The sequence below is a fragment of the Condylostylus longicornis genome, unplaced genomic scaffold, assembly GCF_029603195.1.
Source record: "Condylostylus longicornis isolate FDR11 unplaced genomic scaffold, ASM2960319v2 ptg000107l, whole genome shotgun sequence".
Taxonomy (NCBI): domain Eukaryota; kingdom Metazoa; phylum Arthropoda; class Insecta; order Diptera; family Dolichopodidae; genus Condylostylus; species Condylostylus longicornis.
This window is the reverse complement of record NW_026578075.1, coordinates 1480738-1624916: the sequence shown is the minus strand read 5'-3', so window position 1 is coordinate 1624916 and position 144179 is coordinate 1480738. Positions and strand designations below refer to the sequence as shown.

Here is a 144179-nt window from a genome sequence, read left to right as displayed (position 1 = left end):
TGTATATTGCTTGAAATATATTTATATGTACACAATGTAGTTTTGTATATATTTAAAAAAAAAATTGAACATGAATTATATATACGCATATAATTGCATATTTACATGTTTGAATAAATTAAAAATGAAATAAAATGAAATAAAATGAATGAGAAAAAAAATATGAAAAAAACAAACTAAATATAAAATAGAAAAAAAAATAGAAAATGATAATTTTAATTTTTTATAAATGAAAAAAATAAAATACTTAATTTAAAATTATAAAAAAATGTTAATAAATAAAATTAAATAAAATTTAAGAATATAGCAAAAAAAAATTGTTGTTTAAAAGAACGAATAATTAAAGAAAGGAACACAAAAATATATGAAAATAAAACAAGGACGAAAAATTCGTGCAAAACCCCTAATTTTTTACTCAATAGCTTTTAGTTTTTATTTATTTTTAATTTTAATTTTAATATGGTTAAAATTAAAAATTAATATTTTTTATATTTATTTATTTGTAATATTATTTATAATTTTTGATATTTAGTCTACTGACTTATAATAAATTTAAAATATATATCAAATAATATGAAAAAACATTAAGAAATTCTTATAAATACATGTATATATATATAGTTGATATATACGTATATAGATATATATATGATATATATATCTATAAACATATATTGATGTTATATATACATATAAGCAAATGTTAAGTGTAAATTGTAAAATTTATAATTATTATACATATATATATATATGCGATATATACAATATTGTACAAAATATATAAAGAAAAACTATACTATTTTATCTAAGGAAAAAATCCTATTTTTTTCCATTTTTTCATTTAAATAAAAAATAAAACAGAAAATTTAATTTCAAAAACTTTTCATTAATTTCAGTTTTTTTTTTTCTACTCCTTTTTCTTGCTTCCCTTGTTTTCTTTTTTGAAATTCTGCAAATTTAATATTTAATTAATGATAATTTAATTCAAAACTTTCTTTTTGAATTTTCCACTTTGGATTTTTTTATAAAAAAACCAACAAATTAAAATTATGTATGGTATATATACACATATATATATATATATATATGTGTATTATATATATATATATATATATATGTGTATTATATTTTATATATATATATATATATAAAATATAATATCCTTTGTTGTATATGCATGCAAATAAATCGATAATTGAAATATATATATATATATATGTATGAGAGAAGGCTAAGAAAAATGTAAAAGAAATTTTTGAATTTATTTCAAACAATTAAATAAATAACAAAATGAAATTAAATAATATTTTTTTAAGAATATTAAAAAAATGGCATTATTTTAAAAAAATAGTCAACAAAATAATGCGACATTTTTATAATTATTTGCCATTTATTTACATATCATATATATCATATGTATATGCATATATATATATATATATATATATATAAACAAATAATTGAATTTCACACATCTACATATTATATACGATATATATAAAAAAAATTTCTTTATTTTTTTTGGGGTAAATTCAATTGAACTCAAAAATATTAATGTGTTTAAATATAAAATTATTAAATAATTAATTTTTTTTTTTTTTATTTCATTTATTTATTTTTGTTTTTTTAGGAAAATAAAAGATATATTTTAGATAAATATAAACAAAATCAAAAAAAAAAAAATTATATTATAAAAAAATAAATTTATATTAAAAATTTAACATTTGAATTTTAAGTTTTTTGTTTAAAATTAAAATTAAATAAAAATTATTTGTTAAAATATTTCAAAAAAAAATTTGCAAGCAAAAAATAATATTAATAATAATAATAAAATAAATAAAAAAAATTTATATATAAAATTATTAACAAAAAAGAATTTGAGGTTAATAAAATAAACAAATTAATTATAATCCCATATATATATATATGTATATAATTGATTAATAAACCCAAATGTATATATAAATAAAGAAATTGATAATTAATTAAAATTCAATAGCTATATATAATTATATATATAGTCTATATATATACATAATATAAATTTTGTTTTAAATAATAAAAAAGAATTAATTAAAATAAAATTATAAATGAAGTGAATAAAAATTTAATTTTATATAAAAAAAAATAAAATAAAGAAAAAACAAAATAAAAAATTAAATTACATAAAAAAAATTAATAATTTTTTTTTTATGTTTACAAAATAAAATCAAATATTTTAAAGCATTTAAATTAGAAGAGAACAAAACAAAGAATCATCCGAATATTCCAAAAAAAAACTAAACTCCTTTTTCAAGTAACTAGTTTTATATATATAATTTTATTATATATAATGATATATATAAATAAATAAAAGCACACACATAATATTTTATTAAAGTTATTATAGAAAATTATTTGAAGAACAAATTATTTTTTCTTACTTGTATATATACTCGTACTTGTATATATATTATAATATTAATTTAATTTTATTGAACGTACATAATAATAATATATATATATTTGGTATATATGAGTATATATACATGAATTTTTTCCTCATTTTTAGAAAAAATCTATTTTAAATTCTTTAAATTTATTAAAATTTTTTTTTTCAGTTTTTATTTGAAGAATTTCCATTTTTATTATTTAAGAATAAATCCTTAATTTTATTATTAAGGATTTATAAATTGTTAATAATTTCATGGTCTTACATAAATATTGAAAATCTTAAATTTTTATATTCTAATTTAATTTGAAGAAGAAATCTGAAATTTTAATTTAATATTTTTATTTTAAAAATATTTAATATTATTAAAAGAAAATTAAATTAGAGAAAAATAAGAATTAAATTTTTAATAATATTATGAGGCTTAAATTGTTATAATCATATGTACGGGTGAATTCAAATATTTACTCTATTACGTCTAAGATAAAGATGCTTTGCATAAGGATGTAAATTATTGTTATCAGTGAGGGAAAGTTTTCAAGTAAAAAGTAGCTATATATTTTCTTTTTAATTATTGATTTTATATACAATATGTATATATATAGTTTACACATAGTAATACACAATAGGGGTATTTTTTTGTTTGAAATCAATTCAAAATCATCTGTAATAGTTCTGTATAATGTTTTCTAATAATTAATTAATTTTTTTATGAAAATCATTTAAGGATATTAACTAGTTTTTATATATAACAATAATAGTATAGTACGAGTACAAGCAAATCGTATAAGAGAACCAGTGAATTTTATCCTTCGTGAATTTATTTTATAAAATGATTATTGCTATTGTAATAAATTTTATTAATTGCTCTACATTCTCTATTAAGTAATCTATTTTGTTATTGTAAAATTACGAGATTTGATATTACATTAAATAGTATATAATAATGCCATTTTCAGTTGAAATTCTATTTAGTTTACGAAAAATATATGAATCGTTTTTTAGTTTATTAAATACGAATGATTTTAAGAAAACAATTGTAAATAATGAAATTAGAAATTAGAATTTTGAATAATGAAATTAGAATTTTGAATTTAGAAATTCAATCAGAATAGTGGAAATATTACATGAAATAATTAGACAATCTCAAAAATATACATATTTGCTTTTCCTTATGTTAAGAGCAAAGTATTTCATTTTAGTTATTCGTTTCGGGAAAATTATTATTTTCTTTAAATGCATTAAAGATTTCGATTCATAGCTATATTTTAGATGAATTTATTATTCAGTTTTAAAATAAAATTAAAATTAAATTATTTATTATATTCATAATCATTTATTAACCATTTAAATTTTGAGTATAAATTCGAATATACTCTATATTAAATTTTCTAAGTAATGAATATTTTTGCTTGTTGCTGCCATTAAAGGCAAGTAATACCACATTAAAGAAAATTACAAAAATTTTACTTAAAAATATAAGAATTCTAAAAGAAATCTTAAATACCTTTTCAAAAGTTCATCTGAATATGAGGCCACATTTATATTTTTAATACTTCGTCCATTTTATCGTTTATCACGACTTTAACAACGTTCTTGCCATTTAAATTTTAATAAGTATCTAATTCTTAAATTTCTTGATTTTATTAAAAAATAAAATTTATTTCTTCATCTGATGCGTTTTGAATTTTTTCCATATATAAATATATATATATACATAAGTATAAAGCAAGTAAATTTTATATTATTTTTGATATTCAGAAGAGAGTGATAATTATATATACTAAAAGGATATTGTCCTTTTAAATTATTTTTATTTTATATTATATAATTCATGTACATAATACATGTACGAGTATATATATATATTTACTTTTTTTTGTATTTATAAATATTGTATATTATGTAAATGTACTTTTGTACATATTATATACACATACATGAATGAATGAATAAAATAATAATTTCGTCGCCTTTCAATGATTTTTTCAAAAGAATGGTTAAAAAAAAAAGATTAAATATTAAATAAAGAAAAAGAAAGGCAAAAAAATGAAAAGAAGAAAAATTGCGAAGAAAACGAAACAAAATCAAAAATATTTTGAAATGCGTAAAATGGAAAATTATGCTGCGGGTTGAGGTTTTCCACTCTTATTCCTTTATTTTTACTATTTTTCATTTAAATAAAAAATGACGTCATCTTGACATTTTTAGTTTATTTCTCTTTCACTTTTTCTTGTTTTTCTCTTTTGTTTTTTTTTGAGATTATTTAGAACACATTTTATATTCATGCTATTAACCATTTACTGTAGTAGCAGTAATAAATTTCATTGCTATTTTCATTGTGTTACAATGCTATTTCATTATACGATATACACTGACATGTATGGATGTTTGTTGAGAAAATTTTGTGCTCTGTTGCTAATATTATTTAAGAATATTACTATTGTTTCGGCTGTTACTTGTTTGTATGTAAATATGTACATAAATACAACATTTATGTATTATACTTACTGTTTTAATATTTTTTTGTTTTGTCTTGCTTTTTGCTATTATGTTACTTATTATTGCCCCAATTTTTTATGTAATACGCAATATTGTAGAATATTCTATATTAATATGTGTGCATGTATGTATTTGTAAGAAATATAAATTTCGACAGCAACCAAATTCAAAAAAAAAAAAAAGGATGACATAAGAAAAAAAAATGAAAACTAAAACAGAATATCCCTTATATTTTAATATAAATATCCTTGTAAATAATGATTTTTATAATATTCTATATACTGTTCCTATATTATACATACATATACATATATGTAATGTATATATAAGTATATAGATTAAAATATGTAATATTATGCATATAAATGGGTACTAAATATCGCCTTAAGATAAATTTTTACTCAGATAGTCTTGCTTTCTTTTTTCTGCCTTTTCTTCTTCTTCTTTTTATTATAAGCTGTTTCATTTCTTCATCTTGTTTTTTTTTTATTTTTCTGGTCTCTTTGACTTAACAAATCATCATTTTGTATTACTAGTAAAAGAGTGCAACAAGTCAAAAAACTCTTAAAATTGAGTTTTGAAAATATGACGAAAAAGAAATTTACATTTCGTAAAATAAGCACTTGTAAAACTTTGGTTCATATTTCGTACATAATGTGCAAGGTTTTTCTGAATTTTGGGTAATTCTTCCATTTATCTTCCAGTTGAATATTATATAAGTGTTAAATTTTTGAAAATATAGCAAAATAAAATTCGAAAATTTTATATTTAATGTGCTTTTGACTAAATATTTGCCATTATTAAACAATATTCTGCAGATATTTTGTTTCTTACACATTTTCTTTATATTGTTAGTATGTGTATAGATTTGCGTGAATTATAACGTAATCATGCATTTCACGATATTAGAAAGCGTTATCTCGTATTTATTGAGAATAAATTCAATACAAGACAATTCAATCACAATTTCAATCAGTTTCATATGAGTACGAGTAGTGTATGCTTAAGAGCTGAAAATAGTTTCTTATTTTCAATATAATAGAAATTTATGATTTTATACTTCCGGTTTCCTTTCTATATAAAATATTCTGAATATTTTATATGTGAAAATATTTTTAAATTAATTAAATTAGAAAAAAATTGGTCAAAACGTTTGAAATACTAAAAATTGACAAAAATTAATCAGACATTTTTATAATTTCTTAGAAAATTTTATTTGAATATTAAAAATAATTGAGTTTTCGTTTTAGTTTATTTTCAAATTTTCATAATGACGAAATATTTTGAATATAATTTTTTATTCAAAATTTAAGATTTAAACAATATGGTAGATACAATTTTCGAATTGTATAGTGTAAATTTTCTCCCCCATATCCTTAAAAATTCTGATGATATAATTTATTTTTTCATTTTATTCTTTTTGATGATAGCTAGTATTTCTAAATAAAAGAATAGACCGAAATGCAAATTTATTTCTAAGCAAAAAAAAAAAATTCTTTTTCCATAATATTTTTTATTATCTATTTTTAAAGGATATTAGGAATGAATTTAGTTTTAGAAAATTTCATTTTTTTAATATTTTCATTTTATTTTTTATATAATCATAAAAGAAACACAAAATTTTTCTAGTATATGTATATATATATTTTATCTATATAATATAATAAAACAATTAATTTTGGAATTGTTTAAATTCATTAATCAAAATCGATTATTTTATAATTATTTCATACATATGTACATACATATTATATAAAAATGTTTAAATTTTATAATCTCGATTATTATAGAAATAAATTTTTTTAGTATAATTCTTATACTAAAAAGAGTTCTTTAGTACAAATATATACAAGAGTTCTTTTGTACTATAGAGTTCTTTAGTACAAAATTTTTTAAGTACAAATGGATAAAGAACTAAATTTGCTAAGAGAAAATTTATCATTTTTGAGAAAATAATAAAATATGTCGCAATTTAAATAAACATTTTTGAAGAGTGTATGAAGGAAGACCATACACTCTCTTAAAACCTAACTTTTTGCGTTTTGTTTTTTTAAAGAAAAATGATTTTCTAGTTTAGTTTTTCTTTTAATGACCAGCATTTTTGTATTTTAAATTTACATTTATATAATATTAGAATTATAATGAAATTGTTGATTCTGTTAAATTTGGAAAATACATCTGGATCTCAGATAATCATAAATAATACATAAATAGGTTTGCAAAATAAATTTTATTAAATTTCTCATAAATTAACGCTACACGTATTTTAGAGAAATTTATGGTGAATTATGAAAGAAGAGAATGACGTTAAAATAGAAATGATTTTTATGACAACTTATACTGTTATACTTAGTACATATTATGTTTTATGATTCAAAATATTTGTATTATAAAATCCTAATGTTATTCATATAAAATTACGCAAGCGACGATTTTAATTTTTTGTTATAATAGGAAACTTAACTTTGATTTTAAAATGTATATACATACACATGTTGTGTATAAATGATAATAAGTCGGAAAATCTTTAAACTATAACGAAATTCATACACCTATTTTATTGGCTATATTATGCCAAAAAAAATTTTGAATTCTCAAATTCTTTAATACTAATTTAGGTTAGGTTAGGTTGTTGCGGTCCCCCGAAGGGTACACATAGGCCAACTAGGCACGTTATGGTATCGCCGGATCTCCCCCTTTTTAATTTATTATTATTCGAAATTAAAAAGGAAAATATGTTTCCATGCTTCTATATTTTATAATACATGATGAAAATATCTAAATGCAACATTATAAATGCAAACTTCAAAAATTAGGCTATTGTTAGAATAAAAATTTTTTCACCGTCCGCGATTGGGATAAGGAGCTTTGTAGTAAGCAGTACTTGCAACGAGGAGGGCTGTTTTTATTGCTTCCTTTAGTAAAGAATAGAGCATAACTTTATGAAACCTCTTGAGTTTACGCACTATGTTTTCGCAATTTTTTTAAAAGATAAAAATTACATTTTATTTATTTAAAATATTTAATATTGTTATTTTGCGAAAATTTAATATGAAATACTTTAATTTTAAATATTTTTTATTTTTTTTTTATTGGTGATTTTTTTAAATTTAATTAAGTAACTTTATATTTTAATTACATAACTATTAGATATACATATGTATTCATATATAACATGTCCGATATGTGATATTTTAATTTATTTTCAATTTTTTCTTAAATTTAATTTTAATTATATATTAATAATTAATTTAGATATCATTAATTTTCATAAACGCAAAAAAATAATGCAAAATTTAAAACCACATGGATTTATTTTGAATTGCTTTTGACAACTCATTATATTTTATGTACAAAAATAATATTATAATATATTTTTATATATACGTATGTATATATTGTTATATTGATATATAAGAGAATGAAAATATGCATGGATATGCAGGCATATTCCTTCATTATCCTGCTAAAAATTTCAGCCATTTACATATTATATGAGTATATAGAAAAAGGGGTATAACTTCACTATTATTTGCGTTCCACTTGCATGGTCAAACTACTCATGAGCTCATATGCGAAGTTTCTAAATGGAACGGTATCTTCCGGGATATGAGTAAAACATAACTTTAATTTTTTTGGCATAACCATTTTTTGACATATTCTCTTTCCAAAATGCTATTCCCATTAATCACTAATAAATATTAGTTAGAAAATCTAATAAATACAATTATATAATTTTTATTAGCAGCATGTGTGATCTGTGTGTGGTTATTCGATTTATCTGATATGGTTATTTTTTCAATTACTCAATTTTTTTATGTAAATTCTATAGTAAATTTTACTTGTGTAAAATTTGTTTTCACCGAATATTATTGGAAAATCTTTATAAACTTAATATTATAAAATTAATTTTATTCTCAACACTGTTACGAATTTTAATTAAATTAAATTATTTATTATTTAATTTAATTAAAATGAATTTTAAAAATCTAAATTTAAAAATTTCATAAAAGTTATTTTATATGAGAATACAAAATAATTTTTGATTTTCTTTAAAAGCAATTAAAATTTTCAACAAAACAATGTGAGTCAAGCATGATTTGCTTAAAATATCAATTTTTCTTTAATTTTATATAATATGTACATTCCTATATTCTTAATGAATGCATCAAATGCAAATGAAATGCATCAAATTATTGAATGGAATCAAAATGCTACATAATGATCTTGAGTCAAATTCAGTTCATTTTAGATTAACTTTACAAAAGAAATTGGGCAATTCAACTAACTTTTATCTTTTCCATAGAAAGAAATGAAATCGAAGATCATTTTATTTTCTCATTAATTGCATAAAATATTTCAATTTTGTATTGTATGAAATAGATTTTAATAATTAAGAAAATCTTGTCGGATGGAAATTGAAGATTTTAATTTTTTTGTGTATAGTTTTCAAATTCGACATATAATAACTTTATAGTGTTATTGGTTTAATTGTAAAGGATATTCCAATTCAAAATTTCCATTATATTCAAGAATTTTTCAAAAATTAGTGCAAAAACTATAGTTACATTCAAAATTTTGCGATTATATGCTTAAAAGTTAAGTTTTTATGGAATATTCCTCCTGAAGTTATGCAATTTTATACACACTAACGAGATACAATGTTAGTCTTGTTTCAAAAAACTCGAAAATTTGCATACAAAACGGGATTGATGTTCAATATTATTTCATTTTGTTTGAGTATTTGCTGCAGTTTTCGACAAAACATGGTGAATACATTTTTTATTCCTATAAATTTTTTAAGTCAGAAAATACTGCTATAAAATTTAATGTTTTCTGTTATTTTTCAAAATTTCAGTTTATTCAAAAATATTTATATTAGCTCGTGGTTGGTTGGTTGTTTGACGCAGCACGTTCACTACACCACAATTAGCACAAATATGTCCATTTTATTACCGCTACCCCGTGATCAACACGTTTTCATTGAGCGTACGATTACATGTAACCTATTTAAGAATCTAGGTTCTCTTAGGTAATCTATCCAAATTTCCGGTGCCAATTTTTGATATCTCGTCCAACTTCGTCATGCTTGATCACGCTTGTCATACGGAATCGCTATAATAATAATAATCGCTTTACATTTGAAAAGTTTTACAAATTTATTAGATTTAAAAATAGCTAGAAATAAAAATTATTTAGAGAGCTATCAATCAAAAATAAAATATTAAATTTAATTATTCTAAAAAGTATTTAAAAATCGTAAAAATTTATCGACAAATTCATTTTCGTTTTAATTGTGACCATTGCATGTATTAATAAATTTTTTCGGGAAACACAGTTAACCAATAAATTTTTACATAAAATTCTATGTAAGATTTATAAATTCGTACAATATGATAATTTTGTGTTATAATGATTTTTAAACAAACTTATTTTTATAACTCTTTTATAACTCTTCAACAAAATTTATAGACACTAATTTATGCTAGTTTTTTATAAAAATTCGGTAAATTTAATTACACACTTGATTAATATTAAATACTTTGTCTTTGTTTCTTCAATTTAAGTAGGTTTAATTTAACATATTCAATAAATTAATTTAAATACACCAATTGGTATGAAACACGTTTTTCAGATTATACGAGTATTTAGTATCATGACTAATCTTTTCTTTGTATTCAAAATTCTAGATTATTATTTTTGTTGTTGGTTTTTTTAAGTCTTTTATTCATTGGTTGCTCAGCCCCTTTTTTTCTTTTTCTTTTTATGAGTATAATTTTATTCTTAAACTTTTACTTATTTTATTATATAAAAACGTATATAATTATAATATTATATCTAGATATACTGATTTTGTCTATCATCGACAAAAATAAAATTACACTATACATAAATATTCTAACATAAATTGCAAAGAAATTATTTTAAGGATTCACAATGTATAAAGAAATTTAGCTGATAATATAGGAATATAGAAAGAAAGAAAGAAAAGAATATAAAAAAAATTTAGATGAAAGTGAGAAGTAATACTCAAATATTCATATATGTATATACATATACATAAATTATATGTGAATTTATGTATATATTTAAATTTGTATATTCTTGATAGTACCAACTAAAAGTATGATAACTAGTTTTTTGAAAAAATCCAACTTTATGGTTGATGTAAGTAAAGAGAATTCCATGAAAGTTGGGTGTGTTAAAGAAAATTATTTCATGACAAAATAAAAGGAATCTTATACTGTACAAAGTCAAAATTTTAATGAAAATATTAAAAACAATTGAAAGTCTACAAAAGAGAGTAATTTATTTATTTATAGGAACAAAAGAGCTAGCAGGAAATGCCTAATTTAAAAATAACATCACAACTATTTTCATACTTGAATTTTCCGAAAACAAATTTTTGTCTACTATGTTCTTGTTTCAGGCTGCCAGCTTTAATCATTAGCAGAACTGAGTTAAACGTAGTACTGCTCTGATCTTCAAATATTTTGCTTTTATAAAAATTTCTAAATAATAAACATTAATTGTGCTTATATTTATTTAATTTAATCTGTAATTATTAGAAACCATTTACTATTACTAAATTCTCAAATTGACATCGTTATAAATTGTTGATTTTATAAATTAAAATAATTTTACTAATTTACAATTAATAATAATTTGATGTTTTAACAACATGAACTTAATTTTTATTTAATAAAATTATATGGCTGAAAATTCGAAAAATTTTATTAAATCATGATTCCGATGATGCCTCTAGTTCGAATAAGAGCAAAAAAATGATCAGAAGACGTGATCTTGAATAAGACACTCTTATTCACATAAATTTTTTAGGTTCAATTTTGTCAAAATTTCAAAAACTTAATTATATCTAATTAAAGAATAAGAAATGCGTATGTCAAACTGAAATTTTTAATAACAAAATAAATTTCTAAATTTAATACTCATAAATAGAATTTTACAGATTCAGAGCTTGTTTGAAAGAGAATTTTTATCATAAATTCCCAAATTTTCAATTATAAATTGGCCGTGTTACCCACTCATTGTTTTTGAATAAAAAATGTTCAAATTTCACAGAATTTATGTTTAAATTTTAATTTAGTTAGTGAATCGCCATTGAATTGCTAACTGGCTATAAAGTTTTTAAAATAATACTAAATTTTAACTTACAATTTAGTACTTGTATATTGTAACAAAATTAATTTCGAATTTTTCATGCTATTTTCTATTGCATAAGGAATGGAATTCAAAAATTTTGTTTAAAAATTTCTAAAAATTGATTTTTTTTTATTTTGAGTACTGTAAATAGTTTTAAAAATTTAAACTTTCGGAAATTCTACAGTATTTTTTTTTTCAGAATTATTGTACAATTTAAACAGTGTATACTTTATATGTATATTTGTATTACATAAGTATTTTCATCAAATTCTTATTTTTTTTTATCACAAGTTTTTGTCAAGGACATTCTCTTAAATGACATCATATAATTAAATATATATATATATAATATATACACATATTTATTAAATATATATATATAGACATATTCATTCAAATATACAAAGTATGAGTGATCATATATAAATATACGATTATGTACACTTACATATTATATCCTTATATAATCATCTAATAAAATTTCAATATAAATATAATATTTTAAGAATCCTTAATAAGTTTTCATATTATATACATATATATATATATATATATATATATATATATATATATTATGTTATCTGCGTGTATACGTATGTGTATTATTATCTTATTATATTAAAAGATATTAAGATGAATACTTATAGTTTTTGTTTTTTCTTTAGGTTTTTTTTCTGGATTATTATACAAATTTTTGTTGAAATTAAATGATGTGTGTGTGTTTGTATGTATGATTTTTGTTTAATTTTTGTCTTTATTTTTTTTTTCTATGGTCTTTCATTTTTCGCCTCTTTTTTTTCATTATTATTTTTTTTTGTTTATAATTTCCATTTTTCTCTCTTTGGAGTCTGGATATGGGAAAGCGAAGCGAAAAAAAAGGACAAGAAAACTTTCTAAATATTATACAAATAAAAAGGAAAGGAAGAAAAAAAATTTAAGGCAAAAAAAATTAAAAAGTAAAAAAAAGAGCAGAAAAATTCTCTTTCGAAAATACTTTAAAGAATCCTTCAAAAAAAATTTTAATGTACATAATATACTTTTCTATATGTTTATATAATATAAAGCATATAATAAAGAAATTAAAGTATATACTTAAAATTATATAATACAGTGCAATTCCTGAATTCTGGAACGTAATTCCTGAACGGAGATTTTAAATTAATTTACAAATTTTAGTCTCAAATTTTCATTGTATTTGGAATGTAATATTCTTTAACTTCGTTCTGTCTTTTTCGCTAAAATATTTAGTTTTATTAATTAGGTGTAGTCAATGCCATGGAATATTTTTGTTCCTTTGCCATATTAAAAAATTCACTAAAGAGTGAGTTTAAGCACAGATTTCTCTAATTTGTTGATCAAAGCATTCTAATGTTAATTGTGGTTTAAGTTTCTATATAAAATTTAGAAACTTAAATAAAAACTGCCCCTTCCTGGCCACAATCTCACATCATTACACGAAATAACAAAGAAACTGGAAAATATTGTTTCAGAAAAATTTTTAAATCATTTTTGGAATTCCATGAGTCGCATTAAAAATTAATTTTTTAACAGTGTATGCAGATATTGCAATTTAAATTTTTAATATTATTGGACTATCAATTGTTATTTTAATTTTCTTCTATTGCTATATCACAAAATTTTCGATTAATCTTGACAATTATTATTAGTTATAAATAGATATTCAGTAGCATTCAAGCCTAATTTCAATTAAGAATAAATCACGAGTCTTAATTTAAGAGATCGTACCATTTCAATTGGTTCTGTTTTAAAGTTACGCTAGCGCGGTTTTTAAATTCTGTTTTAATTTAGAATTAAAGTGATTGAATTGAACTCTTTATTTATTTTCTAAATTAAATTACTTACTAGTTTTTTTTTGTTGGCTAGAAACTGTAACATTTTGATGCTATTTTTGGTATGAACCTCTTTTTCTATTTTCTATTTGTAAAAATTTTTCCTTTTTCTTTACAGTTTCCCTTTGACTTCAATTTAAACAATTTTTACAGTTCAACAAATGGAAATTTCACTGTTTTTAGGTAAAAAGACAAACTTTCGGAACTTTTTCAACTTATAAATGTTTGAATATTCTCTTATATAATTTTATTTTCAAAAAGAACCGAAAAAAAAAATATTTATATCAATTTATTCAGCCCTCTATTTCGTTTTGTCTGATATTTCTGTATCTAATTTTTTTCTTTTCCTTATGGAAATTATACAAAAGTTTTTTAGCTTTTTAACATGTGATGTCCTATTGTAAACCGAATAAAATCATAAAACATAAATGTATATATACAGAAATCATTTAAGAAAATTGATTTCCCAAATTACGGCAAGAAAAAAGACAAACTAAATTGTCGAAAAAAGAGAACGAAAGAAAAAAAGACAATAAAAAGAACTGACATTGCAAAACGAAAAAAAATGAAGAGAAAAAATAAAAATTCTGACAGAATTTCAATCTTAATTTTCAATTTTTGAATATTTAATTATTTTATGTTAAGAGAGAAAAATTCAATATTATAGAAACCACCATCTATCTACATACCTTCTTACCTATATACCCACACTACCCCATACTCTACCCACCTTAACACAACAATCATACCTACCGACATTTTATTTCATCAATTTGATACTCTGATTTTGAGTTTAACAAATAAAAATACAAAAATTAATTACAAGGACTTAAAAGTGGTTTATCTGCAGACCCACATCTATCGAGACACATTTTTTTTTGTTCGAAAACTTTTTAATTTAAAAAGAATTGAGGTTATAGTTTTTCTTTTGCTTTTTTAAAATTTTGCTCCAGTTAGTATAGGTTTCTTCTTAATGATGAATGATGGCATATTTAAAGATTATTAAAAAAAAAACGAATCTTGTTAAAAATCAAAAGAAGAAAAACGAGGGAAAAGGGTCATTACACATTCTACAATCTTAAAGTATTAAAATTGAATTTTTATGACTTTAAAATTTAATGTCATTAAAATTTTTATTTAAGAAAAATCTAAAACGGGTAGTACGTAATTTTCCATAATATTTTTGCAATGCGGTTTTGACTGTTATAAAGATGATTTTAAAATAGTGAAGTTTTGTCTAAGAATTGAAGTGCGATCTTGGTTGCTACACACATGTGATTCAAGTTTTTGGATAACAACCCTGAAAATATATTTTTTTTAATGATTTTAATGCAAAGTTTTACGATTTGGAAATTAAGAATATCTTCCGGTTTGTGGAAGTGCGATTTGAAAAACATTTTCCAGTTTTTAGAGAAAATTTATATTTGTAGCACATTTATTTTGCTCAATATAGTGATGGATTACATTAAATTAGAATAGATATGGAATAACAACGCACTGCGACCCATTAAAGCGAATCTGTTGTGTCCTCACCTATTTTACGCTTAAAGCGCTCCCTCCAGACCTATCTTTCTGCCAAATCTTTCTGCATTTTGTAGTGATCGACTTCTCGCAGTTCTTGTGCTAAAAGGACAAAGCAAATAAGAAACTTCCTTCTGTTGTGGATCAACGCTCCACACCCACCAAGAAAGTTCATCGAAGTCTCCTTCATTTGTTTATAGAAGTTTGTTTATTGTCGTTTTCTAGGCCGAAACTCCTTATGTAACCCCTGAGTCGGCTGTGTCTCGTTAGAAGACGCATTCTCATTCGGTTCCTACTCATTAGTATCATTTTCGTGTATCAGCCCAGAACGAACTCACATAACTCTTTTGCTGCCAGGAAGGTTTCTTCATAATTTAGTAGTATTTGTACTAAAATTTTACTTCTTTGTTTTGAGCCTCATTTTGAACCAGTTTTCGTTTGCAAGTGTTTTTAATTTATTTGATGTTTTCTGATCAGATAGTGTGATGTTCAAGTTCCTCATGGCCCGAAATGAATTTTCTACTATTGTAATGTTGTAGACTTTCTTTGTTTTTTAATAAACAGTAATAAATTTTTGTGTAATTTTATTAACTTTAATCCTTCCGTCACATTTCAGTTGGTTGTAATGCAACCATACTGCAATTTTCATTAATTTTCGCTGACTTCTGTTTTAAATACCATTTTAATTTTTATAGGTGTTTTGTACTCCGCTCTTAATTTAAAAATAATTTTTCCACATCAGAAAAAAACCTCTTTTAATTTTTTTTTATTCGGTCGATTATTTAAAGTAAATGTTATAATTTTCTTAAATTGAATTCAACAATGTTTTGCATTTTGCAAAAAAAAAAGGAAACAAAAAAGTTTTATTCACATATTTTCTTCCCACGCACCTTAAAACTTTTAATTTTAGTATGTGTTTGTGCATGTATTTAGATATACTCGATTTTGTGGAGGTGTACAGATAATTTTAATTTAAAAATAAAAAAATGGAGTAATAAACTTCATTTCTTATATTAAATTAAAGTGTTAGTAAAATGCATAATATTTTTTTTTTCTATTTTAAAAATTTTCGTTGCACACTTTTATAGTTGACGCTTTATTTCCTACACATTTTCGGATTGATCTTTTGCTTTTAATTTTGTCTTTAATTGTGAATTGTTTTTTTTTTTGTCACAAACATTATTTTACTCAATCAAATTTTACATACATATATGAATTCTGAAGAGATGTTGTGTAATTAGTTCGTAAAATTTGTTTATTAAAAGCATGGAGGTATTTCGGAATTCTCAGATTGTGGGTATAATTCTTTGTATGCCCACAATACCTTTCTATTTTTATGAAAGTTATTACAAGGTATCAAGTAATTAAAATTCTATTTGTTTTACTGTATTCTGAAATATAAATACAAAGGTCAGATACTTATTCCATATAAGTAGTTTAAAATTAAATTCTAATGTGTTTACGATTTGACATATTCAAAATATAAAATTGCATATTTTAAGGCGAACAATTTTTTTGTCTTTAATATAAATTATATAATTATATGCAATTCCAGAAATTATTTTTCCAATGTTGGGTATTGAATAGAGTATTAAATGCTTTCTCTCACTTATTATTCTGTTAGCTGATGTGCATATCAAAGTGCTGCATATTCAAAATTTGTTCGTTCTTGCTTTAAAAACTCCTGGTATTTTGTAATACCAAAAATAATTTATAGAATTAGTTAGCAAATATTTTTGCGAAATAATTATTTTCAAAATTCAAAACAAAAAAGATTTTAATTTTTGTCCGCTATCGTTATGTCGTTTACAAAACCCCTGTACAAAATAAATTTACCCATAACTGGTAATTTTCAATTAATAGATTTATGGGTTACAAGATAAATTAGTATGGCAGGTTATTTCATAAAAAAGCAAAAACAAAAAAAAATTAATGCTTAGTAAAAAGTCAAATCAGAATGGCGACGGCAAAAAATATGCAATCATTTTTTTTTTTTACAAGAACCTACCTAACTGTTAATTGTATTTTGGTTCGAATTGTAATTTGAGTAAAATGTAGTGTGACGATAAAAAATTTTTAACTTAATTTAAAGGTACCTTTACAAACACACACAAAAAAAAAATTTACTAACCCTACAAAAAAATTATGTAAAAAAATTATATGAAATTAAAGCGTACCTTGACAAAAAAGCAAAAAAAAAGAGAAAATTTTATTTTCATTTAGTCCGACGCAAATAAATGAACTTAAAAAAAACGAAGAAGAAAAAAAAACGGAAGAGTAGAAAATTACACTTCAAAAAATTTAATCTGCATTTTATAACAGGCCTTGTTGGGACAAGCTCTACTATGTGAAAAAAAAATTTAGCATTAAAAAGCAAAAATAAAAAAAAAAAAACAGTTAAATTTTATCAGGCAAAATAAATCCAAAAATACATGTACATAAATATATGTATTTACCTTTACATAATAGCCATACACATACTTACATATGCAAATTAATACTCCAGAATATTGAAATAAAAAATGAGTTATCACGCTTAAGAAGTGAAACGTTAAATCGAGCAAAAAAAAAAAGAGTCAGCGAATCAAAAAATTTTTTATCTTTCTTTACATAACATTCCAAGAGAGTTAGGAATTTGCGATTGGGGTAAATGAAAAAACAAAAAAAAAAAATACAAATTAATTTACTTTTATTTTGCCCTTTGATCACACATAATTTCTTTTATACCACTTACATTTCTGTAATGAATTTGATAAAGAAACAGAGAGAAAAACACAGAAAGGACCACATATCGAATACACACTTGCAAATTATTTGATGGCCTTTATAAATATTAACACATGACTGTTAATAAAATTTAATTATTTTATTTATAACAGTCGACATTTCAGAATATACAGTGATTGTTCGAACACTTTTGACAAGAAATTTTTCTTGTTCTTCTTTAAAATTATTTCATTCAGTTACAAAGTAATTATGGCATTCACTTTCAGGAGGAGATTTCTATTTGTATTTCGCCTTAGATTGTTTAAATTCAGTAACTTTTTTTAATTTCAAGTAGTTGTTATATAAATCTGTGCAATTAAGAAAGATAAGGGGAACGATATTGTGGGTTGCTATTGAAATTAATGATAAATTTTTAGTAATTAGTTTGAGTCAAGTGAAGAGGTAGATCACAGTTAATAATGTTCATCAAAAATATCTAATTGTTAGATTCATTTAAAAATTGGGAAAATTTTGCGTAGCTCACCCAAGAGAGGTGAAAACAACATGAAAACATAGGAATTTTATTTACACTTAATTATCAAATTTTAGCCTAAGAGGAGCATAGGGCTGGTCCATCATATTGTAGATGACCATTAATTAGTCTCTTGCGTCATTTACGTAATTAATAATATTGTTAAATTGTTAAATTGCTGTTTCTCAAATCGAAGCGAATATGATATTGCTGTTTCTCAAATCGAAGCATTGTTGTGTCCTATATGACACAACAATGCCGTCGGAAAAGGAACGTTTTCTATTCTATTAGTATCAATTCTGCTATTATTGTGAACATTTAACTTTCATCTTTAATAACATTCTGATTTTTTTTAAATATGTCCAGTGAACATTTAATTTTTACAAAGTACCAGCTTTAAAAAATTTTAATTGATTTAAAATAAATTTCAGAAGAAATCGACGAAAATGTGAAAATAATTGAAATTTTTTAAAATTTTCAATTTTGTGTTGTTTTTTTGCATATATAAGCAAATCTAGTTCACTTCTTTAATGAAATTTCTATTCATTACGACGTTCACATGGTTTTTGGAATTTTTTGTGAATTTTGTCAAAAAATACTTGTAATTAAATTTTATTTGGAAAAGCATTTCATTCTGCTATGTTATGTGTACTACCATTATGGGTGTAGGAAAAGTAAGGGGGATATTTTGACAATCTGATCTATGCTCATTTTACAATTATTCTTCAGTCAAATTTAACTGTTTGTTTTTACTTCCAAAATATTTATGACTCCGTGTAGTTATTTTTGTTGCGATGCTCTAGGAAGTTTTTCGATTTTTGGATCTATTGCAAGTCTAAACGTTTTCATATAATCCGATGAATTGTGAAATTTCGACATCAAAAATCAAATAATTGATTTTAATAAATTTAAAAATTTTGTTTTTTGCTCTTTAATTCTACCGTATTAAAAACTGGGTATTGTAAAAGCATTATACAAATTTGTGAACATGTGCATATGTATACGTATATATTATTATACTACTCGTATTATAACCTTAAAAAATAATTAAATATACTCAGTTCACTGGCTATTTGTGTACAATTTTTATACTCAAATAGGTTTTGATAATCAGTAATCGATAAATTAGATAATAGAATATTTTTTTTCCCTCATATATAATTAATAGTTTTAGGTTAATTCACCAAAAATTAAAATCAGAAAAAAAAAATAATACAAACATGCAAAAAAAAATTTAAATGAATTTTAAATTTTGTAAATTTTAAATTTAATTATACATTTCGAAATCGTTTTAATTTAATTAAAAAGTTAGTAATAATAGTTACAATAAAAGAGCAACAAAATAATAAAATAATAAAAACAAAAATAAAATAGAAAATCAAAAGTAAAAACTAACTATAACAATTTTATTATAAATAACGGTAATTTTACTGTTAAATAATAGTAATAATCCTCGAAGCAATTTATATTTACAAAAGAATCCTTAATTGATTTTATGTTATTAATTATAGAGTTTTTCCTCTCTTTTTTTTTTTTTTTGTTATTCTTATTTTTTGTGTGTTGCTTTTAATTTAATCTTTTATTATTTTTGAGAAATTAATTTAATTTTGTTTTACAATAAAATATTCGTATTGTTATTATGTTATTGCGGGGGAGTCGGGAATGGGGTAAGTGGAGGGAGAATAAAGTAATAAAATACTTAGCACACATTATTATGTACATATTTATATAAACTAATACACATTTCTATGTTATATATAAATATGTATGTATATTTATAAGTGCATAATTATTATTTAATTATTAGATTTCTCATTATTAGATTATTATATGTACTACCATTTTATTTTCAAATAATATTCAAATATGCATTAATATGCAATCAAACACGCATAATATAAACATACCTATGTATATAAACATATACATACATACATATTTTAAATCAATATTTTTAGGGTAGAAATAACATAGGTTGCATAAATAGGTATATAGTATGTCACAATGTATGTCTATATTGTATGTATTTGAGTTTAATTTCAAGTTAAATTAGTTGATTTTAATTTGTTTGTATGCATATTATTTTATTCATCTGTATTTGATAGCGTTCCTATTCATTATTATTTCTCTTTTTCTATATTATTCATTTGCAATTTTGCATTGATTCGAATTTTCTATTCTATTATTATTCTAAATTTTAATATGTACATGTACCTACTCAATAACAGTATATAATATACAATATATTATAACAATATATTTTAAATGAAAAATTCTCATATACAAAAGAAAAAAAAAAAAACCTTATATTTTATTACATAACTTTAGGCAAATTTTAAATTTATTTAGTTTTTTTTTTTTTTGTATTGTGTTTTTCTGCTTTTTTTTGTATTGTGTTTGGTGATTTGATCATCGATTAATTTTACTCTAAATTCTATTCCATATAATTATTATTATATGAACAATATCATTTCCTACAAACATATTATATCGGACAAAAAGAGAGAAAGAGGGAGAAAGTGAGAGAGATGGAGAGAGAGAGAGAGAGTAAAGAAAAAATACAATAAAAATAATAAAAATGTAAAATGTAAACCAATAAATCAATTTAAATGATATTTTTAGGCACAATTTACATATTGATTTTTTATGATATTATATAACATTGTATGTACGAGTATATAATGTGGTAGTTAAATTGTATTCAAATAGCATTGTGTATGTATATGAGAATGCAATAAAATGTACTTGTACGTCAATTTTTTATGGGCGATTTTAATTTGTTTCGATAATGAATAAAATATTGGGAAAAACAAGACAAGTACCCTATTGTATGGTAACATTCACTTTGGTGATTTAATTTAAATTTTTTTTTTTTTTTTACAAAATTTTAAATATCTAGATATAATTAAAAATACGAGGCTATTTAAATGTTTTTGATAAATTTTGTAACTCTCATTGTTATTTCTGGGTATAAATGATATTATGAATAAACAATGCAAATCAGTGCAGTAAAGAAGATGACAAACACAAATTTTTGCGGCTTTTACTAAGAAAGATTTATGAGATTTTGAAAATCATAGGTTTAATTGATTTTTCAGCATCTATTTCCATGGAATTTTTGAAATATCTGATGAATATCTTCATATACTCTATATAGTTTGAAAATTATACGAATTAAGCAATAAAATTATATTTAATAAAATGGCGCTACGAAATCTTAAAATGTTTTACAATTATTTTTATTAAAATCATTTAGTGATTAAATTGTAAGAATATAATTTTAGAATATATTGTTCTTTTAATTGAACTTCTTAAGTAAAATAAAATTACAAATTTAATTTGAAATATGAAGTGCACACTTATGTAAATTTTACGATCTATTAATTTTAAACGGGTTGAACGAGGTCAAAATATTTTAGAATTAAGTTTTTTTTTAACTGCTAAGTCATGTCTACAAAAAAATAATTATTATAGCCGAAAATAAACATTAAATTCAAAAAACAGAAATTATACAAATTAATTACTTAAAAAAACATATTTGATTTTGTTCAAGTTTGAAATATTTTAGCTTAGTTGCCTTGTACAGTACTGATGATTAAAAAAGTAAAAGAAAAAGAACATAACATTTCCCTAATATTTTCTGCCTTTTATGAGAACTCATTTCATGTAATAGCCAATTAATCTTAAATGCTTTTAAATTTTTCATATTATTACTTCGTTTTTATTTAAAGACTATATTAAATTTATTTGTGATTGTCTTCTTTCTTGGTAAAATAGATATAATAAAATTTTCAGAAAACGGAAGAGTTATTAAAAAATTTAACAACTTTATTTAAAAACTCTTAAGAAGTTATTAATTTAACATTTTTATACGAGCAGATGTTTTCAGATCATAGGCGTTTGTATAAAATGTTTCGGTACATTTAATAGAAAGAATTATTTTCTCAGTGTATGGTCTGCTGAATCAAAGTAAACCTATAAGAATTTGAAATTTTGCATTCACATAGAATACATGTTACATAAAATGCATAACTCAATTATGAATTTGAATTCTTTAAAATTGTTCCCCACTTTATATCAAAGAAAGAATGTACATATGTTATAAAATATTTCAAATATAAGAAAAATTTTGAATTACGTTGTATTATGAAGATATAGAGCTGATGATCTCTTTTAAGTTTTTGACTCAATTTTGATTTTGATAATTAATAATTGAGAATTAATTTATAAACTTTCAATACTCTTCTAGAGTTTCCATTGAACAAAGCTTAGTAAAATCCATAATTGGTATTTCCGGATTCCACTTGGGTGATTATAAGTCAACAATGTCAATGGTTTTTGATGGGAATAAAATGATTTCTATTGTTTGTACAGCATGCTTCTGTTTTCCTCTTTTTTCTTCCTCTTTTTTTTTTGTTTCTTTTATTGATACAGTTGATGATCTGTTTCTTTGAATTTCCTCTCTTTAGAATATTTTCTTTTTTCTCATTTCAGCAGTGTAATCAATATTTATCTTAGAGATCATAGAATCATAGAACCGTCATCTTATGTTTTATGGAATTGCTCGAGTCTTTCGTATTGAATCGTTTTGTACCGGTTTTCCTTCTATAAATGTTGAATCCAGTTTTTTCTGTTTCTGCCGATATATCCAAGAAAGGTAGAGTTTCATATCTTCCTCATTCTCAAAATTTGAATTTAATATTTTTATGCGAATATACCATCGCTTCAAATATTCCCTATTCATTATCACGAAAATGTCGTCTACATTTCACATTTAAACTCATGGAATAATGACACCATGCTTTTCCTGGACTCCCAATTTTCATTTAGAATTTTTCCTTAAATAATTCCGTAATAAAAAGCAAAAGTGGGTTCTCCACTAATACTCCCAATGCTGTCCTTTTATAATTTATATATTGGTCAGTCAATTTGCTCTATTTTTTGATTTTGCCGTCCAATTTTTTTCCTCAAATTTAATATTGGAGCTCTGATTTTTTTTAAATCCAAAAATATAAATTCCGTTTTCGCTTTTAAGCTCCAAAAAATTTTAATATGCTCTGTATAACATCATCCCACTACTGGCTTGTGTTACAAAATTACAATTTTTCTCTTATATTGCTTTTGCTGTGTGGATGATTGCAAATTTTTGCTACTAAACCTGCCATGAAAAGTTTTCTACTTCATCTTCTTCCAATAAATTAATAGCGCGATAATAGTAAAATTTTGATTTGCTTATGTTTATGAGGCAAATTAAGTGCCAAAATATTAGGAAATATTAAGGAATAACTTTTATACATATATGTGATGTCATCAAATTCTCGTAAACATTATAACTATTAAAACGTAGTTATATACTATTAAAATTTCATGATGAAATTTTATATTTTTACATTCCTCCATTTCCATAGTCATACACTTATAAAACACAAATTAATTAACACCATTCTTATTGCAAAAGTTTATAGCCGTACTTACCTACCAGAATATTAAGTAACTAAAATAACAAAATTAATTTTAAATTTTTAAAAACACTTAAAGTTTCTGTCTCACAGTTAACTAATCTCTCTATACTAAAAGACAATTTAATTATTTTGAATTATAAAAAACTTGAAAGAATTTTTTAAATTTTTACAAACTATCAACAAAAAAAAAGAAGAAAAGAAATGGAAAACTGAAAACTATATAAAATTTGTTTAAAGGTTGACTACTTTAAGAAAACGTTTACAAAATTTTAGTGTTTCTGCTCGTTACAACTTCAAACATAAAATAAAAAGAAAAACAAACAAAACGAGACCCAAAAACAAAAAATTGTTTTTTTTTTTTTTTGTTTTTCTTAAAAACAAAAGAAATTAAATTTTTTTGTTTTTGTGTGTTTACATAAAAATTTGCCCCAACAAAATGAAAACAACTAGAAATGACATAAAAACGACGACGACAACAACAACAACAACAACAACAAAGTACACATTAAAATCAAAAATATACACTGAAAAAAAAAGAAAACAAAGGAGGAACGAATATAAGAAAAATATTCATAACTTGTTATATCATAAGCCCCAAGGCAATACACCTACCTATTTTGCAACAATAACGCCAACTAGCTTATTAAAATATAAACATATACACTGTCATTTACTGTCATAACATATACTATCATCATATTATTTTACTCTTCATTTTTGTTTATGTTATTCGTTGTTTCATTTTTCTCCCTAATTTTTTGTTTTTTTTTTACCAAACCAGTCTTATTATTATGACTTCCTTTACGTAGTTAGTTATGAAATGAATGAAAGGTATATAAAAAAAAGTACTTTACTTTACTAACTAGATAGCAAACTAGATAGCTTTTAAAGTATATACATATACATTCAAGGTATATAATAATAAGGACTAGGTGTATGGTGTATATTTTTTTTTTTTTGGTAAGGACATTGTTTACATAGGATCTCTTTATATAACTGTGTCTTTTGTTAGTCTTAGATATACAAAACAAGTAAAGAAACATGCAAAGTAAAAATAAAAACGAACAAGAAAAAAAATACTGAATATTATAATGTGTTTTTTAGGATTAAGTGTAGAAAAAGTTCGATATCCTCTTTATAATAATGTTGGAAAAAACAGAATAACACAAAAAATATCGTATATATTGGAACAAGTCTGAAAAAGGAGAGAGAAAAACAATAAGAAAATTTCGAAAAATAAAATTAAAAAACAGTGAAACTTATATTGCTATTTAAACGCTCTCTCTATTTTTCTCTTCTTAAAGTTATTGCTGGAGGAGTGGGGGAGGAAGAATGGTGTTGGGAAAATAATAATAAAAAAAAATATTCATAAAAGGATCAAAAGTAGAATTTCGTAAAAAATTTTTTGGTGTGCCAAAAAAAAAGCAAAAAATGTAATCCCAGTCAAGTAAATATTTTCTGGAAAAATTATAGGAAATATTTTAAAGAATTTATTTGAATTAATTTTCACTCACTCACTGACTCACTAAGTTTGTTATTAAGGTATTTTATGCATTACTAACGTGTTTTTTTTTTTTGTTTGTGATTGAATAAGCGTAATATTCTTAATGAGAAGGTTTAGAGCAATTCTTTAATTTTCGTTTTATATAGATGGTTTGCTTTATAGACGAAAATTTTATTAAATATTTCGCTCGAATAAATTTTAATTTTATTGATAAATAAACTATTATCTACCTGATTTATTTTGAAGATGATAAAGTTGCATTTGATGCTGATTTATTATAGAGATCATAATGCTGCATTTTAAAATTAGATCAAATTTATGAGAAAATCATGTTTTGCTGTCATATTTTTAAATTCTCTTTAATGAAATTTTATTATACACCATTTTTATTTTAGAGAAAAATTAATGTATTTTAGCAGTTACTGTTCATCTATGCCGTTTCAGCATTCAATTAAATATTATATTAGTTTAATCTGAAACAGTATAACGAATATATAATTGCGATTAAATAATGCTCTCTGTGAATTTAATGGAAAATTTACGATAATTAGTTAAAAAATTTTTATTTTAAATATTAATTGTTTCAAAATAAATCTTGGTTATTTTGAAAAATATATTAAAGATTTTCAAATATTTATGGATTAGAAGGAAGAACTATGATTAAAGTTCATTTAATACAAAGACCTTTTGTTTAATACTTGTAAGATTAAATTAATTTTTTTTTTAAATTTTTAGGATAATAAAATTATTATTTTCCCTTTCTTTTTCTGAATTTTTATACGAATTTTTTGTTTATTGTTTGAAAAACATTTTATTATGTGTGTTGTATTCATAATTTTTCATTATTTTTTAGTGGAAATATAAAGAAAATAATTATATAAATTATAAAATTTATCCATAAACCACAAATTTTTGTCAGAGGTTCCATAAACAAACCAAAAATACAAATTAAGTTAAAAAAAATTCTATTTTGAAAATCATCCAAAAAAGCAAATGAAATCTTACAATCAGAAAATTTTCTTAAATCAGTATTAAGTTGTACCCGAATTATTAAAATTAAAAATACAAAATAATTAAAGAAAATATTTTAAATTTTTGACTACAAACTCTTCACTATAAAACAAAAAAATATGATTAAAAAAATTATATTTTAAAAGCGAATAAGACACAAACACATTTTCGTTATAATTACATAATAAAATCATTACTAATTATCCTGCAAACCAGCAAGAAATTATGAAAAATTAAAAAGTCAAAAAAACACAACCAATAATAAAAAGGACGAATGAAAAAATTTTTCCTCTTTTTTTTTTGTTTCTAAAAATTTTTGTTAAAAACTTTGAACAGCAAACTAAAAAAAAAACTCAACTAATAGCATATAAATTCTTCTGTGATAATAAAAAAAAAAAAATTAAATTTCTACAAAACAAAAAAAAAAATTGTTATAAAATCGTTTTTTCTTTATATATCTACAAATTAATACAAAAAAAAAAGGAATTAAGAAAATAATTAAGAAAATTTTGTTGCAATATTTATTATTATTCACGGTTTCATGGAAAATTTGAAAAATTTTAAATCCAAAAAAGGATATTAAAAGAAAACCAAAAAAATCACACAAAAAAACAAAACTACAAAAAAAAATCAAAAATCATTTACTGTTTAACAGTTTTAAGCTTTTATTTTTTTGTTATATTTGAAAATTTTAAAAACTTTAATATTTTGAAGAAAAAAAAACAGCAAGGACACAAAAAGGACAAAACGAAAAAAAATCTTCAAATTTTAAATTTAAATTTTGCAAAACATTGAAAATTAAGAAATAAGAAATTTTCTATATAAAAAATTTTCTTTGGGAGTGAAAACTTTTTGCCAAAAACGGAAAAAAACTACAATATAAAATCAAGAAAAAAAAAAAAACAATTTAAAATTCAAACAAAATACACGCACACACAAAGAAGAAAAACTTTAACGTTTCGCAAAAATTTATGAAAAGAAAAAAAAAATCTTTAAAAATATTTTATAATTTTTGCAATAAGCAGAAACAAACAAAAACGTAAGAGAAAGCACGTTAAAAATTTCAATTATTTCATTGAATTTAACGATAGCACATATAGGAACTGTATTTAAAGAAAAAAAAAACAACAATACCCAATAGTAGAATTGAAAAATAAAACTAAAGCCAAAAAAAAAAAATCTACAAAGAAAATAAAATAAAAAAAGAGCCAAAATTTAATTTTAGCTCCAACACCTTTCATATATTCACAAAAAAAAAAAAAAAAAAAATTTTTTTTTTCCTTAAACGTTTTTATTAAATCTTTCAAAATTAAATATCAAGAATATAACACAATGTTGGCAATGCCAACATTAATGATGCCAGCTGCTACGGTAGCATTAGGTAGCCAACCATTATCGGTTGGCGGTGGTGGTGGAGGTGGAGGTGGTGGTAATGTTGTTGCTGCTGCAGCAACACAAAATCATAAACCATATGAAACAAAATTATTAGCAATACATCAATCGCATATACAACAACAGCCACCGCCTCCAACACATCATCAATCTCAAACACCACAGCCACAACAACCGCAACAACAACAACATATTCAATATCAACAGCAACAACAAAATCAACAACAACAATATCAAATTCATTCACAGCAGCAAAGTCCACAACAATTGAGTACCCCAAAACAAGGTAAGTTATTTTTTTTATAAAAAATTTGGAAAATAAAATTCAAGAAAATCAAACAATCAGATTATTTTAATAATTTATTTCTCGAAAAGTGCTGTTTTGCAGTTTTGTAAAACGTAGTTTATGCTCAACCTTTATAAATTTTTTTTTTTACTATATTTCGCTCCAAATGTTGAGCATTATCTGATTATCCACATCTTGTGCACTGTATAATATTATGATATCAAACTTCACAGTTTCGATTTTCTAGCTCTGTTGAATATTAAAATAGAAATAATTTGAACTAAAAACTTCTTCATGATAGCATCACGGACGCATGTTCGAAGGACATTATAAATTTGCCCTGTTGTTTGTAACACTAAGAAATTATAGTTTGAAATGTAAACATAAGTATGTACGTTTTTAATCAGTATCGAATTCTGAGTCGATCTAACCATATCTTTCCGTATGTTCATCCATCCCAACGATAACCATCAAAAATTCATTGAGCTATGGTTATCAAATTTCCTAAAATGAATTATAATAAAATAAATGCTCAAACCCTATTTGAATTGAATGTAATCGAGACGGTGGTTCGGATAGCTACTCTACAATTTCAAAAGTTATTTGACTATAATATGGTAATTTCGCCCAAGCAAATATATTATTAGGGCTGTTATGTGTTGTTGTAAGACTTCAATGTTTATTCGGTTATATCTTAGAAACCTCACTTAAGGTATAAAACAGCAACTATTTTATGCAAAAACTGTTGAGATATCGTGAGCGCTCATGATAACTGTCATACACTATCATGCACTATATAAGAAAACAAAAAAATCATATGAAATAGTGTGGCAATTATCTCATATAATATAACTCTTAAAATCAGTAATTCGTACTGATATCACAAAGTTTACATGGCCAATTCTATCTACTCTAGTTTTATATTAAATTTTGAGACGTCATTTTGTTTTACAAAACCTGAATAGCATAACTAGTAAAGCATGAAAATTTCAAATTTTACAATTAAGTTTTTTTTTTTTGAAATATTTTAAATTAAGTGACTAATGTCAGAGATTGTATGTCAGATATTTTTATTTCATAACTCTAATCTAATTTTTTAAAGGTATATCGCTTCTGTATAAAATTTTTGTTGTAAAACGTAGTGTTCATATTTTTTATAAAGGATACAAGGTTAATTCTCTAATAATTGTAATTTTAAACTTTTTAACCCTAAAAAAATGTTGAAATAATTTTTATAAAAAAAAATATTAAATTGTTTAAATTATTAATATTTAAAATTTATTGATAAATTAATAAAAAATAATTTGTTTTTTTTTTATTCTACAAAAATATTCCTAATAGCCCTTTTAATATTATGCAGATCCTATAAATGTATACTAACCATTTCATATTAAAGATTGAAAAGTAGCATTAGAAATATACAACAAAATTTTTTTTTTAAAAATAATTAAATTAAATAAATTCTAAAATACATAATATAATTATTATTGTAATTTTTATTTTATTATTTTAAATTATATTTATTTATTATTCAAAATTGAAAATTTTTTTTTTGTTAAATTGACCCCTATCCATTTTGTGTGTACACAATAGTATATTTAAAACAATTATAATTTAAATAAAAATTGTTTAAACCATTATTTATTAAAACATAAAAACCCTCATTAAGGTCAACATTTTCGTTTTTTTTTTTAATATTTTTATTATTTTTATTTGATTGTGGTAACCAATTTTCATCATTTTGTTTACTTTTATGCATGTATGTGCTTACATGTATAGGTATAACTACCACATGAAATATGAAATCATGATGGAATTTTTCTTTTTGCTCTTCCCTATTTTAATTTAAATAATATTCTGTTGTATAGTAAATTATATGTGTATTAATTTAGAACAGGCCTGGTTGTAAAAAGTAAAAATTTTATGAAAAAAATATTCAAAAATTTTGTTTAAATTCTAAATTTTAGGTTTAATAATATGAAATTTTATTAAATACAATTTATGGAAAATTTTTTTAGGAAAAAAATTTTTTTTTCTATGCAAATTTACTAATTATACACAAATATATTTAAAATTTTTTGTTATTGTTTCGATTATATAAAAATATAAAAGGGATATTTTCTTTTGTAAATCATTTTTTATATATCAGACATGTAAAATTTGAAGTCCGCGAAAAATTTCTGAAATACTATTGAATAAATCCTCCTAACCTTAAGATAATTTCTGTTTACTCTCCCAATTTTGATGAAAAAATATAGGCACAGAATTCTATTGAAAATAAAATTTTCAATTTCATCACAAACTTTTGTACTCATACTCTTTAAATTTGATTCACTTAAGCAAAAATAACCACCGTAAATACATACAATATAGGAGGTTTGTTAAAATATTGTCAAATATAAATATTGAAAAAAATTTAATGTGACTACTCAGCGGCGGATCTAGCATATATGCAAAGTAAGCAATTGCATTGGGCGCCGAAACACGGAGGCGCTTTTGAAAGCTTAAAAAAACTAAATTTTAAAATAAAAATTTGTTATGAATTTTACTAATAGAACATCATAGTTGTGAAATTAATAAGTATGTGCTTATTACACTAATAATTTTAACTTAATGGAAATTTCTTCATGCAACTGCAGAACAGATTGATGACGTAATCAAAGGAACGAGTTAAAGGCAGAAAAATTAATTAAAAATTTTTTTTTCTCCTCGAACTGGACTCGAACCAGTGACCTACCGCTTTCTAGGCGGACGCTCTACCAACTGACCTACAGAGGCAAAAAAAAGAAATTTCCATTAAGTTAAAAATAAAAATTTGTTCTTTTGCCTGTCTGTCAAAATTTTTTGCCTTCTATTTACAGCGTAATTAACTTAATAACATTTTACAATACGAACATTGCAAAAGAAAAATCTTGCATTCAGAATGATAAAATAAGAAGAAAATGATTTATTATGGGCAACTAAAGACGGAGGGAAGGCATTTTTGAAAAACCGCGTAGGGCACTGAACAACTTAGAACTGAGCCTTTGTCTACCCAAGATAATATGCTAATAATATAAATAATAATAGCTCCAGTTTTTAAAACAACTGCTCTACTAATTAACTTTTATGCTTTCAAGCAAAGAAGTGCAAATTTTCGTAAATAGTAACAGTCTAAAAACAAATATTTTTTTTAAGTTTAGAATCAATTATGTGCATTACTTGGGATTATAGGTTTATAGTAAATCATTTAGAATTAAGTATGCAGAATTTGCGCCATTATTTATGCCTATTTGCATTTCGTTATTCATATGAAAATTTATTATTTTTAAGCATTAGAACCTTCACTTTATTTCGTTTAATGAAGCTATTTTGCAAGATCAACCTCAGATGTTAAAATACATTCTTACATTCAGACTACTTACATTCTTTGCTTTTCAAAAAACGCAGTTTGTTAACGAGTATCCAATGGTAATGCAATTCTACTATTAATGGTACTGAAACATATTCTTAATTTAATTTATTATACAAATTTTTCAGTAATATAATGGTTATAGCCGGCTATAGAGTTTCTGATATACAATGGTATAATTTCATTTACATCATAATTTTCAGTCTATTGTTTTAATTTTTTTTTTTGTAACAATATTGATTGCAATTTTTAAATTTAAGGACTGAACTAAATATTTACTACATACATATGGAGTAAAATGCTCTTATTATATACATTTAATGCCTACATGAATATTTAATCAAAATATATATAATAAAATTTACGAGTAAACATTTATGTAGAATTCAAAAAAAAAAAAATATTGTAATAATTGCGGTTTATTTATTTTGTTTTTTCTCATCCATAAATATTATTTTATTTGTATAAGTATTCGTGTATACAATGGACTTGTACGCGTAAATTTTATGGTAACCAATTGAGGAAAAATAATGAATGGTAAATTATAATAAAGTATAAAAAAAAAAGATTTAATTACAAGGGTAAGGGCATATTTAAATGAAAATATATAGAATGCGTATCGGATGAGTGGAAAATAAAGTGGAAAATAATAACAAAAAAAAAAGAAGAGAAAAAAACTTCGAAATATTTTTAAAATTTTCATATTGACCTCGTATTGACAGGATATTTAACCATAAATCGTCATTATCACTATAAAAATGAACGTTTTTCATATTCTTATGGAGTGTTATTGTTCAAGTTTTGGTTTTTTTTTTTTTTTTTTGAAAAAACCATTTTGTTTTACAATTTTCTTATTACATAATTTATCCTTTGCTATACTCTATATGATTTTTATATTTAATTTTTATCTATATATTTTTTAATACAAAAGCTTTATGGTATATTTTATAAATTTATTTTAAAAGTGAATTTTACTTAATACATTTTTTTTTTTGCATTAATTTACAACAATAACTTTTGGTGATTGATATTTTCATTAAATTAAAGAATTGTTTTCAAGTACTCAAATGAATTACAGAAAAATTATTTTACATATTTTTTTTTTTAATATTACTTATAAAAATTTAAATTGTAGAATGAACAGTTATAAATAGTTAAAGATGATCTTCTGGCGTCTGCTGTTTTCTTTTTCATATGATCGAAATTTTTTACTTTCGCTTATACCAACATTGCGTCCATTACATATTAAATTTTGTGTCTTAGGTTTTCAAATTGAAATATTTGAAATAGTAGGTTTCGTGTTGTTAAGATTTGATGCCCCAAATCGTATGCAAGAGTTAATTTTAACAAGGCAATTTGGTAGACAGCAAAAGTTGACAAAGAAACTCGACCAGAAAAGAATCAAAGCTAGTAAAAGCTGGCTGATGGCTACATTATCTAATTGAAATTAATACATGAATATTCATGATTGCATACTTTTAGGATGCGAACAAAAATTTGCAAAAAAAAAAAGAAGAAAAATGTACATAAACCGGATTTAAGATAAAAATTAATGTCAACGGCAGTTGTTTGCTTACAATTAATTTCCAAAAAATTATATTTTTGGGATTTTGCGGGTTGTAACTTCTAAATAAGGGAGATAGATACAAATTTTCTTCGAGGAAAATAGTTGTCTCGCAAATATCTATTTGCATATAAGATTTCAGTTTTCTATATCTTAAAGGGTATTAAATTAAGGTAAGCAGGTGTACGGACGGACTAACGAACATAGTGAAATGAATTCGCACTTTTTAACAATTTTGTTGGGTAATTGTGAAAAATGTACCCCTTAAACATTAAATTGACATTAAATTGACATTAAATTGGTATTAAAACATATTATGTAGGTGTGTATAATTAAAGTAAAACACACAAATACCTGCGATTAACAATCATTTCATGGAATATTAGAAGCAAAACGAGGCCGCAAAAATGCTGTTTTATGATTTAGCACGTTAAGGTTTTTTGAAATAGCCTGTGTCCGCACAGTCAATAACAAATCTCAATATTTTTAAAATTTTTAGCATACTTTTATTTTTTTTCAAACACCTTTGTCCTTTTTTTATTTTCACAATATTATTTAGTTTTTATATTAAAATTTGTTTTGAAGGCGTTAAAGTTGTTAGCATTTATGTGGGTTTTTTTTTGCTGCAATTCTTTATAATAACAAAAAACTTTGTATACAATTATTTTAATAAACCCAAATGCTTTATATAACCATGAGTTTTGCTTTCGTAATTTTAAATATAACAGTAGAAAAAAATATTCCTTTGTTTTTTTTTTTTTAAGTTTAAGAAGAGACAATGAATTTCACAATAGGTTCAAAGTTATCTTTATACTCATAGGCGTACATACATACGTATACACAAAAAAAAAATTCCTTATTCATACACACATGTTGTGTGCATGCAAAAAAAAAACTCTCTGCATGTACATGTATCTCTTTGGCTATGGCTATTATGTACGATCTTATTCTTTTTGTGTACGTATAATAAATGTTATCATTAATAGAAGCGAACAAAAAAACGAAAAAGAAGCACGAAAAAAAGAACACAGAGATCCCTTTATAAATCAAAGTTTTCCTTTTTTTTCTGAAATAAATTGCCGTACTTATTCTCTCATGTGCAGTCCGTTACAGTTGTTTTCAGTATAAGTAAAGAAAAACAAATAATATTAAACAATGAGAGAAATAAAAAAAAAATATCACAAAAAAAAAAAAAAGAGAGAAGAAAAAATTAAAAGTTTTTTTTTTTAAGTTGACACTAGTATCGCCATGCCAATTGTCAAATTTTTTTTATATCTTTAAGCAAATAAATTTATGGCAGCCTGCAGGGAAAATTAGTTTTGTTTTTTTTTTCTTCTCATATATAGCTCTTTTATCATTTAAAATAAAATCATTTTTAAATTTCTTTAATTTTTAACTAGATTGGCTTTTTCTAACTAATATTGTAGTGACTTAGAAACGTGTGTGTTTCTAATTTAATTGAGAGCTTTGCTTGGTGCTAAGTAAATCTTAAAACAAAAAGTCTGTATGAAGAGAAGCGACACAATCCAAAATTTCTAATATTATTTAATGTAATCGTTACATTTATAGTATCAACGAATGTAAATGACAATGTTTAAAAAGATTTAAACAAAGATGCACACATTCTCCATACGAAAGGGTGCCGTCAGGTGAAGATGTTTCTTCCAACATGCTTGAGAAACTTCACCGCGGAACTGTTGGGGATGAGCAGGAGCCGGGTTCGCGCTATTGCGAATTTTTTCACGGGTCATTATATGGTAACGTATCACCTGCATAGAATGGGAAAACCGGGCTCTACCCAGTGCAGATTTTGCGGAGACAGTTATGAAACTACCGTGCACATCCTTTGCGACTGCCCAGTACTGACTATCCGGCGGCGCAATTGTTTTGGTCAGGGTTTCCTAAGCGTTCGGAAACTGCTATCCAACTCCCTTAGGGATGTCTCCGACTTCATACTTAGAACAGGGATGTTGTAGGTGTGGACGTGGGGACGTTACAATAAGTTGCAAATGGCTGCGGTGGCCCGAGGGACACTCCTTCCCCACTTGGTTCTCTTAGAAATCTACGATCTATAATCTATACATACTCCATATATACTTTTAAACCTCAATCTGAAATTCAAACGTAAACATTCATGATTCAAAATAATTAAATTTTATGAAAATTATAGTTTTTACTGTTACAATTTTTGATTTATACAAGTCAGAACTACCATTAAGTCTTACTTATTAACTATAATATAAAAAAATTGTTTGGACATTCGAATAAAACTTCGATTTCCGGAATTTAAAGTATTTATAGCTGAGTGTAAAATACTGTGGTGCGCAAATGTGCGAGAACAAATATTTTTTATGAGTTATTGTAATCGTGACAAAATTTTAATATATTTCCGTCTGTTATATAAAATGAAGGGGTTCATAAAACAATTCAAAAGTTTTTTACAATACCGAAATGCTTAACAAGAAATGTTCATGTTTATTAACTGAAACGGCGTTTTAAACCCTATTATTTGGATTTTCATTTTCACTCGAAAATTATTTAGAGGCCCAATGGCTGCTTGTTTTATTTTAAATTTTTATTTCTTAATATATTCATTACATTATTTTGGCATATCAAAATATATTCTATATTCTATACAGACTATGAAGTATATGCATAAAATATTTTATTGTAAATATTTAGATTTTTAATCTTAAGATAATTTATATTATATTCAAAGATGACTTCATAAGAAGTCATCAAATTTATTTATTATTCAAAAAGTTCATTGTTATAAATATTTAAAAATTATAATATTATTTTATTATTAGCTATTAAATTTGGAATAATTCCATAAAACGAATAAAAAAATAATTTCTTTTTTTGTCTACTAAGAGTTCCAAAAGAGAATTTCGATTTATATTTCATATTATTAAAAAATATTTTATTATTTTTATGATAAAAGTTCTATAACACTTTTTTTTAAATTTTAATATTATTGTACATAATAAATAATACTTATAATACTTATGTACTTATGTGGCAATGTATGAGTATATACAGTAATTATTAATTATAAAATAGGGTCCAACAAACGGACTAAATAAAATGCTTTATTAAAACTTCTTTTAAATTCTTATTTTGTTTTCTTTATTTATGTTGTTTTTTTGTGTTCATTTTGTTTTTAGCATTCGGAATGCGTTAAATATACGAAAAATGAAAGGCATTATAGTGCAAAAGTACAGCAAAAAAAAAAGGGCAGAAAAAAAGAAGAAAAGTTTTTGTAAGAGAAAAAAAAAATAGTAAAGGCAACAATCATCGTAGATATTTCTCTATGGATATATATGTATATATGTATATGTATATAAAAAAATTTATCATATAATAATGTACGAATGTGTGTATCTATAAAAGAAAAAATCAAAAAGCAAACAAAATGAAGGCAAAAGAAAAAAATCTGAAATAACATAAAAGGACATAAACAGAATAAGAATAGTAACAAAAAATCAAATGAACGAAATAAAATATATATATATATACAATTAAATACACACATACACACACATTAACTCATAATGAGTCTATACAGAATGTGCGTATGTATGTATTTGTATTTTATGTACATATTACATAAATAATAACGAAAGGACATGAGGAAAAGTTCATATATTTTTTTTCTCCTCCTCCTCTTCTTCTTTTATATTATGCAAAAAGTCAACAAAACATACACAAAAAAAAAAATTAAATAAAATTTAAGTAAAACCAACAATAACTTCACAAAAAAAAAATAATAATAACTAACTGTACATCATATCGCATTGTGCAGTTAGTTACACATTATTTATAGAACAACAACAACAAAAACAGAACAAAAAAAAAAAATTTTTTTTTTATACTGAGAAAAAAGTGGCCTTTTTTTTCTCTTGTTTTATTTTACAAAAATAATAATAATAAAAAGAAAAACATAGAAATAAAAAGATAACAAACAAAGAAGAGAAAAAAAAAAACATAAAGAAAAGTAAAAATACAAAGCCATTGGCAATATTGTCATACCAGCAATTTCCTTCTGGTCTAAGTGTCTCCGCATAATAATGCCCTATGTTATCTCTACCATGTAACCTAAACAAAATCAAAGAAAGAGTGAGAGAGAGAGGGAGAAAAAACAAAAATTGAAACGATAATAATGAAAGAAAAGAAAATGAGAAACCCAACCAAACAAAACTATTATATTATTGTATAATAATTTTCGTACACATCAAACATACACTCATGCATTCACATTCTTATTATATTTTATATAATATGTAAATTTGCGTATAATTGAACGTACGAGTATAATGTCTATATGTATATTAATGTATGAAAATTGCTACATACATGTATGAATATAAAGCAAAATGTGTCAAACAGAGTGGGATTCATAAATGAGCTAGAAAAAAATGAATACGAAAAAATATCAAATTTTTATTTTTTATTTTTATTTTATTAATATACATTTATATATATACATAGTATATCCTACTTGATGTTATATGAAAAAACTTTTGAAATAGTGTCTACATATTTGCTTGTGGGAATATACATTTTTACATATATAATGGGGTGAAGGATAGAGAATTGTCCCTATACTATAGATTATGTTATAAAAATTAAACTTTTACTTACAACATTTCGGAATCTCCCTATATATTTCAAATTATATTGCTCACAATATTCACTTATTTTCTAATACTGTTTTATTGTTTTTTTTTTGTTTTTATTAACTATATCTACATATATATATGTATGTAAGCAGTTGTATATATGAACACACATTCCTACATGATATGCATATATATATATGATAAGTTCAACATTTTTCTTATTAATAAATTTTAACCCATTGTCAAGTATACGATTAAAGGAACCTTTCTCAAAATAATATTATTAAATTTAAAGTTAATTGATTGTTTTCGAAATTATTAAGAAAGTTTTATAAATTTCTTTTCATATTTAACATTTTCATTTTATATGCAGCTGTATGTAACAGGCGAATATATTTACAGAACAAAGACGGTTTTCAGATAACGGTGATTGATTTGTTATAGGGCTGACATAAAATATAATAATATATTTAAAATATTTTCACATGTAACTGGTCGATATTCAAGAAGGATTGTTAGATTTTGTTTAATTTTATTAAAAAGTTTAAACTTTAAATTTTAAAGTATAATATTTTCTTTAGAAAATTTTATAAATTTTTTTTGGTTGTTAAAGCTACTTTTCATATACCCACTGTATTCTCCTAATATCATAACAATCTCATGTTGTTTCATACTTTTGGAAAATTTTAGGAAATGGGAAATTTTTCACTGTCAATCTTTCTTTTTTAATAGAAATTAAATAAATCCTTTATCTCTTAGTTATACCTATAGCGAAACATGTTATAGAAAACTGAAATAGAGGAAGAAGATAGAAAAAAAATTTTCATTTAAAGGAGTTAATCATCTACTATTAAATAAGTGGCTTGTAAATTTTTGAAATTTTGGGCTTTTAATTTAATATCAAAGTGAAAAATGTCGTTGCTATTCAAGTATAGAAGTAGCATGCCGATATTTTGCTCCATTCGCAGAGTTTCGCATATTATTTGGGTTTCAGAAAAGAAAGTAGTTAAAAGATTTTAGTGTTTTTTTTTTTGAGAAACCGCTGCTTTGAGTATTTTGGTATTAATTGAACTCATATATACGCAATTTTTCTAATTTTATTAACAAAACGAAACTAAAAAAGTGAATTTTCTAATTAAGTTCATAAAACAACAGATATTATTTGAACAGAGCAACAAGGCACCTTTGTGTTGTGTCACAATGAAAGTTTAAATATCTTACTGAATGCATTTCAAAGGTATTTTCCACTCATTTGCTTTTAGTACAAAATTTCTATAGTACGGAAGATACGGGTTAATTTGTTAACACACCCGAACGTATAATATATTGTATACAATTTTACATTTAATGTTAAATATACTTATAAAATTTAAAGGGTATAGGCCTTCTCCTTTATATATACAAATATGTGTTTTATTTTTTCCATTAAAGTTTAGTTTTGTGAACATCCTGAATAATAAAAGATATAAAGTCAAGCTTTCTAAATAAAGTAATATTACTTAAGTATATATATTTAAAAGGACATTCTGTAGGATATTTAGAATTTCTGTTATTATTATTATTTTTTTTTTTGTTATTGTTGTCATTTCTTTATACTGTCTGTTAAAGAGAAAAAAAAAATTATGTAATAGACTAATTATAATTTTGTTTGAGGCTAAATTTCTATATCTTTATATTTCATATATGTATATGTATTAAAATCTTATGATTATAATGTGTGTGTATGCTTATACTTATTCTGTAAACATTTAAGAGGGTAAATTTAGAATTTTCTTATAAATGTGAAAATATAACCTGCTTTAACTATAATATTTAATAACAGTGTGTTGTTTTGCTTTTGTATAATTTTTGTTTTATTGAAACACTTTATAAAAGTGTTTGTTCTTACGAAAAGAAAATTTGATATTTCAGATTGTTATTGTTATCAATAATATTGTTCGAATATCGCCCATAGGAAGAATAACGAAATAATTCTATAAGTTTATGTTTTCATTATCAATAAAGAGTTTAGTAAAATTCTTTGAATCTTTAAAGAATTTAGTAAATTAAATTAGTATTAAAGATTATTTGACATTAGGAACATACATTATATCGTTGCCAAATATATGATTAATATTCGGAAAGTTGACGCAAAGTTTTAATGAATTATTATAGTTAATTAAAAGAAGTTTATTTTCATAATAAAATAAGTCGTCGATTGATTTTAAAATACCTTGCAAGCTATAAGATATTATTAGATTGAATTACAACAAACAGTGTGTTATGAACATTACGCTATGAACCGAAATAAACAAATTAATGTTATATTAATGTGTCGTTAATGTTATATTATGTGTTTATGTTAAGACGAATTGCTTAGGCTACGCATCAGTATTATCATACAAATTTATATTTTAGAAATAGCCAAAAAAATCATCATTTAGACGCAAAATTCAGTTATCAAATTGTCTAGCAAAATCATTATCATTTGATGAAAACGGAAAATGAAATTGTGGAGAGTTAGTAAGGGTAAGAGAGTTAGTAATGGCAGAAAACCAGAATATCACATAATATGTGGTTCTGAATCATTATAATTATAAAGTCATATATCACCTTACATGTATAGGTATCTCTTTCGAAATATGACTTCAAGTTGTCGGTTAGTGTATGCTTTTGTTGAAAATAGTGTTATTTCAATTTTGTTTTAATATCAACATAGTCTGCTGAGCTCTTTTACTTATACACTCGTTCCTCGCTTTACAGAACTAATATGTTCTGAAAATGTTGTCCGTACATCGAATTTTGTTTGCTTACATTACGTTACAGCTACATAATTTTTTACGTTAACTTATATTGGTATACATATATTTCTTGTTAATTTGCCAAAAAATATAGTAAGATTTTATTATTATTACAACATTAGACAACAAGAATCATTTTGTATTCTTGCATTTTAAAAATTTTTCATAAATCGAAAAAAATTTCATTTTTTCGTAAAAAGAGACTTTGGTTTAATTTTTGATTTTTGTAAAACTAAAATTCCGTATATCGAGCTTCCGTTAAGCGAGGGATGAGTGTATACCAATATTTCAATATACTTGGTATGCAATGCCAAGTAATTGATACGCTTAACTTCTGCACTGTTTTTTACTGCAATTTTGAAATCATTATATTTAAGACGTATTACCCTTAAATTTTAAATAATTTATAAAATTATCATCATATTCTATCCGTTATATAAATGTACATATGTATGTATGTATATCTTCTAAATGTAAATATATAATATTAAACTTAATTCAATTTAAAATTATCACGATCAACTTGTTGAATTTAACAACTTTTTTAATTTTAAGTTCACAACAACAAAAAAAAACAAAAAATAATCTAATCTTACGTAACTAATGTACAATGTTTAAACGTCATTTCTCCTTCATCCTCTTCAATATTTTGAATAGTGCTTATAAAATCATTAGTCAAAGTACAAAAAATATGAAAATAATAAAAAAAATGAAAAAAAAAACAAAAAGAAGATTATTAAATAAAATCATAAAAGCATAAAACATTAATGGTGGGTAGCAAAAAATAAAAAAAAATACGGCATAGAATAAAAAAAATGCTCTTCAGAAAAAAAAAAATAATAATAAAAAAAAAAAAAGAAAATGATTTAATTGCTTATAAACTTAATTGAAAAATCATAAAGCCGCCATTTTATTTTTTCATTATACCATCTAGAATTTCTACCTGTACATAAAACCTCTTGATTAATAAAATTTTTTGTATCTATACCTATATAATATACGATAGCAACTGTACGTGTCTATATTTTAAACAGACATACAGACACAGGTAGATATTAGTATTACAAGGTAGATGTGTTACTAAAAACAGAAAGCAAAAAATATACAAGAGATTTATGAATTATAAAAAAAAAAAAATCATCAACACCATCGCCGACATCATTCTCTGATACAACACTGTTGTTATACATGTACCTTCATACATAAAAATAGAGAATGACACAATTTTTTGCGCTCTGTTTTCTCTCTTCGGTTTTTTTTTTCTCATTTTTTTTTTTATACAGAAGTTTATTATCTTTCTACCTTTATATAAAATTCATTTAAATTTTCAGACAAATTAAATTCAAATAAATTGAAAGTTACAAGAACAAAAGAATCAAAAAGCAGAAAACTTAAATAAATTTTCATTAAAAAAAAAATTGAGAGAAAAAAAAAAGAGTTGAAAAAGTGAAAAACTAATTTTCCATAAAATTTTCGTTTTTCCAGTTTTATCACAACAGAAATTCGATTTAAAGAAAATAATAAAAATTTGTAATGAAGAGAGCAAAAAAAAACCCGACTGTTTTTGTTTTATTGACCCTTTTTCTTTTGCAATCCTTCATTTGAATTTCGGTGGTTTAATAACATTTTTTCGGATAAAAAAAAAAAATATTAAAGATTTTGAATATTTTTTGAATGTAAAATGAAATTTTTCAGTACTGGCGAAATTGGTTTAAGTATTTCATATTTTTAAATTTATTTTTTACACCTTCAATTCTCTAATTAATTCTGTGGAGAATTTATCCCTGTTCTTTTAATTAGAAGAGAAAAAAAGAATCATAAGAAATATTTTTTAGTTTTTTTTTGTTATTTTGTAATTAAATTTGTTCGTTGTTTATTTTATTGATTTTCAGAGATTTGAAATAATGCTAATGGATTTTGAAAAGCAGACTTTGTTCAATTAAAATTTAGGTAAAAATTTAAAAAAACTTTGTTTTGGTATTTTAAAAATATGCATAATACCCAATATAATTTAATTTTAATCCACGGACGCGACGCGTCATGGTTTATTTGAATAGTTAATAGGAAAATAAACACAAATATTGTTCAAATGGGTACATGAGTATTTAATAACATGTATTTGTGCATTAATATCATTCGGTATGTTATAATAGTGGATTTTAATCAGAGACGTGTATTACGAGTATGGGACTTGTATTCAAAGATATATTTTATTTATGGAATGTGACAATATGAAATTTTGCAAAATTGTAAAATTATAATATTTAAAATTAGACATTATTACAGGTAATACATTTTTGCTGAAATTAATATAATTATTAAAAATGTCTGAAAGTAAATATAGTTGAAAAATATAAATTGCAAGAAAAATAAAATTATGGTTTTGAAATTTTTAAGAATTGTATTTAATATTGTAATTTGCAATAGTTTTAATAGATTAAGGAATAATTTATTTTACATTTGTTTAAATGAACAATTATCCAAACAAATAATAGCACGCAATATAAATAGAAGATGGCAAATCTAACACTTTATATTTTTTCAATTATAAACTCGAAAATGTACAAAGAACATTTTACATTATATCACATTTTGCCTGAATAATCCTTAACCTATAGATATATGACAAATTTTAATTTTTAATATCTAATATAAAGAACAACAAAAATTCGCTGGGACATCTGTTGTTTGTAAATTTTTATTAGATAATATTGTGTCAAATATCTTAAAATATCGGCTAAAGCAATCTTTTTCCAAAATGGAATCATTATTAACAAATTTTTCTCTCATCCACTGAAAAAAAAGGTGTGAGAACAAAAAGAGTCTGATTTCTTCATTTATTTAAAGAAATTAGTATGAATTCTTTTTAATATTTGTTTCAAACTAAAAGAAGTTTTACAAATTCCTTTAATTGACAAGCACACTCTTCTGTGGGATTTGTCACTTATATAATTTAATTTGTAATTTTAAATGTCATATTATAACTTCAGGTTTGGGACTTTAATAAAAATTTTAAGCAGATAACGCCTTATAATTTAATAATTAGTCGTCAAATTGACAATCTCGGAAGTTTACGGAAACTTAGGAAAGAAGTATTTATTAGTATTAGGGTGGTTAGTATAAAGCGAAGTTATAGCCGAAAACAAAATTTTTATTCCTGCATTGTTTATTGGCATTTTATTTTACATTTCGAATTTACAAAATCTGAATTCTCAATATTAAATTATTTTTCCTGTAATTGCTTCTATAATCATTTAATACCGTAATTCTTTTTTGAACATATTGTACATACAAATAAGTACATCCTCTCATTATGGAAAAAAAAATATGCTTCTCTACTATACATATGTACCTATACATGCTGTATATATCACCCACTTATTCTGACAATTTTGTTGAACTTGTTATATACTTGTTTTGCACTATAAACAATTGCCCACGTTCACAAATTAGAAAATAATCAGGAAAATAATAAAAGTAATAGAACACGAGAAAAAAACAAAAAAAAAAAAAAACTGGTAAAGCCAATTTTCCAAAGACCAAAATTTATTTTTTATTTATTTATTGTTTGTTTTTTTTTCTATTTGTTTCTTCTTTTTTTTTTATTGTAAATAGCAATTACGAATGTCAAATAATAAATTGACGACGGAACAAAGTTCAACAATAATACAAAATGTACAAAACAAAAAAAAAAAGAAACAAAGTGAAAAGCGGTTTGTAATTTGTGTAAACCAACACAATTCTACACACGTATACAAACATAAATATATATGGATTTCTAGTATTTTTTTGTATATGTATACAAATGTACGTACATATATAAAAGGATCATTTATAATAATTTAACAATTTTTACTCTATTAAACTTTTTATTTTATTTTTGTTTCTTTTTTTTTTTATTTTTATATAAAAATTTAGATAATATTATAGCCAGGTATATAATCAATTCAACAGGTGTTTACTGGATAGTAAATTGCTGTCACATGTAACTTTTATTAGAATTGAAATTACTGGGAAAATTGTTTAGAAAATGGAACAAAATACAAAAAAAAAATGAAACCAAAATTAAATAAAATAAAAAAATTAGCAAGAAATAGACTAAAAATAAAAAAAAAATTCCATATTGTAATACTAACAACAATAATGCTATACAAAACATTAGTCGTCGTCTATAATAAAAATATAACAATAGAAATATAGAAAAATAAAGACTATAACGTAGGTATATAGAAACAATGTCATTTCTATAGGAATGGCAATTTGTGTATGTTTTCATATTGATACGTATGTAATCTATGTATAACATAAAAGTATTTTAATATCCATTTCAAATCAACTTAGGTATGTTGATATTAATATTTTGTGTATATTTTTTAGGTATACACCATATCGTATGTACGTATGTATCATATTTATAATAAAGACATGCACTAAGCAATGATAAAAATGTAAAATCAACAAAAATTTCAAAATTAATAACAATATTGCTATCAACAGGATATTTTTTTGTTCAATAAAACACTTTTCAAAATTACTTTATAAAATATTTATTTAATATTTTTGCATTATACCACCCCCAAAATATTTTGTTTATATCAAACATAAAATCGATTTGATTCATATTGGTCCTTCATTTTTTATTCCATTTCCTCTTAATCTTTTCTATTTCTTTAAACAGCGGAAGTTCGGAGATAGACAATTCAAATTTAAAAAAAAAACGAAGTAGGACCTTTCTTAGCTTAATAGATTCGGATAGCTGCCATACAAACAACAAAGCTATTTCTGAATATTTCAAAAACAAGTTTTTGTACTTATATTGTCAACGTGCAGGATATACTCGTAATTTAGTCGGTTTATTGACTAAAACGCGTATTGATATACGGACCGAAACTATATGTACAGACTAAATGTGGAATCAAATATTATTATTATATTAGTAATTATAATATACTTATTGTAATTATAGAAGGGGGTTCGATTGACCTAATTTTTGGTATGTTTATCAAACATTTTTAAATTTTATCTCAATAATGTATAAAGTAACACATTCGTTTTTAAAGAATCCTGGCGATTTATGTGCAAATGATGACTTATAGTCACTAAAAATTATTTAGTGATAGTAAATTATTTTGCGTTGCCAGTTATTAGGTAAATTTTGTTACGGCTAAAACGACGAAAAATCCATCAATATTAGATCAATGCTTATGGTTACCGCTTTTTGCAGCCGAATTTGAATACCATAAACTACAAATTAAATCGAAATGTGATTTGAATGAGATGGACGCGACAATCTATTTTGAAAATTACTATCTAAAAATTAATTTTTTTTGGACCTGATATCTATTTTTAGGGGTGCAATATATTTAATATTAGTAGCATTTTTTGCTTTTAATGTTCATTTTTTACTTTGATATTCAGTTAAAAATATAAAAAAACATGCTCCTAGAAAATTTATATATGTACATACATATTCGACAACATAAATGCATACCTCTACATATATATGAATTCATATAAATTATATTGATATTATATAATATAAATTGGTCTATATTAGAACAGCCATTACAGAAAAATAAAGACATTTTGTTTTATTTTCTCATAAAAAATTTATCGTTTCATGTTCTCATTTTGACATATTTTTGATATGTTTGAATTATAAAATTTCTTTCAAGGAATATACTTCACCTACTTACTCCTACCTGTTCCTACATATAATTTTTTTTGCTCTTGTTTGTAACATTTATAAATATACATATATAATATGTACATGTTTCTAGAAAATATTTTGTATAACTACATCATGAGTGTTTTTGTTCACATCAAAATACGAACGTACATACATACTCGGTGCTAATAATATATCAAAGTGTTCCTGTACGTAATGTGTATTATTTATTATACATACGTATAAATCTATTAAATGTACTCAGGTACATGTACACAATTTGTATAATATTAAAGGAATATAGGAAAATGGTGATAAAAACAAAATTTCTCTTATTATTAATTTATTTATATTTTTGTCAACCACCTGTCTATTCGGTTTCTGCATTGACAGATAAAATTTTATTTTTGTTTTTTCTCTATTTTTTTATTTACCTTTCTTTTATAACTTGTTAAACAATTTATGAACATATATGAAAAATTATTTTTACAATAAATTTGATAAAAAAAAAATTAAGTTCAAATTGTGCCAAATAATTTTTATTTTTTATGAAATTAGATTGCACAACGTATTAAAATTTTCAAAATGATGTGTGATGTTTTATAGAGAAGACACAATATTAAACTCAAGTTTGGTTCAGGATTTTTATTAAAAATATATAGGAAAAATGTGAAGTTCGAAGTCTTATGACACATTTTCTGCCATTAAATCATTTCGAATAGCCTTCACATAACTGCCTAAGGCGAAATTTTTTAACGATCTACAGTAAAGGTAATTCTCCATGTGGATCCCCACTCAATACAATTGAAGCAACCAGTGAGACTTTTCGAATGACACATCTCCTAGCTCGTTATAGGTTGTTAAGTGCAGAAGTACGTTTTTAAAATTTCGATGGGTTATAGATAGGTAAAAAGGCTAGGAGCACAACCTTCCATAGCACTTTTTAAAATAGAAATATTTTGAGGATGAGAGATATAGTAAAAAAAATAAAAAATAAAATGATGGTGTTTTCTAGTCGATAGCTTTTTAATGAGCTAGCTTTCTATTTGGAGTAAAATTATCTATTTGGAGCTCTTTTCAAGTTCGCTGTGTTATTTTAAATTTAAGTTAATAAATAGGGACAACAGAATGTAAGAAATTTGTTAGATAATAACAATTTTATATGAGAGTAATATAGAAATAAATAGAATAGGAAAACTTAAATTGCAATGAAATTTTGCTTATTGTTGAGACAAGAACTTTGCCGTAGTGTGGATTATTTTGTACTGAAAGTTGTAATTTCTATGCTTTAAGATGAAGCAGTTTATTACTAAACAAAAAATTTTTTTTTTAAAACTTAGTTACTAAAATTACTACTAAATAATAGCTACTAAGATAAGATATACAAACGCTTTAATCCACAATCAGAGGGTTATGACGCCCATATTGACCAGGTGTTTTGTAACAGTTGCTAATCTTATTGTAATTTTTTTTCTTAAATTTAATTTTTTTAATGCAAAATGTCCTTTTAATTCATATGAACATGTTAACAATATTATTTTAAAGCTCTTTTTTTCCTTTGCGGACTCCTCATAAGGAGTATAGGGCTTACACAAAGACCGATCTCTGTCTGTTCTGGGTTATGTTTTTGATTTGGCAGCATGTTCTTCGTTAACTGGATATTTCGTTGACTGTCCTTCTCCATCTATTTTTAGGTCTGCAAATTCTTCTGCCTACGGGGGGGGGGGGGGGGGGGTTCCACCCCATTGTTCTGAGTATGTGGGCCATTCATTTATATTTTCTGTTCTTTATTTATATTTCCATCGGCTGTTGATTGCATATAGACCACAACCATCGCTTATTGTAATACCATCCCTTTTAAAACTTTTAATACCATTACCTTATTATCACATCATTTTCGTGTTGCAGCAATTTTATTCAACAAATACGATAATATAATGAAGGTATTGAAAAAGTTAAAAATATTATACAAAAAACAAAAATAAAACTTAATTGGAAATTATGCGCTCGACATCTTAAATCATGTTAATTTAACAATTTATTTAATTATTGTAGTGGTCTTTACTTTAATTTTTAATTACAATAATCAAAATTTACAATATTTGCTTAACTGTGTTGCTAACATCGGTGTTAATTTTTTCTCAATATTTTTTTTTTTTTTTTGTAAAAAACCTTGACAGATCGTTATTTACAGCTTTCGCTATATTGGGATTTTTTTTTTTTAAAGTTTTTGGAAAAAATTAATTTTCTCAGGTGGCAGTTTTCTTCTTATTTAATTTTCCACCTCTATTACTTCACTTGTATATGCGTGTATATAGTAATATGTATGGAAGAGAAAAAATAAATTATTAACACTCTTATACATTTTCAATATTTTCATTTTGATAAATTTCCCCATTCACTACCAGTAAAATTAATTTTCACTGCTAACCTTTTAATTTTCTTTTTTATTTTTTCGTGTACCTAACGTTTATTTTATAAAGAGTTTTTTTTTCCATTTTGGTGAAAATTAAAAAAAAAAACCGAAAAGAATAAAAACATAAAATGTTCTACTTTAGTTTAAACAGGAGGTTTTCATTTTCCGGGTCTTAAATTTTTCCTTCTTTTTTTTTTTTTTAAAATGTTCTGCTGTTTTTCTTTTTCTTACAAATATTTTAAATGGTGTTAGTGAATGTGTCTTTCAAATAGTGTGGAAAAAAATCTTTGTAATAGTTTTTAAGGATCTTACTAAAATGATTTGCTGATATATATGTACTTACATACATACATAGATGTTGTGGGACTTGTATATCATATATATTGTGATTATAAACTCCAACACTTATACCTATATAATATAATAAAAACAAATATTTTTGTAAGGAAGACTATAAGTAAAAGTTATTGTATATTTACCGTTATCTTCATGTAATACCAGAATATATGTGTATATATTAAAGTATTATAAGCGTCGTACATGATTTTCATTATATTTTCTTAATTCAAAAAAGAATAAGAAGAAAAATTCAATGGAATGAAAACAAATACCCAAAAAAAAAAAAATGTTGTCTCACCTTGACAAAATTTATAGTTTCAAGGTGGAAACCATTAAACTGTTATTGTTTTCATTATATATATAAAGGTGTTTGTATAGTGTATATGTGCATAAATATGCTTACATAATTATAAAGATAGCCATAACATAGTTATTGTTATATATAGGTATTCAATAATAATGTATAGATACACGTACATCTATAGGTATTGAACAAAAAGGAATCGAAAGTAAAATAACCAAAAATAAGAAATTAAGAAAAGAAAAAAAAAATGAAGAAAAGAAAATAGTTTGTTAATGTTGTTTGGATAATCCTTAACATTAGTTGAGTTTTCTTTTATTTTTGTCTTATATTGAAAAATTGCAGCATTACAGGACGATCATTTAATTTCAGTATAGTGCCTACATAGCATTTTTAATTTTAAATTATAAATTAAAAATTTATTTTTTATATAGCCCACCTTTGAATAAAATTACTGGCATCTATTCTTAGATTTAAAAAACTCTTTAACCATTAAAATCTTCAAGAAATTTGGCCACCATCTAAAGTGATGGTAATCTTCTATCTATCGCTAATTGGATTTCAGCGGTCATATGATATTGTTAACAATGTCTTGAAAGATGTTTCAATTTGTTGCTGAATATACCAAATCACCAATATTTCTGATGCCTGTCCAGTTTCTAATGTTTTGCAGCCAAGTCAATTTTCCCTTGAATTATTAACTGAAGTAGTTGAATTAGATTTGAAAGATTTATTTAATTATAATTTCAATTAGAATTTAATTGTTAAATCTAAAACAAATATTCTTTTATTTCGAAAATTTTTGCCTTATTTAAAATAACAAAAATTTTTAATATTCTTTAGATTTTCTTTAACCTGTTAAGAGATTATGTCGTATATAAGAAAATTGCATTTGCTATGAAATTTAAAGTTAAGCAAAAAAATTAAAATTTTCCTGTTAATAAAATTTCGTAAATACGTGTCTTCGCTTGAAATTAATTCAGCACAGTAAATCGAACTTTCTAGGAAAAACTAATCGCTTAACAGGTTAATATTAAAATTTTACCAAGATACAAACGTACATATGAATATATTATAAGTTAAATACTTGTATATATTATTATATGGAACGTAAATAATCAAATTGAAATCGCCCACTTTATCTCATATATCTTACAATTTATGCCAATATATCATATATATATATATAAAATATGATATATTTTACCCATAATATCAATGGTTTGCATATATATATATATATATATATGTATTAAGGTAGCAATAAAATCTTTATTGAAAAATGATAACAAATTAATATTGGTAACTGGAAAATATTATATTTAAAGACATTACATAGCACCTACGATTGCCTCCGATGTTATATACAAGATTATTTATATTATTATATAATACTATATAATATACATACATTAATAAAATAGAGAAATTTCAATGACCGGCTATCGATAAGATGAAATAGGAAAAAAAGAAAAGAAAAAGAGAAGAAAGATAGAAGATACAAATAAAAAGAAAATAAATATAATAAAGGGGAAAAAGAAAAGGAAATATAATAAAAAAGGAGAAAATTTTTATTGATAATAAATGAAAAAACATGACGACATAAAGGACTTTGCATATAAATTGTAACATTAAATTCTCAGGTGAAAAAAAAGGAAAGCGTTAACATGAAATGGATACCATATACTCATAAATCAATATCTGTAACATTTATTCATATACATACATACATACATACATATGTATGAATATTATATATGTGTATATATGTATTTATTAAAATGACAAAATGTAATGAACCTTAATGAAATAAAATTTTTTTTTGGAAGAAAAAAACAAAATAAAAACAGAAAGTTTGGCTTGTTTTTTCCTTTTATATTTTTCTTATCATTCTTTTCTTCCTTTTTGATTACCTTGGTTTTCTATTTACGTTTCTATTTTATTCAATTTCCTAAATAAACTTAAGGATAGCATTTAATAGCTCTAAAATTAGTGAATTTTTTTGTTTTCCCTTTCAACTGCAGGTGAAATTTTTTGAATTTTACTTTACTTTCCAATTAAGTTTTACAAATTGGTGTTGATTTTTGTGTGGACATTTAGTATAGGTAGATTTTTGTTTAGTATGTATATTTATAATATTAAACATTCACACAAATAACTAGAAATTTTATGATTTTTTGTATAAAAGAGGAAAATAAGCTACTTGAATAAAAAAATTTAATATATTTTTTTAAAATTTTAATTACTTATTTTGGGGAAATTTTTCCTAATAAATTATTCCTTTAGAATTTTAATTATTTTAATATAAAAACATGTTTTTTTTTAATATTATATGTACATTATAAATAAATGAAGCTGCAATATAAAAAATTACTAGAGTATTTGATTGGCTGCATTCAATATGCTACAAATGTACTACGAAACACTTAAAAGTTTTTGGAAAAAAAAAACAGGATGAGATGAATTATATGAGCATTGAGCAAATCATCTTATTCATTTTCTTTTAGTTCCGGAAATAGTCTCAGTGCTGCTCATATTAACTTAAATGAAAAACTAAATATGCCATAAGTATGCAATCAGGAACACGATATAAAGTGTGAAGACAATTGTACAAGCAAAATTACAAAAAATTGATTTACTAGTGAAGTTTTACTGTTGAAATCACTGATGTAATTGCAAATACGGAGAGCTTAAAGATGAATAGAATTATTAAAAGTTTTGGAAAATCTTAAATATTCTGTCAATTTTTAAACCCAACTTTTTCCTAATAAAATAAAATGAAAAGAATATTAATTATTTCAGTAACCAGCTCCTGTCGTATTCACATGATATATAAAAACTCACCGTTTCCAGGAGATTCAACTTATTAAATCTCTTTGGAAATAGTGTTTAAATTCTTATTTATTACGAGGGAATATCTCTCTTTATCTAGCAGATTAACAATTATTTAATCTGTTCAAAAGTAACAGAGTTTCTCTTGAAAGGTACCCCAGCAGCAAGAGTTGTGAAACGTGAAATTTCAAAGAAATAAATAAATTAGTTGCCATGAAGAAATCTTATAAATTTAGAGGAAATCTTATAAATTTATTATAGAAAATTCTAGGCTGCAGAAAAGTAGAGTCATTGATATCAGCTTCCTTCATATATATGGCAGATCACTCACCCAGTATTATCTATATTACAATAAAAATGTGAAATAATTACATCAAGCATGCACGTAATAATCAGATTACCAGAAAAATTTGGTTATAATCATCACTTGGAATTATAAATAACTTAAAAATTTTAGCCAACCTTTAACAACTAAAATAAAGAACCTAGTAAAGATTTAACTAAATGCAATATTAGAACTTCTGCATTATATTGAAGAGATGCCTCTGTTATTCTATATTTCTTATCTCTAGTCTTGTTATAATACTTTAACACTTTAACACCTTTTTCAAATGCTTGAAATTTTTTCAATATTATCGATTTTACATTGTAATACTTTTATATTGGAAAATGAAAATATTACATCATATGTTCATTAATTTTATCTATAATATACGAATATTAAATTTTATAGAAAAATAAAAATCATTTAAATTCAATTATTTTTTATAGATACGTCATACGTATACTCATACTGTATATATGTGTATATACATAAATATGAAAAATTTATAAATCTTAAAGTAAATAAAGTAAAAAATAAAAAAAAAATAACAACAAAATGAAAAAAATTATTAATCTTTTTATATTAAACCGACATTTCAAAAAGCTATAATATATACAAAATAATATTATATAATATGTATATATAGATCCTTGCTATATTAACAAATTCAATACATTGAAAAAAAAAATCCTTATTATGTAGATATAAAAATCTGTTATATAATCTTGTATATTGTTATATTATAATGTATAATAATAAAAATGTATAATAAAATATGAAAAATTCAAACTAAAAGTCATCGTCCTGAATATACATAAATTATACTACATAAAATACAAAAAAAAAAAAAAAAATAACGCAAAGAAAAGCAAAAAACCAAAAAAAAAAAAGGAAAATTAAAATAAAAAAATCAACATAAAAATAAAGGAGATGATTTTCAAAGTACATAAATATTTATGTAAAAAAAAAAACAATATTATATGATTACATAAATTTATACATATATACAACACATTTGTACATACAACATACATACATATCAGTGTTATTACTAATATTATCCAAAAATATATAAAATATTATTGTAGAAATGCAAAAAAAAAAATAACAAACAGCATAAGTAAAACAATGAACTGAACATTGTATTCATCCCTAAGGACATTAACTTAGTTAGAAATTAAATTACATAATATATATATACATATATACATATATGATATTGTGAATTTTATATTAAAAAATTTGTATATAATTTCGAGAATATTTTGATTGTGAAAGTTTCAAACTGTATTGTGTACGCATATTAAGTATATGATTTTATTTTATAAATCATATTATTTAAATAGAAACGAATAATAAATTTGCCGGGGCCTACACAATTTATTATTATATGGGGTAATTTAAAAATTAAGAATAACAAGAGTTTGACTTATATAATTTAATTGTTGATTAAATGAATAGTTGTATAAGAAGTTTGGAATGATAAATTTTATAAGAATTTAAACTATATTATTAATTATGGAATTTTTAAAGGCGTCCTCAATTTTGATTTAACTATTTTGAGGATGAAATTGTATTGTGTTTTATAAAAAATTTCTGTGATATAGTAATAAATACTTAAAATAATGTATACATTTCAAAACGAGGAAATTGCTTGAAAAATATGAAATTTGAAGTCTTATAATGAGAGTAAAATTGGGAATATGGAATTGCGTTAATCCCCTGAATTGAATCTTCTCTTCACTATTCTAAATATAATTTGAATTTGATTTTAAATTGATTTGCTTTTAAATGATCTAAATCTGACTAAAATTTATAAAAAAATTTGGTGTATGTAGTCTTTGAAAGTCTTATTTAAGATCTCTTATATATTATACATAAATACGTAATTTGTGTTATATAATAGATTTTTCATAATATTTTAACATTTATTTGACTGTCTATTGTTGAAACCGACTGCACTGCATACGATAAAGGAAGCTATGTGATAGTACCAAAAATTTCGGATGTCGAGCTTTTAGTGGGAACGTACTTCTCCATAGTAGGGAAGCACAAATAAACTATTTTTGGAGAGGTGACAGTCCGCATGTCGGTTCGTACGAGTGTATTTCAAATTTGGCTGAACTAATTTTGATTAAATTTTATGTGTGAGTTTATTTCGGCTATGTCAAAGATTAATCAACTTTTGGGATATATAAGGTGTGGGAAACTGGGTATTTTCGGCTAAACTAATTTTAATTAAATTTTATGTGTGAGTTTATTTCGGCCATGTCAAGGGTTAATCAACTTTTGGGATATATCAGTTGTGTGGAACTGGGCTTTTTGGCGGGCGATTTTTAATTTTTGCACATATAAAGAAAGATACTCAATCTTGAAATTTAATAAACTATCTTGAAATTTAATAAACTATCTTGAAATTTAATATTTAAATTCGGGGTATTAAAATAATGGGCTTGGAAACTGAAGCAAAGGCCAATTTTACAGTTGTTACTGAAACAAACTGGAGAACTTTTCGGGGAATTCGAATTCGAATGCCACAAAGCGAAACTCTTGTAAGAGCCAAATTTATATTTTTTCAGGAATGTTAACAAAAAGGTTGATAGTGTCCTTAAAATTTGAAAAAAGTATTCGTTAGTTATTTTCATAATCTTATTCAACATATTCACTAAATAAAACAATATACACTGCGGTCGGTTAGGTGCTGATTTTTTATATTTATACATATTTATTATAATAATAATTTATTATTACAATTTGTATGCATACTTCATTAAAACTTAAATTTTTCACATTGTTTTAATTATTTATTATCTACTATTAAATTTATTTCGTTTACACATTTGAGCTGGTTTCGATTAAAAATTTTTATAAAAACTACTAGTATTTGAAAATATTATATTATTGTCTATAAGTTTATATGTACATACATTGATACATAAATTGTATTGAAATTTATTTATTATTTGATAATTGAATGTCAATGAATGCAAATCATTATGTCAATTAAGTAATCATATTTAACAATATTTTTTGTATTATGAAATTTTTTTTCTTTGTTTATCAAAAATTAAATATTTATGTATTTATGATAAATAAAGCCAAAATAAAATATTTAGAGAACATTAGAAATATATTTTTGTAATCATTGATAAAATAATATTATTTGTAATTAGTCATGTATGAATTCCGCAATTATTTGCAAAAATTTTATATTAAAAAAATAAATTACATTTGTGTGTATTTTATATTTGCGTTTCTAAATGGAATTGTGGTTGCTTTATTCATATATCTGCAAAATAATTTTGTTGAACTTAAAGCGTATGTGCATATTATAATTTATAATACTTATTTTTTGGTTTGACAAAATTTTAATTATTTACTTTATATGAATTCATGTACTTTTGTTTTTTTTTTTCAAAATTATTTTATTAATTTTTTGTAAAAATTTGAAGTTGAAGAAAAAAAATTGAAAAAAACTTTTCATACAATTTAGGTTTTTTGTCAAATTTTGATTATAATTTTTTAGTTTGAAATTCTACCATTCTTAATGCATGAACTGCGTAATTTTGTATTCATTTTATAAAGTCTGGTGTTAAAATTGATATGCAGTTTCGCAGCTTGTGAGTTATTATTGTCGTATAAGTGGGTAATTTAAATATATTAGGATATTATAGAAAGGATGTCAAAAAATTAAAATTTTAGGATTTCATAATAGGTGTTTTAAGAGTTATGAATAAAATTACAATACGATTTTTATTAATTCTTCTACGGCATTTTTCGAATAATTTGTTTTTCACTTAAAAAATTTTTTTATTTGCAAATTCGAGTTTTAAGTAATTCTGATCTCATCTCAACTTGTTTGAGTTCAACCATGAATAATATTATTATTTGAATAAGCATTTGAATATCTAAAATTATATAATATAACAGTTTTACGTTATCGAAAATCCTTAATAGCTCTACGTTATCTAAGTAACATTAGGCAACGTGATCGTAATCATATTGTGACACGATTCATTTTTTTTATTTGGAATATTATAGAAATTTTACAATATTTTCTTTCCAATAATATTTGGAGACAATATTAGCATGCTGAACTAACAAACTATTAAAGACGCAAAATTTTTTTTTTAAATTTCACAAAAATTTCAAATTTTTCTTCAAAATTTAACAATTTGCTCATATTCCCGATTGAAACAATTTCATCTTTATTTTAGTAAATTTTCTTCTTCCATTTATTTTAAATAATAAATAAAATTCTTTTTGATTTCTCTTCTTTTACAATTTTAAATGGAAATTTTTTAATGCATATTTTAATAATATACTAACTTTATTTCTTAAAGTATATAAATAAAATTTTAACCAGGAAAATATACTGGTATATTATAATATAAATAAAAAAATAAAAGGAAAAAAAATAAAAATTAACTTTATTATTATTTAAGAGCATTTTAAATTAAATTTTAGTAAAAAGCCTTACATTTAATAAAATATTAAGCAAAAAAAAAATAATTAAAGTGAAAAGTCAAAAATTTTATTTAAATTCATGATTATCCCATTTTTTTTTTTTGCTTTTGTTTTTCTCAAAAATTACCCATTTTTATTTTAACTTTAAAACGCGTGTAGTTATAAATTATTTTTTTTACAGCATTATAATATTCAGGACTTTTTCTTTTAATATAAAAAGGATCCTATATACATAAAATCCACAGAAATATTTCGCATATTTACAACTTTATTATAACGTATACTATAAAAAAAAAAATAAATAAAATTTTATAACCATAGTTTATACACTATAATAACACTTAATTTAAAACGAGGCACAAAAAAAATAAAAACACATTATGTAAGGAGCAAAAATATTTACGTTTTTTAATTGACTTTAACGAAAAAATTAAAAAAATTATCAACTTTTAGCACTTTTCCAAAAAAAATTTTTTAAAAAAATTGTGCTTCTAAGTTTCACGTATTTCCGTATGTCCTTTTTGAACTTTAGAAAAGGCAAAATGGCGGTTAAAATTGATCGTTTTGTTTCTAGATCGCTATATGTAGGAATCTAAAATATTAGTAACAATTTTAAAGTCTAATAAACAGTTTATTTCGTTCGAAGAAAATTTTTTCCCATCTTCACCCCCTCTCAAATAATCACCTTTAAAAGTTTTTATATTTTCGAAACTGTAGGCTTTTCCAAATTTCTATAAATGCAGAAAGTCAACGTATACGCCATGTCATTAAAAAATATAATTATTTTTTTTTAACTCACGCAATTAACACATAAATTCGAGCATCATGTTAGCACGTCTTTCAATTTTTTTTTTTGTTCATCCTAAACAACATAGTATGTAGACTGCCTTTAAAAGCAATATTTTCACTTGTTGAAGGGAAATGTACTACATTGCAAACCATTGGTTTGATCCAATTATATTTCCGTTTACTTTCAGTACGAAAACCGTGAAAAAAGAATACCGCTTTTAGATTTTCAATGTTTTTAAAGAATCATACGTAAAGGTGTGTATGTTACATTTATATTTAGGTGGGAAAAAAGTTTTATAATTATTGTTTTAATAATTTCTCAGATAATATAAAAATTTATAATTTTATTATTAAAATAAGATCATACTCTAATGTATATTTAAAATTAAAATTTTTTTTTTGACTTTGCTTAAGGGCTAGTTTTTAAGAACCAGAATAAATCAATGTAATCATAATAATAGTAATAATAATTTTGGTAGTAATTACTATTATAGCTGACAAATTTGAGAAGAGTTCCATCCTTATTATTTGACATTGTAAAACAATTTTATATAGTATGTATGTGTTCAAAACTAAATACAAAGTTAATTAGCTAGTGATGAATTTTTGTGGTATAAATCTTGCTTATGAAATCCGCTTGAAATCAATAAATAAGAAATTGCGAGTGATAATTTATTCTTAAATTCTACCCGAAATCAGAAAAATCCAATTAGACAATTAAAATTAAAACTGAATTTAGAAACTGAAATTTATTCAACAATATTATAATTTAGTAATAAGATTTTCTTAATTATCTTGCGAACTTGCCTCGGTTTTTATTGTCTTTTATAAACTTTATAATTTTTGATCCTTTACCATGCCTTTATTGAGTTGATTAAAGATCAGACGGGAATTCTTAGAAGACAATTATTTGTCGATTACAATCATATTCAAATTTTGCTAAAATATGATTATTATGTACATATACATATATTACACATGCATATATATACACTAATAAAATACATTATTTTTTTTTATGTATAAAACCTCAGATAATTAAGTTTTATTAAACTTACCTGATTTTAATCTTTTTTCCATTACATCCTTATTGTATAATAAATGTTAAAATAATGTTATATTTGTTTGAAATTTTTCAGTTATTCATTCCGATTTTATTTAATATAGCAATGTAATTTTGTGTATACATAAATACATTTTTAGTATTATAAAAACAAAATCATATATACGGTTAATGTTATTGCAGTTTCTTTCAAAATTATGATTTAAACAGTGTGCGATATTAAGAAGCTATCACGACATTAATTTTATGTTCTCTCAATTTCAAGCCTATTCTCGTTTTACTCTTTTTCATTTTTTGATACTTTTTAAAATTCTTAAATTAGTATTTTGAAAATGTCAAAATTCTAGAGCAAATTTTGATTTCTTTAATAAATGCCTACTACTACTTACCTGCTTTCAAAATTTCTTTTTTGTAAATCTACGAAATTTTTTTTATTAACTTTTATTTAAATTTCTCTCGTCTCTCTTTTCATGTCCATGATCTCTGTATTCTATTAAGTATTATGTTATGATTCAAAATATTAAAGCGTAAAATGAGAAAAATAAAGTAGTAAAATATCTACTATCATAATAACATTATGGAACACGATATATACAAATACACCTACGAACATTTTTGTATTATGATTGTTAAAACTATACATGAAAAATATCGTATATAATATACATATTCACATTAGGAAGAAATAACAGAAACAAATGTAAGAAAAAACAAGTAAAAACGTTTCAGTCGGTATAAACCGATTGAATTATACCCTGCATCTTTCGTTATTGTGTAGCAATTACTCGAACCTGTGAGATCATTCTATAGAAACTTCACGGACATGTCTGACCTATCATTGAACATCCGACTGCCAAGTTTCATCAATCTGACCTTATAATTTTTCAAAATATTTAAAATTAGCTTTTGGAGTTGTATGGTAAGTACCTAAACCTGTCAAGCAATTTCATCAAAACTTCACAAATATATTTGATCTATAATCGGACACACAACTGCCAAGTTTCATGAATCTGACTTTATTATTTTTCCAAATATTAAGAATAAGCTTTTAGACTTGTATGGGATCTACTCGAACCTGTTAAGCAATTCCACCACAACTTCAGAAATATGTCTGACCCATAATTGGACACATGACTGCCAAGTTTCATAAATCTGACTTTATTATTTTTCCAAATATTAAGAATAAGCTTTTAGACTTGTATGGGAGCTACTCGAACCTGTCAAGCAATCGCATCAAAACTTAAGAAATATGTCTGACCCATAATTCGACACACGACTGCCAAGTCTCATGAATTTGACTTTATTATTTTTCCAAATATTTAAAATAAGCTTTTGGGGTTGTATGGCAAGTACCCGAACCTGTCAAGCAATTCCACTAAAACTTCACAAATATATCTGATCTATAACTCGACACACAACTGCCAAGTTTCATGAATCTAACTTTATTATTTTTCCAAATATTTAAAATTAGCTTATGGAAATGTATGGCAGGTACCCGAACCTGTCAAGCAATTCCTCCAAAACTTCGGAAATATATTTTACCTATAATTGGACACATGACTGCCAAGTTTCATGAATCTGACTTTATTATTTTTCCGAATATAAAAAATTTGCTGTTGGAGTTGTATGGCAGCCACCCGAACCGGTGCAGCTATCCCATTATAATTTTTAGAGCATGTGTAGAATATAATTGGACACATGTATACCAAATTTTATATTTATAGCTTTATTAGTTTTTGAAATATTTAAAATAAACTCTTGGAGTTGTATGGCAGCTACCCAAACCCGTTGTCCGACTTAGTCCAATAACAATAGGGTTCGTCCTTGGCACAAAAGAAAAAACTTGTGAAAGTTTGGTGTCGATTGCATTATTCGTTTTTGAGTTATCGTGCGATCGGACGGACGGACGGACGGACGGACGGACGGACGGACGGACGGACATGTCTAAATCGACGCAGAATTTTACGCTGAGCAAGAATATATATATATGTCCATACCGCAGATGACTCCTTCAAGTAGTTACAAACTCCATACCAAAGTTAATATACCCTTCACGAAGTGCAGGGTATAAAAAGGAAAAATTAAAAAAAAATAAATAAAATACATTTACCTGATAAGGTAAGGTATATATAAGAGAAACCTTAAGGCTACCAAAAATTTAATATGTGCAAACCATTTACCATATTATTTTGAATGTAAAATAAAAACATTCAGAAATCTTGTTGGCTTAACATCATTTGTATGTACGAGTACATATTGTAAGCCAGTAATTGTAAATGTATATGATTTATATTAGTAGAGCAAAAACAAGAAAAGTGAATAAAACATTAAAATCATAATAGCAATAAGTAAGTACAAAATAAAAATAAAATTCAAACACATTCACATAATTTTGTTTTTTGTAACTTGAAAGACATGCCACCCTAATTAAATTGTCTATCTTTTACATAAGATTCTATTATTTGAATCGGGACAATTTCCTTTTAGAATAAATAAAACGCAAAAGTAAAAATTGTGTTGCAGTTCAGTTTACTGTAATTACTATCACGAACTATAAATGAGGGCTCAAACTGAATTAAAAGGTAAAGGGGCATATAGTTAAAAAGTTTATAGGGGTATAAAGTTTTCTTTCATTAGTAGAGAGTTTTGATTTTAAATAAGACAATCAGATTTGTTTTAATCGAATTTTCTCACATTTTGTTCTAATGCCAATGGAATTTTAAGAAATTTCATCGAAGTTAAATTTAAGACCTCAAATTAAAGTTATAATTTGAAAATTTTTAGAGAATTTTTTTAAAAATTATTTAAATTTTTATTTTTTTCAGAATTCCATCTGTGATACATTAAAATTTAATTAGTGTATAGAATTATTCGAAACACTAAGTACAGAAATTGAAAAAAATTTTAAAAATTTATTAGTGCTTCCCTCAATGCCTTATTTTTCTGCAGATTTAACGTATTTTCATAATTTAATATTATTGTGGAATTGTTGTGCAGTTTTCAAAGGAAATTTTTAGTTGTAATTTCAATTTTTAAAATGATATTTATTTATGTAGGTACCTCTGTATGCAAAATATCAAAAATGTTTTTCCCTGTTATATGGAAAGTCATAGAAAGTTATTTGGATTTTGTAATCTCTTTATCAAAAACATGTACACAAATATGCTACGTACTTATAAAATTTTAATAGTAAAGAGTTTTGGTTTTAATTTTTGTACTCTTTTTTTTTTTTGCTTCGTTTTTGGAAAATTGTTAAAGAAAAAGGACTTCAAGGAGCATGTATGAAAATTTTTGCTTTCCCATTTTTTTTTTTTTTTTTTTTGATATATCAAAATATAAATTTGAGTCTCCCCTACGGATATTTTATTTACCCTTCTTAAGAGAACGAAACCAAGAAAAAAAAGATTAGAATTACAAAAACAAAAAAAAAAATGCCGTTAATCCTTGTGTGTACATTACGCACGTGCTATCTATAAGGCAAAAAAAAAAAATGTCTAAATAAAAATACAAAAAAAAAGTGGAAATATGTACGCCTCTTGTTATATTTTTCTTGTTTTTTTTTGTTGTAATGTGTTTCAGTTCTGATTTGTTATTTTACTTGTTTTTTTTTCCTTACTTTATCCTTGAAGCGGTAAAGAAAAAAATTTTATATAAACACATAGATATTTTTTTTTTTTTTGTGTAAATTTTTTGTTTTCCTCATTGTTGTTGTTTTGATTGTTCTTTCTAATGTAATGATAATAGAGATTTTCCTTACACATTATGTTTTTTTTTTTTTTTTCTTTCCCTACATTTTATATAGTTGTTGTTGTTTATTTTTTTATATTAACATGAAATTATATTTATGTGTTTATATAGAAGATTTTTATGAATTCTATATACATACGTATACTTACTATACTCATATACTAATTTACTGTTAATATGTGTTCATATAGTTATGCGTATATTTAAGTGTATATGAGAGTGTGTATGTGTACAGATATAATATTATATATTCATTTATGGATAGCAATGAATATAAAGAATGAATGAATGAATGTAGATAATGTTAATAAAATACAATAAGAAAAACAAAATGTATTAAGAAAAATGGAAGGAAAAGTAAGAAGAAAAAAATGTTTTTTTGTTTTTTTTTTTTAATGTTCATGCAATATTATTGTATATGTACATACATTCAAAATACATAATATATAAATTTATGTTATGCTATTTATGTAAAGAAAAAAATGTTATTAACATTTAAAATCTTCAAATTATTATTTATTGCGAAAAAATAAAGAAAAGAAAATAGATTTAATAAATTTTTAAAGTTTGAAATTTTTTTTAAATTTTAAATTTATTTCAATAGTTTGATAATATTTTTGTTAGGTAATCTAGTACTTTAATAATTTCTTTCAAAAAATAAAATTTAAAAAATAATTTTCAATAATTTTTTAAATGTAGCATTCTGGATCTACAAGTTCCTTTGAGTTATTCCAGAATAACCCTGAAATAACCGAGAGATACTCTGTATCTCTCATACATGTGTTTCTGCTATACTGGAGTAAGTTAAATTCCTTTTTAAACATTTAATTAAAATATTAAGTGATTTGAAATTTGATTTCTATAACTAAATTTTATTTCTTTACTTTTAAGTTTGTATAAACGGAGGTGTTTTATTATAATTAAAGTGTTATACATTTGGAATGTTTTATCAGTTTTCAGTACTTCACATAAATATGATAAAAGTATAGTGTACTTGTACATATTAATATTATTAATAATTATTTTTCAATTATTTATTATTGTAATTATTAAAATTTGAAGTATAACAATATAAAATGTCCTCGAAATTTCACGATTTATTCGTTTACATTGATTTCCATATTAAATGCTTGTTTAAATTTTCATAAATTCAAATGAAGCACATTTAAAACTAATCAATTTTTAAATTTATGGTACATTTTAAATCTTTTGTTGTTATCGAAAATAAAATGCAATCAAAATTTCAATTAAAAAATTTTCCTTAGAGCAAAATTATAACTTACAGAAAAATTCATATACAAAAAATGAGAAACAAAACTTAGGCTCTTTTCTAAAACAATAAAGTTCCAACAACAATGAAAATTTTTTATCAAAAATTTTTTCAGAATTCAGAATTCAAAATCAAAAAACAATAAATTTCATGAAATTCATATGAAATTTATATAAAACAAAATACTACTCAGAAAAAAATTTTTGAATCAGCCAGAAAACTGGTCTGATATTTGCTGTGAAAAGTAAAACATAGTTATTGTAAAATATTTAATTTCAACTAAAATTAGTAATTTGAATTATATTCCATACAATTTAATCCAAATCTTTAAGGTTGATTCTTTTTAATATTTGCATCGAAATGCTCTTTAGGTTTTAAAGCATTCAGTTTGGATTCACACAGTATATATTTCGTACCATAAATCCTTTGCAACTTTTGAAAACATTTTTTTATTAAATTTTTTAATTTTAATACGATTATCCAATAGGAATTTCATTTCATTTATTTCCTTACGTTTAAAATAATTTTACTAACAAATAACAGTAAATAAAAATCAGGTCGCCTGCGGGTATGCAATTTTTATTGGAACAATGTGATGTAAAATATAATAGTATTAATAATAATAATATTAATTGCATATTTTCTTTTTAAAATTATTAATAAATTGTTGTTTTGGTCCTTCAACAATTATGTATCGAAACGATAAGGAGAATATTGATGGTTACTTATTATTTTGATTACAGTATTTTCTAAAGATAAAATATCAATTGTTATCAATGAAAGTTCTAAAGTTAGATATTACACTTTTGCTAAAAACTATTTAATTATTTTAATCTCTTCTAATTTAAATCAATTCACTATAAAATATTAAATCTGACCTTGTTATATTAAGGACAAATTCTTATAATTATTAAATTTTTTTTAATTATCTTAAAATTTTAATTGATTAAAATTGGAATAAATTAATTGGATTCAAATTTAAATAGAATTATTATGTAGAATAAAAGCACGTAGTACTCGTATAAGACGTTTTGCAGTGTTAAGTAAATTTTAAGAGGAAAAAACAAATAAAGACAAAAACTAAAATTTCAGCATTTCTATGAAGTTTTCTCAAATGTTCAAATGAAATTTTCATTGTTTTTGTTTTTTTTTTTGTAGTTAATCTTTACGGTATAAACTAAATTTTATTTTAATATTTTATTTTCATTTTTTTTTTGTTTTTACTCATAATTTCTTATAAAATGTTTCCAAAATAAATTAAAAATGAATATTAAATTAAATTTATTATTGTTTTCTCTTTTCTTTCATTTTTTATTCTTATGATCCAACATTACGATTATGATTTTAATAAGAGATTGTCCTGATATTACACGTTATGATTTTTATGTTTTTGATTGTTGCTATACTATACGAGTATATGCTCGTATTGTTGCGTATTCATTTTACTACATAATTACATTCAGAGTAGCATTTTTATTCTTATATACAATTTATTCATATAATTGTATATAAATTCAACAATAGCGGATGTATTTTCATGTTAAAGTTTATTAAAACACGGAGCAAAGCTAACATAAAAACAAAAAAGAAATAAATGTAAAAATATTGTAATAATATTTTCCTTAAATCTATACAATGTAAACATAAATACAAATTATATTGTTATGAAAGATAAATTTTTTTTTAACTTTTCCATAAAAATATTAAAAATATAAAAGAAGGATACAGCAATGTGTATGCGAGAAGGTAAAATATTAAAGCGATTATACAAAATATTAAGATGCATATGAATGTACATATATATAGATTATTATATATACTATATTTATATATTATTATTATTTATACTATACAATAATAACAATAATTTGGTTATATATGAACAGGGTAATTGATTAATGTGTGCTTAGATGTATACCGTAGTGATTACCGCTTATAGTGATCGTATAAAACCTTCAATTGAAAAATAATTGAGAATAAACTATAGTGGAAATCAACAAATAGCACAAATATATCGCGATATTACAATTAAAGGCGTGCTGTATTAATTTTCATAAAGAAATATGGCGAATATATTTTTTTCATAAAAATTTCTAATTTGTAAACTATAAAATACTAAACTCGTTGCTAGATGAATTGTTACTTCTTTATTAATCGTTTTAAAAATTGTTCGGTTCGAAATTAACATTATATAGCTTTGGAATAGAAATTATGAGCAAAATCACTAATAATAAATAATAATAATATGATATTGTTAAAACACTCATTAATGAATCACCCTGTATATGAGAAATGTACTAAACAAAACTAATTGGAACTTATGTACACTTGTACTACAATATATCTATGTATGTATGTATGATTATGTTCATTATGTATACGTTTTTCAATACGTAATCTTAAGGAAACAGAAAAAAACATTTTATGAATTCTGAAATTTTTTTCAATCCAAATGTTTGGGTGAGAGATGAAATAACGTAGGAGATAAATAGATTTTAAGAAGAAACTTTTTTTTATAATAATGCAATATAAGATTTAAATTAAAGGAAGTAATGTGAAACGAAATAAAAAATATTCTATTGCTGAAGTAATGTGAAACGAAATAAAAAATATTCTATACAACACAATTTTTTTTTTTAAAGAAAAAATTCTTCATAATGCTTAGCTACGTAACAATTAATACAATACTCGTATGTACAAAGAATAATGCGAGACAAAAAAAAAAATGTTCTAAGGTAGATCAATAAAGTCGGTAAAGTAGCAAATTTCATTTTAAGAAATTATTTTTGTTATTTATAGAACAATTTAAATTCTATAGGAATGAAAATAGTAAACAAGTGAATTTGGCTCTTCCATGTATGTTAAATACGTGTAAGCTGAAATTAAGTGCTTTATTTCGATTAAAAAAGGAGATTTTTTGCTTGTGATCATCACAGTTTTCAATTTTATCATAATTTTATTCTACAAAAAATCTACTTATGCAAATATCAAATTCAAATTTTAATTTAATTTTCAAGTTCCCCCTTGAAAATAATTACTAAGACTCCTAAGAAACATTAACAAAAATTAAAAGCCAGGATAGGTAAACAGATCAATAAAATTAATGAAACTAGAACATTTTAAATCACAAATTTTTCTATAATGAAATTAATTTTTAAAAAAATGTGGAAATTGAATTTAATATTCACCTTATTTAATTATATCTGCGTTGGCTCAAAGTTGAATGGAAATTGTTACTGGTAAGACAAACATTTGCAGGGATATTGGCGGAATAATACTTAAGCACTAATTTTTATTTGAACTGCACTTGAACATTAGTTCAATAACGCATTAATTATAATGGTACTCTAAAAATGAGGTACAGAGCAAGTAATAAAGCATAACTTAGTAAAATATTGAGCTATTGGAAAAAAGACCAACTTAATACCATGCGCATTTATTCTTGACAATTTGAAATCAAAAATTCATTTATGTAGAAATTATTAGAAGTAATTAAGTATGTCGTTGTATTTTGTTTTTGGTTTTTTTAAGGCCCAGAACACAGTAATCTTACTTTTCTGATTTTAGGTTTCAGTTAAGGCAAAAAAGAGTTTTTGCTATTTGGGATTTTGCTATTTAATTTTTGTAATAAAACATGAAAAAACTTCTGAAAATACCTTTTATTTGTAATTTAAGTGAATAAAAGAACAAGAACAAAAAAATTTTTTAATGCAGTTGTTTCTTTATGGGCGTTTTTGTTTTTTTTTTCTTTGTATTTTGTCTTTTTGAAAAGATGCGCGCGAAACAGAAAGATAAGATTTAGGATGAATAAAAAGTTTCTTTTGAAATTTCTGTTAAAAATCGTAAATATTTCAAGGAAGTCGTTGAAACTTTAAGTGGAAAGAGATCGTAAAAATAGAAAGAAAAAAATTTAAAGAAAAAATTAAAAGTTTTATGCATATAATTTTAAATTTCTTTTCTATTTAGAAATGAAATGCTCTGAAAAAAGAAAAAAAATTAAAATTTAAAACTTAAAAATGAACAAAGCTAAATATTTCCTTATTTTAAAAGGTACATAAAATAAAAAAGAAGAAAAGAGAAAACAAAAAATAAAAAATAATAAGGAAAATATTAAAAGATCACAAAAAAAAATCGAATGAAAATGCAGATTTAAGGATATTTTCCTTATTTTATCTTACCGGGTCTTTTTTTGCTCTCTTGTATATTGGATGCTCACCAAGGAATATAATGGAAACAAAATGAATATTAAATTGCAAAAAAAAAAAAAATAATTGGTTTCAAAGTTGGCTTATTTTAAGCTTAAATTTAATTCAAAATTTAAATATTTAGGGCGAAGAGATACAAAAGGAATGGGAGGATTTTTGAGAGTTTTTATATTTTAAATTTTCCTCTATACATAGACGGCTTATTCCCTTGAGGAATACTTTTACGTATACGTATACGGTTTGTCCACTCTGATGATTAAAAAACAGGTAATGGAAAAGAAAAGAGATCAGTTCCATTTTGCATATAAAAAATTTCTTAACACTTTCATTGTCATATTCATATTTTATATAATCGTACATTAAATGAGAATAAAAATTCGTATTTCATAAAATTAAAATTATTTTAAAGTCTTCAGTATTGGTTTGTACCTTGTGTTTTAATGAAATCCTGTTGGAAATTTTGATTTCTGTCTAAACTAGAATTATTAATCTCTAATTCCCTAAATGAACATTTTGTTCTAAGTATAAAAAATTTGGAAAATTTAATTGAATAGAAATTGGTTGATAGGGTAAAAAATATTAACAACGTATGTAATAAATATACATACATATTATAAACCATGTTTTTTCTCTATTCAGAAAACTTATCACAAATATAATAGAAATCGGAAAATATAGTAGAATTAATTAGGGGCGCTGACATTGAGAGCAATTCAATTATCAAAAAATAAAGAGAAATATTTTCTTGTTTAAATTTGAACTCGTTTCTTGTTTAAATTTGATCTTCTCGTTTTCGGAGCAATTGAGTTATTAACAATTGTAATGAACAGATTTCGTTTTCATGCCCCTGTTGTTGTATATAGTTTTGATATCACAAATAGTAATTTATTATAATTCAATCAATGATTTACTAGCAAATAAGTTTCGAGGAAAGTGAAATTTGTTTGACTTTAGTTTTCTTTTAAATTGAATAATTTGAATTACTACACTAATTTTAGAGTTGAAATTTATTTTTTGCTCAAAATAGAAAATCTTAAATTTTTGACATTTCTTAGGGATTTAGAAGAAAATATCTCTTTGGTAGCAATTATTTTGAGGTACCTTTTTTGCTATTTTTTATTCAACTTATTTAAAGGTCCTTTTTCTCCTCTAAAAATGTTCTTTATATTAAAACTAACAAAAATGGTTATCTTAAATTTTTTATAGTGTTGCTATTTAAAATTTAATTTTCTATAAATTTTTTTTTTCCGAATTTTATATTTTCTTTTTAAAAAAATTTAAATGTATCCTTAAATATCCTGAAATGAATTTCATATAATATTTTTTTGTGCTCTTTTTTTTTTTTTTTTAGTTGTGTGTATCGTTATTGTAAATATATAAAAGAATATAAAAGTTTTACAAACAGGAAGACAACAAAGAATAATTATAAAACATAAAATTGGTGTTAGCTCTAATTAAGAAACACTGCATTGTGCATTACATGCACGTATTTACATACATTTTGTATATATATATATACATTCATATTATTATTATATTAACAAAACAATAAAAAATTTAAAGAAAAAAATGTAGAGAAACTAAAATGAACAACAAAAACAGTCATAATAGGAAAAAGGGAAACTAATTTAAAGTGAATATAATTGTGTGAAAGCTAAATTTGAAAGGGAAAAAAAATTATATAAAAAGTTATTAAAAACTTCTTAAAACAAAATGAAAATGAAACAGGAATCTAAAAACTATTTTTGCATATTCTTATCCTTTTCGTAATTTTTTAAATGAAAATTTTCTTTTAACAAATTTTTAGCTGGATGAAAATAATTTTATTCTTTAGGTTTTTCTTTTACTCTAAAACAAAAGTAGAATTGGAAGCTCTAAAAATACTCGTATCTAAGATTTCTTTTGAACACATTTAATTTTTATTGAAAAATATTTTTTGAAAAATTTCAGATTTCAAGATTTGAGCACATGTGGTTCTTATATATTTTTGTTTTAATTATAAAGTTAAGTAGTTTTAGTTTTTATTCTAAAATATGCAAATTTAATTAAATTTAATTTTGTTTTTTTTTTTTTATTCTATTGAGGAAAATTTAATTGATATGGCTATAGTGAGCATCTAATATCAAAATTTATTAATGCAATAATTATAGGGATTTCATTTATGTAGACTTGTGTCTAGTTGATTAATCGTATAGGAATTTTTTGAATTTTTCTTAAAACAAAAAACTGAATTTAATTTCCAAAATAAATATTGTTTAGAATCCTAATAGTGCCATTATTTAATATTATTAATTGAATTAAATATTTTGCAATTAAGTGAATTAAGTAATTAGAAAACTGGTAAAATAAATTTTTGCCAGTAAAATAAATTCAATACGAAAAACAAATGGAATTCAATCAGGATCAGTTGCAGTAAACAAGACAATATTTTATTTTCCAGGAATATGTCAAATTTTATTCTTTAAAAATTTATTTACAAATTTTTCACCTTAATTTTTAACCTAGATCAACGAAATCATTTTAATTACAAAAATATTTAATAATTAAATAATTTATGGAATTTATTAAAGTTTTTATTTTGAATTTTATTGAATCAGACCGAAATATCAGAAACTATGTAAATTTTGATTGTAATAAACTTATTAAATAAATAATTTTAAAATTTTCTAAATATTTTAAGAAAAGTAATTATTATTTTGTTAATAGCATTCTTTTTAAATGCTTAATATTAAATTTTGTTATTTACATTGAAAAATACCATTTAAATTTATAATTATTTTCTAATTTAATAATAAAAGCAAAATATTTTAAATTAAATTCGTTGAAAACGATATTAAATTTAATCTCGTATTTAAAATTTTCACTAATAAACAATATCAGACAGAAAAAATAAACAAGTGCGTATATCCTTTGTGTAGAAATATTTAAATTCTTTTTATAAAATGAAGAAGGTGTTTACAAAAAGAAACAATTAGGAAAAACGGTATATTTTGAACTATTATGACAATAAAGCGAAAACCCCAGAGATTTGGTAGAGATTTAAAATTTAATTTCAATTCAATATACACGTGTTAACTGGATCAATTCGTGTTTGCAAAATGAAATACCATCATTAGTATTGTAAAAGTTGCCGACCATGTTAGAAATTTTATATACAGCGATTATTGCGTTTGGCTCACACAGAATTGAAATTGCTGAGATATACTTGCTCTGCGTCCTATTCCAAAGAGAACTCAAATTTAAAAACACCAAAGCCAAAGCTTTTCTGCCAGTGACGGCTGAGTTCATTTCGAATAGCAGATCCTGGTCGCTATTATTAAGCGGTTAATATAAAATTTTGCAAATATGTGCGCTATAACATTTTATATGAGTTTTAAGTTTTTTATTTTTAAATAGCGAGCCGTTCCGACATGAGTGAAACGTATCGTGGTATTTATTATGGAACAAAATATTAATATCATATTCTAGGGGGTTTGCTTAAATTATGCGATATATTGCGATTATAATTGTTGCAAAAGAAATATAATTGATTAGAAATATTCTAGATTTGTGCGTTATTGTCAAATGAACTGTGAATATCAAAATTACTAACTAAATGTCTTCTGTATTTGACAAATATAAAGAATAAGTTCAAGAACAATACAATTATAAAAAAAAAATATCATCCAAAATATCAATAAAGCTACAAAATACCAAAATAAGAATTCGAAGAATACAAAGCATCTTTAAAATTTAGAATTAAAGAAGAATTAAAAACAAAAAAAAAGTAAAGAAAAAGTTGATATTAAGGTGAAAAAAAAAAAAAATTGCAAGGATATTAAATACACTGTTTCTCTTTTGTTTTTTTGAATTTTTCGGCATTATTATTGTTCTTCTTCTGGTTTCTTTAGTTTGTTTGTGTCCTTATAATATCTTTAAAAGTCAAAATAATTTCCAGAGAAATTAAATTTAAATCCCTTTTCGGGGGAAAAACATAACCTGAAGGTGCAATTAAATTTACTTCATTCACATTCCCTCCTGTCTTTGTCTTTTTTTTAAATGTCTTTTTTTCTTTTCTTGTTTTGTTGCTTTGTTCTTAAAGTTCACAGCATAATGCGGTCTCCATGCGATTTTTATTTTATTTATTTATATATTTTTTTTTCTTCTAGGTTATTATTATAGTTTCGTTTTTATGTTTTTTTTTGTTGTTGTTCAATTCTATACTCGCCTTAGAAAATATAAATTATATATATATTATATATATATATAAACATATTTACAAATTACAAAGCTTAATATATAATGACGAGAAACCAGAAAAATAAGTAAGAATAAAAACAAGACCAGAAAATAATAAAAAAGAAATATAGCAACGAAAAGGACATTATTAAGTCCTTTATTATCATACATTTATATTATACATATATACACATATAAATTGTATAATCACGAAAAAAAAACAAGTAATCGCTCTTGTATATTCTCTTAAGAGAGGAACGATTTCAAAAAACAGTTCTATAAACTGTTTTACATTTTAGTTTTGTGTAAGTGTGTGTATATAAAATTTTCTATAGATACAAAAAACCCAAGTCATCTTTATTGCTCTGTGGTTGTATACAAGTATACATAGTACTTATATAGTTAGGTAAATGTCAAAAAAGAAAAACAAAACATAGGAATAATAATATAAATCTCGACCCAGCATCAGGAGAAATCATATCGACACTTCATATTATTTTTTTACGTGGAGATATGAAGAGCATTTCTACATGAATGAATAATGTCCAAAGGTTCAGACAGGATAAACTTACGTTATAATTTGCTCCTTTTTTCTCTGAATTTTACCGTTATATTTTTTAACATTATTCTTTTTTAATGTTTTATTTTTCTCCTTTTTTTTATTTCTTATATTTTTAATGTTTTTAGTTGTCCTTTCCTGATGTTATAAATTTACCAGAGCTAGCAAACGTTTTATTATTATTTTTTCCGGCTTCTTGCTTGCATCTGCAAATTCATTTTTTGTTTTTTTTTTGGAATTTTCTGTTTGTTGGGTTTTTTTTCCTTTCATTGAGTTAAACTGGAATATTTCATGAAAATATAAAGTAGAAACGAAGAGGAATAATAAAAATCATATGAGGAAATAATAAAAATAAGAACAAAAAAAAATGTAATAATAAAATCAATGTAACCGCACCTTAAAGAAGTCCCATTTTAAATGGATGTTTTTGTTAAGGGCAAAGGGTATATTTTAAATGAAATAAAAATTATTTTGTTGTGACACCATAAATACAAAATAAGTTGGCATTTAAATAATGTTTTTAGAATAAGTCAAAAATTTATTATTATCTTTAATTTGTAAGAAAAATATTAAATTAAAAAAAATTTAGTTATTTTTTTACTATAATTTAATTAAAGAATTTTTAATAATTTAAATCCAAATTAGACAATTTTCGCAATAAAAAAATCCTCAAAAGCAAAAAGGAAATTTATTTTCGGTGATTATTCGATCGCTGGTAATTTATGAATTTCTTAAGTGCAATTATGTAAGAGTACAAATTATGTCGTAAAAAATTGCATATCTTTCGGGGCTCTAATACTGGAAATTTGTATATTGTTGCATTACGATTATAATACTGGCCAAATGTAATAGTTAAAACTTAAATTAAGTTTCAAATGTGTATAAGTGATTAAAATATGAATAAGTTGATTATAAGAAGTTAAGAAGATTTGTTTTCCATAACCGAATTATTAATACAACGTGTAATTGTTTAACTTATAAGTATTGTGCCTATTACACAAATAATAGGAACTCAATGGAAATTTATTCATACAACTGCAGAGCAGATGGATGACGCAATTAAAGGAACTAGTAAAAGGCAGAAATATTAAAAAATTTTTAACCTCGAACTGGATTCGAATTAGTGAGCTATCGCTTTAACTAGACGGATGCTCAACAAACTGAGCTACAGGGGTATGAAAAAGACTTTCTTTCCATAAGGAGCAGGAGTTGATGAAAATAATAAGACATAATTTTTAGAAAAAAAGCCGGCGGTTTGAAGCATTTTTGTATCTACAAACAAACACATTCTGTTTTCTGGTGTAACCACAAATGCTTTTCTAAACAAATACTTCACACGAGCTAATTCAAATATCTTAGGCACTGGCGGTTAAGAACAAAAAACAAAATAAGTATCAATAAATTCTGTTTTTTTTTCTTCTTAATTTGCTTTTAATTTTATTTTTAAGTGTTATAATGTGCTTAAAATTCAAAGAGACACCAAAAAAATTTCTTTAGATAATTTAATGTGAAGCTTTTTCTACCTAATTTAATCGAACATTTTATATAATTTATTTCCATTCTTGTACCTTATATTGAATTCAAAAAGATTTTTTTATGTTTAAAACGTAATAAAAAAAAAAAATGAAAAAAAAAAATTATTATCCAAAAAAAAAACAGGATAAAAGAGGCGACCAAAAGAGAAAAGTCGCCCTTTTTTTAACGTCTTGCTCTCAATTTTATCTTTTTGTTTTTTTGTTTTTCTTCTTACAAGAAATATACTGACATTGGACTGAGGTCAATGTAATTAAGGAAAGCTATATATCTTATACTTTCTTAAATTTTTTTTTTCGTGTGTTCTTCTTAAAGAAAAAAAGTTAAGGAACTTTTTATTCGATCGTTAGGTTTTCTTCCTGTGTCTTTTTGGTTTTCTTCCGAACCGGAACAAAGCCAAAAGAAAAAAAAAAATTCCATCTCCTTTTTTTTTTCTTCTCAATTTTTCTTTGTGAAAGGATTAAGTATACAATAAATTTTGTTTGTGTAAAAAATATTAATGTGATCCTATATAAAAATTTTTGGACAGCATTTTGTTACGAAGGCATAAAATGAATGAGGTAAAAATTCTTTTTATTGGTTTCTTTTTTCATTTTCCGTTTTTCTTTTATTCAATTAAAGTATATTTGTTGAACAATTTGGATTCAATTTAAGATCAATCTGGATTCTATGGTTGTTTTAATTTTAAATAAAAATTTTCTTTTTTTTCTATAATTTATTTTCTCTTTTAAATCCAAAATGAAATTTAGAATGTAATTTTTAGTTTATGTGTTCTTCCAAAGGTTTAATATTGTACTGGACAACATTTTGTGTGGAATGAAACTTTCTCTGTCTTGATTTATAAATATTAAATTGCATTAAATATTTTATTTATTAGTTTTCTAATCAAGAATATTCTTGAAAATTTTAAATACAAAATAAAAATTGAAATTCAACCAAAATTCAATGAATTATTTTCGTAATCAAAAAAATTTTATTATGAAATATTGAGAATTTTAAATAATTTTTTTTAAATTGAAAATATAAGGACTAAAAATTTAATAAAATTTATTTTCTTTTTCTTTACAGGTAAGTTCATTGCTTTATGATCATTTAATTTTTGGGATGGCTGTAAGTATTGAAATTTTGAATGAAAACTTGAAAGAATATCTGAGCTGAAATTTATTCTACAGTAACATTTTCTAGAAAGAGTTTAATTTTCCAAAAAAAATTTCCATTGAAAATATTAATATTTTTTCGAAATAAGGGAAACAGTATGAAAGGAGTAAACAACTCCCTTTTATCCGAAATGCTTATATTTTTTCCAATATAATTTCGTGCGCTACAGTTTCTTCTCAAGAAAATCTGCTTTGATTTTCGAAAGTTCGAATGTAGAACACGAAATAATTATTAGCAAAAGTGAAAGTATTTTATTTAAAGCAAAAGGGAGAATTTAATTTGTTTTTAACTTTATAAAAATGATGTGTTTAAACATTTCATGTCAATGTTAAGACAAGGACTGAAAAAATTTAGAAATAAGCCATAAATCGCCTGGAAAATAATATTTTCTATTTGAAAATTTTACAATGTACTTAACTTATATGAACTAGACGTGGTGGGCATAAATTGAATATTTCCCGGAAAATATTTTATGCAACGTTGAACTTGTTTCATTTAAAATTAAACAAAAATTTGTCATATTCAGAGTAGGATGTCGGAAAATGGTGAGCCAAGAAGGTTTTATATGTCGTATGGTAATGTGAAATTATAAAACTGGTTTTTATATTTGATTTTTTATACCATTTTGTTGAATTACTGTAATATATTCATGAACTGATTCTTCAAAATATATTCTTTATGGAATATATTTCTTTATAGCAATTATGCACTGAAAAAATTTAAAACATTTTTGGACTAATTACAATAATATTCATAACCAAAATGTACATAAATAATAAAAGTGAAAATATCTTAAATATATATATAATCTTCCTCAAAATTTACTAATTACTTCAAGTATATCCTTAATTATCTATATTTTCTATTGATTTAATTTTCTCCATTTTATATAAGAATAATAATATTTATAATTTGAAATTTTAATTTTCAAACGAAAATAATTCGGTTTATTTAACATATGTACATACAATTTCATTTATATTTTATATATTTTATTATTATATATATATAATACTCGTATTATGTACGTACGATTGCACTGTAAATAATTCTTGTTAAGTTTTTATTACATTATTATTTTGAAAATTGCTCTTATTTTATTACCATGACATTAAATTTCATATATAGATGGATGAGTGAATATTGGATACCTAGTTGTCTCTTATTCTAATTCTATAATCTGGTTTAATTTGAAATATTTTCGTAACCTCAATCATACAAATATATCGTAACGTTTTACTCTTTACAATAGTAAAAAATATTCTTGTATATAAATATACTTACACAAACACATCATTTTATTTTTTGATATAAAATTTTCACAATACTTATAGTTCGATGCCAATAAATAAAATTTTACTTGATATCCTGTCTAAAATAATTGTATATACATGTATATTATATAATATGGTATAGAGAACGGAAGAATGGGATAAATTCATTAAATACATACGTATATAATATTTTAAAATTTTATATAATAGTATGTGTATAATAATATAAATGATAAAGTGAAAATTTAACTGGTTTTTCCATTTGAATATTATTATATACGCGTGTAATATACAAAAATAGAATAATCTCAGTTGATATGTACATTAGATTACCTCTCTTGTAAAATATATATAAAGTATATTTAGTATTTATATAATATAATTCCAAAGGTAAATCACTAAAATAATTTAAATCGATGCGGTTGTACTCTCGGTGGTGACAATTTAACAGTAACATACATTTTTATCCTCGGTTATGCATATGTAAACATATGAACACCTTTGTTTTTAAAAATATAAATACAATATGTTTATAATATTGAATTCATATATGTAGGTATATGTGAGTGTGTTTGTATGTAAACATTGAAGTATAGTTGGATTATATTATAATAAATGTAAAATTGTAATTTACAATTTTATATATTCTATATATGAATCCTAGAGCAATTATGCGGTAATGGTTAACTTAACACATGTAAAAGTGATATAAAATAATATGGTTTAAATTCTAAAAAGTTGAGGATTGAAATAAAATGTATTAGGTTAGATCTACATAGATTTTATTCATGCTATGACAATGATATTTAAAGCCTAGAATTTGATGAAAATTAGTTTTAGTTAATTAAGTGAATAGCATGAGCTCCTTTTAGTAATGGAACGCAATTTAATTTTCTCGGGGTATTTCTTGCATTAACATTATCATTAAAATTAAAATCCAACTCAAAAATATTTTCTTCTAAAATTTTGAACTCGTCATTAATTTTCAAATTTTTGTTGGTTCATACACATGCCATATTTCTCTGTTAATTTTATGGTAGTTCTATAACATTCAATTTAAATTTTGAATAAATTCTCATGAATTAAAAAAAAATTTTTTAATTGAAAATTTAGGTAATTTTCATCCCAAGAATTTTAATTCTAATAAATTGTTATCATATTATGTAAATTTTGATTTAAATATCTTAATATCCGAAGCATAAATATTGTTAAGCACATAATATGCCTACAATACTCAATTTGGTATACAAATTATAATTTCCATTATCCATAAAGTAAATTTAAATTTACAGCACTATACATATACAGTGTGCGTATATTATGTATAGATGGTAACCTTAAATATCTATATATTAGGTATTTTATTATTATTCTAACGTGAATATTAGTTATTTTATTTAAATTTTATAATAATTTTCTATTTTTACGCGTTGCCATTCAGGATAAAAAGGTGGGATTGTGGAATTTTTGGTCGGAATCATTTACATTTATATTATATATGTATATAAATATGTCTACTGTATAATACGCTTGTATTTTAAAAGTTTGAATAAAAATTTTGTTCATAATAATTTCGTATTTTAGATAATTTTTTTATATAAAAGTAGTGTAATATGCCGGTATGGATGTTGTAAATGCAAAAAATGGAATTGTTGTGTATACAAAATTGCATATTGTATTGTTCTTTTAAATATTAATTTTATTTACAATATTGGCGCATATAACACAAAAATATGTTTATAACAAATTAAATAATCTTTAGTTGCTGCAAAACTGCAGGAATCTAAAACTCATTAAAACATTATTTAACAACAATACTTCAAATTTTTTTTGTGTGGCCATATTTTCTCTGACGACATATTCTTTCGCTAACAAACTGTAAAATGCCCAAAATTTTCATATTTACTTGTGTGTATTTAATAATAATTACATATTATGTTAGAAAAAATTAATCAGTTGCTGAATATGAAACCCAAAATTGGGAAAACTCTAACATATTTAATAGAATTGAAGTTTTTCGTCCCTACCTTTTATAAGAAAAATATATAAAAAAGATGACCAATGTCCTTTAAAATGACAATCTTCTAAGTTTTATAAATAAATATAACATTAAAATAATTCAACTGAAATTTTTTTAAACGTTATACAGCTAGAATTTACGGTTTTCATGCAATAAATAAAAAAAGAAACGTTTAAAGTACAATGACATTAAAGCTCAGAGACTGAAATAATTATTCGTTGACTCTTCTATAGCCATTTCAGTATGATGAACACGAGAATATAATGCGACATACATTGAACGAATAATAATAATTTCACGTTCGGAAGTAAACACAAATCTAGATATATATGTAAGTATGTAATTATGCATACATATATAAATACATTTGTATTAAAAAATGCGATCGCGTATGGCAGTTGATAAATTTTCGTTAGATAAATAAAATTTTATTTTTTATTCTTTTTATCTGTGACGATGATGTGATTATAACTGTATGACAAATTATTTTAATAAATATGAAAGGATATACTACGTAATTTCATTTTATCTTTACGTGTATGTGTTTTCGACATTTCTACATTTCATTTTATAGATGTATAATAGGATTTTGTTTATATCTATATGAAGAACACGAATATATTTAGATGAATCTTTGAATCTGGTCTTGTTCTTACATAATTTATAATTCTTACAATTTTGAGATGCCGTGAACTGTGAACTGTAAAGACAAGGATGATAATTTTAAAACAACCATTTTTTTTTTTTTAACTTTCTGATATACTTTAAACGATTTGATTTCGTTTTTTTTTGTTTTCGTGTTTCTTATTTTTTTGTATGGTTGCTATTGGCATCTACTGCTCTGAATAAATAAAAGAATGATTTTGTATATATTTTATAGGTTTTTTCCTATATATACATATTATATATAAGCTATATAATTGATTATTCACGTACATAGTTAGGTACGTGTAATGTAATTGTTACGGTAAAACAAATTTCTTTTCATCAATATAAATACGTAAAATTTCTCTCTAATAAATTAATTTGTAGTTGGTTTAAATTGCTAACGTTACATTTACTTAACATGTTTTTGTAATATAAATATTATAATATTACTACGTATTTTCTTTTGGAGATATTCGAAATTCTGGAATTGAAAATGGTTATGCTAAGGGAATTATTACATACGATTTATAAATATTTGAGCTAGACAAAACAAATCTGTGTTTTCAATTTAATAACTTGAAAAGATAAGATGGACCAGAGATTTTTACCATTTTACCGTGTATCGTTATATTTAATAAATATTGAACCGTTTCGGTATAGTTTACCATTTCATAATGTTGAAACGGCTGAGCAATCCATCAAAATTTTAAATATCTATACTTGAATAACAAAATGTTAAATAAGAATCAGTCCTAGGAATCAATTTCAAATATAAATCAGCCAATTTTCCTGTTACTTTTCTTGAGTGCAAGTGAAATCTCTTGTTTATTTATTTTACAATCCGGTAAATCTGGATGATTTTTCAGGTAATTCTATTGTTTTTTATCCATGATTAGAACGACGTCACAATTAGGAGAATGAAGAGTTTAATATTTTTTATTATGAGTGTACATATTTTGAAAACCCGCGTGCATCTTAATTTTTTGTTAAAAACAACGTTATTTAGAAAAAATTAAAATTAAAATTTGAAATTAATGTTAAATAATGAATTTATCTTAAAATGCATATGTACATCTATAGTTTTTATATAGTGCCATTATTATTAAAATTGTTCAGCAAAATTTTCATCTTTCCCCTAAATTATGTGTTAAAAAGTAATAAATACTTGATAATAATATGAAAATAACTAATTAATGGAAAATGTAAGCCTCGATTTGAATCAAAATATCTGGTAACATTTAATATTTTATTCTCTTTCCAATTTGCTATTTTTAATATAAAAATAATTTTTCTTTTTTGTAAGAAGCACTGGCACATTAAAAATAAAATTTAAATTTGAAAAATCTACATATTGTAGGCGCGTTGTATAAAGAGAATAGGGAATTTCAATTTAAAAATTTTTTAACATTTTTTTTTTTTTAATGTGAAATCGTATATGTTTTATGCGTTTTATAAAAAAGAAAAAAATTAAAAAGCCTTGGGTTTACAAAACCCAAAGACATAAAGCAAAAATTTAATTAAGAGCTTTGCCTTTGAGTATTGAAATTTTAATATACATATACACTTTAAATTTTGGAAAGGTTTCTCGGATATTCACTTTCAGAAAATATTTAAGTATGCCTTTGTGTATTTTTTATGAATTTTAATATTGATGGCTATTTTGGAGATCGTTAGATTATTTCTGTCATTCACAAAATAATATTTTTGAATTCAAGCACATTTCTTTTAACAAAATTTGTTACAGTTTTCAGATTTATAACATAATAATTTTTTTTTTCATACTACAATATATTGTTCCCAAATTTTTGAGATAATTCATATGCCACATTTTCACATAGATCTTAAATTTTCCTGCAAATATTATTGTGAACATAATGTACATATTAAAATATACCCATTGAATATTTACTCAAATATATGTACACATGCATATATGTATGAGCAGGTATAAGTATGTTCCTCGGGAGAATATTGTGTTCTTTAAACGAAGGATGTGAATTTTTTTGTAAAAAAAAAAAGCGAAATTTAATTTTATATTATATAATATTTCATATAATGTTTAACATGTTTATGTATGCGTGAATTACATTTTGTATATTTAGATTTTGTAAATTTACATATATATATACTCTATCTATACATGAATAAAACAATTCAATGTAAGTCATCGGCATACTTTCATATTTTCATTTGAAATATTTTTAATTTAAAATGTGAGATGCTTTCTGAATAATATGTAAGAACATTCCGTAAATATTTTAAAAAAAATTTTTTTTGTTATAATTTGTGTCTATGTATGTATGTAGGCTTTAAAAAAAAATTATGTTAAGAATCAGAAATTTTTAATGTTGCAGTGCATTGTTAATTCCAATATAATATAGCGTTTTCTTTAACTTGTTATATAAGTAAGACTGATATACATGAATTTTGTTGCGTCTGAAAATATTATAGAAACATTATAGAATTATGCAAAATATTGTATATGTAATTAAATGACTTTTCTTATTGACTTTTTACATGTTTATTAATTAAATAAAATCTGGAATTCGGTTAATATTCCATGTTATTCTGTTAATTATTTAAGATCTGGTTTGGATTAGCAAATCTATTGTATTCGAAGTTTGAATAAAAATTAAATTAAATGCTATAATATCTTTTATTAATTTAAGTAAATATTAAGTGGGACATATTATATTCAACTGAAAAATGCATAATTAGGTATTTAAATGTTGAACATTTGAAATCTAATTTTAAAATTAAAACTGCACAATCTTCACAATTTTATTAATAATATTTTGGTATTAACTTATTAATAAAAATTCATTCACGCATTTATTAATTTTTCATATCTCTATATGCATACATGCATTTAGAAATAATATATGGTAAGAATTCATTTAAGAAAACCGGATGCTTCCGACACAATTTAAGTTATTATGGGCTTGAAGCATCTATTACCCTTTTTACATTACAATAACATTTTGTAAATTATTGAAACATTTTTGTTTTGTTTTCTAATTTCTTGTAAAGAAATTGTGAGTGGTTTATGAAACCTTCTGTTAATTATGATATAAATTTTCACAAAAATTTGGAATTTGTTAGCATTTTCTGTTATTAATATTAAAGAGTCCTGTTAAAAACTCTGATGACAGAAATATTGAACTGCCATGACAGAAGTATTGAACAGTAATGACAGAAATATTGAATTGAGAATATTAAAATTTTCAAATATGGTAATAAAAGTTTTCCCTATGTTATACTGGCACCAATAATAGATCACCTTATTTATATATGCGATGGAACAATATTTTTTATTTTACGAGTAGATAACGTAAAATAAAATATTTTCCTTTATTATGTAATCCTATAAATTCTTGATGAATATTCAACAAATGAATGAATGAATACGGAAGAATAAATATAATATTTTTATTATAATAAGATATGTAACAAAAAATACAAATCTTAATAAAAATATGTAATTAAAAATAAAGATTATTTTAAAGAAAATCATTAAACATACTAGATAAATGAAAATGAGAGAGAAAATAAAAAAAAAAAATTAAATAAAGTGCTTTAGGATAAAAAACATTTTTCCATTTTTAAAAGAAAATCATTTTATTTTTATTTTCATTTTACTTTTTTTTTAATTTTGAATAAAAGAAATTAAATTAAAATCTTTCATTATTGTTTTTTCTTCCAAAGAAAAAGTACATAGAATGTTTGTTATATGATATATAAGAAAAGAAAAATCAAAAAGAAAAAAACAATGTCTAATAATAACAAAACCATTTCCAATTTCTCATTTAATATTAAATTTCAAAATTTAATAGAATTTTTCAAAATTAGATAAAATTGAAATTTTTTTCGTAATTACATGGGAATACAATAAATTCATCATTATTTTATAGAATGTGAAAATATTGCAAAAAATCTAAAAATAGTTAATTTTTTTTTTTGGAAATTAATTATTTAAAAAATGCCTTATGACATCTATTGTTCATAATAATGAAAAGTTTAACCGATATTACAAAATATTTTTAATATGCATACAAGGTATACCTATATGTAAGTATATCGTTTACATTTCACAAATAAAATTCTATAAAAATTTAATATTATTAGAAAATATTTTATTTAGAAGAAATATTGATAATTATTTTGTATCAAATCTATAAAAATTCATGTTATTGTAAGAAAAACTTTCTTTACAGGAGACAAACAAATCTTAAAAATTTATTAATAGGAGCTTGTATATAGAATCTACTGGATTAGAATAAAATAAGAAATTCAAGAATTTATTTATAGTTTGTGTTTTTTTTCAAAATATTATGTAACTTGAAATTGGTACTTTAATTACAAAAAAAAAAAATTTTGATTTGATTTGATTATTAAATAATCAATTTATTTATTGCTTCTATCAGTTTTTGCAATTTCTTCGAATTGTTCAAAATTCCTCGAAAATTGATTTATTTTTTATGTTTTATGAGGTATAATTTACATATTGTTTTTTTTTTATTAAAAAGAAAATTATTTAATTTTTTAAAAATAAAAAATTGCATACTTTTAGGGGCCACAATGTATTATTTACATGATATTAATGGATTATTGCAGCTTAAACAAAAAAAATTTTTCATATTAAGAAATTAAGAATATTTTAAAAATGAAAAATTTGTTTGAACGCGAAAATTAGTTTGTAGGAGATTGCATAAAAATACTGACTTTTATAATGACGATGAACTTTAAGCAAATTAAGTCTAGTTTAGAAATATTAGTGAAATTTCTTTATTGGCTTACGTTACAAGTATTGTATGATTACAATTAATTAAAGAAATATTATTGAAGAAACCCAGTATGATAAAATAAACATAACACAAATAAATTTGCTTATATTTTTATTAATACATTTGCCTAATTTGCTGTATAAGTTTTCTTAGTAGAAATCATGCAATATTTGGCAAAAGTCATTTGAATATTAATGCATCATTTAAATGTATTTTAAATATATTTTAATAGACTCGTTTTTCTGATATATATTTGTATTTAATGCTTTCTTCTTCAAATTCTTTTAATATTGCCTTGAAGCTAAATCAAATTAATAAATTCTTTTAGTACACTTTTAAAATAAATTGGAGTAGAATTAATTTCCACAATATTATTACGTACGACATTCGTAAGTCAAAAATTTATTTAAATCAAAAATTTTCAAATGATTTCATTTATAACATATTTTTGATAGTAATTATTAAATCAATTAAAATTCTTAATCCCTTATCATTTTTATGACATTATTATAATAAAATATGATTGAAATTTCTTAATTTGTTGACAAGTTATTTTTGTCACGCATATTTAATTATAATATAAAATTTCAATATGTATATTTTTTTTAGAAATTATTCATATTATATTTAAATTTAATTTAATTTAAAATAATCATAAAAAAAATATACAATAAAATTTATCTGATTTTTTAAACTGTGATATTAAAATAAACATAAGGTTTCCATTAGTTTTATTGTGTATAGGCTCAATAATTTATGATTTTTCAAGATTGTGTCTTAATAATTATACACGCCTTTCAATAGTCCAACTTGAAATACTTTGAATTATACTTAAATTGAAATAATATGTATATCTTAATACTCGTAAATTGATAAAATTTTAATGAAAATTTTAAAAACTAAGCTGGAGTCATTTAAATGCAATTCGATTTTATTTAGAAAGTTTACAATATAAGGTTGTTTTTTTTAACCAATAATAAGTTGAGTGATTGTTCAGCTTCAGGGCTTGTTTTGCAATACCTTTGCGATACTTGTGTTATTATTTCCAATTTAACACAGTTAATTTTATAAGAATTGGCTACAGATTTTGTATACAGCTTAAATTTTGTTATGTTATTTCTGAAACAAAATATGAATAAATTCTAGGCTATTTAAAAAATACAAACTGTTAAACTTTCAGAAATTTTTGGAATTTTCAGTTTTAGTATAATTTTGTAGCGAAACCAGAATATTATGTTCAACTTATTAATTTTACGATATGATGGTTTTACTTGGGGCCATTAAATATTTTATATTTTCATATATTAATTAATAACCATTAATATTTATATATACATAAATATTACAATACACGTATTATACAACACTTACAATTAAGGTGAATAATAAGATTAAAACAATAAATTTAATTAACATGATGTATGTTATGTTCTTCCTTATTTTTTCTCTTCCTTCACTTTTGTTTTTTTTTATGAAAATTTTCACCTCAATTTTTTTTTATTTTATTAATTCTGTACCTAATTACCTTCATTTTTTCATGCTATTGTCTTATACTTTATACAGAATAATACAAAAAAAAAAAAAAAAATAAAAAGAAAATTCTAAACATTATTCATTTATATAATGATATGCCAACCTATAAAGATGACATATATTAATAGAGTGATATAATTTATTGAAATTTTCGCACCCTATAATATACAATATTGAGTAGAAGAAAAAAAAAATAACAGCTTTTACATGTATATTTTTACATACACACTATAATTACTTAAATGTATAAACATACTATATACATGCATATCTATGTATAAGTGATTATACATAGTGATTTTATACTCTATACACAGTATATGATTTAGTATATTCGTTAAGGATATTTTAAGGAACATTAAGACCTAATAATATAGTAAAGAAATTAATGATTAAAGTAGTAAAGTGAAAATATAATTATAATATTCATTTGTATAACTTTATCTATATTTAAGAAATATTTTTACAAGGGAAACAGCTGTACAGTTGTTATATATTAGTATATAGTAGGTTAGAATAATATTTAAAGTAATTATCAATTTTACAAGAAGAAAGAATAGAATATTTTTGTACAAATCTTATAAAACTTTTCTGTGATGGCTGATTTAAAATCGAAAACCACATTTTAAAACCAACAGGAATCAACAATATTTTATTAATATGAGACGCTTGCTTAGTACAAGCTTTGGTATAACAAATTAAATTCCACTAGACTAACAAACGTGGCTATCAGTTCTATTGTATAACATTATAATTAAAATTGTCATCATGTATAGAAGGAAAAGCAAGGGGAAGGGGACGGGTAAGAGAAAGTGTAAGGGAAAGAGGAAGGTCAAGAGAAGGAAAAATAATATTAACAGTATTAATTTATCGGGCAAGTAGACATAAAAATAATTGATATAGCCATGAATACCACCAGAAGAAAAAACAGTATCAAATTCGATCACAATAAATAAGATGGTTCAGCAAATCGAAGCTTGTCTTTCACTCCATGCCAAACAGCTGACATATATCAACCATGGCAATGGAAAAAAGAACATCTTAAACGGGATAATAATCATCATAAGGCGACAGACAAATAAACCATTAGACGACTAATAGCGCTAATCTGCTGAATATGGTAAGAATGAAGTAAAAGAGTTTCATAATCATGACCAGAGTGAAAAGCCACAAAAAATTCATTAGAATACGAAGGTGACCAAGATAAGTAGGAAAATTAATCATTCAAATTATTTCAGCATTTCTTGAAATAATTTCGAGAACTTAAAATCTATTAAGAAAATTTAATATTTTCTTTTTGGTTTTATTCTATTAGAATTCATAAGATTGGGACATATAACACATATACAAAATATGTTGCAGTATTCCATTCTTTCTATTGTTAATATTTTTGTTAATTCTTTTTTAATTGAATTTTTTTTTGAATATTTTTACATTAAGTTAATTATAAGACTAACATGAGGTTCACATACCAATTAACTAAGCACTTATATAATTTGTTTTCCAAAACTGTTAATTTTTTAAAATTTGTATAATTATAAATGCATAAATCCGAAATTTCATTTGTGGTTTTCGTACATTAAATTCACAATTTTAAAAAATTTTCCGCTTTCTTTGCCTGACAGTCTTTTTTTTTCGTCCGATTACTAATTAGTTCTGTTTGTTCATATGTGTATCACAAAATCGACTTATAAAATTCTATCTCTTCTTCTCCAATATCATATTAGAGTCCGATAGAGCAATTACCAATAGAAATATTTTGCAAGTGCTTAAATTTATACAAAAAAAAATTTAAAAAATATTATAAAATTAATAAAATTTATTTATTGGATCTCGATGATATGAACATGCATTTTTAATTATTTAAAATATAATTTAATTTTTATGAGGTTAAACAATGTTTTTTTTTTTTTATTTTATACAATATGTGAAATTTATTTGCATATAAATGCGTATATTTACTTATTATATGCATATATAGTTGTGTGTGCGTAAATATACAATTATATGACAAAACAATAAAATATTCAGAACTTAATGATTTATATATACATATATAAACTGTAGTATTTATTATAATAGTTTATTTCTCTGCATATTTTTAACGCAGATCACTTCCTCTTTTCATGTCATTTAGATTTATGCTTGAATTGCGTGTTTGGGAATTTGATACTCTGGTCTCACATGGGAGTTTTATAAAAACGAATAATTTTATTTATATGAACATATTACATATATTTTTTTTTTGGTATGGAAAATTCTTGAATTAATTTTATAATGAAATTACCATGAAATTTTCACGAAAGCTCAAAACTTAACATAAAAATATTTAGTCAACATGCATTATATGAATAATTAAAAAGTAGGTAGCTAGTGTTTTAATTTTTATAAATTTTGTAGACTTTTATGTTGGTTTTTTTTTTAATATTGTATTTTGACAGATTTTATTTTTTAATTACATTACTGGTATCAAAAATTTCTACGCTTATTATGCTTGGGCGTATATACTTGAATATAGCTTATAGTAAAAATATAAAAAAAAAAAATTATAGGTTAGTATTATAGGTTAGTATTAGTAGGTAGTTAATGCATTTTATTATACTTACCTTAAATATTCTTGAATATGAACTAGTTTTTAGGCAGAAATTAAGAAATTTCGCAGTTTCAGTAATGTGAATCTGATTTAAATAGGGTGTATTCCAAATTACGTAACCATATATTACATATTAAGATTAAAAATATTATAGCAAATAATCTGCTTAAACAAAAATTAAATTCGAATAGCAATTTTTTCGATGATTCTATTTAAAAATATAGAAATTAAGCGTGAAAACCTTTAAGCATTGTAAAAATGTGTAATAGAACAGAACTACTATACAACCGATCTATATGTAGACATAAATTTTGTTTAGTAAATCCTCTTAGTATTCAAATAATTTCTATATCAATATTTTTCAAATAATTTCTATATCCTTTCATTATATGTTAAAAATATAATAATTAAATTAAATAACAGAATTATAAAACAAAAAAAAAAAAATTAATTGCATATTTCAAGGGGCACATATTAACATTTCCTTGAATAAACAAACGAAAGCTACGAAATTATTTTGTCAAATGCTTTATACCAATACTATTTCAATAATACTCTCTTGTAATACTCACAATATTACACACAGTAATATTAAATAATCTTCTATTAAAGGAAAATGAAGAGGCTCCGAATAACAACACGGTATAGTGTCAGCATTTACTCGTATTATCTATAACAACTTCCATTATATTCTTCAATTGCTTAGAAGTAATAAAATTTACAATGAAATTTGACGAAAATTTTAAATTTTACACCATTATTATATTAACTGTGTTGTATGAGCTGTTCATGAAACATATTTGTATATAAATATATATATAATTAAAGTGATCGCAAAAAAAAACTATTTTTTTAATCTATGTATGTTGCTGGTAACAATGAAAAATAAAAATATAAAGAACACTTAATACATTATAAAGATTAGATTCTACAAGTTTATTATAGTGGTATGAAAACAAAATGAAAAGTATACCTATTATATTTCTGATAAAAACTGGCACGTGTATATTTTACAAGTCTTCAATAGTAATTAGTGTTGCAACAGAAAATTGAGATTTTATAATGTAGGAAAAATAAGTTGTGTAGAAGATCAAGTTTTTATTCAAAGGTTGTAACTCTTCATCTCTCGAAATAAGGGAGAAACGTCCTGTCCTTAGAAATATTTCTTATTTTGATTTTATTAATTACATGTAGATTTGATTGTATGGTATATTTAGAAAATTCTCATAGAAGCTCGAATTCTCTTTTGTATAATTATAAAATTTTTGTAAGTACAAAAAAATAATCCTCAGCAGAGCAACAAATATCACAAACTGAGTATGCAATTCTACTAATTTTATTAAAAAATTTTTATTTTGCTACTATAAAATTCTGAAAATTTAAAAGTTTTATTTTATAAGTACATATATAAAATGTATCAGTTTTGATCCATAATTCACAAAAGTTAAGCACTATGCTCTACAAAATATATAATATTTTTGTTATGTGCATTATAATATAAAGAAATGTTTTTTAATGTTAAAGAAAAAGAAAACAAGCAAAAAAATAAAAAAATGACAACAGAAAACCATCATCCTTTTTTTTTTATAAACTCATGATATACTTAAAGTAATGTATTTTCCTAAATTGTGTACTATATTTTAATTTAAGGATATTAAGTTTAAGGCAAAAAAAAACATAAATACAAGATATACATGTATACGTATGTATGTATGTGCATTAATAACTTTATATTTTGATTGTTTAAATGTGTTTGTAATACAAAAAAACTTTAATATATAATATTTATACATTAAGTACTTATAAAAGTATAAGTATATATATATAGTTATAAAGGATATTATAAAATATGCTGTTATGCACATTATAATAATATTATGTTATTTGAACTTAAGTACAGGTTGTTTTCTTAAAAAAATTTGTAGAAATGAAATTTTTAATAATAAAATATAAATAAGTATATAGACGAAAAATTAATTCTGTTTAAACCTCTAAATTATAATTTCAACTTTAAAAAATTGAATGTTAATTTTTCTTTCACTTCGAACATAATTGGGTGGGACATCAGTTCCATTACAATGAATGCTTATTTCATTATTCAAAAATGTGATACAAAAAATTTTTGCAACCACAAAATGTTTGATAAGATTGTAATGAACTTCGTTTTTAATTTTAAACTATGTGCTGTTCTAAATGATTTTTTTATTTGGGGAAAAAATATGCATTTAAAACTTTAAAAAACGTTTTACACCAGGATTGTATTTTGGTCAGAAATCTAATTATTTCCAATTTTCATATACGAATTTAAATTATAGTTTTAAAAATACATAAAATTATTTACATATCGCGACCTTAGAACAACACATTTCTAATTACACTTGAATAGGTTTTAAGAATTATGAAAAGGCAATTAAAAAATCAAAATGAATTTTAATTGACTTTTCATAACAATTTTTACATGAAACAAAAATTTTTTTTTAAATTTTAACTTAATTTTAAATCTAGAATTAAGAAAATTATATCGAAATACATTTCACTACAGTTAACCCCCAGTTCCGACAAAATATTCACATTTTTAATACTAGCTTCTATAGGATTTATATATGCTTTTAGTATTTTATGAAAATATTTATAATAACACCCTGTACATGATATTAACAAAAAAATTATATTGTATATTATTTTGAAAAATATTAATAAACATATTATATTATACATACACAAACACTCAAACATATTATTAGAAAAATGCTTTATAAAAACCATAACCAGGAAAACCAGTTTGACACGAATTCAATTGCTAAAAAATTATTGTTATACAGGTATTATATAAATATAGGTATTGAAATTTTAGTATGAGTTAATATTGTATGTATATATTATATTGTGTATGATATACTTACGAAAAAAAATAAATAAATAATTGTTCAGCCTTTAAATACACAAACGTGCAATATAGTAAAATAATATGTACATACGAGTATACACTTAAATTCTTTCTCTTTCTTTAATCAATTCTTCTTCTCTGTTTCTTTCATATTATAATAGATGCTTTTTTTTCATTATTATTATTTTAGTATTGGATTATAGTTGAAATTAATTCAAAGTACCAACAGTAATTGTTATAAGGACCTTCCCCGAAAAAAAAAAAAAAATGTTTACATACATAAAATGAAAATTTGATTATAAAAGAAAAGTCGATAATATATTTGCATAAATAAAGTATTCATTTTTAGTTTGTTTGTAAGTATGTTATTAAATTTGTTATAAAACGTATACACATACATTACATACTATATGCATATGATAGTTTTTGTTTTATTTTGTATTAGTTTACAAGTTTGCGTATAGTTATGTATACAATATGTACGTATAGTTTTACACTGATATATGAGAGAATAAGTTATAATATGAAATAAAGTTATACATTTCTCTTTCTATCATTTTAAAATTTATTAGGAAAATTGCCGAATATAAAGTGTTTTAGAAATGTGAAAATGTAAAAGTTCAAGATTATTTTGTTTTGTGTTTGCTTTTTTCATTAAGGATTCGTTTGACAAGAGTTTTGTTGTTCTTCTTCTTTTTCTTTCTACTATATGAAAAACTTCTAAATTTAATCTAGTGGGTATAAAATATTAAAATACCTTAAACCCAAAACTCCACCTATTTACAAGTTTATGTGTATGTTTAAATTATTTTTAATATGAATTTTTAATTTTTATATTTTCTTTCATTACAGTTCTTCGTATTTTTTTTTTGTTTTCCTTTATTATAACCTGTATAAATACACAAACATACATAACTATTTATTTTTTTTTTAATGGTTGTATTAAATTAATATAAAAAAAAAATTTCGTATAACATTATTAGCTTTTATTTTTGGGATCATGAAATAATTTATAAGAAAAAGTGTAATAGGGAAAAGAAAATTAAAATACTGTATAGGGAATTGTGCAGTGTTATTGTATATGCATTTGACCATGAAACAATTATTTAAATATTTGGTGTCCAAGCTCTTCAAAAGCGGCTATAGCAGTTCTTATCAAATTTGTTATGTAGATTGGATGATAAATTTCAAAAGAGCTGAAAGTATTCAAAACTCTCATATCCATGTACTTGAATAATCAACTTTTGAGAAAATCAAACATGTACAACTGGAATTTTGCTACAACACAAATTTATACAATTAAATAATCAAAATGATTTTTATGGAATTTACGATATTCATCACTAAATCATTTTTGAAACAATGCAAAATCAAATATTCTTGAAATATGAGAACTCCGAAATTGAAAATTCACTAAAACTGATTCCACATTTTTGAACACATATATAGGCAAGCAGAATTTCCGTGACTTCAATAATGCTTTATAAGAAGTTTAAGTACGGTATAAATACGATTGTATTACCGTCTCAAAGCTTTCCATTACATTGCAAAAAAACTAGTAAAGCCTTTTTAAACAAAATTTTGATTTAAAGTTCTGTGCAAATTTTAATTTTTAAAAAACGTTACCATATCATTAAAAACATAACATTTTTACGCTGTATTTTTGAGAAAAAAACTTATAACTAGCATTTTATTGCTGGAAATATTTATTTATATCTGGCAACATTTTTGTGAGAGAAAACCCGATTTACCTTTATTTTATGTGTCCATTACGTATAGAACACACTTAGAAAAAGTGAATGATGTCAAGAGCTTGTACTAAACTTTTTGGAATGTGATACTTTGTAAATTTTACGTTGTAAGCGCATTTCTGGAAATTTAATGTTACATTGTTATTACCGACCGTATTGTGTAAACAATAGGTAGGTTATGTGATGGCAACAAATTTTGCATATCGAGTTTTCGGTGGGAACGTACTTCTCCATAGTAGGGAAGTGTAAATAAACTATTTTTAGCAACCTGTCGGTCTGTCGGTCTGTCGGTTTGTCCGTCTGTCGGTCTGTGTGTGCACGCGTGTATCTCAAGTTCGGCTGAACCGATTTTGATGAAATTTTATATGTAAGTTTGTTTCCACCATGGCACGGATCGATCAACTTTTGGTATATATCAGGCCTCGGGAACTGCACTTTTTAGCGGGCCTGTTTTACATTTTTGAACATTTTGAAGAAAGTATTCAACCGATTTACTTGAAATTTTATATATAAGCTCAGCTCGACCGTCCGCAAAAATTCGTATATTTTGGAAGAAATCAGGCATCGGCAACTAGACGTTTACTACGGGCCAAATATACATTTTTGCGTATATAAAGAGAAATAATCAACCAATTTCATTGAAATTTGATATATGAATTCCTCGTATTAAAACAATGAATATATAAATTTTTTGGAAAGATCAGGGCTCGAAAATGGATTTGCGGGCCAATTTTACATTTTTCACCATTTTGAAGAAAGTATTCAACCGATTTACTTGAAACTTCATACATAAGCTTTGATCGATCATACGCAAACATTCCTAACTTTTGGAAGAAATCAGGCATCAGCAACTGGGCGTTTACTACGGGCCAAATATGCATTTTTGTGTATATAAAGAGAAATAATCAACCGATTTCATTGAAATTTAATATATAAATTCCCCGTATTAAAACAATGAAGATGTAAATTTTTTGGAAAGATCAGGCATCGGCAACTAGACGTTTACTACGGGCCAAACATACACTTTTGTGTATATAAAGAGAAATAATCAACCGATTTCATTGAAATTTAATATATGAATTCCTTATATTAAAACAATGAACATATACCTTTTTTGGAAAGATCAGGGCTCAAGAACTGATTTTCGGGCCGATTTTACATTTTTCACCATATCCACAGAACAAATTGATGGAATTTCTTGAAATTTGATATTTGAGTTCTGGTTGTTACCGAAACTAACTGGAGAGCATTTCAGGGAATTCGGGTAGCACAAAGCGAAACTCTACTAAGAGCCAAATTTACATTTTTCTAAGTATGTTAACTATAAGCTTATTAATGTCCTGAAAATTGGAATGAAGTATTTAACAGACATTTTTATAATATTCTGTAACACTTTCATTTAACTAGACAATACACAATGCGGTCGGTTATGTGCTGACCACATCAGATTTTTTTTTTTTTGGCAACGATATCAACTTGATTCGTCTCCTTAAAAAAATCTCTTATAAGAAATAAATTTACATTTTTCGCTATATTAACTAGAAGGTTTCACAAAAGATGTGCAGTCCATCTTTCAGCCTAATAAGCATAAATTAATAAAAGGATCAGTTACTAAAATTTTATATTATTAAAGTCTTAACACAATATTCTTTTTTTTTTAAATTGTGTTACAAACAAAACGTCTCTAATTAAATGTAAGGTATAAATATTAAATTAAAACAAAAAAAGGAAGTAGAACAGGAGTGAAAGATTATCTTAAAAAGGTAATTTCCTTGTTATTTTTTAATGTAATTTCTAGCTAGATTTTTGCTTTTCTTTTTAATTGAATAATAAGAAAAAAATTACTGTAAAACAAAAACATAATATTATCGTTGTATACTCGTATTATGTAAAACATTTTTTTAAGGAAAATATTAAAGGAAAATGGATGAAAGTATTTTAATTTTTTGTTTTGTATGTCCGTTCAAATTGCTATATTAGTATACCCTACTAATATTAGGAGGACACAAAAGCAAATAATTAAATTTTTGCAAGACTTCCAGTGTTATAATAGAAATCATTTAAAAAATTCCTAGATACAAGAATTTTAATAAATTTTTTTCCGGCTTAGAATGTTATGGAGAAGAAGCTAACTACTATGATAATTAAAGTAATTGTTAAATTTAATTAATTAATTTCTTAATTTTTAGTTTTCTATCCTATTTGTATTGTGTACGTATTCATGTCCTTAAGATATTCCCAAAAATTAATGTATCTTCTTAATAAAGGTATTAAGATGAAAAAAATGTAAAAGTAAAGATTTTTTTTTTTGAACAAATTTTCGGCTTTATTGGCACATCAAATGCAATGTTCTTCTCGATAAGATAAGGAGACCAGCAGCACTATCCACGTCCATCAAATTATCTAGTATTAATATAAATTTAAATTCATAATTCTGGTTCAGTAACAAAGCAATAACTACCATTTCTAATAAAATTTAAAGCTATTAAATAGTCAGAAATAAATAAAGCTAAGCGGGTTATTCCGTTTTAAAACTATTGAGATTTTTAAACACATATAAATTTTAAATGATAATGTGTGTAACGTGTAGGACTCTTTTAAATTTTTTGAATGATTTAATTTTGTTTTTTGAAGTATGCGATTTAGCTTTTGTAATATTTCCTAATAACATAATCAACTATTAAATTTTTTTTTTTCAATTTTTCTTGTAAAAAGGTGAAAGGTACTGAAATTATTACAATAAAAATGTAGACTAAAAATTCAATTCCTTGAAATGATATTAAAGGCAATCAATTTTTTTTTTCTTTTTACATACATGATAAGTTTATCACTATATGGGTAGATTGCACCTAACGTATATGTACATATTATTGGTGTAAATGAAAAATCATATTGTACATATATAGAGATAATCTATAAGTATGGTGAATAAGTTTATTCATATTCAACTTTCTTATAGAATATATAAGATTTGATTCTGGTCACGAACACTTTTAATAATGCGTTATTACAATTTTCTATCTATATTTATTCATTTAGTACTGCAAATATACGTATTTGATTTTAATTCTATCTCTTTCTTTTCTTTACAATATTTCATATATTACTTTACAATATGTGTAAGAATATTAAGTTGTAAACATATAGTATTTAAGAATATACTTACATGGTGTTTCAAAATCAAACTGAACTGTTCCGTATTCCAAAATTATAAAGATCGTATTTTCTTGTAGAAGTTTATTTTCAAAATATTTTTAATATAACATATTACGGTAATACTACAGCAGCAATTAAACAAAATTAATATTTTCAATAAATATTTAAATAATTTGGCGTCTTACAGACAACCTGAGTCATATCAAGTAGGCGAGAGATAAATGAATTTTACTTATAGCTTGCAACTACCTAGTGATCAACTACAAAGTGAATTATACAAATTTTCATTCTGAAATTTAAAATTTTTTTTTTTAAATTGTTTTAAATAACACTAATATGTATATCAATAGGATATCACTTTGTAGTTTCATTCTGGAAATTTTACGTATTCATATGAAAATAATAATAACATGTACCTTAATATGTATATTACTTATTTTGAAAAAAATAAAAAGGATATTTCATTCTATTTGCTATAATATAATATTCAGTTCACAAGTAATATAGAGTTTCTTTAATGCGATGATTGACAATTGATTTTTATTTCCTTTAATATTGTTGTGTACTATATTATTGTAAATATGTGTGTTGAAAAATTTTACACTATTTACATACTATACTTACATAATATTGAGAGTGTTCTATAATATTTTGATTTTAAATTTTTCCTTTTTTTATTTTTAAACACTTATGTAATTTTGTATAACATTATTATTTATTATACTTTAAGTTTATTGCCGATTTTAAATCAATTTTAAATTGAATAAACTTTTAAAAAATTTAATAATTTTTATAATGTAAAGAACAAAATAATTTAAATAAGACACTTAAAATATTACAAGGGAATATAACTGGTATAACCGATACTAAACAAACGTGAAATTAAATTAATTAGTTGGGATTATTTGCATTTTACAATTTCCTTGTATAGCTAGGCATATTAGACTGGGAGAATGTTGTTATAAAGTTGATTGACATGAGAAAATTCGAATACACATATAAAAAAAGCATTTATTTATAAAATTTGTTTTAATTAATTATTATTTAATTTTTAATGACACAATTAATATGTTGCTTATAAAAAAGTATACAGAATAATTATTACAGGTATTGAATACATTTTTTATATATATTATGCAATAATATTATTATAAGACTTATGGAAAATACTGAAACTCGACATTATGGGCTCTTAAATAGAGATTTTAATAACAATTTCATAGTGCTTACAATACGGTATTTAATATTAACAGCATAAAAGATAAAAAAAAAATTATAAAAATTATAAATTGAAAATGATTTCCGACATAAATCCTGTTCTGTTTCCTTATAAACATAAAAATAAGGATATGCAATAATATTTTCGAAATAAAATTCTATATACAAGTTTCTTTTGATTTAAAATGTAAATGAAGAGCAACTTTTAAAATATAATTGTAATTAAAATTTTATTTATTACCAATTACGTACGTCACAGCAAAAAAAAAAAATATTTACAGAGCCGTCAACATTTAAAAAGAGGTCAGATAAAATTGGCTATAATTTTCAAAAAAGATTAAGTAAAAAATGCCATAAAATCTTCGTAATAAGTAATTATTTATATAACAATAAACACATAGCCACATGTTAGATCTCATTTCTCTACTAATTTTAAAATTCTTAAAAATATGTAGTAAAAATTATCGAAAAAACAGGAAACAATTAATTTTTTCCGCACAATACAAAGTTCTTTTCAATAATCTGACATTAGCATTTTTTTTTTGTATTATAGTTTTAAATAGGTGCATTAACCCTTTTCAGTCCAATGTCGAGTGTCATTAGACACTGATTTTGTTCCACTAGCTCCACTGTCGAGGGATAATCGACATGGTATAATACCTGTCAAATGTAAAAATTTTATCGATACTACATAATAAAACTAGTTGTTATCGCACCGTTATATGTTCGCGTCGTAAACAACTTATCTCTGTGCTTCATCTGTTAGCGTGTAACTGGCGGAATAAAAACAATAAAGTTGGGTCAAACCAATGGTTTGTATTGTAGCACTTTTCCCTTCAACAAGTGAAAATACAGCTTTTAAAAACAATCTATGTATATCCACCACACTATTAAAATTATTTTCATTCATAAACGAAACTATTTCTAGGATTGCATATATTTAGGATGAACGATTTATGCAGTCTTTGAAATAGATAAAAATTAATATAAAGACGGGTTAACATAATGCTCGATTTTAAGGGTTAATTGTGTGAGTTAAGAAAAATAATTATATTTTTTAATGTCATGGAATTTACCGTTAGCTTTTTGCGTTTATAGAAATTTGAAAAAGCTTGCAGTTTCGGAAATATAAGGTGTCAAAAATTCAAATTTTACGAATTTCAAGAGGCGATAACTTGAGAGGGGGTGGAGATGGAAAAAAATTTTCTTCTAACGAAATGAACTATTTGTTAATGTCTAAAAGCCCCTTAAATTTCAAGCTTCTGCAAGCTGGGGTATAGGAGAAAAACGACATCAAAAATTTGGAAAAAAAGGACTTTAAATAACGGTAAATTTGAGCGGCCATTTTGTTTTTCTTAAGTTGAACTATAGTATACCGCGCAAGGGGAAGCAAGCCACTGCCTTTCTGCGTTTGCAAAATTTCAAAAATGCTTATGGTTTCATTGCAACAAATATTTAAAAAAGGCAATTTTTAGGGTTTTGGGGGGTATAACTTCTAGAGGGGGGGAGATAGGTAAAAATTTTGTTCTACAGAAATAAGTTTCTAGTGAAGATCTATGTACGTATTAAAATTTCAGCTTTCTATCTTCAAAGCTGTAGAAGTTTTGTAAACAGACACACGGACAGACGGACGGACGGACGGACGGACGGACGGACGGACGGACGGACGGACGGACGGACGGACAGAGTGAAACTAATAAGCACTTTTTTCAAAAAATTTTTTGGAAAAGTGCTAAAAAACAGCCTTGGAGTGGAAAGGGTTAAATGATAATCAAACAGGTTATAAAAACATTGTTTAACAAAATTGAACTTTTCTGGAAACAAGGCTATTTAATAAATTTAATTGAAATGATTAAGTTTTTTTTTTTGTTCATATGATTAAATTTCAGAATATTAGAAGGACAGTCCTGTATGTGAACACATTAAATATAATATTTGAACGATACACTATATATTTTTGTGATATATTGTGAGTTCTATATATAAAATATATCTGCACATGTATATGTATAAATTACAAAATTTATAATTATAAAATTGCAACATAATGAAATTATTTATTTTTATAATTTATAGCCACTTTGTTATAATATTATATAATATCTTATAATATACATACATAATATCACATATTATAATTATATTATATCATTTAAAATGCATGTACTTTAATGTATACATAATGATAATAATTTATAATATATAAATATGACGTACTCACAATGTAAAGAGATAATCAATAAATTTTTTTGAATGATCTTTAAAGTCAAATGTGAAATTATTAGTTTGCGTGTCCTTTATTCATGCTATTATTAAATTACTGTGTATATTATATTATTACTTAAATAATAATTATAACCTAAATAATATTTTCATACACATATTATGTATAAATACAGTATATATATCTGTACATTATATTCTATTTATAATTTAAGGAACGAAATTAATTTTTAAAGTGAAAATATTGTTTTATTCATTTAATGTAATATTTATGTATGTTATTTTTTTTTGTCTTGTAATTTTATTGCGTAATTTTATGAATAATTTTAGTATACAAATATTTACATATAAATATGTTATTATATTTCTATATACTATATCTGCACGAGTTAGCTTATTAATTTTAATAGAAATACAAGTACATTATACAGGTACTATTTTTTTTTTTGCATTTGATGTGCCTATTTCGAGTTGTATATGTACAATATTATATGTGTATGATAATTTAATGAAAAGAGTATGTATATAGATATTTATATGTATGTAGATGTGAAAAATAATATATAATTTAAGTTTAATTGAAATATAAGCACTAATTTATTGAATAAAGTTTAACTATATATATACATTGTAATAGAATAATTTATTGAAAAATTAATTAGAATGGCACTTTTCATTGATTTTTCTTTTAATTAATAGAATTAAGTTTAGAGGAGACAAAAATTTTATTATTATTATGTAATTTTATAATATATTGAGTTATAAATTAAAAATTTAATATTGTGATTATGTTGCCGATTTTAATTTGTGCGTTTTTTGATTAATAAGCACAATGAAATTGAGCTGGTTTTATTTAGAAGCTAATGATAATTTTAATGAGCCATTGACACTTTCTCTCCGTAGTTATAATCACAATTTCAATAAAGTTCTATTTAGACATAAAATAAATAAAAATAGTTTTGCTGTGCAATGCTATCGTGTATTGATTCAAACGCAAACTTTTAAATATCTCAATATATGAAAAAATGGAATTATGCCACTTTCAAAAAAACCAACTCTTACAATCATTGAAAAATCATCATTGTCTCCGAAATATTATGCAAATTTTTATAATAACTTGCTTTTTATAGTTTAATTTTAGATTGTATTTTATGAGTTTATTATACCAAACTCAGCAAGTTTAAATTAATTGGTTTAGCAAATTAAATATATCGTAGGTATACTTAAGAACAGTGTAAAATTTAAATTGAAATTAAAACTAAGTTCTAGAAAAATCAACTCGAGAAATTTTTTTCTTTTCATACGACAAATTGATATTTATGTACTATGTAAAACATATAAATTATAAATTTATTTATGAAAAAAAATATTAACTCTCACACTCACATATACGAAAATATTATTATTATAAAACATAAACATGTCCTTTTTTGAATACCTCAGTTCTTTTTTGTTTTGTCTTACGTTCCATATTTATTTTGTGTGCTTATTTATGCAATCTAATTATTATGTTTGTAAATATTATTTTGTTGTTATATGTATATACTGATGTACTTATGCATATTTCTGTATATATATATATTACATTTTACATGAATAATACATTTATATAAATAAATTTAAAGGCATAAACATTTTATAAAAATATGCAAAAATTTGTAATTATATTTATTATCTAGGTATATAAGCATAACACATATTTACACAATGTACACAATTTTTATGTAAACATAATATATATATATGCATGTATATGTATTATTTTCTTTTTTTATTATGTATTATCATGCATATTATAATATTATTATTTTATATTAAATTTCTTTACTATATTAAAATGGTAAACATTTTATAATATGCATGTATTCATCAAGTATTCATAGGGAAGGACATGTTATTTTTTTCAATTTAAATGTAAGTATATGTACAATTTTAATAATATAATATGTATGTATAATATAGGTTATATATATAAAAATTTATGTATAGATTGTACTTTTATATATTATGAATTTTTTTTCTTCTGTTTTTAATATTACCATGCGTGCCAATTTGTGTGGTATTTTATAGTTATTATTTGATTTTATCAGAGAAACTTACAATTATTATTAAATAATGCTACTACTAGCTTATATACCTCTTTAGGTATGCATACTAACCATATTATTTTTTTTCCTCTTTATTTTTACGTTGTATTCTTTTTTTATTGTTTCTTATTTTTTTTCACTCATATTCAAATTTTTTAAATGTACATTAATAAAATTCATCTTTGTTACACGAATACCAAAATATTATGAAAATTTTTAATATTAGAGTAGAAAGTTATTAACGACTATTATAGAGGGTATTATATGCTACATATTAGAATTAATAAAGTCTGAACTATATAAAAGAGGAAAATAATTATTGGAAATATTTACATAAAAACATTCGCACATAGGAGGGTAGTTTCTTAACACCACAGTACCGCTTACAACCACAGTAATTTCTTATACAAACCATTTGTATTAAAAATTGCTTTGACTATTAGGAATGAGAAAGGAACCGTGTTATGCTTCTGATTAAATTTGATTCAGATGCGGAATTATACAATTAATACAACAACGTGGGACTTTTCAACAATGTTAGATTGTAAAATAAATTGTAAGTGTTATTACAAATCGTAACTTTTAAATTTAGATTGAAAGACGCTTTTAACTAAAATTACAAAAACTAGTATGATATCTAAGCAACTGTTATAATTTTACTTTGATAAAATTTTTTTTTTAATTTACAGGAATTTATTAATTTCATTTATAATACCTCACAATTTTGCTGTAGCAGTGTAGCACGAATATACGCTTGAATCAAATATAAAATTTAAATATAAAACACTGTAAAAAATTTAATTTAAACTTTAAACCAAAATTTCAATTGTTTTAAATTTTAAGCTTTAGGATTCAAAATTGTAGGATATTTAAACTTTTCTAGTTTAATTCTCTTGTATATTAGTTTAAATTCCCCAAAAATTATGGTATAAATCAGAAAATTTAAAAATTTAACTTTCAATTTTTTACAGTGTATGAAATATGTAAATAAATAAACTTTGCTTTGTTTCTAAATTCCTGCAAAATAATTTTAACTTTAGGTGCAATTTAACTTTAGTATTTGCCCACTGTTATGTAAATACCATATGTATGTACATATATAGGTGTATATTAAAATATTTATTTAACCAAAAATGCTAGGTAATTTCCGGAATATTTTATTTATATTGTGAATATTATGTAAAGGCTGTAATAATACCATTACATAAAAGTGTAAATACACATTATTATGTACACCTAATCAAACTATATAACACGATTTTTTTTAGATTTGTTTTTGTTTCTGTAATACATAATTTTAGATTCGAAAAGAAAATTTGGAAAATACAAAGAAAAATATACAATAAATTCAAAAACATATTTTACAATAATAATAATAAAAAAAAATATATTTACATAATAATTGCATCAAATTAACACGAATTATTACAAAAAATAAAATATTAGAATAAAATAATAATTATATCTATGGCATTTCCATTAAATCATACAATATTTTTTTACGTGAGTTGTAACAATTTTAGGTAATATAGAGGAAAATAATATTAATATTTGCCCTGCGTTTTTATGTTTTATTTTTAAATATTTTTCATATTAAATTTAATTTTTTTTAAATAAAACATAAAATATTTTAAACATTAACTGGATATATAGGATATTTGGTATGTGAAATATTGAATAAAGAAACCGTATAATCATAGTTCCTTATATTAGCTACTCTTATATTAGGATACTACCGCAATATATATAATTGTAAAAAAATAAGTAGTGTCTATGTCATGGTATTTTGATACGTCACTTAAAATCAAATGTTGTCATTGTTCGTATATTTAGGCTCAGATTCTATGCCTTTTTCAATGATTAAAATTAACTATTTAGAGATTTATAAGAAAATTATAAGGTATAGAAGGCAACAAGCAATTATATTGTAACAAAATAAATTTTTCGAAAAGTTCGATTTCTTCTTTCTTTGATTGTATTTTGAAATTTTATATAATGATTTTTCTAAATACATATTAAAAAACCAAAAGAAATATTAAAAAACATCAGAAATATTAATTATGGTTCTACAAGTTATTACATATTTGAGACAATTTCTAATCCGGAGAGGTATCTCACCTCATATTTATGTCTTAAAATTATTCATTAAAGTTAAATTTGGCATTAAATTATATAGATTGTAGATTTTTAAAGGAACTGAGTGGGGCAAGATGATCATCTCCAATAGCCAATCGCGAAATATTGTCGTCTCCACTCTCGCCTATAATATCCCCGTTCCAAGTATAAAGTTAGAGATATCCCTATTTAGAAGTTGGACTGCACTTCCCGAACCTTTTAGAAAATCCTCGTCCAAAACAACTGGATGCGCACAGCGGTTTCCTCACCGCGCCCGCAAATCCTGCTCAGGGAGGAGTCCGATTTCCCAGCCCGTACAGGCGATACTTCACTTAACGGCCCGGTGATATTTACTCAGCGGCCTGCCGTTATGAAGTGTATCGGTTTCACAGCCCTCTAATTTTGTAAACAAATAAATTCAGTAAAAAACTAAACTAATTTTTTTAAATTATATAACGATATCCTTAATAGTTATACCGCATATTATTGAAATAGGAAAGTTGTTCGAATATACCTAGCACATAACTTACTCGGGAGATATTTAACAATGTATCAAAAAATTATTGCGTTTACATTACTCAAATTTCTAGATACCTTAAAAAATTTCATGTACCCTGCGGCAATTCTATTGAATACGATATAATTTTTTAAGTATATATTCTAAATATACTGGAATAATCCAGATAAGATGTTATGTATTGTATTTATGTGCATATAGTGTATACAAATCGATTCATCTTTGAAAAAAAATGTCAATTTACGAATTAAAAAGCTTTCTAATATAAAAACTTACTATACCTACTATCTCACATCGCTTTTTCCCACATTTTTTTTGTTTTAGCCTTCATTTCAAATGTAGAAATTTAAATAAATCTGTAATATTTTGTACATAATACGCTATTTTGCATAAATATAAATAAATTCCTGTAATAATTAATTTTATTTTCCATTATTACAAAATAAAATAATATGTACATTAAAATAATTCCAATACACTATACATTATACATATAATAATTATTATATTGCATATATGCATATAATAAATATCAGTCTAATACATAAAATTATTCACAAAATAATATTAAATGTAATTTACATTATATAAAATGTAAATATATAAATAATATATTAGGAACAAAATATAAATTATAAAGCGATGGTTTAAATGGGAAAGTGGTAGAAATGGGAAGTAATAATTATTATTCCATTTATTAAAATTTTTATATAAAAATTGTTATACATTATATTATTAAAATCATTTTCATATACTCTACCTAATGTTTTTATGCTAATCAATATAAATATACACTAATACCTATATTCTCACATATATTCGTATCTAAGATATATAATATTATATGTATCCATTATATGAATAGTTTATTATAATGACATACTATAGAACTGAATTTTTATATAACTATAAAATTTAGGGAAATCCCAAAGGAAATTTTTAAACATAAATTTAATTTTATAAAATTAATATTCTACGATTAGCAATTAATTTAACAAATTTATTTTAGAGTAAATTTCTATCTACATATTTATGTGATGGTATATATATATATAATATTATATGTACATATATAAGTGCATAATAATAATAACGTAAATAAATTTGTGAGCTAGCGTATAATATAAATTCAGATTATAACATAATATTAAAATATACTCGTAATATATAAGTTATGCATATTTATTTCAAGTATACAAATTAAAGGAATACGAGTATAACAATAATAAATTATAGATCGAATTTTATTATTAGGAATATGAAAACCTAATTTTTGTATATAAGTGGATGTATGTATGTATATGTTTAGTAAAGAATGAATTTTAATGCGAGAATAAATATACAAATTTAAAGTTGAATTTTTTAATTAACCAATTTTCATAAAAATATTTATATATATAAATATATGCGTATATATATATATTATTTTTGAAGACTAGAGTGAAATGCTTGAAGAAAATTATAGACAATAATTATAATATTATTCCGTTAAGATATAAATTAGAAAAAAATTATAAATTAAAAAATTTTTTCACATTATTGGAATTTAATTTTTAAATTTTGAAAAACTTTATTTTAATTAGGTAAAAACATTTCTCCCCAAATATGATATAAGGAGCCCTTTGTCGTATAATCCTACTAGATCAGACTTTCGAGTATTAATGTAAAACTTAGCGAGTAAACTTAGCGTCTTATGGTATTTTTACTGCAATTTGAAATCATTCTTTGATACAATATCACTTTGGGTATGAGGGCATTTTTAATCGCGAAAGTATTGACAAAATCACAAGCTTAATTGAATTACTTGAATTTTATTTAAAATTTTTATAACATTTTCTAACGATTTTCTTATATTTTAATACATAAAGAGAATAAGTACATGTATTAAGAATTTTATTTGAATTCCTAAAACTTTTCATAGAGAATTTTTGTTCATTCAATTTACTTGTATCTTCCCCTATTTTTTATATAATTTTAGTTTTTCTTTTTTTCTGGTTAAAAAATACCTCATTCAATCAAAAACTTAGGTATATTTTTAATGCCTCATATGTTGCTATAAATTTAATTTTTCCTTTTTCTTTATTTTACATCAAAATTTTATTGTAATTCTTAGGAAAATAACAAAATACATTCGTTTCTAAACCCAAGTAATGCTTATATAATTTATGAAGGAGGTTGCATATTCTAACATATACATAAACATATGTAGATGTTAAGGTTATTATTAAAATAACCTTTTCTTGGGAAAATATTAAAGTAGAAATGATTGCATATTTTTTCTTTATGTGTCCCTCATTTTCTTAAGCCTTATATATAATATCTACTTAATTTTATAGTCAATGAAATTTTACATAATATTTCAAAAAGGATTCTAAAAGAGTATATAGTAATCTTTAAATGTACAAGCATATGTTTTTACATTTATGCATATGTTAGAATGTCTACATACATATTATATTATTTGCAGGGATTCAACTAGTTTTGTATATATGCTTATGGTATTTATATTAAAATTTACGAAAATTTTAAGGTGAAACAAAATTCAAATATATAAAAAAAAAACCTTAGTTATTTAAAAAAATTTAGTTCGAGTTTACTTATAGTCTTCCATAATTATTTTTATTTTAATGAATTTTTTTTATTATAACACTTACATTTGATCGAGAGAAATCCAGTATTTTACTGTTGTGGTACTCAGTATGGCAACTTTAATTAAATATGTGAATTTATTTTGGCTATTGCACGGATTATTCAACTTTTGCCATATATTAGACCTCGGGAACTGGACCTTTTTTTTCGATTTAAATAGGGTTTCCTTATTTTAAAATAATTGAGCTTAATGCTCCAGATGAAAAAAATATTCGGAAAAATACCAAATTGATATGACTTTACCGAATTACACTCATGCAAAAACTGTATGACAAAGATGTTTAGATATGACGCCTAGCTAAATTTCATACGTATATTAATGAATATAAGATAAATGAAAATTTGATCGAATATTAAATGAATGTAATTTTTGGAATTTTTAGAATAACATATGCGATATATAGGGGATTCTCGTCTACTCTTAAGGGTACTCGTCTACTCTTAAGGGATCAAAACCTAATTATATGTTCAACAAAACACTTCATATTCAAACAATAGAGAATTACGAGAGTTCGTGTTATATGGGTATGACTGTTATTTTTAAAAATTAATTGATTTATTCAACGTTCTTATATTCGAAATTTGAAATAAAATTTTTTTATTTTTAAAAAGTATTCGTTTCGAAACAATTTCATTGATTTTACGTCCATTTAAATTTAATCTCTAATATTGTTTAATAGTTTTATAGAAGGACATAAAATCCTTGTTTAAAACTTTTAAATTTTTAACTATTCGTATAATAAAAAATTGTTTGAAAACAAATTTTTCTTTTTGAAATTTGAACATGCCTGTGTTGGTTCTTGATAGTGTTGCGAGTCCTTATTTAGTATATATATACATAATTTACTTAAATATTTCTTTTAGGAATATTAATCCTGGATTTTATTTAAATTTGGAAAAAAAATAAGAAAAAAACCAATTTTGGAAAAAAAAATTTCTCCATTTTTGTGTTTGTTTTTTCTTCTTTTAGTTATTTTTTAAGAAAAAGTTGCCTTCAAGTTTCACCTCAATGTTTGTGAAAGCAATTCATCTAAAATTTAATAAAATTCTTTTTTTGTTTTTATGTTTATTTTGTGTACTTGTTCTGTTTTTTTTTTAAAGTATTGATTCGGAAACTTTTTTTTTCGAAAGTACATAAAATTCATTATGGTTTTTTGTAGCTATATAGGTACATATAGGCACATTTTGAAAAATATTTAAAATAAATGTATAGGGTAACTTGTGTTTGTATATCTAGTGTATGGCATATACAACGCAATATGAACATCATTAACTTATTATATAATATCGTCGGCTGAGAAAGAAAACAGCGTATAACATTTATACGTCGTTATCCGATTTTATCACCATTGGATTCTCCATAGTCGATTCTATAAGTTGAGTTACTTTATATTTCTCTAGCTTTTCATTCTAACATACTTTTTAAATAAAAACGAAAATATTGTATAAAGCATTTTTAGAAACTAATTAATAACAAAATAGCGTAAAATGCGTTTACTTTGTTTTATTGCCAAACCGTAACTTTTTACAAAATTTAAAATAACGTAATGAATTCTTACGCTATTTTGGTAGAAAATTTATCATTCAGTTGTTAATTTCAATACCAAATAAAAAAGTGTATGTTACTTTTACACGCTTTTTAAATTTTAATAAAAAAAAATTTTTGCAATAAACTGAAAAGTAAAACGGTGTAAGAATTTGATACACTGTTTCATATTGTCTTATACACTACTTTAATTTTGAATTTTGAATCGTCTTCCCTGGCAAACAATGCAATAAAACAGCGTACAAAACAAACGTACATATGTACATTATACTTGTTTAATTTTGTTTAATTCTATATGCATCTTCATGTATAAGACAAATATTTTTAGCAAATAAGTATTCTGTTGGATTTTGTTGATCAGTACAGAACTTAAAGTTATAACTTTTTTAATAAGTGAAGCAAATAATTAATAATTTAAGGCAAAATTTTTTAATGATGAAGAAGTGGTAACGTTTTTCGAGAAGTCACCAGAAAATTCTATTACAGACTTTTCTTCTGGCTCTGATGACAATTATGAGCCTAGGAAGAGTTCAGCATCTGAAACGGGTGAAGCGGAACCAGAAAAACTTACAGAATGTTTTATAGACTAAACGTTTGATAATGAAACCATTACATCTACATCACCGGAAACACTACTCGAAAAAATTTTATAAAGTACTAATCTAAGTGAAAATGTAAAAAAGCAATAAAAAAAATTAAAAAAGAAAGAATTCAAAGCAAAAGAACGTTACAACGGAATTTGCAACTGCCAACACAATTGCGTTGAAAAATTTCCTTAAGATGCAAGAATTAATAGTAATAATTCATATTGAAAGCTGGGTGATTATGGAAAGAAAAGATTATTTCTAAAACATACTTTCACACACAAAGTATATACAAGAAAACGACCGCGAATGTCTCGAAAAAATTTTACGCCTTGTTATACATTGTATGGTAAAACCGTTCGCAAAAAAGCTAAACTTAAGCATTATAGAATACACATAAAAGTTGGCTAGCATACTTATAAAAGAATCTTTAATACAAAATTTAATAACTCGTTTCATGTGCGCAATATGAAAACATGATCAATCAATCTTAGTTAGAAACATTTAGTAGCATTTTATCACAACTTGGCGGAAAAAGCCTCATCTAAAAATAATTTATCTAAATTAAACGAACCAAGCTATTCAGAAGACGAGATTGAAGAGCTATAATTAATTTTTAAAACTAAGTTTCAAAATTTCAAGTAGAAATAATGTACATTTGAATTATCTTTTATGTTAATATTATTTATTTTTGTTTACAACTTTTCATGTTACATTAATATCGATAAAAATACCTGTTTATATTTTCATACGTTGAGTTAAAGTATGTAATGTTAATTTTGTTTCTCAAATTATATTAATTTTTTACAAAATAAAATAACGTATAAATAAAAATGAAATGGTGTATACCATACAAAAAAATTAAAATGAAACAGTGTATAACTTTCTTCATACAATTTCTACCAAAAATAAAATAGTGTAAGAAGTACCAAGAAATTTCAAACCTCTAATTTTCTAAGATCTAAAAAAATTTATTTAATCAAATTTATGCAAATAAACTATTTATTCCCCCAAAAATGTTTAACATAACTTTTCAGGATAGTCAAAGATGACAACCGGAAGATTTTAGATTCGAAACTTCATTTTCATTTTGCAAAAAACTTCAAACGCGATTTACTCAAAACTATACCTTTTTTTATACACTGTTTTATTTCTCAGCCGACGATATATACATAACATAATTACACACATTTTTTGCGAGTATATAACATTTATATACACACTAAATGCATAATGAATAAAATTGTATAACTATACAAGGAAACATAAAAATCAATACTTCTAGGTCAACTGTTAAACTTTTTATCAAAAAACAAACGAGAAAAACAAAAATTACGAATAAATAAAAAATAAAACATTAATAATATTTTTTATATAAGTTGGAATTTGAATGAAACCACAAAAAAATTGAGAGAAAATAAGTAAAAATAACAACAATAATAAAAACATCAAAAACCCATTTAATCACCATTACGTTACCACTCTTAAGAAATAAACAAAAATTTTTGTTATTATTCTTGTATTATAAGTATGCTGTTGCTGTTGATTTTGTCGCGCTATTCTTATATGTATATGTATTCTTATTTCTCTTAAAATTTCTTATACGTTTCTTTCATTGTTATACGATACCCAAGAATATACCTATACAAAAAATAAGGCAAATAAAAAACATAAAAATCAAGAAAAAAACAATTCAATATACACCTACAAACATTAGTATTATATACATACATAAGTTCTTTCATATATATACCTACATACATACAAATATAAATTCGATTGCAAAAAGTTATCATAATACTTAACCACAAATTGTACTTTTAATATTAAAATCTAGTAGGTATATACAATATATGTACTTCGAAGCAAAATAATGTATACTAATAACATGATTCCGCTTTTCAAAATCATCTAGAATTCAAATGCTACAACATAACTTAATGTTGTATATACACAAACCTTTATACATATAAAAAACATTTTGTTTTTTTATTTAAAATAAAAATAAAATGGAAAATGAGAACAAAAAAAAACAAGAACCTAAAGAACCTAAGAAATCGTAAGAATACATCTTAATCCGAAATCCGCTTGTTTTTCTCTCGTACTTCTCCCTCCTATTCTGCCTCGTCACAATTCCATGCAAACACATAGATATTTATATACGCATGTACATGTGTTTTTAATATAGAACAACAGTTAGTTTCGATGTTATTCTCCTTAAACAGTTCAATAACTCAAATTATAGCTGAATAAAAAAAAAAAATGTAAGAAAAAATTTAAGAATAAGTAAGAAAAAACATTTGAAAAAAAAAAATGAAAATCCTTTAAATTTTAAGCACAACAGTAGCATAGTAAAAAAAAATAAAAAAAAAAAAAACCTAAGAAATTTTATAAACAAGCATAATATTCTCGCGTTTCAGTATTGCCTTTCCGAATTTGTTTTGTGATACGTCTTGTATATTCATACGCAGCTATATATAATATAGGTATATATATATATATATATATATATATATAGATATATAAGAATATATTAAAGATTTTTGGATGCTTCTAGTAAATTTTAAGATGCTTGGAAGTGAAAAAGTAAAAAGTGTAAATGTATTTTCAACATTTCCTATTTTCTTAAGGTATTTAGTTCTATATCGGAAAAACGTACAATAATTACATATATATACAAATATTGTATAGTTGATAAATATGAATATTGTATAGTTGATAAATATGCAGGTAAGAATAAGAAAGTGATTATAATCAAAATTATTATTATTTTTTTTTTTATTATAAATCAACAAATTTAGTATTGAAATAATAAAAATTATATGACAAAAACTAGAACAATGTATTTATATAATTTAATGGACCAAAATCATATAGTTTGCTAAATAGCCCGTCCCTTAAACAACTTAATTCTACAATATTTCTTCGGATCTAACAAATAATAATTAAAAAACGAGAAAAAAAATATAGTTGACCTTGTCAACTCTGTGATACCCGTACGAATTTGTTATCCTATGTGCGAATAACTAATGTGCCATAACTAACTATGGGGCAGACTATGACTTTAAGTTGCCGTATTACCATATTAATTTATGCAAAATTTCAATACTATGTGTTATTCAAAATACTGGTTGTGCCAAACTACTATTGATGTTGTATGGCAGCTACCAGAAAGAGCCAACAAATTTTAGCGAATTTTATCAAGCACATCGGCCCTACTAATATATTCACTTGTGTGAAATCTCAATATCACAGCTTTTATAGTTTCTGAGATATAGTCAAATAACTTTTGAAGTTGTATGACAGGTACCAGAAGGAGCAAAGTAATTTCAACGACTTTTATGAGAAACATTGGCCCTACTAATATATTCGTTTGTGTGAAATTTCAATACCATAGCTTTAATAGTTTCTGAAATATAGTCAAATAACTTTTGAAGTTGTATGGCAGGTACCAGAAGGAGCCAAGTAGTTTCAACGACTTTTATGTGACACATTGGCCCTACTAATATATTCGTTTGTGTGAAATTTCAATACCATAACTTTTATAGTTTCTGAGATATAGCCAAATAAATTTTGAAGTTGTATGGCAGCTACCCGAACCGGTACCCCGATCATGTCCAATTTAAATAGGGTTCTGGCACTTACTACAATAAATCATTTGTGAAAATTTGGTGAACTTAGCTCAATTAGTTTTTGAGTTATCGTTCGGACGGACGGACGGACGGACGGACAGACAAAGCTAAATCAACTCAGAATTTGACGCTGATCAAAAACATACACTTGAGTCTATATCTAACACCGTTATTTTTTAGCGTTACAAACGGTAAGGCTAATTTAGTATACCTTTCGAACATACGTTCGTACGGGTATAATAATCGTGTAATTATAAGATTTCATATAATTTTCAAAACATCATAAAATTTTGCATAAATTTAGGAGAAACCTTATAATGATAATTTTCAAAAAGTTTTACATTTGCATAAATATTTAATTGCATTGCTTACAAATGAATACAAATTAATTGAATGAAAATTTTTAGTAAACAGAAATAGTAAATGTGTTCTGCGAATAAAAAGAAGAGATACAAAGAGATTATTTTGTAAGAGAACAACTAAGGTATTGTAGCCAAATTTTTCCTCGCAGGTATTTTTTCGTTATTCGTTATTGTCATGTATAATGTATACTACAAGAAGGGTGCTAGTACATTATTAGGTACTAGAACCTAAATGAACACCTGTCCAATATCTGGTTATTTTTTGCAAAATTTTTAAATTCTAACACAAATTTTAAATATAATGTATGTATATTAACTGTGTAAATATGAGAATTGAGTGTACGAATTCATTATATTAAGAATAGTAAGGCACATTTTGAGTATATTTGGTAAAATATTAAAAGTTTCTTCGATTGATTAGCTATTATTGAAACGAAATTTCCGTATTAACAATTAAATTGGCCCATACAAAATATTACAGTGAATTTTTCTTTGTATTGCGGTAGAATTCCTTAATTAAACCAAGGCTTGTTTCACTGAGCAAAAATTATAGAAATTACGTGAAAAGTGAAACTGAATTAAAATTTTAAAAATCAAAAATATTTCAAGGAATATTAGCTGTTTTTGATAAATGTTATACATTTGAACTCTCAAGTTTTTAAATTTATTTATTTTTCATTTGAAATAATATGAAAATCTTATATTACTTAATATCAATATCTGAACTAGCTTGAAGTTTTTCTTTAACTCAATTTTTTTTTTTTTTGTGGTCTATTATAATATTTTCTTGTTTTCTAACCGTGACAGACGTATACATTTTGCTCGAGGTATATTGATCAAATTATTTCGTATATACAAATATTTTCTTTAACTTTTCTATTAAATATTTTATAAAAATAACTCTTTAAAGTATAACGAATTACAAAAGAAAAAGTAAAAAATTGAAGGAAGCAAAATTGGTTAACTTTTTGTGGCTTTTCATAAGAATAACAATAAAAATTAAATAAAAAAAAAAAAAATACTGCAAAAAGAAAAGAAAAATGAAGGATAAAACCGCGAAAAAAAGTTGAATTTGGCAGTGTTTTGTTTATTTTTTTTTTGTTTTTATGATTATTTTATTTTTCTTTCACTGTTATGGAAGGAGGCCAAGATAAAATTGATTATTATTTAATATAGAAAATTATAAATTTATGCAAATGAATGTTTTTTGTTTTTCAAACGCGAATATACGCGATTTATACGCGAGTGAATATTGTATGCTAAAGAAAAATGAAGAAACGTTATACAAAATATGTTTGTATATAATATATTATATTATATATAAGGTATATTTATCAAAAAATATTATTTACGCCATCTTTATTTAAAATAAAATGTATTTTTTTGAAAAAATTGTTTATTTAAAAATATGGTTAGCAGATCATGTATATTTTTAAACACAATGTTCCAAGAATTTCGTTCCAGTTATGAAAATAATATGATCCCGAAAGGTAATCAAGCTAAAATAAGTCATTGTCATGTATAGATGGGCTGTAATATTATATGATGAATGTAAATTCGATGAAATATTTTATATTTGTTAGAAATTATGGACTGTGTTGCTACGCTAATCTGAACGGAATATTTTATAAATGAAACTGATGATTCTGATCGTAAAATTATTCCGAAGTTTTCGTTAAAGATAAGAAATTATTTAAAAATTATTTAAAAATTGTGATAAAAGAGAAAAATCATCTAAGTCCAAATTACTGGTTTCGGGTTAATCAAATTGTTAATCTGATTTCTGAAATTGTAGATAGTTGTCCTAAAATCAGATTCAGATTCTGTTCTAATTAGAATTTGTTCTACATTACAGATTTGAATACGAAGAATGTCAATATTTTAAAACATCAAAATTCTATTTCACGAAGTGAAATTCGTTTTTTATTATGGTTATAGTTTGAACCAATTATACACTGAACATGTCGCCGTGAAATCAATAACTAAACTCCTGCTAGATTACTTTGTTTAACCACTATAAATAACATTAATTGACAAATACTTAACATTTACAAAACTAAGAATTAATTGACACATTACCACTGATTATCAAATGAAATATGACAGTCGAATGTGTTAAAAAGTGTTATACTTTAACTATATTTTTTATCTCCGTGTTATAAACAAAATAATATGAAAAATTAAGAAATATAAACTGCATTATACTTAAAAAGATGATAGAAGATATTTGAAAAGAAAATACAAAAATAATCAGTAAGGATCATTCTCTGAACTAAATATACATCGTCTAGAAATAATAAGAATTTTTATATTTGTATATGAAATTATAAAAGTTTAAATTTAATTTTACATACATATGTAGGTACGTACATATATATGTATATATTATTCGCAATTTAAACGCTCATATACGTTTATTTTGTCTAAATGTATAAACTGATAGAGAAGTGAAAACATGATAAATATGTATATGTAAGTATACATATGAGTATTTATATATAAAGGAACATAAAAAAAATCATAGAAGAAACAAAAATAAAATAAAAAAAAATTGAAAATTTAAAAGGGAAAATAAACTTTTGCAATTAATCAAAAACTCAAAGCGGAAAAGATTTTGTTGTTTATCATGCTTTTAAGTTTTTTAAATGGAAATTAAATTGAACGCGCGTTCTTCTCTCTTGCTCTTTTATTTTTTTCTTTTTTATTTTTTTGGAAAATCGAAATTTTCTTATGTTTTTCAATCATTTTGTTTTTGTTGGAAAACAAAATCAATTTAACTGTGTGGTTACAGATATAAATTAAGTTTAAAAAAGTTTTTTTTTTTTTGCTTTTCTTTCTTCCTTTCTCTGTTTTTTTTTTTGTTCCTTTTCCCTATTTTTATTTATTCTGATTTTGTTTTCTCTTATTTGCCCCCGTAAACTTTCAGGAAAAGAATTTGTTTGTTAGCAAAGTGAAGGAACAAAGTTGGAAAAACAAAAAGAAAAAAAAAATAATTTTTTTTTTTTTTTGTAGTCAATTTATACATGTGATGTGATACTTACAGACGTCAATTTTAATGTGATTTAAGGATATGTTTAACTATGTTAGTAGATATTCTCCAAACACAAAGGAAAGAAAGACGAAAAAGAGAGAATAAAATTTTGGTTTTTTTTATTTCTTTTTTACGTTTTACTAGACGATAATGTAATTTAAAAATCTACAACCTGATAAACATAAAATGTTAAAAAAATTTGTTGAGTATTTTACAATTACAATTTCAAATTAAAAAGGATTCTTGAAAAAAAAATTTTAATTATTATTTTAAATAAATATTTTTTATAAGTAGATGAAAAGTATTAAGGTAATATTTTTAAAGTACGTAATGAAAATATGGCAGGAGATTGTTTTTTTTTTCTTCATTTTAATTACTTTATTGTTGAACAATATTGTTGTCAATTTCAACATATTTTATGATTATCACTCTTGTGTAAGAACGTAAGATGTTTTTTCCTGATGCTGTAAGTAATATAAGTATTTTCATATTATTTACGAGAAATATTACATTATTATTTACGTATAGTAGCTCTGGAACATTTTAATTTTCATAATAGTGTTTTAGAAGTTATTATATCTGGATATTGTTCATTAAGTAAGGATTTTAATAAATGTGTGCTATATACTATTTATAGGAATTTTTTGAAAAAAAAAAACTGTTTACAAGGGATTTTCTGTCTCTTTGCTAGTATTATCTTTAATAATATTAAAGCAATAAATTTTGAATTAAAAATTTTTTTTAGTGCAATCGATCCAAATACGCAATATTTTAATGTTTTGTGTCCTCTTTATTTTGTTCATTTCTAAAATTTACGAAATTGAAAATTGTATATTAATAAAATTTTTTTGATGTTGAAATGTAATGGTACCAAATTTATAATGCCGAGTTTTCGTTGAAACAAACCCATTTACTTTTTCGCATAGAATTTTAAATAAAATGTTTGAAAGACATTTTCATAATCTTATGCAATACGCTCACAATACCGATCGCATTATGTCCTGCTGACATCAAATAATTTAATGGAGTGAAACTAATGTAAGCAAATTAATATTGTATTCAAGTACAACATTATTTACTCATGCTGTATTTACTTTTTCACAAATTATGTGGCGCTTATATGCATTTATGTTATTGTAATAACTGTAATTGTTCAGTTAGCAATTTAATTATAATTTCTAAATTTATATTGTTAATCATTTTCTTTTTATTCTTAAAATATTAAAAGAATTCAAATTGTAATACAGCACAATGAATATAATATCAAAATTTCTTACTCAATGTATGAAAGATTAAGAACATAGTTATTATCATTGAAGATTTTTCTATCTTTCTATAAAAATCACAATAATATTGTATGTACAAAATGTAAGTATACGTAAATATTAATTGAAAATTTCGTTGTGTATCTTATGACGCAATGTATACGTATTTTGGCACCACATCAAGAATGGAGTGAGTGTCAAAAATTGTATAATATATGTATATACATAATATGTTTTTGTACCTACATACATACGTATAATGTATATACATGCGAATTGATTTTCATTCCTCTTTCTTTTTATATTTTTATTCCTTGTCTATTCAAAATCATAACGACAATAATCATAGCAAATAATAATAATAATTATAATAATATTGTCAATATTTGAATGTAATAAAAATTCATTATTATATGGAGATATTATGAACACATATATATATAATATATATATATATATAAACAATGTGTATAAATATAAAGAGTTCCAAAAATTATTATATTCAATTACATACATACATAAGTTTTGACATCAAAGTAATAATTTTCACATGTTCTATACATGTATACTCTATCATATCTATAAACGTAATATATTACTTTTATATTTTAATATATGTGTGTACATTATCTACATATGTATAACGTACATCTGCAAATATGTAACCAAATATTTCTACTCGTATACATATATATTTATGTAAAATGAAATAGGAGAAACTTCGAACGGCACCATGGCATGTCAACACAATTTGGGATTGAACTACATACACCATGCGTTACACACTTCTTCATACACAATTATTGTAGTAACAAGTACTAATACGTACATACACTTGCTATATCAAGGCATATATAATCATATGCATAAGATATTTTGAAACATACTTTTTAACTATTTTAATATAGATGTTAAAATCGAAACACATAAGATTATATAGTTATACATACCCACAAGAATAGAAAAATATATGTTGCTATCAACATCAATGAACATCAATCATTATTATGAATAACAAAAAAAAAAATTATTATTAGAACTGCCTGATGATGTTATGATGGAATAGTTTTGTATTTTTTCTTTTTTTTTTTTGTTCACTAACCTTATATATCCTTATAACAGAAGAATTAATTTTATTACATTGTTATTATTATTTTTTGTTATTTTTTATGTCAATATATTGCTGTTATTTTATTATTAAATTACAATATATATCAAGAGTGCCAATTCCAGTGCTCCATTTTTTTAAATGTCATGGGCATTAATTGTTTTGAAAAATGTGTTTTGTAATTTATATTTATTGTGTGGATTTTGTTTTAGGTTAAGGGACTCTTAAATCAAAACTTTCGTACATAACAACTGCGCATGCATTCATCTTTTCTTTTGAAATAGCTATTATGGAAGCTTATGCATCAGTTGCAAAAATATTTTCGAACGCGTGAACAGCAATATTAATTGACAATATATTAGTTTTAAATTTTGTATATTTCACTTTTAGCTTCCCGCAATCCTGCACTATTTTATTAAATTTAAAGTATTTCAAACAAAATTTCCTTTTCTCATCTGCTATTATTTTGGCTTTTCGTTTAGTATTCAATTTGTACTGGTTTTAATAACTGCTTGTATATAAATATGCCGAGTAATATATTATTATGCCATTATTGTAATTTACGGTGGTAACTGTTTACTTTATAAGAATATAACACATTCATTTACATCAGTACAAAAGAAGCAGTAATTGAAAAGTGTAGTTATTCACACATTTTTCGGTAGGTGGCTTAAAATTTTTGTATCAACTAAAACAAAATCACTAAATGTATGCGAAAGTATTGATTTTGTTGAAAGGCACAAAAAATAACATTTTTGAAGTCAAAAGCTAAAATTGATATAAATTTGTTAGTTAGTATTTGTTAATATTATTAGAATAAAAATAATTATTTGAAAATTTTCAAACATTCTACTATACATACTTAATATTCCTAAAATGGAATACAGGCAAATAAAATTCATATTTTCACCCTATTTTTTATTTCGTGGTTATATAGTAGGTGTTTCAACATTTATGAATAAAATTTTATTTAATTATATCCTTGAATATTCATTTAGCTATATGTACTATATTATAATATTATACTTGTATAGTATATTATTATGTATGTATAATGTTGTTCTATAACTTGACAAATAGTTCAATATTTTGACAATTGGAGTGTTGAACAACTCCTACTAATTATAAGATGTATATATATAATACTCGTATATAAAAAATAATAATGCAAAATATACTTACAATACTTAAAACTACATACATAATGTATATTATGGAACGGGGTGTATATACGTAATAAACGTGTGTATAACAATAAAATATACGTAAAAATCTTTTATTATGAATCAAAAATATTGGCATGATATTGTATGTATGTGACATTTTATTGTATATTATGTATATTGAAAAAAAAAAACATTATATGTGTGTGTATATTGTTTGTATATCACTATGTATAGAATAAATGTAATACATTATTATTTATTGATTCAATTTTAATTCGATTATTTTGAACTGCGACGATAGGTGAAAAAATATTAATAAAGGTTGAGAAACTCACGTGTGTATTTATATTATATTATTATGAGTAAATTAATATAATTTTTATGATTTTCAGGTGAATTTATAGTATGTTTGTTATGACAGTTAATGCGAAAAAAAAGGAATGAAAATTGAAATTTTATTTTTATTTTTATATTCCTATAGTTGTACATATATATATTACATATATGATACACTATGTATTATCGAATATTTTGATTTTTCATTTGTTATTGAATTTCTACTGATTTTACGTATTTTTCCGGAAAATTTTTGGATAGTGATGGGTTATAATTGCAAAAAATGATTGTAAATAAAAGAAATACTTAAATAAATTAATGATAATAAAATTTTGTGGAATAATTTAAAAAAAAAGGGGAAATACCGTTGATTTATTGTGAATGCATTTTGATACTTGTATAAAATTTTATTGAGTTATTTATGCAGTGGAATTATTTTAGAAATTATTAGATGGGAACATAATTTTTTTTCTGAAGAGAAGTATAAAAATATTCTAAATTTAATGCTGCTATTCATTTAATTGAAAAGATATTACTGGGGTCTCTTAATTTACACCAAAACCAATAAACAGTTGAAAATTTTTAATAAATTTTATAAAGAAAAACACAGTAAATCAAATTATTAGAAAGAATTGATAATATTTTTGGTACTGGAGTGTCACTGTGCGGAATCTTTCAGTTAAATGTGGTATGCATTGAGTAATGATAAGGTAAACCAGCGCGCGGATGCATTTTTGAAGGGAGGAACGACGCTCTTTCAAGTAATAAAAGGTACTACGCTTCCCCCATATGATAATGTAAAACAGTGCCCTAACTTCGAAATGTTAACGTTTTCCAAAAGTTGTGAGAGATGAGTAAACTTATTCTAATACGACACTTCCAAAACGAAAACGTTGCTTTCCCTGTCGGCGTCACAGTTAAGCCCACTGGCTGGCATTGTACCCAAAGTGTATCCACTCCCGCAATGAATTATTATACTAAGTCATTTTGTTTGGTACGAATTAACTCATTATTAATATTAATTTACAATATTTAACAATGTTTGTTTTGTTATACATTGTAAGATTTTTTAAGAAACAACATACAACTTGTATGGCATTTTAATTGTAAAAGTTGAGATCAGAAAATATCTGTAACATGAAAATGGACAAATTTTAAAAAAATATGTACAGCTAATGCATTTCCTTTTATACCTGCCTTACAACAACATGTTCAGGTGCATTCTTGTATAAATGGTCTAGATTTGAACACATTTGATGTTCTAGGTTTGATCTGATATTAGTAAAACCTTGACATTCCTTTCCTTCGTTGTAAAGACAAGAATCTTTGAATTCTATAAACGAGACGCAGCAGCCATTTTAAATGGTTTGCATAAGTGTAATATTACCTAACATAGTAACCTTCTCGTTAACAAATTTCGAAAGATGTAAATGTGATTTATACTGAAGATTTATTTTGTGGGATCCCATTTCCCTGAAAAGTTTTCCAATCATATGGTTTCGTTTTAATGAAGTCTTGAATGAAATTGATCATTTTATATTTTAAAATATTTAATATCACGAGGTAAAAAATAAGACAGCTTTGAGCAGATATATGAAATCATAATAAGTATTTAGATTATTTATTTTTCCTACAATGATGGATCTACAAAATTATTATGAAAAATTTAATGAATGGTCTCCATGGAATGATTTAATTCGGAAAAAATTAAATTTTTCACATTAAACCAGCAGCAAAATAATAAATTGTTCCAAATAATAAGTAGGTCGATATAACAGTATATAAGTTTTATATGAATATAATTAAAAGTATTAATTTCAAAATACATATTTCAAAAAGCATAACCAAATGATACTCTTACAGCATACCCATATACCCGTAATATTTTTTCATAATCGATTTATGGTAACAATGAATATCAAAACAAGCAGAAAAAAAAACAATATTAATTAACATTATTTTAGTAAGAGTTTTCATATGAATGAATGTGCATCTGTTATAATATAACATGTATACTATAATAATATACAAGCGTGTATGTGTATTGTGTTTATAAGCATTAAATATCGAAATTAAATTAATTATATTAATCAGTGTTAATCGTCTATATTTATTTTTCAATATTTTCTTCTGTTTTTAGAACATTTTCACATTTTCGTTGGTGATTTGAGCTCTGAAATTGAAACACAGCAACTAAGAGAAGCATTTTCACCATTTGGAGAAGTTTCGTAAGTATTCAAAATATTATTTACAGACACTACTCGTATAATATATATTTATACGAAAGAGAATAGCTATTTTGAATTCTCTTCAATAAACATAAGTTTTTTTTTTTGTTTATTTGATTTCATTTTGTAATTCATTTGATTTGTTGTTATTAATGTTACTGTTGCTGTTGTTTTTAATTAATTTGTTAGCTAATTGATTGATATCAATCAAGTAGCAACAACAGCAATAATAACAAAATTTCATCAGGATACCCTTTTTTTTATTTTCCTTATAAATATTATTGTTTTTTTTTTTTTTTGATTATGGAATTCTAGAATGGATTTGAAATATTTTTGCTTATTTTTTTTTTAATTTATTTTGTATTGCTTTTTTTTTTGGTGTGTGTTTTACTCTTATGTTTTTGTTAAATGTTGCGTGTCAAAAGTTTTCAATTAAAGTGATGGTAATGGTAACGGTGGTAGCGGTGTGATAATGGTTAGCGTATATGGTTGTGATGGTTCCATAATAAATTTGGTTTCTATATAATATTTTGTTGAATTATGTAAAGATAAATGGGGTGTGTAAAAGGAATGAACATTCAACTTTGGTTTTTATTTGGAATTAAATGCTTCATTCTTTTTTTTTTTGTGCTGTTTGCTACTTTCCTTTCTTTGGTATGCCCAAATGTGAGTAATTTGCGAGAATATATAGTATACATAAATTATATAATTATAAATTCATATATGTATATAGCGTTTTATTTCATAAAATTTATATTCATTATCTGAGCACTTAAAAAGGTACTTAAATGTGAGGCAATTAATTTTAAGATTGAAAGAATGAAATGAAAATTAAAGAGGGAGAAGAAAAGTAGTATAAAAAATAAAAATATAACATTTGTGTATGCAATGTAACAAGTAGGTATGTGTTTATATTTTGTATTAGTATGCTCCTGTGAATTTAAGATGAAGTTAAATAATTCGTTAATATTGAAAATTTAATGAATAGAAAAATGCATAATAATTTCCAGAAATATAAGTAAGATTTTTTAAAGTGACTGTAAATTAAAAAAAAATAATATTGAAAGAGAACTCTAATTAGTTGGAAAATCAATGAAACTCATTGTATTGGTATAAATGAACATGTTGCAAATAAAATTAATTCTCACAGGTTAAGATAAATATTAAATATGATGTGTAAAATTAATAATATGTAATTTAAATTGAACTCCAAATATGAATTGTCTATGCCCAAAAATTATAAAATTAAAGCTACAAATTTTTAAGCACATTTCTTGTAAGTTTTGAAACTATAAAAGCATCAAATACTTTTATATTCTGAAATAAGAATTCTTAGAAGAAAATCAGATTCGATAAGAGGCGTATATTGCTGAACAAATTATTGGAAGAATTAGTAGAAATTTTGTTTTATTTCAAATATATTTAAGAAATTGTAAATTCTTCTTTTATGAACTACTTTATTTTAACAAGCTTTTTTTTCTAATTAAAACGAAACTTTAATTCTAATTTCTTTAATTAAATTCTTAAATTCTAATTTAAATTAGTTTTCTAGTAAATTCTAGTAATGTTTCCACTCACCCCAGCTTTATATTTAAAAAAAATACTTCACATTTAATTAACTTTGTATTAAGCACTTATTACTTCCAAGCTAGTTTTTAAAATTGTTAAAAGATTGTTCAAGAAATTTAGCAGCAAAAATTGATAAAGTTCGTAATAGAATAACTTGTGAGTGAATAAAAATCTTTTCTAGTGAAGCTGCCAAATATAAAATTTTTTATTTGGAGATTCTATTCTTTCTTTTAGAGCTCTAATCATCAAAACAGGTAAAACTTGCAATTGGGAAATTAATTTTTAAGGCAAATTTTCTATAGAAATTTGAAATTTACGCAAAAACGCTTATATAATTTTGATATTTTATTTTAAGTTCATTCTTTTAACTATAATTTTATAATAAATCAAATTTTTTTACATGTACATACAAACATTATTATTATTCATATAAAATTTATCGTAATTTTTCAACTACATGTTATTTTTAAATTTTATAAAAATTATAATTTTATAGAGACTGTCGTGTTGTTAGAGATCCTCAAACATTAAAATCAAAAGGATATGGCTTTGTTTCATTTGTTAAAAAATCCGTAAGTACTTATATTTTATTTTTTTTTATATTTCATCATTAATATTATTTTAATAAATTTAACTATTATGTTTAAAAACAAAAAAAAAAAAAACAAAAACAAAAATAGGAAGCTGAAAGTGCCATTACTGCAATGAATGGACAATGGCTTGGCTCAAGATCAATTCGAACAAATTGGGCAACAAGAAAGCCACCTGTTACAAAAGCTGATCGTAAGTATTATAAAACTATTATATTATAGAATTATATTAAAAAAATTTATTAAAATAGTAAAAAAACAAAAAAAAAATATAAAAAACAAAATTTAGTTGTATTGTGAATCATAAAAATATTAAGTAAAATTAAAAAAAAAAAAACAATAAAAAAAATATTTTCATTTTTTATTTTTATTTTTTTTTTTTTTTTTTATGACGATACCATGCTTGAAATATTCCTATTTTTTTGCAAAAATCAAAAAAAAAATCCTTATAATAAAAAATTGAAATAATAAAAAATAAAAAAAAAAAATTATAAGAATGGGGCGGCGATGTAAGTGAAAGGTGATTTTTTTATTTTTTTTTTTCTTAAGTTTTTCATTTCTCTTTTATTACTTAGTTTTTTTTTTCAATTTTTTTTCCATTTTTTTTTTTAATTTTTATAAAACAATTTTTACGATATACTTACACATTTTCTTGTAACAGAAATATTAAATTTATTTTTTTTTTTATATTTTTTCTAGAATTACGTAGTTATCCTTAAAATCCTTGTAAATTTATTACTTACTTTTAAAAATTATACTTAAAATAATCATTTAGAAATTCTATAAAAGTTAGTATTGAAAATTTAATATGAAAACGTATATTAACTATTGATAATACTACAAATTAAGAAAAATAATTTTTATATTAGCATTTTAATCTTAAAATATTAATTTTCAATAAATTTTTTAAATATTAATTTAAAAATAATGCAAAATTTTTCGTTGATTTCTAGTTTTATCAAACACATTTATTTAGCCTACATTTTTCCTATTTCATATTCTTTAGTATTTGAAAATTAATTTATTCATTTTACATAAAATAATCATGTAATAATTTAGAATATTTTATTTAAATATTTTATTAGAGCATGCTTACAACATACGAGTATTAAAATTTTTAATTTGAAATTTTTATAATATTATTAAATTAAATTTTGTTTTTCTGTGAGTATTAAAAAAATCAAATTTAGTAAAATTTAAGTTTAATATTTAATTAGCCATAAATTTCATTTGTGGAAACATCAAATTCATGAATTGACCACATATGTATATAAACAAATAGAAAATTTCAATTTCCAATTTTAATAAATTATTTTACATTCAAATTGTACTTACATTGAGCGTTAAAGAAGAATTTATTATAAAAATTTAAGAGGCAGAAGCGCAAGGGATTAGAGGCCGAAATTTTTTTACGTGCTAAACAAGGAATGGAGGATCCATTTGAACTAAAAGTAAAGGTTTTCTTCATTTCGTGACTAGGGGGTCAACGAATCGAAGAAATAATGACAGTTTTTTTTAACAATTTTAAAATATTTTGCTGCATAATATTTTCTAAATAAGTTTTTTCATTTACTCTAATAATTGATGCAGTTTAAAATGTTATAATTAAATTAGAACAAGAAAAATTAATTACGGTTCAAAATATTCAGATTTCGGCTTACGAAAAATGTAATGGATACGAATCCCATAAGTAGGTCTCCCATAGTCTACGAGTTTAACAGATTTTAATATAGTCAAAGGAAAATGAGTTTGAAATAAAATTAAGAAATTACTATTAACTTTAACAGAGTTAACAATAAAACAGAAAATTGATGGAGTTGAGCCAATAACAATGCATTGACATTGATTTTCTATATTATACGACAACTGATTTCGAAATATCTTGCTCTAATATTATGACAAGTACAGATTTTTTTTGTAACTAATTATAAATCTTAAATATTTTTCTTTATTAAATTTTACGGCTTAGACAAATATAATTATTTTATTTGAACTCACTTGCATTTGAGTGAAGTAACATAGCACAAATGTAAATTTAGCACGAAATCTTCACATTTATCTACATATATAAATAAAATTTCATTTTAAATAAATCTAAAACAAATGAAGCGCTGTATGTTATACACTGTTATATAAGAAAGACTGTTATACACTGTTATATATAATATATTTTTATTACAAATAATTTATATTAATATTTTTATCATGAAAATAATCTACATATAAAACTATGCAATTGGACTATCAATATATTTTTTTTTCTCTTTTTCCAAAAATTATTTTACACAAATTTATTTCAAACAATATAATAAATGTTCAAAATACTTTTGAATATTAATTAACAAAAAAATATATTCTTAAATAATTAATATATTGTAGTATAGAATTGTAGTACTTATATATACTTAAAATTATAAATACATTTTGTTTAAAATGTTCCTGAATATTTTAAGAATCTAATTCAATTAAATACTTTATTAATTATTCAAATAATTTATCAACACTGTAAATAATTTTCTATTACATAATTTTTCATTTTCCATACTTTAAAATATTAAAAATTTCTAAAAAATATTTTAATTAAATTTTATAAATATTATACTTATATAATGTTGTATAAAAATATCTAAGTTTTTTGAAATACAACAGGGAATATTTGAAAAATAATTTCTTTATATTTCCCAAAAATAATGATTTTAAATTAAAATATATATTTATTATACTATATTGTTATACTTATTAAAATAATGGTTGCAGTATAACAGTATGTTTTACATGTTATGCCAAATCTTAATTAAATGTATTAGGTAGTATAATGAGACGGAATAAAATGCAGTCAAATAAAATCACTAAGGCAATTTCATTTTAAAGGCATTTTATAACCAGATGTGGCATATTTTAATCAGATATAAGACGACGATAATATTTACAGTGGGAGGCATTTAAATGCTTTCCAAATTTAAGTTTTGCTGCCAACATACTTTTCATTGCAATTAGTTTTTCTACTAGGGTATAAAAATGAAGGGTATAATAACTTTGGTATAGACTTTGTAACCAATTAACACAGGAATCATCTGTGCTATGGACATTTATATAATTTTTCCTCAGCGTAAAAATTCTGTGTTGATTTAGATATGTCCGTGCGTCCATCCGATCGTACGATAACTCAAAAACGAATAACGTCGATTGACAGCAAAATTTTAAAAGTTGTTAATTTTCTACCAAGGACGGACCCCCTATTGAAATTGGATCAATTCGGTCAACAGGTTCGGGTAGCTGTCATACAACTCAAAGAGATTTTTTTTAATATTTTAAAAGCTTTACATTCTACATAATGCTCAAAAATTTTAGTGGCATGGTTGTCCTGGTTCGGATAGCTGTCATACAACTACAAAAGCTAATTTTACTCAATTATAGGTAGCACATATGCATAAAATGCTTGTGGAATGCTTTAACATGTTCGACTTACTGTCATACAATCATGAAATCTAATTCTAAATATTTGAAAAGCAAGTTTTATATATTTAGATTGTCAAGCAGGGTATAATTCAGAAAACGTTTTTACTTGTTTAATATTTCTTTATTAGAAAGATTTCTTTATATAAGTATTGGTTGAAAATTTAGTACTATCCTCTATAAAAATGTTTTACACGAGAATATTGTCCATAAATATTCGAATGTTTTGCTATATTATGAAATTATAATTTAAAAAATTCTGAAATTAAATTTCTTTTTTTTTTTTAATAAAGTTAATAAAATAAGCATTAAATTTTCATTATTCAAAATAAAATGATTTTTCATTAAATCTCATTTAAATTTTATTATATTTATTTTATTATGCATTTAATTGATAGAGTTTATTAAATTTTTAATTTATTAAATAATATTATTGATTTAACAAATTAATTTTTCTTTTTTTTTCATCATCATCTTACATAATAATTTATATTAAATTTTGTATAAAATCAATCAATATCATATATGTATCTATATTACAAAATTAATTTTCAATTTAAAAATACCATTATATATAAGTTTGTGACTACCAATTGTTTTTTTTTTTTTTTGCATAAATCAATAAGTTCATAACGCTACTCATAATATTATAATTCATAATTATTCCCGAATTCTCATATATATATATATATATTTTTATTATTCTATATTCACTTAATTTATAAAATTCCATTTAATATAATTAAATATAACTTATTGAAAATTAAAAATTTTTTCAATTAATCATATGAATTTTTATTACATTTTCATTCCAATACTGTCATTATGTATAAATTTATATTAAATATATATTTAGTAATTTTATTTATTGCAAATTAAAAATTTTTTTTATAAATAATTATTATTAGTTCACTTTCGATTGTTTAAAATTAGTAATATAACAATTTATAGTTATTTCTTTATTATTATATATCAAAATTATTATATTCCGCTCCATTTTATTAAAAATAAATTTTTAATATATTAAACAATTTAAAAATTTTTTCAAAACAAAGAAAAATTTAAACAAAATTGTGAATAACCCAACTATAAATTTTTTGTATTTCTTTTTAATTTAGTGTAATAATAATAAATTATTATAAAAATAATTATGTATTTGTTTATTCGAAAAATTTAAAAATTATTGTACATTTTATTTTTATTAATATTATAAATATTTCCAAAATTAAATTAAAATTTTTTTTATAAATATTTAATTTTATTTTAAAAATTTTCTTTTGTTTTTTTTTTTTAAATCTTCTATTTAATTCTAGAATTTCATTTTCTAATACAATTAATTTAATTTCATCTATGTATATATAATAATGTGTATATATATAAACGCATACATGTATATATATATATATATATACATGTGTAATTATTTTATTAATATTAATTATTAATTTGAAAAGAGAATAAAAAATTTGATATTCTTTACTATTTATCGTATTTTATATTATTTTTGTTTTTTATTTTTCTTATTTCTAAATTCAATTACAGAAAATGTGAAACCATTAACATTTGATGAGGTTTATAATCAGAGCAGTCCTTCAAATTGTACAGTTTATTGTGGTGGTGTAAATGGTGCTTTAACTGGTTCATTAACAGAAGATGTTTTACAGAAAACGTTTTCACCATTTGGTACAATACAAGAAATACGTGTTTTCAAAGATAAAGGATATGCTTTTGTTAGGTGAATTTTTTGATTTTTGTATTTTTCTAATTTAATTTTAAAAAGATAATATCGAGGCAAAAATTATGTATGTAGTTCTAATGAGCCCAACATAAGCCTTAATTTAATTTGAAGTTATTGATTTTCGTTTCTTGAAATAAATATAGGCACTGACGGTAGCAGTTGATTTTTTTTAATTTTAATTGAGAAAAAGGTAGTCAAACAAATGGTTTGTAAAACAGCACATTTTATTTTAATAATATTATTTGAGTAAAAAATTTGTACGTTTGGGATTCTAAGATTCAAAAAACTTTTATTACCTTCATTTCTTTTGGCACTAGTTTTGGAAGTGCGTTATCACAAGAAATATTTAAAAAGTTAGTAATCGGCGTGTTACATTGGTAAATGTTATATTCGATATAAAGTCGAATCGCCACATTATGTAAAGGATGACGTTAAAAGAAAAAGAAATAGAGATTTTACTAATGAAATAACTTATAGTGGGATGTTAGTAAATTTACCAGAAAATGATATTGCTAAGAATGTGAAAGTCATTGTTGTTGGGAAACTGTGTAGAAAGAAAATAATATTTGGAATTTCAGCTGTTGCAAAAAAATTTCTCTTTTAAAGAAATTAAGTAAAATTTTACCTTTTTTTTTGTTGAAAGTTTCATATGTTGCTAACGGACGGACACTAATACGAACACAGTGTAATAAAAATTTTGGATAGGAACACACACATGCAGTAAAATTAACAAACAAATTTTATAACAACATCTTTTTAAAAATATTAAAGTATAAAAGTTTGAAGTATTGAAATTTTTAAAAATTTTTGTTTTATTTCTATAATATAGAAATTATGTAGGTTAATTCCATTGACTGAATCGATTATTGTAAAAAGAGCAACAAAAAATTCTGATAAACAAATCAACCAAAATGGATTTTTTTTTTCTGTAATAAAAAAGCCACTTGACATCATAAAATCAAGCTTTTGATTTTCAATTTTTATTGATCATAGGCAGAAACTTTTGAAAGAACTTTATATATTTTTACATTTTCAAAAAAAGATGAAAGTGAAAACCTTTTCCGTTCAGTTCTCTAACTGCATTTTCCTGTGCTTTTTAACAAAATTGTATTCTTTGATTTGGAACTTTTAGTTTGAATAAAAGTTGTTGTTACATAATTAACGTAACCAGTATAATTTTCCATTAAAAACATTTTTGGGGCGGGATGGGCGGCAGAGGATATACTATTAAAATTGCAAGGTTTTCAAGCATGTCTGACTCTTTAACAAGACAATTTGAAAACAATTTGAAGTAATTAGATTTTGTTGTATGCTGTACTATAAAAAAAATATTCGCAAAAAAGGCTTTTCTTCTAATTTAGGAAAAATTTATTTATGATAGAACACATTTATTTTTATTATTACCTAAACATTATTTATAAATTTTTTATCTTTTTTCTTTATAATAAATAGATTTTCTACAAAAGAAGCCGCAACTCATGCAATTGTTGGCATTCATAACACAGAAATAAATGGTCAGCCGGTAAAGTGTTCATGGGGTAAAGAAAGTGGTGATCCAAATAATGCACAATCAATTGCAAGTCAAGCATTAAATCCAACTGGATTTCCATTTGGAGCTGCAGCTGCAGCAGCAGCATATGGTCAACAATTAGCGGCTACTGGTTGTTGGTATTCACCAGCACCAGCTGCATATCCAACATCAGCGGCAGCAGCAGCCGCAGCTGCAGCAGCTGCTGCTGCTGCAACACCAACAGCAGCCACTGTACAAAATCAATTTTTACAAGGTATTCAAGGATATCCATTCGGGCAATATGCTGGATATCAACAAGGATATATGGGGTAAGATATAAATATATTTATATCATATCCTCTAGATAGTCTATGTTCTAATAAACCGGTTTTTATTGCTAAATGCGAAATAATTTTAATTATTACACGTTGGGTTCCTTAGAAGGTGTTTTAAATGACTATTCATTATTTCCTACTCATATCAATTAAACAAAATCCCTCTAAATTTCATCTAAACTTGTTATTTAATTAGATTTTTGTAATACATCTTGTTTCAACAAAAAAAAAGAGTGATATTTTTAGTACAAAACGCAAAATATGATTTCCTTCAAATTTATATTCCGTTTTCGTAGGACTTTAACATATTTTTATCATTCGTACTTGCAATTTTAACATGCATAAATTGTCATTTTTTGTATTATTAGTACAGTTTTATATTTCTTTGTTAATATAATAGTACAGTTTTCTTAACATTAATACGAAAGGCGTGAGTTACACTATGTTACGTTTTTTTCGTTTCTCCAATACGATATTTTGTTGAGCAATTTAATTAGCCGTATATTTTTGTATTATTCTAATAACAAAATTTGTAGAATGTATAATAATTTCATTTTCTTAAAATTTATTCTGTTTTATTCCGTTATTTAAATAACATCTATTTCTTTTTCATTTTGATAACAGAATGGGTGTACAAATACCCACAACTTGGCAAGGTGTTGCAACTCAAGCTCAAATATCACCAGCTCAACAATTGGCAGCAACGGGTGTAACTAGCGCTGGTATACCACAAGCAGCTGGTGTAGTTGCATATCCAATTCAACAATTTCAAGTTAGCCCTCAGGTACGTACTTATATAAATTAAAAGTTTTAATTAGATTTTTTTTTTTTTGTAATATTTTTATATTAATAATGTTTAACATTGAATATTTTTGTAATAAGCATGTTTTATATATTCTAATACTAAATTTACATATTTATTTTAATTATGATAAATATTTTTACTTTTCTTTTTTTACAATTTTATATAGTATATGTATATTTAAATTAGATAAACTTAAAAAAATACAATAATTTCATTTTATATAACTTTTATATTTATGCTTCTTGTTATTATAAAACTTCTGTTTTTATTATTATTTTAATGTTTATAATTTACAAAAAAAAAAAAAAAACAACAAACATTGTACATGTTATTTTTTATCTTAAATAATATTGTAATAGTAATAATAAATTACTTACATTTATTTTAATTTTTCAAAATAAAATAAAAATACAAAAAAAGGAAAATATGGCAAGAATTTACAAACGTAATTATTTCTAACTGAATTTCAGTATTATTTTAAAATTTTTGTTATATTATGGAATTAATTATTATTGCTAAATGAAATATAAAAAAAATGAACCACAGAGTACAGTACAATAATTTTCAAAAATTTGATCTTTTTTACAAAAAAAATAAAAGCACATTTTGTCATACTAAAATTTCAAGAATTTCATGGTTCTCAGATAATTTGAAAAACAAAAAATGAAGACCTATACAATAACATCAGCACGATTTTCGGTAAACAAACATTTTTCTGGCCAAATCCAGAATGTTACTGGGCAATGTCATTTTTATTTTGAGAGAATTACATTTCATTATTACACTTTTACTCTTCATTGTACACATGTAAAATTCTTGTATTACTGAATATTATAGGTATGAAATTGTCATAATTTTTATGGTATAAAAATTTTAAATGGATTTTCATTTTTGATATTTTGTAAAAACAAATTCTTCAGGTCTAATGTGTCACTTGTTCAACTCTTCAAAATTTTCTATATTAGTTTATTTTAATATAATTTACCTTATTATTAGAATATTTAAAATATTTCAATGGACTTCTAATGAAAATTTCAAAACTTTTTTTTAAATAAATTGCACCTCAAAAGTTATTTAAGCGGGTTGCATAATTTCTATAGTATTATGATTGTGTCCTGATTGAATAATATATTCGAAATATTATACAATAAGTGCATTTAAATTCTAAACTATTTTTCGAATAATTTCAAAAATTTCCATAGATTTAAATTAAAAATGATAAATTACAAAACGTAGGCAGAATTATCAAAGTTTCACTGTACTCGCATATACACGTGCAATCACTTGTTATCATTACTTTTATACACATATATAAATATTATATACATATATGTATATTATATATATTTTTATTTATAATTCATTTTTATTTATTTTTTCTTTATTTTTTTTTTATTCTATATTGTATTTATTTTTATAAAATTTAATTTTCATAGCACATTTGTATATTTTAGTACTTTATTTTATTTAGAAAATGCAAATTTTTTTTTTTTTGAATTTTCAAATTTATTCATCTGTATATAATAAACAAATATAAATGTGAAAAAGTTAAAATACATTATTTAATTCGATAAAAATGAAAGATAATCATAACTATTTGCAAAAATAAAGAAGTTTATAAAAAAAAAAAAGAAATGAATTTTTTTGCATTTATATTACCATTACTTATATATTTTAATAATTTGCACAGTTCTCATATATGTATATTGTATATAATATATAAATTTTACAACATAATAATATTTATATATATAAAAATGCACATACATACATAATATAACATGCATTATTGTTAAATATATTACGTTTATTTTTTGTATTGTATTTTTCTTTTATTTTCTTTAGTTTTTAAAGTAACATTGTAAAATTATGAAAAATTTAAATTTTAAATTTTATTTAGTTCACATAACATTCTGAAAATTGGTTTTAAAGTTTTCAAAACATACATATATACATACAATATATCGTATATAGGAGGAAGAGTTTTAAAAACAGAAATTTTATAATGTAAATTTTATGTAGGTTAAAAATAATGTAAATAAGGAATATCTAATTTAAACAATAATATTTTATTCATGTACATAATAAATATGTAATTTTTGATTTTTTGTTTTTCAATTTTTTTTTTGATATTATTTTAAAATGTAATTGAAATGATTGTGTGAGAAAATTTTATACAGTATATAAATGTATATAGAAACGGAAATGAGAAAATTAATTCTGAAATAAATGAAGCATTATTATTTGATGGTGCAGAAATATTTTTAATGACAGTACATTAGTAGTGTCTTAATTGAAATATGTTAAAGGGAAAAATCGTCTTCAAATTATATAGTCCACATAAATTATTAAAAGTTTAAAATTAAGGATGTGTTTCTATAGATTCATGTATGCAGAAATTTGAATGTATTTTCCAAATATACCTTATATATTGAATTAAAATTTCAATTCGAATGATGAAAAAAAATTATTAAAATTTTTTAATTGCAAATTGAAAATTATTAAAATCCTATATTATGTAATTTAGAAAATGCTCTCTTTTCGGTGTAAAAATATCACTGTAATTGTCCTTTTACCTGTAAGCATCCTTATGCCTCAACTAAATTAATGAGCACTACAATTCAATCATAATAAATACTAAGCTAAGTATAGTAAATTTTTTTTTTTTTTTGGAAAATTTTACTTGTCCCCTAAATGTATGCAAAATTTATTTTAAGTTAATAAGAGAATCAATAAAATTTATCATTGAGTCTTAAAGCTATACATTTAATATTTTAAAAATTATGGGTTTTGATCGATCAATTGATTAAATTTAAGAAAATTATGAGGTTCTGTTTGAAATATATTCTGTCCCATAAATTATATTTGATTCAACAGAAATTTCCAAATTAGTTGAAAAAAAAATTTTGTATATCATAATAACAAACTCTTCCTGTTATCAAATACGTATTGTTTCTCGCCAAGTGAACGGCTATATCTGCCCCCACCCTCCCCCCGCCCCCTTCATTATTAAATTTTCTTTTAATTTTGTACTTATGCTTATTTTGCAATATATTTCCATAATAAGCTTTTTCTTTAATTTTGGTTGCAACTAATTATTATAGATCTACATATACCTACATACATACATTATCAATATAAAATAAGTTGTTGTTATTGTATAATTTAACAATGTTTTATTTATGTTTTAACAGTATATTGTAATTTTTTTTTTTTCAATTAATTTGTTGTTATTATTGTTATTATGTTTGTTGTTGTTTCTTTTGGTTTTTTTTTTCTGTATTTAAATTTCTGTTATGTTATGTTTTTATTTTGGGAATCTATTTGTCTTCTCTTTACTAACGCTCATATTATTTTTAAGGTTTATCCTTTACTTTTGCAGGCACAGTAAAGAAAAAAAAATATATAATATATATATATATAATTTTAACAGTTATAATATTAGATGGGTAATAATGTAAAATTAATTTGTATGAAAAAAAAAAAATAAAAACAAGAATTATTTTCAAACACAAACAAAAAAAAAAAGTTACAGTAGAATAAAAGAGACAAAACAAAAAAAAATATTATTGATACCTAAATATATTATTTATATACGAAGAACTATAAATAAGATGAAATTGAAAAAAAAAAAATAAAAATTTATAAAAATAAAATGAATGTAATTGTAGTAGTATTATGAAAATTAATAAGAAAAATTATATTATGAAAAAAAACAAAAATTAAAAGCAAAACATACAAAACAAAAACCAAAAACATATTTATTATTATAAAAAATAAACTTAACAAAATATTAAAAGAAAATCCAACACATACATACACGCATTGATAGCTTAGTTTACATAATATATACATATATATATATATAATATAATATTTAAACATATTATGTATGTATATTTATATATGTATATTATATTCATATAAATACATACAAAAATTATATCTACCTGTAGAAAAAATGAAAATTAGCGTTATTTAGCGGGAAAAATATAAATTAATTGATTAATAATACAAAAACTCAATAAAAAACCAAAAAAATAATAATAATAATAAGAAAAATTAATAAAAAAAATATTGAACTTAAAAATTAAAATCTTATATTATTTTTAACGAAAAAAAATCAAATCAAAAACAAAGCTAAAAACTATACTAAAATATAAAACACATAAAATCAAAATACGCTATTAATAATAATTGTTTGCAGTTACCCAAAATTATTATATAAAACAAAATAAAGAAAAAAAAAATACAAAAAAATTAAAAAAAAAAAGCAAATTAAAAATTATAATATGCAATATTATTTAATTTTAATTGAATAAACATAATATACATTATATCGTAAAACAACGATATTAAAAAAATTATTAATATACTTAGAGAACCATTACAGACATATTATACATAAAACATAATAAGCATTATTTTCTAAAAAACAAAAAAAATATATAAAAGCAATTATGTTTAACCGAGAGTATAAAGATTAACGTGAACAATTAAAAAATTTTGCAAAAAACAAAAAAAAATATATAAATGTATACGTGTATTACAGAAATATATGTAATAATATTAATTATATTCGGGCTATTTGAAAAGAAAATTTCCAAATTTAAAGTAAAAGTAATATTGATCGAAAATTCATTATCCTTTACTACTTAATATGAGCATTGCCTTAGTCTTAAACTAAGGATAATATTATGCTAAATTAATTTTTTATTGTGTTTTTGGGATATTTAATTTGTTTACGTGTTCCTAACAATTCGTAATTTTGTGTACATTTTCAAATATCCAATAAATATTTCAAAAGTATGAGAAAATGTTGAGACTAAACGAATTATTTTCCTTTCTTAACAATCAATCAGGTTTAGTCTCCAAATATTTTAATTTAACGTGAATATTATTATTTTTTAGATTGTTATTCTCCTTTTAAAATTTTATAAAAGCAATGGTGAAAATTTCATAAAATTTTATTTTTTTTTTTAAAAAAATTACTAACATATCTTAGGACCAAAATAATATTAATAATAATAAAAATAAAAACAAAATAAATGAAAACAGAAAATTTTACTTATGAAAACTGTAAGAATAACTGAATAAATAATTTTATATTTTATATTTATTTAAACTGCATAATATGAAAAATGAAATTTGTTTTTCATAAAATAATTTATAAGAATGTTTATACTCGTACATAATAAATATATGCGATGCTTAATATTTTCTAATAAATTTTTTGCCACTCAATTTTAAAAACCGCTTTAACGGTATGTCCTTTATATGCATTTCTAATCAATTATTTAGTTAATGAATTTTAAAAATTATTAAAAAAAATTTTTTTCATTTTCCAAACCAAATGATTTATTAATATAATTTAATATTAAATCCTTGTTATTAATATGGTATAAATAACTTGTAACATTTGATATTAAAATATTATTTATGTTCCTTAATGAGTTGCCCTCATGTTACAAATTACAGAAATATTGTTAGTGTTAGAGAATCAAATTTATAGGTATATACATAAATTTGTATGTATACGCAACAATTAATTGAATATTTATTCTTTATGCTTATATCAACCTAAATTCCTTTATCAATTTTATTTGAAAAACAACACAATTTGACTTTAATTAAATTATCGATTGTGATTACGCCTTTTACGAAAAATTCAAGTATTGAAATTCGATTGTCATTTTAGGAAATCTAATGAAAATCTAATTATCAAAACTAATACAAAATATAAAATAAATAAAAAAAAAAATTAAAATATTACCCCTAAAAATATGCAATCACATGTTGGGTATTTTTTCATTTTGCAATGAATTTACTGAATATGTATAGAAAATTGAAGAATTATTATTGATTTTAATTTTATTAATATTTATGATTAAGATTAAATATTCACATATAACTACTCAATAATATAAAACTGTTGTATTTAATTGTTATATTTAAAATTTTTATATTTCTTTATAAATTAGAAAAAAACATTTTTTTTTCGTACTGTAAATTTAATTAGATTTTATTTTTCTTTATATACTAATAATCTCTGTATTTAATATTAAAAGAAACCAAATAGAAGTATATTATAGCATTGATAATAATATAACAGTTAACTATAATTTTAATTAAGATCTGTGGGCATAGGTACATATTTTCAGTTAAAATTAATAATAATAATAGAACACTTTATAAATTTTGATTTTTCAATTCTTAATAAACATATTGTATATTTAAAAATAATTAGTTTATATAGACGGGTGTATAAAATATTCTTTTAATGTGATATTTGTTTAAATACCATGAAGTATGTTAGAAAATATTTAAAAATTGAAAATGATATTTAGTAAATTTCTCAATCATTGTAATTTTAATATTGTTATTACATTCTTTGTCTCAAATAAAATCGCGAGAATTAGTAATTTATTAAGTTGACGGTAACCGTATACTTAATGCCGAATTTCGTTTTTTTTTTTTTGAAGGAAATCATGTTAATATACTTAAGCCTTTTATAGAAAATAATTTAAAAGTTATATACAATTTGTTAAAATAGAAAAATTCGAAATATATTTTTAATAGAGTTTAAATTATTTTTAAATTTTTATTTTACTAATTTAAATTATTTTATGTATTCTTTCTATTGATTTCATTTTATTTTATTTTATTTTTTCTTACTTTTATTCTATTTATTCTCATTTATTATTCAATATATTCAAATTCTCAATTATTATTTTAAATAATATTTTATTGTTATAATAAGGATTCATTGTTATTGTTTATTTTGTCCTATAACAAAAAAAAAGAAATGTTCAGAAAATATGAAGAAAAACAAATTCACATTCATGGTAACGCTATTTTACAAAAAAAAAAAATCGAATTTCAAGCTTCTTCTTTTCTTATTATTAATTTTTTTTCTGTTGTTTAATTTTTGGCAAACTTATTTATTTTATGTCCTGAAAATTTATATAATAACTTTCTCATATCTTCACATATCTCTTTTCCACAGCAACAAATTCTATATCAAATTTACACATTCATATTATATATAAAAATCTTTTCAAAATAATTTTTAATAAAATTTAATTTTATTTTAATTTATTCTCTTAACAATTTTAAATTTAAATCTAAAATGTTTTTGTTTTTTTTTTTTTTTTCAATATAAAATTTATAATGCACCTTCACTTTTTAATTCTTTTATTTCAATAAAATTTCATTTATATATTCAAATGTATATAAAAAAAAATTACAATATAAAATATTGTATTATAATACAAACAGGATTGCACAAAATGAAAACATACATATATATATAAATATATACATAAACTTATACATGTTAATTTAATTACAAATAATGAAATTATTAAATTTTTTTATAAAATATTTTTATTTTGAAAATTTAACTATTATAACTATTATAGTGATTTTTGACTAGAAAATGAAATTCAAAAATTATTGAAAATTTCATAGACACCCTGCTAGAGTTTGCAGTGGTTTGAAATATGCAAAATTTTTTTTGAAATTAATGAAATTTCAATGGGTTGTCTTAGCAGGAATTTAAGAAAACATGAAATTTGTTCAAAGAAAAGAGAAAGTAAAAAATTTTTAAGCGTTTTTATACATTTTCCATTAATTATGTGTAGAGTTTGAGCTATGCATCAGAATGCCAATTAAATGTAAAATATTTTGAAAGTAAAAATTGTAATTTACTATCTATTTGCATTGCGCTATGAATATTTTACTGTTATGTTTATATATAAAAGTGATTACGTAACTTTTTGATCTTTTATTCTAAGAATATTTTCTTGCGACGGAAGTTTTTGAACTAGAAATGGATATTATGCCCAATTTCTTTTAGACAACAATTATTTTATAGTTAGATAAGACAAGTGATAGTTATCTCAATGAGCAGTAAAAATTTTTTACTTCCAATTTTAAGAATTATTAAGTAGATGTAAAATAAAAATCAACCAAGGGGTTTGATAAGAGGGAATACAAACAGTAGAAACCTTGATTTAATCTAAATAATTTTTCACTAATGTGCAGTGTGCAGAAAAATTAATTGTTATTTTGATATAAATAATATGAGAAAGTGTTTTTTTTATATTAAAATTTTTACATTTAAATTTTAAGATTGCACAGGAATTTTGTTACCTCTATTTAATTATATTTATCTCCTTTAAGATTAATAAAGTGCTCCTTTTTTTAAATCAGTTCAGTTCTATAAATATTAAGTTTAAAATTCATAACAATTTCATATATAGAATATATCCGTTCCCAGAGATATTTTGCCAGTATTGTGCTACGATAAGATTTTTCTAAAATTCTCAAAAATTTTTATTATTCCGTGATTTACAGTCGATACCATGCATGAATTCAGAATTATAATCGATTTCATTGATTATTTTAAAAGATATTCTCCAATAATTCTAAGCATATTTATTAGTTTAAATTCATGCGCTAATACCGTAACATCCCGTATTTGCAATCAAATATATATATATTTTTTTTTCAACAAAATCATATTTATTATAATTACAACAACATAGTATAAAATTAACCTATTTAGCATAAAATATTCCAACATTTTCACCATAATATCGAGAAAGAAAAAATTATAAAACAAAAAAAAAAATAAAAATAAAACATTTTTGCATAAGATATTTAAATTATCCTTTCATACTTTTTACAGCATATTATATAAATGAATAATTAACAAAAATTAAAACAAAAACAAAAAAAATAAATAAAAATAATATCCTTAAATTATTAATTAAAACATTTACAAAATAAACAAGAAAATAAACATGAAAAATTAAATTTTATTTCAGTTACCAGATGATGAGTGGTTAGCAGCTAATTTATTAGTATAAAAAATAAAAACCCGTAAAGCATATAAAATTAATGAAAATTATAAAAAAAAAAACAAAACAAAACAAAAATAATATAAAAAATAAAAATAATTAAAAAATCTTTTTCCCTTTACAAAAAATAATTTATAATAAAAATAAAATTTAACAGAAAAAAAAAAAGAAATTTTAATAAAACATAAACACACACACACAAACAAAAAATATAATAAAATGCTAAAAAATTTAAAAATTTTAAAATAAAATAAGAAAAACCAAAAAAAATTCAAAAACGAATCTCGAAATTTTATTTAAAAATAAAATCAAAAAAAAATTTTTAATAGTAATAAAAAAAAAAAAAATAATAATTATTAATAATTATATTATGAAAAGTTCAAAAAATTCAAACATCCAGTTTTCATTCCAAAAACAAAAAAAAAAAAATAATAATATTAAAAATGAAGAGAACAAAAATAATATTAAAAAAATATTTAAAAATTTAAAAACAAAAACAAAACAGCAATAAACCTTATTAAAATGCGATGGCAATTTCAATATACTTACATAATTATAAATTATTATACAATATTATTAAACTAAAAAAAAATATTCTTTAAAACAAAACCAACAAAAACCAAGAACCTATTATTTAAAATCAAAAAAAAAACTAGAAATTATTTAAAATTATACCCATGTATCTAATTGTATAATTATATACAAATATATTAATAAAAATAAAATATTATTCATACATATACATATATATATATATATATATATATACATATACAATAAATATATTTATTTATTTGTATATATATATATATATGTGCTATAATTATTATTATTTATTATAAATGTTTTTTATTTAAAACCTATTAGAGGTGGCAGAAAATGTTTTTTTAATTATATTATTATTGTTGTATATTTTTGTACATACATACATTTAACTATATATGTAATATATGTATATATATATTATTTATGTAAAATATTTTATATGAAATATTTTCATATACATATTATAAATATTATAAACTATAAATATAATATTAAGAATAATAATATGAGAATGAAATAAATTTAATATTATTGTATATATGATATATAACTATATGTATGTAGCGCATATTTTTATATCCTATACACATACACTTGAATATATTACAATATATACGTTTATATTTTATATAGTACATAATAATGAAATATATGCATAAATGCTGTATAATTTTTTTGGAAAGTGCATGTAAGCCAGAACTTATATCAAAAATAATTTATTTTTCATCCGGAAACTAATACTTGGGTCTGGTAGACCCCAACAGAATTTAATTTATAAATTTATCTTTTAAAGTTAGTGTAAAAAATTGAAGAAATATACGTAAATTTTCTTCTTTGATATTAGACTATGATAAGAGGTTGAACGCTTGGGATCTTTTCGCGAAAATATTCCAAAAAATAGCCTTAAAGTAGTTTAGGAGTCTATGAGACCCCAGTATGGGTAATTTGTAATAGATTTGGAGTTTAATTTTTTTTTTTTTTTTGAAAGAAACATGAAAATTTTTTTGTCCCAAGTTTGATTTTTGTCCCAGCAAAGACGAGAATACTTACGATAAACTTAAATTACCACAATTTTTTTTTTCTTTAATATTTTCACGATATTACATATTGGGGTCTGGTAAATTGTTTCACAAAAAAAAAATGTGATTGTTGACGGATAAATTTAAGTTAGACTTTTCAAAATTTTTTAATTAACAACTGGAATTCTATAGAACAAAATTATTATTGTCTAATCAAATTAAAATTTTATTTAGTTTTCACAATTTTTACAATTTTTGTACTTAAATCTTCAACAACTCAATTAAATTAGAAATTTAATTACTATTCTAAATGGAACAAAATTAAAATTTAACTGGAACTGATTTGGAAAATCTCAATTATGTATTCCGGGTAATTTATTTATTATGAACTACCACACCGTAAAATTCTTTCATTGCGTGATTCAAAATGATGAATTTTCCGCTTAATACAAGAATAGAAATCATTGAAATTCCTATATATTTTTAAATATAGAGAATTTATAATAAAAATCATTGAAAAATATTTTTTTTTGATTTAATACTATAAAACATATTAATTTCCTTTCTTCTCAATACTTTTAATTTTACATTTTTAAATTGGTTTTTGTGTCTACATACATGCATACATATGTTTTGTATATTATAAATAATATGTAGGAAATTATTAATATTTTAAATTTGGATTCTTTTTTCCAATAAATTTGATATTTATGTACGATTGATTATCAATTTGAGAGATGAGCATAACACTATTTATATCTTATAAAATTTTGTTTAAATATATAATTGATGATATTTAAATTATTAAAAAAAAAAGGATTAAATTTTACACTACGAAAGAAAATTAAATTATTTTTATTTTTTTTTGTTAATTTATTAATCTGGATATTTTATCACCTGCAATAGGATTATCTTTTTTTTTTTCTGAATGTTATTCTTTATGTTTATTGTTCTTGTTATTTTATGAAGTTAATTAATTACTTTAAATTTTATGTTTTTAATTTGATAAATATGACATTTTGATTAATAATTAAATATTTAAAGTGTTAAATTAAACCCGATGATTTTGGGTTTTTGTTTTTTATTTTAATAGTTCATAAATAATTTTTTTATTCATTTAATATTTTTTGTGTTGGTATTTCCAAAATGTAATAAATGAAATAAAAGTAAAATATTAATGTATATATATATATACAATCATGATAAATCGTTGTGATCTTTTGGTATGGTGTTTTTTCTTTACATTTGTATAACTGTTACGACGAGTACTGTTAAAATGCAATGAATTTTATTGAGCATATTTGATTTGGTTTTAAACGACACAAAATATTTATTAAAAGTAATTATTTTAGAACATGAATATGCTTATTTTTTACGAGTTCTTATGTTCTTCTGTGATTCGGTATTCCTTTATATCAAATTCTTT

The 144179-nt window shown here is 23.0% G+C and overlaps 1 protein-coding gene across 3 annotated transcripts; it reads left to right on the top strand.

Annotated features, from left to right (window-relative positions):
* Positions 1 to 27272: 27272 nt before the first annotated feature.
* Positions 27273 to 141900, top strand: LOC129614400 (uncharacterized). 3 transcript variants are annotated; one of them, XM_055528983.1, is made up of 8 exons: positions 27273 to 28361; positions 122234 to 122321; positions 124387 to 124462; positions 124571 to 124673; positions 129479 to 129671; positions 131127 to 131513; positions 132144 to 132303; positions 141156 to 141900. In XM_055528983.1, exons 1-8 carry the CDS (start codon positions 28016 to 28018, stop codon positions 141195 to 141197), a joined length of 1395 nt encoding a protein of 464 aa, XP_055384958.1. In that variant the 5' UTR covers positions 27273 to 28015; the 3' UTR covers positions 141198 to 141900. The 3 variants fall into 3 exon arrangements, with proteins under 3 accessions (XP_055384958.1, XP_055384960.1, XP_055384959.1); XM_055528985.1 differs by lacking the exon at positions 141156 to 141900 and adding an exon at positions 135707 to 136939; XM_055528984.1 differs by lacking the exon at positions 141156 to 141900 and adding an exon at positions 135686 to 136937.
* The last annotated feature ends 2279 nt before the right edge of the window (positions 141901 to 144179 follow it).

Excerpts from the sequence above, each read along its gene's own strand:
- LOC129614400 (XM_055528983.1), top strand. The coding sequence starts at position 28,016 with ATGTTGGCAATGCCAACATTAATGATGCCAGCTGCTACGGTAGCATTA. Across the intron at positions 124,674-129,478 it reads ACCTGTTACAAAAGCTGATC|AAAATGTGAAACCATTAACA; the intron begins GTAAGTATTATA and ends ATTCAATTACAG. Across the intron at positions 132,304-141,155 it reads AATTTCAAGTTAGCCCTCAG|TTACCAGATGATGAGTGGTT; the intron begins GTACGTACTTAT and ends ATTTTATTTCAG.